At 52.8% G+C, this 122,260-nt stretch overlaps 3 protein-coding genes across 9 annotated transcripts; all 3 read left to right on the top strand.

The window, feature by feature from the left end:
• The first annotated feature begins 2,188 nt into the window (after positions 1-2,188).
• Positions 2,189-68,294, top strand: LOC133340363 (hexokinase-1-like). The gene is made up of 19 exons (XM_061548510.1): positions 2,189-2,393; positions 40,523-40,685; positions 41,289-41,428; positions 45,063-45,182; positions 45,757-45,852; positions 46,626-46,725; positions 48,357-48,540; positions 50,437-50,592; positions 53,662-53,901; positions 54,318-54,622; positions 55,181-55,329; positions 56,509-56,628; positions 58,977-59,072; positions 59,651-59,750; positions 62,064-62,247; positions 62,710-62,865; positions 63,450-63,537; positions 64,154-64,299; positions 64,453-68,294. Exons 1-19 carry the CDS (start codon positions 2,328-2,330, stop codon positions 64,595-64,597), a joined length of 2,754 nt encoding a protein of 917 aa, XP_061404494.1. The 5' UTR covers positions 2,189-2,327; the 3' UTR covers positions 64,598-68,294.
• A 1,058-nt stretch (positions 68,295-69,352) lies between these two features.
• On the top strand, positions 69,353-100,750 carry RNF216 (ring finger protein 216). Of its 6 annotated transcripts, none has more exons than XM_061548487.1 (16): positions 69,353-69,487; positions 74,103-74,217; positions 74,722-74,810; positions 75,371-75,550; positions 77,297-77,373; positions 79,323-79,425; positions 80,990-81,154; positions 81,583-81,679; positions 83,804-83,949; positions 85,015-85,203; positions 85,584-85,732; positions 86,093-86,171; positions 89,879-89,976; positions 90,108-90,330; positions 93,511-93,633; positions 94,021-100,750. In XM_061548487.1, the coding sequence occupies exons 2-16, from the start codon at positions 74,154-74,156 to the stop codon at positions 94,486-94,488; spliced, it is 2,250 nt and encodes a 749-aa protein (XP_061404471.1). In that variant the 5' UTR covers positions 69,353-69,487; positions 74,103-74,153; the 3' UTR covers positions 94,489-100,750. The 6 variants fall into 6 exon arrangements, with proteins under 6 accessions (XP_061404471.1, XP_061404465.1, XP_061404452.1 ...); XM_061548481.1 differs by having other exon boundaries at positions 94,018-100,750; XM_061548468.1 differs by having other exon boundaries at positions 94,015-100,750.
• A 3,219-nt stretch (positions 100,751-103,969) lies between these two features.
• LOC133340314 (clarin-2-like) lies at positions 103,970-121,806 on the top strand. Of its 2 annotated transcripts, XM_061548461.1 has the most exons (4): positions 103,970-104,108; positions 111,086-111,513; positions 114,950-115,129; positions 118,724-121,806. In XM_061548461.1, exons 2-4 carry the CDS (start codon positions 111,198-111,200, stop codon positions 119,029-119,031), a joined length of 804 nt encoding a protein of 267 aa, XP_061404445.1. In that variant the 5' UTR covers positions 103,970-104,108; positions 111,086-111,197; the 3' UTR covers positions 119,032-121,806. The 2 variants fall into 2 exon arrangements, with proteins under 2 accessions (XP_061404445.1, XP_061404436.1); XM_061548452.1 differs by lacking the exon at positions 103,970-104,108 and having other exon boundaries at positions 110,869-111,513.
• Positions 121,807-122,260: the final 454 nt, after the last annotated feature.

Raw genomic sequence — 122,260 nt, 5'->3', positions numbered from 1 at the left:
CATTTACCCGCACACAAAGCAACGCTCAAATAAAAACTAAAAAAGTGATTGTCCCAACATTCCAATGTAGGAGGACTATTGAAAACGAGTGCTGAGACGGGAGAGGCGTTACTGCCTGAATGAAGGAGTGGCCGTAGCGTCTGGGTGCGGTTCTCCCACAGATCCCACACAGCCTCCCATGGCCGTGAAACCCAGACTTGATCGCAGGCCCACGGTGAGACTGGTCTGATCACATTTCTCCTGAACCTATTCGCCTTAATCTCTCATCACTTCCCAGAGTATCGCATTCACACACACACACATATCTCACCACTGGTATAGCTATCCAGTGTGCAGTCGGTGCAAATGCATCAGGGGCACGGTAACAGGAGGAATTTAATTCCTTGTGCAATGGCACGCCAGGCATGCTCCAATTGACTCACGGACAGACTTGGATAGACATCAAAGACCCTTGGTCTCGCAGACCCATAGACTACCACGAATAACCATAGACTACCACCATACAATTACATAGAGACCCATAGCCTACCACAAACACTCAGTTACACAAGGACTGGTTTTCAAATTCAGTGTCTGGTCAGCAAAACCAGGCATACGTAACCAATACTGTTAATCTGGTGTGTTATATCCGAGTCCGAGTTCGATGAAAATATATTTAATACACAACACAATCAATCGCGTATTTATGGAGGATGCATATCATTAAATGAGCAGACTTCGCCCAGAATACTGTGTGTGGCTGATGGGATGCATACGACTAAAATTGCTTGTATTTTTTTACGCGGGGGGACAGATCGTGTGAAAGCTGCACGTGAGCGATGTGTTGTATCTCCAGGGTTAGGGTTTTTCGGGAATAAATCTGTTCAGTGGGGTTCAGGTGACAAGAGGTCAGTGCGAAGTCTGTATCCTCGCGCGTGTCCACGCCAGTCACAGCTGGTGCTGTTCATTGTGCGACTGGTCATCCACCACAGACGACGCGTAACGACGCGAAGCCACTATCCACAATACGAAGGAGACATCACAACGATACTCCTCGGCTCCTGGCGCGGTTGTCTGACTTGATAACCACCTGAATGTGAAATTGTCGTATCGACATCCGCCATAGGTTGAAAACTCATTTCTTTGAAACTGATTTTTTGTGTTGTAAGTTTATTGTCCTTCCCGCGCACCTCCAATTAGCACGGTTGGCTACGTGCGGTGCGAAAGAAGTTCAACATGCATAGGTAAGAAGAGGAAGAAGGCAGCTGATGCCCTGCGTTGTGCGTCTGGGGCAGAATGACGACCAGCAGAGTGCAGTCGTCCCAGGTGCGGCACCGGCATGTTTTAAACTGATCAACAGACACGCGGGTGATAAACTCTTAGACACACGCGAACGCAACAACAGCAGCCGTTCGCCACAAGTGCCGATGTCACCACGGCGCTTGTGCCAGGTTAGGTGCACTTCGAGACCGCATGCAGTGTGTACGGCTCGCTGGCAGATCACGGGACAGACCCAGGTGCCATGGTTTGACCGAGCTGACTGGCAGATGTACCACCCGTGCCCCCTACTGTGCCAACGCGCTCCGTTTTATCCGCCCGGCGCTCCGACCGTTGTTGTGAGCGTCGCTCCGTCGTCAATTGTCGGAGGGCGACTGCCTCCAACATCCCAGCAGCGTCCTTCACGAGCCTCCTCCGCAGAGGGCGATCTTGGCACGGCTGGTACCGGTCATTGGCAAGTCCACTCAGCTCCACATCCTCCTGTACCACATCACTCCATCTCTTCTCTAACCCGTGCCACGCCCGCTTGGACACGCGGTGGCTGGGCACGCGGGCTCCGTGACCCCAGCCTCGCCTGCCGGAGGAGCCTCGCCGATGACCGAGACGAAGGCGGCCGGGCGTGGTGCTGCCCACCCCCTCGTGCGCCCTGGCGACCTTCATCGGTGCTGCTGCTTCTGGCTCACGGAACATGCGCCAAGGGAGGATGCAGGGGGGGGGGAGAGAACTTTGTCTTGGCAGCGTAGCTGTGTGGATAGGCGAGTCGTGGGTGCGCGAGGGGGAGCGTGAGAGGGTTGAGTGTGTGACTGTGAGAAGGAGATGGAGGGAGAGAGAGGAGCGAGATGAAGGGAGAGGGTGGAGCAGCGGTGGGTGGGGCCATGCACGGGGAGCAGGAGAGAGAGGGGGGGGAGTGCGCACTCATTCATCCGCTCCAGCCGGCAGAAGCAGCAGCAGGAACAGCAGCAGGAGCAGCAGCAACAGGAGCAGTAGCAGGAACAGGAGACGAGAGGAGTCAGTAGTTGCAGGAGCAGCAGGAACAGCAGCAGGAGCAACAGCAGCAGGAGCGAGGCACCATGATCATTTTCTCGCACCTCATCGCCTACTACTTCACGGAGCAGTTTGACGATGTGGGGAAGAAGGTGAGGATTCGTCTGCGGCTGTGAATGTCGCTGTGTGTGTCTGGGAACATGGAAGTCGGGGTGTGTGGCTGTGCGTGGCTGTGTGATTGGTTGTATGTCTGCTTGTCAGTGTGTGTGTGTGTCGCTGACTTTATCTTTGTGTCATCTGCGCACCTCTGATAAGCACGGCGAGTGTAGCAGTGGGCGCGCGATGAACCCCACCACCTGGGTTCAATTCCCGCTCACGGCCATGGGGCTCCCCTAGGTCGACTCGGCCTCAAATGAGTACCTGGTACGGTGGGTAAACCGCCACGGGGGAGACAAAGGCGGTCGGGCGTGGTGCTGGCCACCAACCCCCTCGTGTGCCGTGTCTGCCTTCATAAGTGCTGCTACTTGCGAACAGCACTTGCCCCAACAGTCTGTGCAGGCTATACGGGGGATCTTTATCTGTGTGCGTCAAATGCGTGCTATGAAGAAGGCTCATTGCCCGAAGCGTCATATATTATGTTTCTATTTCAGCCCGCAGTGTTATTCACGAATGTGTTGGATGTGCCTGAATGTCAGGGCGTGTGCCGCTTGTCTGAACCGATCGTGGGCCTCCCCTAGATCGACTCCGCCTCAAATGAATACCTGCTGCAGTGTGTAATAATCAGCAGTGGGGAGACAAAGGCGGCCATGTAGGCCTTCATATGTGCTCGCGAACAGCACTTGCCCCAATACTATTAAGTCCATAGGGGTATCTTTGTCTGTGTATCTGTGTGTGAATGTCAGGGTGTGTATACATAATGTTCAGTATGAATGGGGGCGTACTGTGTATGCGGGTTCATCCAGCAGTGGATAGGGCGAGGCTAATGCTACTGTGTGTATACTGCAGTGTTCGGGTGTCGACTGTGTGTGTCTGTGTGTGTGTCTGTTTCTGTGTGTGTATGTGTCTATGTGTGTGTCTATGTGTGTGTCTTTTTCTGTGTGTGTCTGTGTATATGTCTGTGTGTGTCTCTGTGTGTGTATCTCTGTGTGTGTGTCTGTGTGTGTCTCTGTGTATGTGTCTCTATGTGTCTCTGTGTGTCTCTGTGTGTGTGTGTCTGTGTGTCTCTGTGTGCGTGTGAGTCTGTGTCTCTGTGTGTGTGTGAGTCTGTGTCTCTGTGTGTGTGAGTCTGTGTCTCTGTGTGTGTGAGTCTGTGTCTCTGTGTGTGTCTCTGTGTGTGTGTGTAACTATGGGTATTAATAGAGGCACTGTATTGATGCAGGCTCAGTGACGTCAGGGAAGCGAGCGGTTCCTCATTACTAATGCACACCGCTTCCTCACGCACACACAGCCACAGCTCCCCAGTGTAGCCTCTAACACGCTGCTGAGGCAAGTGATGTGTTAGTGAGTAGCACCTTTGAAGATCGTTGGGGATGGTTAGCACCGCACCTGACCGCCTTTGTCTCCCCAGTGCTGACGTTTCACACATCGCACCAGGTACTACTCCCCTTAAGGTTGAGTCGACCTAGGGGAGGTCCAGGACCTGGTTCAACAGATTTGTCACCGATATTTAGAGGCCATCAGCGGGGGTTAGCGGCGCAGTGCGCTAACCACTGCGCCACCGCTCCCACGCATCACGTTCACACAGACGAGGGCTGTGAAAAGAAACAATAATCCATGTTCGTGAGTTCGTAAACATTCTCCTGAAAACGGTTACCGGTTTACGACTTTCAGAACCGGTTATCGATTCTATGAAACGATCACAGGTGTCCGACTTTCGTAAACCGGTAACCGATTCTGAAAAGAAGACACGCTGGGGAGAGAGATAAAGGCGGCCGGGCGTGGCTGGTTTGCACCACGCACCGACATCAGCTGCTCCACTCTAACAGCACTTTCCCCTACAGTCTGTGCAGGCTACACGAGGTTGGGGTTCTTTCGTCTTTGTGTGTGTGATGGCTTGCATCAGGACGCCACATGATGTAACACACACACACCCCCATTGCTACGTGATTACTGAATTTGAACACTCCCTAGATCGACTCAGCCACACATGAGCAACAGTACCTGGCGCTGTGTGTAAGCATCAGCTTTGGGGAGACAAAGGCGGCCGGGCGTGGTGTTGGCCACCCACACCACGCCGTGCCGGCCTTAATAGGTGCTCGCTAACTGCACTTGCCCCCGACAGTCCGTGTATCCTGTGCGTTCTTGGGGGATCTTTGTCTTTGTACGCGATGGTGGTGGTTCCCGACTCCTCCTCTGTGGTTCTCGGCTTTCTCGCGCACACGGAGGGGGCAGCTGAAACCCTCGGTATTTGTGCGCGGAATTTATGGCCAAACCTCCCCATGGTAGCCGCAGCCTTCCTGTAACACAAGATTCCGTGATGGTAGAGTGAGCGCCTTGTATTAATATTTATTATATTAATGGCGAGGTGCACGCAGCCGAAAGGTACCTCCTGCGCGGAGATGGAGCGGCGAAGTGGATCGTCGTTGAATGGCAGCGTCTCGCGAGAGAGGCTTGGGGGGGGGGCTTCATCCAGCGGTGAATCGATCATGATGATGGTGATTGGTGATGATAGTGGTGATTGGTGATGATGGTGATGATGGTGATTGGTGATGATGGTGATGATGGTGGTGATGGTGATGATGGTGGTGATGGTGATGATGGTGGTGATGGTGGTGATTGGTGGTGATGGTGGTGATTGGTGGATGATGGTGGTGATGATGGTGATTGGTGATGATTGATGGTGATTGATGATGGTGATGATGGTGGTGATGATGGTGATTGGTGATGATTGATGGTGATTGGTGATGATGGTGGTGATGATGGTGGTGATTGGTGATGATGACTGCTCACGGGACGGCATGTGGGGGAGAGCGGCGCGTGTGGTGACCTCTGCGGTTCCTATTCCTCCGTGACCTTGCAACAGTCCATCATGGCCGCCTCTCGCGCCGTTACGTGACTCATACACACTCCCAGGCACACACACAGACACACACACAGACACACACACAGACACACACACATACACACAGACACACACACAGACACACACACACAGACACACACAGACACACACACACAGACACACACACAGACACACACACACAGACACACACACACAGACACACACACAGACACACACACACCACACACACACAGACACAGACACATACACAGACACACACACACACACCACACACACACGCAGACACACACACAGACACACACACAGACACACACACACCACACATACACAGACACACACACAGACACACACACAGACACACACACAGACACACACACACAGACACACACACAGACACACACAGACACACACACACAGACACACACACACACAGACACACACACACACAGACACACACAGACACACACAGACACACACACACACAGACACACACACACAGACACACACACACACAGACACACACACAGACACACACACAGACACACACACACACAGACACACACACACACACACCACACACACACACGCAGACACACACACACACCACACACACAGACACACACACAGACACACACACAGACACACACACACCACACACACACACGCAGACACACCACACAGACACACACACAGACACACACACAGACACACACACACACACGCAGACACACACACAGACACACACACAGACACACACACAGACACACACACACCACACACACACACGCAGACACACACACAGACACACACACACCCCCAGGCACAGCAGCCATCGCTTCACGTTGTCACCCCTCCCACTCACTCATGAGTCTCGCCCCCCCCCACTCTCTCATTCACCCACCCCCCAATCATCCACCCCTATGCCCCCCCCACTCACTCAATCCCCATGCCCCCCTCCACCCCCCCCCCCACTTACCCCCCCCACTTACCCCCCCCTTACCCCCTCCCCCGCTCACTCACCCCCATGCCCCCCACACCCCTCACTCACCCCCCATGCCCTCCCACCCCCCCACTCACCCCTCATGCCCCCCCCCCACTCACCCCCAATGCCCCCCCCCACTCACCCCCAATGCCCCCCCCCCCACTCACTTGACCACCACTCGCTTATCTCCCCACCCACTCGCGCGCCTCCACCCCCCCTACTCACCCCCCCTACTCGCCCCCCCCCCCCCCCACCTACTCGCCCCCCCCCCCCACTCGCCCCCCCCCCCACTCGCCCCCCCCCCACTCGCCCCCTCCCCCCCACTCGCCCCCCCCCCCCACTCGCCCCCCCCCCCACTCGCCCCCCCCCCCCACTCGCCCCCCCCCCACTCGCCCCCCCCCCCCACTCGCCCCCCCCCCCCACTCGCCCCCCCCTACTCGCCCCCCCCCTACTCGCCCCCCCCCTACTCGCCCCCCCCCCTACTCGCCCCCCCCTACTCGCCCCCCCCCCTACTCGCCCCCCCCCTACTCGCCCCCCCCCTACTCGCCCCCCCCCTACTCGCCCCCCTCCCTACTCGCCCCCCTCCCTACTCGCCCCCCCTACTCGCCCCTCCCCCTACTCGCCCCCCCCCACTCGCCCCCCCCTACTCGCCCCCCCCCCACTCGCCCCCCCCCCACTCGCCCCCCCCTACTCGCCCCTCCCCTACTCGCCCCCCCCTACTCGCCCCCCCCTACTCGCCCCCCCTACTCGCCCCCCCCCCTACTCGCCCCCCCCCTACTCGCCTCCCCCTACTCGCCCCCCCCCTACTCGCTCCCCGCCTACTCGTCCCCCCTCTACTCGCCCCCCCCTACTCGCCCCCCCCTACTCGCCCCCCCCCACTCGCCCCCCCCCCCCTACTCGCCCCCCCCCCCCACTCGCCCCCCCCCCCTACTCGCCCCCCCCTACCCGCGCGCTCATTCATTTAACTCCCACTCACTCACCCAACCAACCAATTACCAACCCTCTCGATCACCCCCCCCCACTCATCCAGTGACCCAATCAGTCGCCCATCGCCTCACTCACCCTGCCACACACCCAATCACTCGCTCACTCATTCACCCCCCACACCCACCTACTCACCATCCAATAACTCACCCACCACCCCACCACTCACTTATCGAATCACTCACTTATTCGGTCATTCATTCGCTCATTTGTTTGCCCACTTGCTCACTCACCTGCTCAGTCATTCAATCACTCGCTCGCCTGTTCAATAATTTGACGACCAACTGACACACTTGCTCACTCAGCCACTTACTCACCCGATCACTCACCCGATGACATTCACCCGATCACATTCACCCACTTGCCTGTTGCCATTGGAAATGTTGGCAGTAGTTGTGACAGTAGTAATTATACCATTGTTAGTGCTGGTAGTGGTCGAAGTTGTAATTGTATTGGTGGTAGTGGTGGTTGTGGAATTGGTTATTGTAGTGGTAGTTGTGGGAGTGATAATTGTAGTGATGGTGATAGTAGTGGTAATTGTATTGGTGGTAGTGGTTGTGGTAATTGTAGTGGTGGTGGTCGTGGTAGTGGTAGTAGTGGTGGTTATGGTAGTGGTGGTTGTGGTAGTGATCATTGTAGAGATGGTATTCGTAATTGTAGTGGTGGTAGTGATAATTGTAGTGTTGGTGGTTGTGGTAATGGTAATTGTAGTGGTGCTTGTAGTGGTGGTTGTGGTAGTTGTGGTAGAGGTGGTTGTGGTGGTTCTGGAAGTGGTAAATGTAGTACTTGTCGTGGTGGTTAGTGGTAATTGTAGTGGTTTGTGGTAATGGGATTGCTGGTGGTGGTTAGTGGTAGTGCTGGTAGTGGTTGGTAGTGGTAGTGCTGGTAGTGGATAGTGGTATTGGTGGTAGTGGTTAGTGGTGGTAGTGGTAGTGCTGGTAGTGGTTAGTGGTATTGGTGGTAGTGGTTAGTGGTGGTAGTGGGAGTGCTGGTAGTGGTTAGTGGTGGTCGTGAGAGTGGTGGTAGTGGTTTGTGGTAATGGGATTGCTGGTAGTGGTTAGTGGGAGTGCTGGTAGTGGTTAGTGGTAGTGCTGGTAGTGGTAGTGGTTAGTGGTTAGTGGTGGTAGTGCTGGTAGTGGTTAGTGGTGGTAGTGGTAGTGCTGGTAGTGGTTAGTGGTGGTGTGTTGGTAGTGGTTAGTGGTGGTAGTGGGAGTGCTCGTAGTGGTTAGTGGTGGTGTGCTGGTAGTGGTTAGTGGTGGTAGTGCTGGTAGTGGTTAGTGGTGGTAGTGGGAGTGCTGGTAGTGGTTAGTGGTGGTGTATTGGTAGTGGGGAGTGGTGGTAGTGGGAGTGCTGGTAGTGGGAGTGGTGGTAGTGGGAGTGCTGGTAGTGGGAGTGGTGGTAGTGGGGAGTGGTGGTAGTGGGAGTGCTGGTAGTGGGAGTGGTGGTAGTGGGGAGTGCTGGTAGTGGGAGTGGTGGTAGTGGGAGTGCTGGTAGTAGTTAGTGCTGGTAGTGGTTCGTGGTGGTGTGCTGGTAGTGGTTAGTGGTGGGAGTGGAAGTGGTGGTAGTGGTTAGTGGTGGTAGTGGGAGTGGTGGTAGTGGTTAGTGGTAGTGTGTAGTTTTATATATCGCTTGGTCGTTGATGGAAATGGAATGTGTTATAATCGCTGAGGAAGAACCCCACAGACCAAGGCAGCCACGCACTGATCCGGCGACACCAACCAACAATTGGCCAAGCTCTGCGATCCACCACATAGACTGTTTAGATATTTTCAGGAAATTGATTGATTATACGTTGAGTGGTGGTGATGTTGAGGCGCGCGTGTGTGTGTGTGCTGGCTCATGCTTTGTTCCACTATTTATACCACAAAAATACACAGACACGTGTCTGGTTAAATACTGTTTACACAACGGCAAAGACCCCCCCCCCCCCCCACAGTAGAGCATTTTCTGACTGCTGGGGCAAGTGCTGTTCGCGAACACCCGACGAGCAACACGAGGGGGTGGTGTGGGGTGGAGAGAGAGAGGGGTGGACTATTTATCATCATCCGAGTGGCATTGTCCTCCACGCACGTGCAGCAGTGTGATGTACGTGGAGCGAGTGGCATTGCCCTCCACGCACGTGCAGCAGTGTGATGTACGTGGAGAGAGTGGCATTGTCCTCCACGCACGTGCAGCAGTGTGATGTACGTGGAGCGAGTGGCTACTGTCTACCTGTGGAGGTGGAGATGATTGATATCTGGGTGATCCGTCCTGCCTCTATTTCCCCTCCTCCTTCCCCACCCCCACCACATAATCCACTCTGCCTGAGTTTTTGTCGCTAATTCTACTCATCGGCGCGGGCAGCCAGTGACGTGCGTGGTTGGGGTTTTGGTCAGACAGGGTGACACAGACATAGCGAGAGGTCGTACTGCACGTGGGTCATACTGGATGTGCTGTGCAGGTAAACGAACATTTTTTTTCGGGTCATGGACCTGGACTGAGATAGAATTATGGAATTACGAAGCACAGATTATCCACGTCATCATCCTCGTTACCCCCGTCAGCAGCATTCATCATCCAACATGGATTATATTGCGGCAGAGACACACACAGACACACACATCCCAACCGCTGGGGCAAGTGCTGTTAGTGAGTTGTGTGGATAGCAATCACGCCCGGCCGCCTTTGTCTCTCCAATGCTGATGGTCTACATGTCCATTACTCATTTAAGGCCGAGTAAACCTATAAGAGACCCAAGAACGGTTTTGATATCACTGGCTTGCTCCTGTTGGAATCGAGGTCAGTGCGCTAACCACTGCACCACCGCTCCCCCTACACAACATCCGCCATTTGACACGTGCCGCGGAGTGGCTGTGCGCCCACCACGGCGCTTGTGTCAGGCTGGGTGGAGCTTGAGGACACGCGAAGTGCAGGAGGCTCGCTGGCAGTTTACAGCGCAGACCCCAGCTGCTGCCATGGGCTGACCGACTGAGATGACTGACAGATGCCACCAGCTGTGCCCTCCTACGGTGCCAACTTGCTGTGGTCTTATCCGCCCGGCGCTCCGCTCGTTGTTGTGAGCGTCGCTCCTCCGCCCTCCGCTGATGCTGTCGGGTGACTGCCTCCAACTGTCCAGTAGCAGCGTCCTTCACGAGTCTCCTCCACATCGTCACACACATTCATACAGACAAAGACAAAGATCCTTCGTGTAGCCTTAACAGGCTGTTGGGGCAGGTGCTGTTAGCGAGCACCTATGAAGGCCGGCACGGCACACTAGGGGGTGGGTGGCCAACACCACGCCCGGCCGCCTTTGTCTCCCTAGTGGCGATGTATACACAGCGCTCTCGGTACTCATTTGAGGCTGAGTTGACCCAGGGGAGGCCCAGGACCTGTTCAGATAATCGTCACTGGCGTTGTAGTTGGCTGTGAACGGGAATCGAACTGGGAACGCTGGGTTCGTAGCGCAGTGCGCTAACCACGACACTGCCGCTCCAAATTGTGACACGCCACAACGCACATACGCACCGTTTATCACTTCCTGCTGAGTTACGTGTAAATGGGGACGCATTTACTGACAATGTGCGTAATCGGGTGATTTTTTTTTTCCACTGATTTGCAGCGTAACTCCACGCGAAACTGGTAGAATTTCCACCTTCAGGGCAATTCTATTTCACAGAGCTCAGTATGCATGTTTCGCCATGTATTTGTTGCGCACTCGAAATGAAGGACGTGGGCAGGCGCTCCACATCGAGGGCAAACACCTTTATTGTGGTTAATCTGTAAAATGCAACAGCACGCGTGCCACACACAGCAATCCGCAACCGAGTCGCCATTAACCACGTGGCTGGTATACACGTCCGGTTAATCATTAACCCTGCCAAGCCCCCCACAGGCCCAACTCAGTCATCACTTGCTGGTGTACACCCGTGCATTGATGTACTGCACAGCACATAAGGACTTATTAAAAGAGTGGTCCATTGCTAATGTGCCACATATTTGAACTTATTTCGCACCGTATGTAGCCAAACGTGCCGATTGAAAGTGCGGGGGAAGGACAACAAACTAAAATCAAAAATCAGTTTTCAAGAAATTAAATTTCAATCTTTGTGATTTAAAAGCTCCAGTGGCATCCTAATATCGGATGGAAGAGCGTTCCAGACGGCTGCAGAAGCGCCGCACAATGTCACCCACTCACGTGTGTGTGGGCTACGTTGTCTCTGTGACTGCCTTTTTGCGTTGGCATCTGTCAATAATCTCGGTCAGTCAACCCACAGCGCATGGATCTGTCCTGTGACCTGCCAGCTGCAAGAGCATTCCACACTTCGCCCTGATAGCTGCAGAGTGCACCTAGTCTGGCACAACAGCTGTGGTGATTCCACCGCCACTCAATGGCTGTTGTTTGTTGCTGTTGTGGGCTTGTGTGCGTGTGTCAATGTGTGTGTGAGCATCTGCCGGCCTTCATAGGTGCTCGCTAACACCACTTGATCCTACAGTCTGTTAAGGCTATACAGGGGACCTTTGTCTTTGTGTGTAGACGTGCATGGGTGTTGTACGGGGATTGGTGGTGCAGTGGCTAGCACGCAGCGCTACAGACCCAGTGACCTGAGTTCGATTCCCGCTCAATAACAACAACCGTGGCGAATATTTGAACTGGTCCTGGGCCTGTCCCTAGGTCGACTCAGCCTTAAATAAATACCTTGTGCGGCATGTAACCTACCCCCTCGTGTTTCCTAGCCGGCTTTTGATAGGTGCTCACGAACAGCACTTGCCCCCGACAGCCTGCGTATAGGCTACATAGGGGGTCTTTGTCTTTTATTTTATGTGCGTGGTGGAGGGGGGGGGGGTCCAATGGAACCGTTATGGCTCTAGGACCCCTCCGCCCCACACAGGACCGTGTTTGTATCTCTGTGTGGGCGTCTGTGTGTTTGTGTCTGTGTGTTTGTATCTCTGTGTGGGCGTCTGTGTGTTTGTGTCTGTGTGTTTGTATCTCTGTGTGGGCGTCTGTGTGTTTGTGTATGTGTGTTTGTGTCTGTGTGTTTGTGTCTGTGTGTTTGTATCTCTGTGTGGGCGTCTGTGTGTTTGTGTCTGTGTGTTTGTGTCTCTGTGTGGGCGTCTGTGTGTTTGTGTCTGTGTCTTTGTGTCTGTGTGTTTGTGTGTTTGTATCTGTGTGGGCATCTGTAGAGAGTTGGCATCCGGCTCGGTGTCCTGGCAGACAGCGAAGACCACAGGAATGAGAGGGTGTCGCTTCACTCCTTGGGTGTGTGGGGGAGAGGGTGTGTCGGTGGTGTGTGTGTTAGGAGTATGTGTGTGTGTCAAATGAGTACCTGGTGCGGTGCGTAGTAAACATCGCCAATGAGGAGACAAAGGCGGTCTGGCGTGGTGCTGACTACCCCAGCCCCTCGTGCGCCTTTCCGGCCTTAATAGTCTGTTGAGGCTATACGGGGGATCTTTGTATTTTGTGTGTATGTGTGGAAGAGTGTGTCTGAATCTTGGAAAAGACACAAACATGCTTCTGTAAGGGCAGTAGCGCACGTAGGCATGTACACAAGACAAAGATCCCCCCTATTGCCTAAACATACTTTTGGGCAAGTGCTGTTAGCGAGCACCTATGAAGGCCGACACGGCACACACGAGGGGGTGGGGTGGCTAGCACCACGCCCGGCCACCTTTGTTTCCTGAGTGGCGATGTTTCCACACCACAACAGGTACTCAATTGAGGCTAAGTCGACCTATGGGAGGCCAGGACCTGTTCAGATAATCGTCGCTGGTGTTGGCCATGAGCGGGAATGGAACTCGGGTCGCCGGGTTCGCAGCGCGCTAACCGCTGCATTAAACCCCCCCCCCCCCCCCCCACGGCATGTGCACACATGCACTGACACCCACACACTAATACATTAACACGAACACACCCACACACCAACATACTGACACGTATCCACCAACACGCATTTGCTGACACGTTTACACCAACACGCATTTGCTGACACATGCTCACTGACATTCGCCACTTTAAGTGGTGGCGAGGTCACCATGGCGCTTGTGCCAAGCTCGGTGCACTTAGAGGCCACGTGAAGTGTGGAAGGTCCGCTGCCAGGTCACGCGACAGGCCCAAATGTAATGAGTTCACCACCTGAGATGACCGGCAGATGCACCACCTGTGACCCCGACTGTGCCAACTTACTGCGTTTTAGCCACGCGGCGATCCGCTCGTTGCTGTGAGCGTCGCTCCTCTCACCTCCGTTGTTGTTGTTGGAGGATGACTGCCTCCAATCGCCAACACAGCTGTCCTATTAAATAAATAAGTATCGTATGTCCAGCTAAATTTGCCTACACCTCTGCTGTAGCAGACGGACAGAAATTATGTCCTCGAAATTTTTTGGGTTTTCGGTACAGTCAAGTAGATAGGTTCAAAGAAAATGACAAAAAGACTGACGTTTGGATCGCAACACAAGCTGATGACGACCGGGGATGGAGGAGCGTGGTCAGCCAGGTTTGGTGTTGGCTGTTGCGTTGTCCGGCTCTCTGTGTCGTGTATCATTGTGTTTCTAAGTTTACTATGTTGTTTTTTTATCATTCATTCTTACCTGATAACGGTTACTTGTGTTGCAATCGAAACGTAGTATTCTTATTTGATTTTTTACGTGACTTTACCGAAAGAACCTAGGAGTAATTCCTGCAGTCACGAAAGCTTCGAATCGAATCCTTTCTGTGCTTTAACCGCCCCGCGCTCCACTCGTTGTAGCATCCTTCATGAGCCTCCTCCATAAAGGCCGATCTTTACACTACTGGTACTGGTCATCGGCAAGTCCAATCATCATTAGATCCTTCTGTAAAGCAGTCCATCTCTTCTCAAACCCATGCCGTGCCCATTTAGCCCCCTCTATGCGGCCAAACAGAAGCTGCTTGGGCATGCGGGCTATGTGACCCAGCCAACTCTGCCTCGCCTGCTCGAGTAGCTCACTTATGATGGGACTGTGTCCAGATCTTTCAAGGATCTGTACGTGTGGTCACTCGCCACCCACACACCCAGAGCCACGCAGAAACACACGTGCACCGACAAAATAAAGACAAAGAACCCCCTATAGCCTTAACAGAATTGTGGGACAAGTGCGGTTATCGAGCGCCTATGAAGGTCGGCACGGCACACAAGGGGGTGGGTGGCCAGCACCACGCCCGCCCCCCTTTCTTTCCCGAGTGGCAATGTTTACACATCGCACCAGGTACTTATTTGAGGCTGAGTCGACCTCGGGGAGGCCCAGGACCGATTCAGATAATCGTCACTTATTGGCCGTGAGCGGGAATCGAACTCGGTTCGCTGGGTTCTAAGCCCAGCGCGCTAACCACTACACTACAGCTCCACACATCGCGACACACACGCATCAGTGCACACAGCGACACACGGACCAGTACACACAGACACATACCATCGCTCTCGCGCACCCACGCATGATTACACTCTCTCACAGTCTCTCACGCACACTCGCAAGGGACAGAGATCCTATCTTCTTGCAGATTCATAGTCGAGGGGCTGTTAGCGAGCATCTCTATCAAGGCCATGCTATAATGTTCTAACCGCCTTGGGGATGAATGGTTAGGTTTATATGGTAGGGCGAAGGTTATGGTTCTGAGTTGGTGTTAGGGGTCGTGTTGTTAGGCTAAGGGTTAGGGCTCGGGTTAGGGTTCAGGATTTGAGAGTTTGATTAGGGTTCGGAGTATAAGATAGTATTAGGGTTTGTGGTTAGGGTCAGGGGTTAGGTTAGTGGTTTTAAATTAGGGCTAGGGTTAGGGCTAGTGTTAATCTTCGGGCAATGATTATTGCTAGTATTGGATGTAGTGTTAGGATTTGGGGTAGATTTTCTGGAGAAGGGGTCGTGTCAGCTGCAGGGGTAGTGTAAGGGGTAGAGGTGCTGTCAGGGTTAGGAATAGTGTCAGGGTGAGGGATAGTGTTAGGGGTAGTGTAAGGGTTAGTGTAAGGGTTAGGGGTAGTGTAAGGATTAGGGGTAGATATTCTTAGGTTTTTTCGGTAAAGTCACGTAGATAAAACATCAAAATAAAAAAATAAAATAAAGATCACGACGTTTCGGAGGCAACACAAGTCTCCGTCATCAGGCTGTGACGGTCCCACCTGATGACGGAGACTTGTGTTGCCTCCGAAACGTCGTGATCTTTATTTTATTTTATTTGTATTAATTTTTATGTTTTACCTACGTGACTTTACCGAAAAAACCTAAGAATATGAATCCTTGCAGTCACGAAAGCTTCAAATCTAGGATTAGGGGTAGGTTTAGGGATAGTGTTAGGGGTAGTGTTGCGTGCATCTATGTGAACATCGTTGAGTAATGCCGCATATTAAATGAGTTCCTCATTAGGAGTTGGGGAGAGGGGGGCACTGAGCCATGAATGCCACTAAAACGACAATAACCCGAGTAAGGGTCTGGACCCTCAGCGTGGGAGGCCACCGGAGAATATCCGGCACCCACCCCCCATGCTGAACGTGGGGACAGCACCAGGCGCGTTCATGAACACCGCCTGATCTAAAAGTACCACCCCTCTCAGCCAGCACCTCTCTAATCCCTGTGCAGTCCACCAACCCTTGCCTGCAAAGTCGTTGCATCGCAGGCACGTACCACCACCACCACCACCACACCTCTAACAATCGTTAGCCATGATCAGTCCACTGCTGAATTAAGGCCTTACCGAGCCAATGCCGGTTCGCAGAGCCAGGGGCTTCTTCAGGTACAAAACTCATGCGTCCGAATAAGTTCCCTGGGACGCGGTGCAAAACGTCGGACATCGTGCCGCCAAAACCACCAGAAAACAAACACCGCAGGCCTGTGGCTCTCCTTGAGGAGGGTCCTGGCTGGTCCTCGCAGTTGGCGGCTGTGCAGTGGTGGTCAGTGAGCGAGTGCGCTGGTGAGCGCCTGAGTGGACATTGAGTGATACGTTTGTGGGAGTTGGTGCGTGTGAGCTGCTGAGTGAGTGTGAGCTGCTGAGTGTGAGCTCCTGAGTGTGAGCTACTGAGTGTGTGTGTGCTACTACTGAGTGAGTGTGAGCTACTGAGTGTGTGTGTGCTACTACTGAGTGAGTGTGAGCTCCTGAGTGAGTGTGTGAGGCTGCGTTGGCTGGGTCACGTAGCCCGCGTGCCCAGTCAACGCCTGCCCAAGCAGCTTCTGTATTGGCCAGATCGAGGGTGTAGCGGGGGGTACACGGGCGCGGCACACGCTGGAGAAGAGATGGAGCTGATACGGTACGGGAGGATGTGGAGCTGAGTGGACTTGCCGATGACTGGCACCAGCAGTGTCAAGATCGTGCTCTGTGGAGGTGGAGGCTCGTGAAGGACGCTGCTACTGGGCAGTTGAAGGCAGTCGCCCTCCAGCAACAACGGGGGGCGTAGGAGCAACGCTCACAACAACGACCAGAGCGCCGGGTGGCTACAACACAAAGTTGGTACAGTAGGGGGTGTAGGTGGTGCATCTGTCAGTCATCTCAGGCAGTCAGTCTATGGCACCTGGGTCTGTCCCGTGACCTAATCTCAGTAGTGAGCCTTGGACACTTCACGTGGCCTCAAAGTGCACCCATCCTGGCACAAGCACCTTGGTGATGACACCGACACATGTAATGGCGAATGGCGGCTGTTGTTGTACGTGAGATATGTGAGTTAGTGAGTTTGGGACTGTGAGTTGGTGACAGCGTGTGAGTGGCTTAGTGAGCGAGTCCGTGTTGTGAGTGGTTAGTGTACCCGGCGACCCGAATTAGATTTCCGCTCACGGATATTTTACCATTTCCTTATTATCCCCTCGGTCAAGTCGGTCTTAAATGAGTGCTCGCTAACAGCACTTGAGGTATTATGCGTTATACGGGGGAACTTTGTGTTGTCATGATTGAGTTCATGGCATTGAATCCCGGTTTCCGCCAGCCCGACCACGGCAATTAAACCGGTTTCTCAAGGCAAGCGAGTGGATGGTCCCAGCCTGTGACTTGCAGAGAGACTATCACAGAGACCCAAAGACTCACACAGAGACCCACATACTCACACAGAGACCCACAGACTCACACAGAGACCCACAGACTCACACAGAGACCCACAGACTCACACAAAGAGCCACATACTCACACAAAGACCCACAGACTCACATAGAGACCCACAGGCTCACACAGAGACCCACAGACTCACAAAGAGACCCATATACTCACACAGAGACCCACAGGCTCACATAGAGACCCACAGGCTCGCACAGAGACCCACAGACTCGCACAGAGATCCACAGACTCGCACAGAGATCCACATACTCGCACAGAGACCCACATACTCGCACAGAGACCCACAGACTCGCACAGAGACCCACAGACTCGCACAGAGACCCACAGACTCGCACAGAGACCCACAGACTCACACAGAGACCCACATACTCGCACAGAGACCCACAGACTCGCACAGAGACCCACAGACTCGCACAGAGACCCACAGACTCGCACAGAGACCCACAGACTCGCACAGAGACCCACAGACTCGCAAAGAGACCCACAGACTCGCACAGAGACCCACAGACTCGCACAGAGACCCACAGACTCGCACAGAGACCCACAGACTCACACAGAGACCCACAGACTCGCATAGAGACCCACAGACGTGCATAGAGACCCACAGACTCACACAGAGACCCACAGACTCACACAGAGACCCACAGACTCACACAGAGACCCACAGACTCACATAGAGACCCAGAGACTCACATAGAGGCCCACAGACTCGCACCGATACCGACAGACTCACACAGAGACCCACAGACTCACACAGAGACCCACAGACTCGCACAGAGACCCACAGACTAGCACAGAGACCCACAGAGACCCACAGACTCACACAGAGACCCACAGACTCGCACAGAGACCCACATACTCGCACAGAGACCCACAGACTCGCACAGAGACCCACAGACTCGCACAGAGACCCACAGACTCGCACAGAGACCCACACACTCGCACAGAGACCCACAGACTCGCAAAGAGACCCACAGACTCGCACAGAGACCCACAGACTCGCACAGAGACCCACAGACTCGCACAGAGACCCACAGACTCACACACAGACCCACAGACGTGCATAGAGACCCACAGACTCACACAGAGACCCACAGACTCACACAGAGACCCACAGACTCACATAGAGACCCACTGACGTGCACAGAGACCCACAGACTCACACAGAGACCCACAGACTCACACAGCGACCCACAGACTCACACAGAGACCCACAGACTCACACAGAGACCCACAGACTCACAGAGACCCACAGACTCACATAGAGACCCACAGACTCGCATAGAGACCCACAGACTCGCACAGATACCCACAGACTCGCACAGAGACCCACAGACTCTTACAGAGACCCACAGACTCGCACAGAGACCCACAGACTCGCACAGAGACCCACAGACTTGCACAGAGACCCACAGACTCGCAGAGACCCACAGACTAGCACAGAGACCCACAGAGACCCACAGACTCACACAGAGACCCACAGACTCACACAGAGACCCACAGACTCGCACAGAGACCCACAGACTCGCACAGAGACCCACAGACTCGCAAAGAGACCCACAGATTCGCACAGAGACCCACAGACTCGCACAGAGACCCACAGACTCGCACAGAGACCCACAGACTCACACAGAGACCCACAGACTCACACAGAGACCCACATACGTGCATAGAGACCCACAGACTCACACAGAGACCCACAGACTCACACAGAGACCCACAGACTCACACAGAGACCCACAGACTCACATAGAGACCCAGAGACTCACATAGAGGCCCACAGACTCGCACAGATACCGACAGACTCACACAGAGACCCACAGACTCACACAGAGACCCACAGACTCGCACAGAGACCCACAGACTAGCACAGAGACCCACAGAGACCCACAGACTCACACAGAGACCCACAGACTCGCACAGAGACCCACAGACTCGCACAGAGACCCACATACTCGCACAGAGACCCACATACTCGCACAGAGACCCACAGACTCGCACAGAGACCCACAGACTCGCACAGAGACCCACAGACTCACACACAGACCCACAGACGTGCATAGAGACCCACCGTCTCACACAGAGACCCACAGACTCACACAGAGACCCACAGACTCGCACAGAGACCCACAGACTCACACAGAGACCCACAGACTCGCACAGAGACCCACAGACTAGCACAGAGACCCACAGAGACCCACAGACTCACACAGAGACCCACAGACTCGCACAGAGACCCACAGACTCGCACAGAGAACCACAGACTGGCACGGAGACCCACAGACTCACACAGAGACCCACTGACGTGCACAGAGACCCACAGACTCACACAGAGACCCACAGACTCACATAGAGACCCACAGACTCGCATAGAGACCCACAGACTCGCACAGATACCCACAGACTCGCACAGAGACCCACAGACTCGCACAGAGACCCACAGACTCGCACAGAGACCCACAGACTTGCAGAGACCCACAGACTAGCACAGAGACCCACAGAGACCCACAGACTCACACAGAGACCCACAGACTCACATAGAGACCCACAGATTCACATAGAGGCCCACAGACTCGCACAGATACCGACAGACTCACACAGAGACCCACAGACTCACACAGAGACCCACAGACTCGCACAGAGACCCACAGACTAGCACAGAGACCCACAGAGACCCACAGACTCACACAGAGACCCACAGACTCGCACAGAGACCCACAGACTCGCACAGAGAACCACAGACTGGCACGGAGACCCACAGACTCGCACAGAGACCCACAGACTCGCACAGAGACCCACAGATTCGCACAGAGACCCACAGACTCACACAGAGAACCACAGACTCACACAGATACCCACAGACTCACACAGAGACCCACAGACTCACATAGAGACCCACAGACTCACATAGAGACCCACTGACGTGCACAGAGACCCACTGACGTGCACAGAGACCCACAGACTCACACAGAGACCCACAGACTCACACAGAGACCCACAGACTCACACAGAGACCCACAGACTCACACAGAGACCCACAGACTCACAGAGACCCACAGACTCACATAGAGACCCACAGACTCGCATAGAGACCCACAGACTCGCACAGATACCCACAGACTCGCACAGAGACCCACAGACTCGCACAGAGACCCACAGACTTGCACAGAGACCCACAGACTCGCAGAGACCCACAGACTAGCACAGAGACCCAGAGAGACCCACAGACTCACACAGAGACCCACAGACTCGCACAGAGACCCACAGACTCGCAGAGACCCACAGACTAGCACAGAGACCCACAGAGACCCACAGACTCACATAGAGACCCACTGACGTGCAGAGAGACCCACAGACTCACACAGAGACCCACAGACTCACACAGCGACCCACAGACTCACACAGAGACCCACAGACTCACACAGAGACCCACAGACTCACAGAGACCCACAGACTCACATAGAGACCCACAGACTCGCATAGAGACCCACAGACTCGCACAGATACCCACAGACTCGCACAGAGACCCACAGACTTGCACAGAGACCCACAGACTCGCAGAGACCCACAGACTAGCACAGAAACCCACAGAGACCCACAGACTCACACAGAGACCCACAGACTCGCACAGACACCCACAGACTCGCACAGAGAACCACAGACGGTCACAGAGACCTATTTACTAATTTAATGAGCCAAGAATGTGTCCCGCGCGTGACGTCACGCCACATGAGGTCCACCCCCCTCATTAATATTCATGAGCGGGTGGATTTTTACACTAACGCAGAGGAAGGTCGAGCTAAAATTAAATAATTAATTACGCAAAGTCTCTTCAAATATGACGACGTTTCTTCACATAAAGTGACGGTGAAAAATAAATGCGCAGCACACTGTTATATCCGTACGTGACGTCACTGCAAAAGAGCCCTCCACATGCCGCACCCTCCCCTCATTAATAATCATGAGCGGGTGACGTCACTCCACATACCGCACCCCTCCCCAATAACCATTAACGGGTGACGTCACTCCACATTGGGCAACCCCCCCCCCCCCCGCCATTAATAATCACGAGCTGAACAATTTTTTTCTTGAATATTGCAGATTTACTGCAATATACACTCGTCCTTGGGCAAAAAAGCCCGTAAAATAATAAACAGTTTATTGCCGCACATTACACATTGGATGCAATGTTCAGGAGACAATTCCGAGGCGCAGAGCTCAAAGTCATTCGTGAGCCCAGAGCTCAAAGTCATTCGTGAGCCAGCCGGGACCGGCATGCGCCTCGAGGGGTGATGCTTCGAGAGTGGTGGTGGTGGTGGTTGGATGCTGCGTGTGTGCAGTTGAAGGCGGCTACACACGGAATCGCACTCGTCAAACACAGAACTGGAGACCCTTGGAGATCGCGGGTTTCGACCTATCGCGGACAACCTCTTTGTACACCAATTTAACCATCGCGGGGGACAGTTTTGGCCTTTCGCGGGTATCTTGTGCCCGCGGAATATGGTGCCATTGCCTGAAACGGTGCTACGGGCGGGCAAGGGATGACATTGAGTCCGTGGCATGTCAACCTTTGCCATGCAAGCATCTCCCTAACAAAGGTCCCCCATACAGCCTGAACAGACTGTTGGGGCAAGTGCTGTTAGCGAGCACCTATGAAGGCCGGCACGGCACACGAGGGGATTGGGTGGCTAGTACCACGCCCGGCCGCCTTTGTCTCCCCAGTAGCGATGTTAATATATCACACCAGGTACTCATTTGAGGCTGAGTCGACCTGAGGCGGGGGGGGGGGGGGCTATGACCGATTCAGATAATCGTCGCTGTTGTTGGGCGTGAGCGGAAATCGAACTCGGTTAGTAGCCCAGCGTGCTAACCATAGCACCACGACTCTGCACTCGTTTTCGATGGTAAACAATACGGTACTTCATAATAATTCATAATAAAGGTTATTGGCTTACAGTACTTATTTAAACTATGATGTCTATTTTTGGTTGCCATGTAATTTGCACCATTATTTAGGTAATACGGCTTTAGTATTGAATGTCGTGGTTTTCTCTTTCGCAACAATTTCCAAGAACATAGCACCCGACGATATTGAAGCGTCTCCTGTATACCCACATAGAGATCCGTAGACTCACACAAAGACCCGTAGATTCACGTGTAAACAAAGTGGCTCGCATAGAGACCCATCAAGTTTGAGAAGCATAGACTCACACACGAACTCACAGACTCACACACGAACTCACAGACTCAGACACGAACTCACAAACTCACACACGAACTCACAGACTCACACAACGACTCACAGACTCACACACGAACTCACAGACTCACACAAGGACTCACAGACTCACACACGAACTCAAAGACTCACACACGAACTCACAGACTCACACGCGAACTCACAGACTCACACACGAACTCACAGACTCGCACACGAACTCATAGACACACACGAACTCACAGACTCACAGACTCACACACGAACTCACAGACTCACACACGAACTCACAGACTCACACAAGGACTCACAGACTCACACACGAATTCACAGACTCACACACGAACTCACCAACTCACACACGAACTCACCAACTCACACACGAACTCACCAACTCACACACGAACTCACCAACTCACACACGAACTCACCAACTCACACACGAACTCACCAACTCACACACGAACTCACAGACTCACACACGAACTCACAGACTCACACACGAACTCACAGACTCACACACGAACTCACAGACTCACACACGAACTCACAAACTCACACAACGACTCACAGACTCACACACGAACTCACAGACTCACACACGAACTCACAGACTTACACACGAACTCACAGACTCACACAAGGACTCACAGACTCACACACGAACTCACAGACTCGCACACGAACTCATAGACTCACACAACGACTCACAGACTCACACGCGAACTCACAGACTCACACACGAACTCACAGACTCGCACACGAACTCATAGACACACACGAACTCACAGACTCACAGACTCACACACGAACTCACAGACTCACACACGAACTCACAGACTCACACAAGGACTCACAGACTCACACACGAATTCACAGACTCACACACGAACTCACCAACTCACACACGAACTCACCAACTCACACACGAACTCACCAACTCACACACGAACTCACCAACTCACACACGAACTCACCAACTCACACACGAACTCACCAACTCACACACGAACTCACAGACTCACACACGAACTCACAGACTCACACACGAACTCACAAACTCACACAACGACTCACAGACTCACACACGAACTCACAGACTCACACACGAACTCACAGACTCACACACGAACTCACAGACTCACACAAGGACTCACAGACTCACACACGAACTCACAAACTCAGACACGAACTCACAAACTCACACACGAACTCACAGACTCACACAACGACTCACAGACTCACACACGAACTCACAGACTCACACAAGGACTCACAGACTCACACACGAACTCACAGACTCACACACGAACTCATAGACACACACGAACTCACAGACTCACACGCGAACTCACAGACTCACACACGAACTCACAGACTCACACACGAACTCATAGACACACACGAACTCACAGACTCACAGACTCACACACGAACTCACAGACTCACACACGAACTCACAGACTCACACAAGGACTCACAGACTCACACACGAATTCACAGACTCACACACGAACTCACCAACTCACACACGAACTCACAAACTCACACAACGACTCACAGACTCACACACGAACTCACAGACTCACACACGAACTCACAGACTCACACACGAACTCACAGACTCACACAAGGACTCACAGACTCACACACGAACTCACAAACTCAGACACGAACTCACAAACTCACACACGAACTCAGACTCACACAACGACTCACAGACTCACACACGAACTCACAGACTCACACAAGGACTCACAGACTCACACACGAACTCACAGACTCACACACGAACTCATAGACACACACGAACTCACAGACTCACACGCGAACTCACAGACTCACACACGAACTCACAGACTCACACACGAACTCATAGACACACACGAACTCACAGACTCACAGACTCACACACGAACTCACAGACTCACACACGAACTCACAGACTCACACAAGGACTCACAGACTCACACACGAATTCACAGACTCACACACGAACTCACCAACTCACACACGAACTCACCAACTCACACACGAACTCAGGCTCACACACGAACTCACCAACTCACACACGAACTCACAGACTCACACACGAACTCACAGACTCACACACGAACTCACAGACTCACACACGAACTCACAGACTCACACGCGAACTCACAGACTCACACACGAACTCACAGACTCACACACGAACTCATAGACACACACGAACTCACAGACTCACACACGAACTCACAGACTCACACATGAACTCACATACTCATACACGAACTCACAAACTCACACACGAACTCATAGACACACACGAACTCACAGACTCACACACGAACTCACAGACTCACACACGAACTCACAAACTCACACAACGACTCACAGACTCACACACGAACTCACAGACTCACACAACGACTCAGAGACTCACACACGAACTTACAAACTCACACACGATGTTACAAACTCACACACGAACTCACAGACTCACAAACTCACACACGAACTCACAAACTCACACACGAACTCACAAACTCACACACGAACTCACACACGAACTCAGACTCACACACGAACTCACAAACTCACACACGAACTCACAAACTCACACACGAACTCACAGACTCACACACAAACTCACACACGAACTCAGACTCACACACGAACTCACAAACTCACACACGAACTCACAAACTCACACACGAACTCACAGACTCACACACGAACTCACAGACTCACACACGAACTCACAGACTCACACACGAACTCATAGACACACACGAACTCACAGACTCACAGACTCACACACGAACTCACAGACTCACACACGAACTCACAGACTCACACAAGGACTCACAGACTCACACACGAATTCACAGACTCACACACGAACTCACCAACTCACACACGAACTCACAAACTCACACAACGACTCACAGACTCACACACGAACTCACAGACTCACACACGAACTCACAGACTCACACACGAACTCACAGACTCACACAAGGACTCACAGACTCACACACGAACTCACAAACTCAGACACGAACTCACAAACTCACACACGAACTCAGACTCACACAACGACTCACAGACTCACACACGAACTCACAGACTCACACAAGGACTCACAGACTCACACACGAACTCACAGACTCACACACGAACTCATAGACACACACGAACTCACAGACTCACACGCGAACTCACAGACTCACACACGAACTCACAGACTCACACACGAACTCATAGACACACACGAACTCACAGACTCACAGACTCACACACGAACTCACAGACTCACACACGAACTCACAGACTCACACAAGGACTCACAGACTCACACACGAATTCACAGACTCACACACGAACTCACCAACTCACACACGAACTCACCAACTCACACACGAACTCAGGCTCACACACGAACTCACCAACTCACACACGAACTCACAGACTCACACACGAACTCACAGACTCACACACGAACTCACAGACTCACACACGAACTCACAGACTCACACGCGAACTCACAGACTCACACACGAACTCACAGACTCACACACGAACTCATAGACACACACGAACTCACAGACTCACACACGAACTCACAGACTCACACACGAACTCACATACTCATACACGAACTCACAAACTCACACACGAACTCATAGACACACACGAACTCACAGACTCACACACGAACTCACAGACTCACACACGAACTCACAAACTCACACAACGACTCACAGACTCACACACGAACTCACAGACTCACACAACGACTCAGAGACTCACACACGAACTTACAAACTCACACACGAACTTACAAACTCACACACGAACTCACAGACTCACAAACTCACACACGAACTCACAAACTCACACACGAACTCACAAACTCACACACGAACTCACACACGAACTCAGACTCACACACGAACTCACAAACTCACACACGAACTCACAGACTCACACACGAACTCACAAACTCACACACGAACTCACAGACTCACACACAAACTCACACACGAACTCAGACTCACACACGAACTCACAAACTCACACACGAACTCACAAACTCACACACGAACTCACAGACTCACACACGAACTCACAGACTCACACACGAACTCAGAGACTCACACACGAACTCACAGACTCACACACGAACTCACAAACTCACACACGAACTCACAGACTCACACACAAACTCAGACTCACACACGAACTCACAGACTCACACAGTGACTCACAGACTCACACACGAACTCACCAACTCACACACGAACTCACCAACTCGCACACGAACTCACCAACTCACACACGAACTCAGACTCACACACGAACTCACCAACTCACACACGAACTCACAGACTCACACACGAACTCACAGACTCACACACGAACTCACAGACTCACACAAGGACTCACACACGAATTCACAGACTCACACACGAACTCATACACGAACTCACAAACTCACACACGAACTCACCAACTCACACACGAACTCACAGACTCACACACGAACTCACAGACTCACACACGAACTCACAGACTCACACACGAACTCACAAACTCACACAACGACTCACAGACTCACACACTAACTCACAAACTCACACACGAACTCACCAACTTACACACGAACTCACAGACTCACACGCGAACTCACAGACTCACACACGAACTCACAGACTCACACACGAACTCATAGACACACACGAACTCACAGACTCACACACGAACTCACAAACTCACACACGAACTCACAAACTCACAAACTCACACACGAACTCATAGACACACACGAACTCACAGACTCACACACGAACTCACAGACTCACACACGAACGCACAAACTCACACAACGACTCACAGACTCACACACGAACTCACAGACTCACACAACGACTCAGAGACTCACACACGAACTTACAAACTCACACACGAACTTACAAACTCACACACGAACTCACAGACTCACAGACTCACACACGAACTCACAAACTCACACACGAACTCACAAACTCACACACGAACTCACAAACTCACACACGAACTCACAGACTCACACACGAACTCACAAACTCACAGACGAACTCACAGACTCACACACAAACTCACAAACTCACACACGAACTCACACACGAACTCACAGACTCACACACGAACTCACAAACTCACACACGAACTCAGACTCACACACGAACTCACAGACTCACACACGAACTCACAGACTCACACACGAACTCACAAACTCACACACGAGCTCACAGACTCACACAAGGACTTACAAACTCACACACGAACTCACAGACTCACACACGAACTCACAAACTCACACACGAACTCACAGACTCACACACGAACTCACAGACTCGCACACGAACTCAGACTCACACACGAACTCACAAACTCACACACGAACTCACAAACTCGCACACGAACTCACAGACTCGCACACGAACTCACAGACTCGCACACGAACTCACAAACTCACACACGAACTCATAAACTCGCACACGAACTCACAAACTCACACACGAACTCACAAACTCGCACACGAATTCACAGACTCGCACACGAACTCACAGACTCACACACGAACTCAAAAACTCACACACGAACTCACAAACTCACAAACTCACACACGAACTCACAGACTCACACACGAACTCACAAACTCACACACGAACTCACAGACTCACACACGAACTCACAAACTCACACACGAACTCACAGACTCACACACAAACTCGCACACGAACTCAGACTCACACACGAACTCACAAACTCACACACGAACTCACAAACTCACACACGAACTCAGACTCACACACGAACTCACAAACTCACACACGAACTCACAGACTCACACACGAACTCACAGACTCACACACGAACTCACAGACTCACACACGAACTCACAGACTCACACACGAACTCAGAGACTCACACACGAACTCACAGACTCACACACGAACTCACAAACTCACACACGAACTCAAAGACTCACACAATGACTCACAGACTCACACACGAACTCACCAACTCACACACGAACTCACCAACTCGCACACGAACTCACCAACTCACACACGAACTCAGACTCACACACGAACTCACCAACTCACACACGAACTCACAGACTCACACACGAACTCACAGACTCACACACGAACTCACAGACTCACACAAGGACTCACACACGAATTCACAGACTCACACACGAACTCACACACGAACTCACAAACTCACACACGAACTCACCAACTCACACACGAACTCACAGACTCACACACGAACTCACAGACTCACACACGAACTCACAAACTCACACAACGACTCACAGACTCACACACTAACTCACAAACTCACACACGAATTCACAGACTTACACACGAACTCACAGACTCACACGCGAACTCACAGACTCACACACGAACTCACAGACTCACACACGAACTCACAAACTCACACACGAACTCACAAACTCACAAACTCACACACGAACTCATAGACACACACGAACTCACAGACTCACACACGAACTCACAGACTCACACACGAACTCACAAACTCACACAACGACTCACAGACTCACACACGAACTCACAGACTCACACAACGACTCAGAGACTCACACACGAACTTACAAACTCACACACGAACTTACAAACTCACACACGAACTCACAGACTCACAAACTCACACACGAACTCACAAACTCACACACGAACTCACAAACTCACACACGAACTCACAGACTCACACACGAACTCACAAACTCACAGACGAACTCACAGACTCACACACAAACTCACAAACTCACACACGAACTCACAAACTCACACACGAACTCACACACGAACTCACAGACTCACACACGAACTCACAAACTCACACACGAATTCACAGACTCACACACGAACTCACAGACTCACACACGAACTCACAAACTCACACACGAACTCACAGACTCACACACGAACTCATAGACACACACGAACTCACAGACTCACACACGAACTCACAGACTCACACACGAACTCACAAACTCACACACGAACTCACAAACTCACAAACTCACACACGAACTCATAGACACACACGAACTCACAGACTCACACACGAACTCACAGACTCACACACGAACTCACAAACTCACACAACGACTCACAGACTCACACACGAACTCACAGACTCACACAACGACTCAGAGACTCACACACGAACTTACAAACTCACACACGAACTTACAAACTCACACACGAACTCACAGACTCACAAACTCACACACGAACTCACAAACTCACACACGAACTCACAAACTCACACACGAACTCACAGACTCACACACGAACTCACAAACTCACAGACGAACTCACAGACTCACACACAAACTCACAAACTCACACACGAACTCAGACTCACACACGAACTCACAAACTCACACACGAACTCACACACGAACTCACACACGAACTCACAGACTCACACACGAACTCAAAAACTCACACACGAACTCACAAACTCACAAACTCACACACGAACTCACAGACTCACACACGAACTCACAAACTCACACACGAACTCACAGACTCACACACAAACTCGCACACGAACTCAGACTCACACACGAACTCACAAACTCACACACGAACTCACAGACTCACACACGAACTCACAAACTCACACACGAACTCACAGACTCACACACGAACTCACAAACTCACACACGAACTCACAGACTCACACATAAACTCGCACACGAACTCAGACTCACACACGAACTCACAAACTCACACACGAACTCACAAACTCACACACGAACTCAGACTCACACACGAACTCACAAACTCACACACGAACTCACAGACTCACACACGAACTCACAGACTCACACACGAACTCACAGACTCACACACGAACTCAGAGACTCACACACGAACTCACAGACTCACACACGAACTCACAAACTCACACACGAACTCACAGACTCACACACAAACTCACAGACTCACACACGAACTCACAGACTCACACAATGACTCACAGACTCACACACGAACTCACCAACTCACACACGAACTCACCAACTCGCACACGAACTCACCAACTCACACACGAACTCAGACTCACACACGAACTCACCAACTCACACACGAACTCACAGACTCACACACGAACTCACAGACTCACACACGAACTCACAGACTCACACAAGGACTCACACACGAATTCACAGACTCACACACGAACTCACACACGAACTCACAAACTCACACACGAACTCACCAACTCACACACGAACTCACAGACTCACACACGAACTCACAGACTCACACACGAACTCACAAACTCACACAACGACTCACAGACTCACACACTAACTCACAAACTCACACACGAATTCACAGACTTACACACGAACTCACAGACTCACACGCGAACTCACAGACTCACACACGAACTCACAGACTCACACACGAACTCATAGACACACACGAACTCACAGACTCACACACGAACTCACAGACTCACACACGAACTCACAAACTCACACACGAACTCACAAACTCACACACGAACTCATAGACACACACGAACTCACAGACTCACACACGAACTCACAGACTCACACACGAACTCACAAACTCACACAACGACTCACAGACTCACACACGAACTCACAGACTCACACAACGACTCAGAGACTCACACACGAACTTACAAACTCACACACGAACTTACAAACTCACACACGAACTCACAGACTCACAAACTCACACACGAACTCACAAACTCACACACGAACTCACAAACTCACACACGAACTCACAGACTCACACACGAACTCACAAACTCACACACGAACTCACAGACTCACACACAAACTCACAAACTCACACACGAACTCACAAACTCACACACGAACTCACAGACTCACACACGAACTCACAAACTCACACACGAATTCACAGACTCACACACGAACTCACAGACTCACACACGAACTCACAAACTCACACACGAACTCACAGACTCACACACGAACTCATAGACACACACGAACTCACAGACTCACACACGAACTCACAGACTCACACACGAACTCACAAACTCACACAACGACTCACAGACTCACACACGAACTCACAGACTCACACAACGACTCAGAGACTCACACACGAACTTACAAACTCACACACGAACTTACAAACTCACACACGAACTCACAAACTCACAAACTCACACACGAACTCACAGACTCACACACGAACTCACAAACTCACACACGAACTCACAGACTCACACACGAACTCACAAACTCACACACGAACTCACAGACTCACACACAAACTCGCACACGAACTCAGACTCACACACGAACTCACAAACTCACACACGAACTCACAAACTCACACACGAACTCAGACTCACACACGAACTCACAAACTCACACACGAACTCACAGACTCACACACGAACTCACAGACTCACACACGAACTCACAGACTCACACACGAACTCACAGACTCACACACGAACTCAGAGACTCACACACGAACTCACAGACTCACACACGAACTCACAAACTCACACACGAACTCAAAGACTCACACAATGACTCACAGACTCACACACGAACTCACCAACTCACACACGAACTCACCAACTCGCACACGAACTCACCAACTCACACACGAACTCAGACTCACACACGAACTCACCAACTCACACACGAACTCACAGACTCACACACGAACTCACAGACTCACACACGAACTCACAGACTCACACAAGGACTCACACACGAATTCACAGACTCACACACGAACTCACACACGAACTCACAAACTCACACACGAACTCACCAACTCACACACGAACTCACAGACTCACACACGAACTCACAGACTCACACACGAACTCACAAACTCACACAACGACTCACAGACTCACACACTAACTCACAAACTCACACACGAATTCACAGACTTACACACGAACTCACAGACTCACACGCGAACTCACAGACTCACACACGAACTCACAGACTCACACACGAACTCACAAACTCACACACGAACTCACAAACTCACAAACTCACACACGAACTCATAGACACACACGAACTCACAGACTCACACACGAACTCACAGACTCACACACGAACTCACAAACTCACACAACGACTCACAGACTCACACACGAACTCACAGACTCACACAACGACTCAGAGACTCACACACGAACTTACAAACTCACACACGAACTTACAAACTCACACACGAACTCACAGACTCACAAACTCACACACGAACTCACAAACTCACACACGAACTCACAAACTCACACACGAACTCACAGACTCACACACGAACTCACAAACTCACAGACGAACTCACAGACTCACACACAAACTCACAAACTCACACACGAACTCACAAACTCACACACGAACTCACACACGAACTCACAGACTCACACACGAACTCACAAACTCACACACGAATTCACAGACTCACACACGAACTCACAGACTCACACACGAACTCACAAACTCACACACGAACTCACAGACTCACACACGAACTCATAGACACACACGAACTCACAGACTCACACACGAACTCACAGACTCACACACGAACTCACAAACTCACACACGAACTCACAAACTCACAAACTCACACACGAACTCATAGACACACACGAACTCACAGACTCACACACGAACTCACAGACTCACACACGAACTCACAAACTCACACAACGACTCACAGACTCACACACGAACTCACAGACTCACACAACGACTCAGAGACTCACACACGAACTTACAAACTCACACACGAACTTACAAACTCACACACGAACTCACAGACTCACAAACTCACACACGAACTCACAAACTCACACACGAACTCACAAACTCACACACGAACTCACAGACTCACACACGAACTCACAAACTCACAGACGAACTCACAGACTCACACACAAACTCACAAACTCACACACGAACTCAGACTCACACACGAACTCACAAACTCACACACGAACTCACACACGAACTCACACACGAACTCACAGACTCACACACGAACTCAAAAACTCACACACGAACTCACAAACTCACAAACTCACACACGAACTCACAGACTCACACACGAACTCACAAACTCACACACGAACTCACAGACTCACACACAAACTCGCACACGAACTCAGACTCACACACGAACTCACAAACTCACACACGAACTCACAGACTCACACACGAACTCACAAACTCACACACGAACTCACAGACTCACACACGAACTCACAAACTCACACACGAACTCACAGACTCACACATAAACTCGCACACGAACTCAGACTCACACACGAACTCACAAACTCACACACGAACTCACAAACTCACACACGAACTCAGACTCACACACGAACTCACAAACTCACACACGAACTCACAGACTCACACACGAACTCACAGACTCACACACGAACTCACAGACTCACACACGAACTCAGAGACTCACACACGAACTCACAGACTCACACACGAACTCACAAACTCACACACGAACTCACAGACTCACACACAAACTCACAGACTCACACACGAACTCACAGACTCACACAATGACTCACAGACTCACACACGAACTCACCAACTCACACACGAACTCACCAACTCGCACACGAACTCACCAACTCACACACGAACTCAGACTCACACACGAACTCACCAACTCACACACGAACTCACAGACTCACACACGAACTCACAGACTCACACACGAACTCACAGACTCACACAAGGACTCACACACGAATTCACAGACTCACACACGAACTCACACACGAACTCACAAACTCACACACGAACTCACCAACTCACACACGAACTCACAGACTCACACACGAACTCACAGACTCACACACGAACTCACAAACTCACACAACGACTCACAGACTCACACACTAACTCACAAACTCACACACGAATTCACAGACTTACACACGAACTCACAGACTCACACGCGAACTCACAGACTCACACACGAACTCACAGACTCACACACGAACTCATAGACACACACGAACTCACAGACTCACACACGAACTCACAGACTCACACACGAACTCACAAACTCACACACGAACTCACAAACTCACACACGAACTCATAGACACACACGAACTCACAGACTCACACACGAACTCACAGACTCACACACGAACTCACAAACTCACACAACGACTCACAGACTCACACACGAACTCACAGACTCACACAACGACTCAGAGACTCACACACGAACTTACAAACTCACACACGAACTTACAAACTCACACACGAACTCACAGACTCACAAACTCACACACGAACTCACAAACTCACACACGAACTCACAAACTCACACACGAACTCACAGACTCACACACGAACTCACAAACTCACAGACGAACTCACAGACTCACACACAAACTCACAAACTCACACACGAACTCACAAACTCACACACGAACTCACAGACTCACACACGAACTCACAAACTCACACACGAATTCACAGACTCACACACGAACTCACAGACTCACACACGAACTCACAAACTCACACACGAACTCACAGACTCACACACGAACTCATAGACACACACGAACTCACAGACTCACACACGAACTCACAGACTCACACACGAACTCACAAACTCACACACGAACTCACAAACTCACAAACTCAAACACGAACTCATAGACACACACGAACTCACAGACTCACACACGAACTCACAGACTCACACACGAACTCACAAACTCACACAACGACTCACAGACTCACACACGAACTCACAGACTCACACAACGACTCAGAGACTCACACACGAACTTACAAACTCACACACGAACTTACAAACTCACACACGAACTCACAGACTCACAAACTCACACACGAACTCACAAACTCACACACGAACTCACAAACTCACACACGAACTCACAGACTCACACACGAACTCACAAACTCACAGACGAACTCACAGACTCACACACAAACTCACAAACTCACACACGAACTCAGACTCACACACGAACTCACAAACTCACACACGAACTCACACACGAACTCACACACGAACTCACAGACTCACACACGAACTCACAAACTCACACACGAACTCAGACTCACACACGAACTCACAGACTCACACACGAACTCACAAACTCACACACGAACTCACAGACTCACACAAGGACTTACAAACTCACACACGAACTCACAGACTCACACACGAACTCACAAACTCACACACGAACTCACAGACTCACACACGAACTCACAGACTCGCACACGAACTCAGACTGACACACGAACTCACAAACTCACACACGAACTCACAAACTCGCACACGAACTCACAGACTCGCACACGAACTCACAGACTCGCACACGAACTCACAAACTCACACACGAACTCATAAACTCGCACACGAACTCACAAACTCACACACGAACTCACAAACTCGCACACGAATTCACAGACTCGCACACGAACTCACAGACTCACACACGAACTCAAAAACTCACACACGAACTCACAAACTCACAAACTCACACACGAACTCACAGACTCACACACGAACTCACAAACTCACACACGAACTCACAAACTCACACACGAACTCACAAACTCACACACGAACTCACAGACTCGCACACGAACTCACAGACTCGCACACGAACTCACAAACTCACACACGAACTCGCAGACTCACACACGGACTCACAAACTCACACACAGAGACCCAAAGGCTCACTCGTAGGCTGCGTGGTCAACACCAAACCCAGTCGCCTTTGTCTCTCTTGTAGCCATGTTTACATCGCACCAGGTACTCATTTGAGGCTGAGTCGACCTAGGGGAGGCCAAGGACCGGTTCAGATAATCGTTGTGAGCGGGAATCAAATTCGGGTCAATTCCCGGGTTCGTATTGCAGCGCGCTAACCGGTACACTACCGCTCCTCACACTATTGCACGCACCCACGCGCACACACGCGCGCACACGCAGACACACACGCATACACACGCGCGTACACACACACGCGCACACACACACGCGCACATTCACACACACACACGCACACACACGCGCAGACACACACAGGCTTAAGGACACACGAGAAGACTCGTTGTGTAATCTCACTGTGCACAGATCGAGTCACCAGGTGCAGTTGCCATCATATAAAATGTGTGGAGTAATTACAGCACGTCGGAGGAGTGTCATCATCACAGCAGCATCAGCAGAATCATCAGAAACAGCAGAATCATAAAAAAAAACCCACGCCAATCGCGAAGAGCAATTCACTCGCCAAGCGAATGCTGCTGATTAGTATATCGCAGGTAGCGTCACTAGCAGCAGCAGCAACAGCAGCAGTAGCACGGGCTGGGCAACTCTGAGCCCATACACGGCAAGGAGAGTTCAGCATCGTCAGCAGCATCAGCATCATCAGTGGAAGCATCAATCCGCATCACCAGCACTCGCACGCAAGCAGCGCAGGCTGTTTGTCCTCTGTGTGACATTGCCACTACCTGCCTACGCGTGGGTGGGTGCGTGCGTGTGTGTGGGGAGCGGTGGCACAGTGGTTAGCGCACTGCGCTATGAACCTGGCTACCCGAATTCGGTGACGAATTTCTGAACCAATCCTGGGGGGCCTCCCCTAGGTCGACTCGGCCTTAAATGAGCATGTCCTGGTGCGGTGTGTAAAAGATCTGCAGAGGGGAGACAAAGGCGGCCGGGCGTGATCCTGGCCGGCCACCCACCCCCTCGTGTGCTGTGCCGGCCTTCATAGGTGCTGCTCGCTTACAGCACTTGGCCTGACAACCTGTGCAGGCTGGACGGGGAACTTTTGTGTGCGTGGGTCCTCTGCCTGACATTGCCTGCGCTGTGCGCGCATTGATCTCACCCCGGCGTCTGCTGTGACTCGGTTGTGATCATGTGACCTAACCGCAGTGGAATGTTCCAACCGCCTTGGCGAGGGAAGGGGTGTGGGAGGAGGTGTTGGTGGAGGAGAGGGAGGAGGAAGAGGTGAAAAGAAGGGGAATGAGGTGGGGAGGAGGAGGAGAGGGAGGAGGTGGAATAGGAAGAGGGGGAGAAGGGGGAGGCGGGGTAGAGAGTGGAGAAGGCGGAGGAGGATGATGAGGCTGATTGACAGGAGATGAAGGCTTGGCTTCTCGTGAGAACGTCATTCATGGATCTGGGAGGGATCTCAAGGAGGGTGCTGCTCCATCTGGACAATCCTCTTGTTGTGAATCTTCGTCGGAAAAAATCAAAGACAAATGACATTGTTGTGATTGACTAACATCAATCCATAGACTCACGCAGAGGCCCACCGACTCGCACAGACACCCATAGACTCACACAGAGACCCACAGACTCACACAGAGACCCACAGACTCGCACAGAGACCCACCGACTCGCACAGAGGCCCACCGACTCGCACAGAGGCCCACCGACTCGCACATACACCCATAGACTCACACAGAGACCCACAGACTCACACAGAGACCCACAGACTCACACAGAGACCCACCGACTCGCACAGAGGCCCACCGACTCGCACAGAGGCCCACCGACTCGCACAGAGACCCACCGACTCGCACAGAGACCCACCGACTCGCACAGAGGCCGGTGCACATGTACAATGCACGTGTGCTCTGTGTGGATGAGAGTGTTTACCCTGGTTTCCAACCACAAGGCTCCCAATAAGGGTCCCCCAATTAAGGCGCATGACCTATAAAGTGAGTTGATGAGGAGGAAAGAGACACGGTCCCTGTGGGAGGGAGGGAGGGATTGGAGGGATGGAGGGAGTGGAGGGAGGGTCTATTTCTGTGTCGATTTCTGCGGTCAAGTCACAGTGAGGGGACCACACACCCTGAATGTCAAGGGCAACCGAGACACAGGAATTACACGGCTTGGGGATAGAACTCACACGGGGAGAGGGGGGAATAGGGTGAGGGGATAGGATTAGGGGATAGGGTGAGAGATGTATGTCCATGTTGAACTTCTTTCGCGCCGTATGTAGTGAACTGCTAATCGGAGGTGTGGGGGAAGATCGGGGATAGGGTTATGGCATAGTATTGATATGGAGGACTTTATTAGAGTTGAATTTATGGGATCGGGATTATGGCTGACATTTATGATAACATTAAGATATACGGTTGTAATTTGTGTTCGGACTACATTGAGTGTTAGGGCTACATTGAGTGTTTGGGTTAGGGCTACATTGAGGGATAGGTCTCGTTTTGCCATCAGCTGTCGGTGGTGTCCCCTTGAATCCCCCCCAGTGTGCGTGCCACCTCCTCTAAGCACACAGCACACGCAGCACATGCAGCACGTGGCACGCAGCACGCGAGCGAACGAGAGGGAGTCTCTATTTTGTCTCTGCACACCGTGCCGATATAAAACCCACAGCAGCTGTGCCCTCTCTCCTGGAACCGCTAATAATACCGCTCGCAGCCATCATCCACATGGACATCAGCAGCAGCATCATTAGCTGCTGGCCGAGCGATCCTTGAGCCTTTCACGCAGCGATGAATTTCGCCGACGCTCGGCTACGTAGCGGATCGCGAGCGGCACAAAGCTTGCGGTGGCTTGTCGAGTGATCTGGCTACAAAACAACAACAACATGGAAGGAACGGGTGGCTCGCTCACAGGGGCTCATCATCACCACCACCACGATAATCTAGTACATTGGGTGTGTGTGACACTAATTAGCAACGCACATGTTCTTTGGACGTGACCGTCTGTCCGTACGAGCCAGCTAGAATTTTTAAAAATATAATATAGTAAAGTGCGGTGTCAACTTGTCATGCTGCACCGCCACTTGCGCGCAGTCTTTGCTCGCGCTCGCAGAGAGAGTGGCTCAGAGGCTCAAGGAGGAACCACAGACGACCCACGCTGCGACTCGGCGCTACCAACAATTGTCTAAGCTCTGCAGTCCCTTTAATATGTGAAGGTGTTCTCGGCCAATTAACGATGAGTCTTCACACGTGTGGGAGGAAACCAGCCCGGAGAGAAACCATGAGAGAACCCTCGCGCGCGAGGAGGCAACGCTTTATCCGCATATAGGTGGGGCAGGTGGAGTCCACGTTTCAAGTACTGCCTTCTGGCAAGTCAGGGTATGGACACCTCCTTGTCGCCCACGGGAGGGCAGTTTCACACCGTCTGTGTTTGTGATCCACCAACCCTCTCTGCTGCCTCCACAGCGCCGCGAGATCGTTACAGGCGTTGCTCTACCACTACTCCGACCGTGAACTTAAAGAGTTCGGTATTTGGGGAGAGGGTGGAGATATTCATGGGGGCATGGGGGATCTCCCCTCCCCCACCCCGTTGGGCCTGCCTACTCACGGGCAGCAGCAGGGAGATAAACAGGAAGAGCGTGGGAGCAGAGATAGGTGGTGACACTTCCTCAGCATGTGCATGTGTGGGAGAGTGAGTTAGTGTGTGAGTGGGTGAGTGAGTGAGTGAGTGGGTGAGTGAGTGGGTGAGTGAGTGAGTGAGTGGGTGAGTGAGTGGGTGTGTGCATGTGTGGGTGAGTGAGTGGGTGAGTGAGTGGGTGTGTGCGTGTGTGGGAGCCGTAGAGTAGCAGTTAGCGCACTGCGCAATTAACCCAGCGGTTCGATTCCCGCTCACGGCCAACACCAGTAACGATTATCTGAACCGCTCCTGGGACTTCCCTAGGTCGACTCGGCCGCAAATGACTACCTGGTGTGTAAATATCGCTACTGGGAAGACAAAGACGGTCGGGTGTGGTGTTGGCCACCCACCTCCTCGTGTGCCGTGCCGGCCTTCATAGGTGCTCGATAAACAGCACTTGCCCCAACAGTCTGTTCAGGGCTATACGGGGGATCTTTGTCTTTGTGTGAATCAAAACATGGCTCAAGTGAAATGACCGCTCCTCCTTCCCGTGTCTCCCCGTGTCCCTTCCTCCCGTGTCCGTCTCCCGTTGTCCGTGTCCCCGTGTCCGCGTGCAGGTGGACAAGTGTCTGTATGAGATGAAGCTGAGCGACGAGCGCCTGCGCGCCATCATGGAGCAGATGAAGCTAGAGATGGAGCGCGGCCTCGACAAGGAGGCGCGCTCACGCGCACCCGTCAAGATGCTGCCCACGTTCGTGCGCTCCACCCCCGACGGATCCGGTCTGTCTCCCGTATCTCCCCGTGTCTCCCCCGTGCCCCTATGTCTTCCTCATGTCTCCTCCATGCCCCCGTATCTCCCCCGTGTCCCGGTGTCTCCCCATGTCTCCCCATTTTCCCCATGTCTCCCTGTGTGTGCTCCTGTGTGTTTCCGCATGTCCCTGTGTCTCCTTGAGGCTTCCCCGTATTTCTGCGTGTCTCCCCTGTGCCCCGTGTCTCCCCCGTGTCTCCCCCCGTGTCTCCCTGTGTCTCCCCCATGCCCCCGTGTCTCCCCCCGTGTCTCCCCCATGCTCCCGTGTCTCCCCCCGTGTCTTTCCCCGTGTCTCCCTGTGTCTCCCCTATGCCCTCGTGTCTCCTCCCTTGTCTCCTCCCTTGTCTCCCCCCGTGTCTCCCCCCGTGTCTCCCCGCGTGTCTCCCCATGTTTCTCTGCCCGTGTAACTTCCTCTGTAATTCTCGGTCTGAGCGGGCCCTGGCGTGAGCCTCACAGCTTAACGGGGCCTCCTCACTTCAATGAAACGTCTGACGGCTGTGTCTCTGTCTCCCCCCCCCATGCTCTCCGCGGCCCCCCTCCATGCTCTCCGCGCCCCCCTACACCCCGGCATGTAGAGAAGGGAGACTTCCTGGCGCTGGATCTGGGCGGCTCGAGCTTCCGCATCCTGCGCGTGCGCGTCGAGACGCAGACGATCGACATGGAGGACGAGGTGTACGAGGTCCCCGACACCGTCATCCGGGGCACCGGTCCCCAGGTAGGCAGTGGAGGGGGGTGCACAGGGGCATTGGGGTACGGGGGCATGGGGCTAGGAGCTGCAGCCAAGCTGCTGGGACACAAGGTGGTTCAGTGCACCTGTGCATTGTCTCAGGGTCCTGAGACTCGGGGAGACTGGGTCTCAGGGTCCTGAGACTCGGGGAGACTGGGTCTCAGGTGACTGAGACTCGGGGAGACTGGGTCTCAGGGTACTGAGACTCGGGGAGACTGGGTCTCAGGTGACTGAGACTCGGGGAGACTGGGTCTCTGAGTCCTGAGACTCGGGGAGACTGGGTCTCAGGTGACTGAGACTCGGGGAGACTGGGTCTCAGGTGACTGAGACTCGGGGAGACTGGGTCTCAGGTGACTGAGACTCGGGGAGACTGGGTCTCTGGGTCCTGAGACTCGGGGAGACTGGGTCTCAGGTGACTGAGACTCGGGGAGACTGGGTCTCAGGGTACTGAGACTCGGGGAGACTGGGTCTCAGGTGACTGAGACTCGGGGAGACTGGGTCTCAGGTGACTGAGACTCGGGGAGACTGGGTCTCTGGGTCCTGAGACTCGGGGAGACTGGGTCTCAGGTGACTGAGACTCGGGGAGACTGGGTCTCAGGGTCCTGAGACTCGGGGAGACTGGGTCTCAGGGTCCTGAGACTCGGGGAGACTGGGTCTCAGGGTCCTGAGACTCGGGGAGACTGGGTCTCAGGGTCCTGAGACTCGGGGAGACTGGGTCTCAGGGTACTGAGACTCGGGGAGACTGGGTCTCAGGTGACTGAGACTCGGGGAGACTGGGTCTCAGGTGACTGAGACTCGGGGAGACTGGGTCTCAGGTGACTGAGACTCGGGGAGACTGGGTCTCAGGGTCCTGAGACTCGGGGAGACTGGGTCTCAGGTGACTGAGACTCGGGGAGACTGGGTCTCAGGGTACTGAGACTCGGGGAGACTGGGTCTCAGGTGACTGAGACTCGGGGAGACTGGGTCTCTGAGTCCTGAGACTCGGGGAGACTGGGTCTCAGGTGACTGAGACTCGGGGAGACTGGGTCTCAGGTGACTGAGACTCGGGGAGACTGGGTCTCAGGGTCCTGAGACTCGGGGAGACTGGGTCTCTGGGTCCTGAGACTCGGGGAGACTGGGTCTCAGGGTCCTGAGACTCGGGGAGACTGGGTCTCAGGGTCCTGAGACTCGGGGAGACTGGGTGTCAGGTGACTGAGACTCGGGGAGACTGGGTCTCAGGTGACTGAGACTCGGGGAGACTGGGTCTCAGGTGACTGAGACTCGGGGAGACTGGGTCTCAGGGTACTGAGACTCGGGGAGACTGGGTCTCAGGTGACTGAGACTCGGGGAGACTGGGTCTCAGGGTCCTGAGACTCGGGGAGACTGGGTCTCAGGTGACTGAGACTCGGGGAGACTGGGTCTCAGGTGACTGAGACTCGGGGAGACTGGGTCTCAGGTGACTGAGACTCGGGGAGACTGGGTCTCAGGTGACTGAGACTCGGGGAGACTGGGTCTCTGGGTCCTGAGACTCGGGGAGACTGGGTCTCAGGTGACTGAGACTCGGGGAGACTGGGTCTCAGGGTACTGAGACTCGGGGAGACTGGGTCTCAGGTGACTGAGACTCGGGGAGACTGGGTCTCAGGTGACTGAGACTCGGGGAGACTGGGTCTCAGGTGACTGAGACTCGGGGAAACTGGGTCTCTGGGTCCTGAGACTCGGGGAGACTGGGTCTCAGGTGACTGAGACTCGGGGAGACTGGGTCTCTGGGTCCTGAGACTCGGGGAGACTGGGTCTCAGGTGACTGAGACTCGGGGAGACTGGGTCTCTGGGTCCTGAGACTCGGGGAGACTGGGTGTCAGGTGACTGAGACTCGGGGAGACTGGGTCTCAGGTGACTGAGACTCGGGGAGACTGGGTCTCTGGGTCCTGAGACTCGGGGAGACTGGGTCTCAGGTGACTGAGACTCGGGGAGACTGGGTCTCAGGGTCCTGAGACTCGGGGAGACTGGGTCTCAGGTGACTGAGACTCGGGGAGACTTGGTCTCAGGTGACTGAGACGCGGGGAGACTGGGGCTCAGGTGACTGAGACTCGGGGGTCTCTGGGTCCTGAGATGAGATCTCTCCCAGTCTGTGGCCAGCACGGGTCTGGCTGTGGTATTGGCCACACCAGCCCTTCATGTGCTCTGTTGGCCCCAACAGAACTTGTTTGGGGGTGTGTCGCTGTGGGTGTGTCTGTGTTCCTTTTGGTCTCCGTGTTGATCTGTAATCTGCCATCTGGCAGATGTGGAATGGCACGAGTGAGCGGTGTCTGTGTCAGTGAGGGTGCCTAAGTTTGTGTTGCGTGTGCCTCCGTATGTGTGGGCCTTTGCCCGTGACCGTGACTCATGTCTCTCTCCAGGAAGGCACTCTCACTCCTCGCACTGCACACGCACGGGACACTTATAGCGGCTATCGGTGTCAGTGTGTGCATGTGATGGGCACACTGTGTGTACGTGGCTAGAGTGTCTGTGTGTGTGTGTATTTAGAGATTGCGTTTCCAGTAGGTTCTTCGCGTAGATTTATCGTTCAAGTCAGAATAGCTCCAGGGTAGCACGTGTGCGTTGCTGTGTGTGGTGTGTGTGTGTTGCCTGTGTGTGGTGTGTGGGTGGGTGCGTGTCCCTCTCTGTGGGGAGCGGCAGTGTAATAGTTTGCGCGCTGCGCTCACGACCAACACCAGTGACGATTATCTGAACCGATCCTGGGGCTCCCCTAGGTTGACTCAGCCTCAAATGAGTACCCGGTGCAGTGTGCAAACATCACCAGTGGGAAGACAAAGGGCGTGCTACCAGCCACACCTCCCTGCTTGTGTGTTCCGACCTTAGCCGGTGCTCAGCGTTTGCAAAGTTATTTCCTTGATAGTTTATTTAGTTAAAAATAGCATCAAATGGCAGTGTGTACGTGCGCGCGTGTCCACCTGTGCGTACGCCTCCACATGAGTGCGCTGGGATGTGTGCGTCTGTCCGTGCCCCCTCGTGTCGGAGCAGCAGCTGTCCGCAAAGCGTCCGTGTCATTGTTTGGGTCTTAGTGTTGAGTGCGTGCGTGGGGAGTGGTGGCGCAGCGGTTAGCGCTCTCCGCTACGAACCCCCGGCGAACTGAGTTCAATTCCCGCTCACGGCCACCAGCATCAGTGACGATTGTTTGAACCGGGCCTGGCCCTTTCCTAGGTCGATCAGCCTTAAATGACTCCCTGGTGCAGTGTGTAAAAATCGCTACTGGGGAGACAAAGGCGGCCGGGAGTGGCGCTGGCTACCCACTTCGTCGTTGTTCGTTCTGGCCTTAATAGGTACTCGCTAACACCCCTTGCCGCAAAAGTCTGTTAAGGCGACACGGGGATCTTTGTCTATGTGTGTTTGCGGGGCTTACGCGCGTGTGTGTGGGGGGGTTGTTTGTGTGTCGTTACAACCGAGTGTATGTGTGTAAGCGTCTTTTTCTCTTTCTACGTGATAAAACGTCCTCTTGTCTCCGTGTGTCCCCCGTCTCTCTCGTGCCTTTCCCGTGTCCCCCCCGTCTCTCTCGTGTCTTCTCGTGTGTCCCCTGTCTATCCCTCGTCTCCCTGTGTGCCCCTCCATGCCTCTGCCTCCCGTGTCCCCCCGGTGACCCTGTCAGCTGTTTGACCACGTGGCAGCGTGTCTGAGCTCATTCATGGAAAAGCTGAAGATTAAGGACAAGAAGCTCCCTCTGGGCTTCACCTTCTCGTTCCCCTGCCGCCACAACGTCAACGGCGAGGTGCCACCGCTACTACCACCACCGTCACCATCGTCACTCCTACCACCGCCACCACCCCTACCAACACCATTACCATCGCTATCACCAAACATCACCAACATCATTGTCATCATCATCACCACCACCACCATCGTAAGCATCATCACCACTCCTTCCACCATCACCACCTTCTACCACCATCATCGCCACCATTTTGTTCACTATCAACACCATCAACACGATCGCCACAATTCTCTCTACAAACCCCACCATCACCACAACTGTCCCTGCCACATTTCTACCACTTTTTGCATTGAGTGTGTCTACCAAACTCTAACCATGTGTGTTCCCATGTGTCCCTGTGTCTCCCCACGTGTGTCTGTGTCTTCCAATGTGCCGCTGCATTGTCTGTGTCTTCCCGAATGTCTCTATCCCCATGTGCACCCCGCGCCTCTGTCCCCGCGTCTCTATCCCTACGCGTCCCCGTGTCTCTTTCCCCGTGTCGCTTTCCCCGTCTGTGCTACCCACGTCTCCGTCCCTGCATCTCCGTCCCTGCGTCTCTGTCCCTGTGTGCCCTTACGCATGTGCTGTTCAGAGCGTGCTCCTGCGCTGGACAAAGCGGTTCCACGTGAGCGGAGTGGAGGGGCAGAACGTGGTGAAGATGCTGCGCGATGCCATCCAGCGCCGCGGGGTACAGCAGCACAACAGCCACCGTTTGCCACTAAATGGCGGTGACATCACCACGGCACTTGTGCTAAGCTAGGTGCACTCTGAGGCCACATGAAGTGTCAAAGGCTCGCTGACGTACAGAGATGACTGGCGGATGCTTCAGCTGTGCCCCCTACTGTGCCAACTCCGCTTCGTGTTAGCCGCCCGATACTCCGCTCTTTGTTGTGAGCGTCGCTCCTCTCCCCTCTGCTGTTGCTGGAGGGTGACTGCCTCCAACTGTCCAGTAGCGTCCTTCACAAGCCTCCTCCACAGAGGCCAATCTTGATGCCACTGGTACCAGTCTTCAGCAAGTCCAATCAGCTCCACATCCTCCTGTGTGTACTATGTATACTGTGTATGTGTACCATATGTGTACCTTGTGTGTGTACCCTGTGTGTGTACCAGGTGTCCCGTGTGTGTGTACCCTGTGTGTGTGTACCATGTGCACCGTCTGCGTGTACCATACATGTACCATGTGTACCATGTGTACCGTGTGCGTACCGTGTGTGTGTGTGTCTACTCTGTGTACTATATGTGTACCATGTGTGTGTGTATCCTGTGTGTATACCATGTGTACTATATGTGTACTGTATGTGTACCGTGTGTGCACCTTGTGTGTACAATGTGTACTGTTTGTGTGTACTGTGTGTGTACCCTGTGTGTATACCATGTGTACTGTACTTGTACTGTGTGTGTACCGTATGTGTACCATGTTTACTGTGTGCGTGTACCGTGTGTGTTGTGCACGCGCCGCAGGATTTTGAGATCGACATTGTGGCAGTGGTGAACGACACGGTGGGCACCATGATGACGTGCGGCTACGACGACCACCGCTGTGAGATCGGCCTCATCGTGGGTGAGCGCTCCGCACACTCCTACGCGCTCCAATAAGCTCTTAAATAGGGTTTCAGCAACAAAAAAGAACACCACTTTCCCGACATACGCACAAGTCACAGTAAAATAAATGAAAAATATACACTAACAGATAAGCGAAAATTTTTTTTATAGCAAATCATAATCGCAATAAGAAAAAACAAGTTAAATATCGATTATTATAAATAGCACGCTTTATCTCGAAGAAATACGAATTTAAATCTGCTATATTAATTGCAATGCAGATATGGCCTAAAACACGATAGCGTTATGGTGAGGAATAAAAAAACACTGCGTCCAAAAAAAAGTTGTCTAAACAATTCCAGGCCATTCATATTTGTAACTCGTCCAACTCTTTATACATTGGTAGCTAGGCACGAATTCAGATGAAAGTAGCGATTTAAAGTGAGTGATCGATGGCAATGACTATAGACCAAGTTTTGTGGCGATATTTTTCCACAGACCAGGGGCAGCCATCATAAATGCTCGTTCACCAAAACTTGCTTTGTGTCTGGGAACGTTCAACAGAAGGGGTGATGAACTGCTCAGGGTGAGGTCTGCCCTCCCGTTGTGTCAAGAAATGACATAAATATTCTGCTGAATTACCACAAAGGATATTGTAAATGAACAACGCCTGGTTAATTGTTCTGCGATCATGGAGTGATATTAATTCATTTTTGTTGTACAAGTCACAATGATGGGTCTTATAAGAGGCATCCAGAGAAAATCTCCGAGTTGGAATGATGAGTGGGAATGAGCTTATTCAGTGTTGTATCGGAGGCAGATTGATACGCACCGTCCCAGTTGGTAGCCCTTACCAATTCCAACCGAAACTTAGCTGGTAATTATTAATGTTTATGTCTGTAGCGAAAGCTAGTTTAAAAATTAGCATTTCTCCCAGTCCATTCAATGTGATCCTGGAAAATGAGTATAGAGTCTATGATGACCCCAAGGTAATTTATTTGGATTTATTGCCATTCAGAATCAGCTTAAGTGCGATTAGTTGATGTTGAATTGTATTCAAATCGCTTTGTAATTTGCTGCACACATCTTCAGTGGAGTGGCCAGCAACCATCAAAACAATCTTGATTTGAAGCTTTCGTGACTGCAGGAAGCCATACTCTCTGGTTCTTTCGGTAAAGTCATCAGGTGAGAAATAATTATCTGCTGTTGTGGCTTTATATATGCACGGGGGGGGGGGGGGGGTTGTAGAGTCGTGGCTGCAGGAGTTCACGGGGGGGGAGAGGGGGGAGGGTTTGTGGCGTGCAGGGATGGGTGGGGGCTGGAGAAATTAGCATGTCAATGAGCTTGAATTAGTGAACGAAAACAGCACAGGTGTAAGAGTGAGAATCATAGCAGTTAAAATGTGATGTAGTTTTTCACGTCCTTCCACTGATTGCTCAATCTGAATCCATCTTTTCGATTAAAGTTTTGTCTGTGTTTGTATATCTGGATGGCTTCATGAACAAATCTCTGATGGTAGCCCGAGGACTCACGAGACTCGAAATGCTCACCAGGCTCAGTGATACAACACTGCTGCTGCTGCTACCACAGCTACTGTGGCTGTGAGTGCCGCCGATGGGACTGACACAGTTGGTTCTGCCTCTGCTGCAGGCACGGGCAGCAACTGCTGCTACATGGAGGACCTTCGCAACATCGAGCAGGTGGAGGGGGACGAGGGCCGCATGTGCATCAACATGGAGTGGGGTGCCTTCGGGGACGACGGCTCCCTAGACGACATCCGCACTGAGTACGACCTGGAGGTGGATGCCGGGTCGCTCAACCCCGGGCAGCAGATGTGAGCTCATGCACGCACATGCACATGCACGGGCATGCACGCACATGCATACGCACGACAACACCAACCAACATTTGCCATTAAGTGGCAGTGGAGTCACCACAGCTCCTGTACCAGGCTAGGTGCACTCTGAAGTTATGAAGTGTGGAGTTCTCTCGCTGCTGGCAGGTCACAGGACATACCCAGGTCCTGCGAGTTAATTGACCCAGATGAAGAACAGAAACACACAGACAAGTGTGTAGATACACACGGGTAAACGCGTGGTTATACAAACACACACAGGTACACACCCACACGGGAACACAACAACAACAGCTATTCACTACTAAGTGGCGGTGATGTCACTACTGGCAGGTCACGGAACAGACCCAGGTGCCATGGGTTGACTGACTGAGATGACTGGCATATGCACCACCTGTGCCCCCCTCCATGAACACACAAATACAAAAGACAAAGATCCCCCATTTAGCCTTAACAGACTGTAGGGGCAAGTGCTGTTAGCGAGCACCTATGAAGGCCGTTACGGCACACGAGGGGGTGGGTGGCCAACACCACGCCCGGCCGCCTTGGTCTCCCTAGTGACGGTGTTTACACATCATTTGAGGCTGAGTCGACCTAGGGGAGGCCCGGGACCGGTTCAGATAATCGTCACTGGTGTTGGCCGTGAGCGGGAATCGAACCCGGGTCGCCAGGTTCATAGCGCAGCGCGCTAACCGCTACACTATGGATCATAGATCCGTCCAGCAGTCGACGCTTTTTCCAGCATTACGACTCATGAAACAGAAGTAAACCACTTGGACATTCAATACACTACAAAGCTGAGTATTTAATAGATCGAAGCAACAACTAGTCATAATCACGTCAACTCTGCATCATTATTCTTCTACAGTATACGTGAAAAACACGCGACCGACCAACGCAACCGTACGAACCTATATATATGATGAAGACAAATATGAATGTCTAGGTGTATAAAATCAGCCAACGTGTGCACCCTCTAAAATGCACTCATGCAATACGTAACAATATGTGCCGACGTATATGTGTAGCACTCCTTAACAGATATATCAAAAACCAAGAGAAAATTATGCAAACTCTATAATATAGCGTTAGCCTTAACTAAAAATAGGAACGCACTGGCATTAGAACAGAAAGTTTACTTTCCAAGAACTTAACAATATACGGAATATATTGGAAAAACCAGACGGTCCTCTGCTAGTCTGGAAAAACAAAGTCTGTGCACCTCACAACAGACCAAACAATATATCAAGAAACAATAATTCTACCAGTAATATATCAGAACAATGATCATTTTACCAGTGGGTTCTCTTCGTGAGGTAACCCCTGGGAGCCATTCCCTTCGCACAGACTGACTTGATAACATTGAGTTCAATATTAAATAGCAATTCCGATCTTGAAATCACGCGCCTCCTCGTAAATATTAATTACTGTGAATGCAACCAACCAGAGCCTGAGAATGAATGCCTCCCTCCCTGGACCATAACTCTGCCGATAGGAATAAAGGCCCTGTTTGAATGAGTTCACCATTCGTGTCATGTAAAAGAGAGCAACTTATAGACACGTGTGATGAACAATTATAAATCGAATATTAATTATGTTTCTATTATCATGAAGGGGTACACGCCCAACATCTTGTTCTGCCCATGTGGCATAGAGCGTTGCCCCCCCCCCCCCCCACTTCTCCGGGCCCTCCGGTTTTCCTCTCCACATGCGTGGAAGTGGCCAAACATCACAGCGTAAGACCCCAGAGCTCGGGAAATAGTTAGTGGCACCGGTTCTGGTTGCCTACCCATGCCTCGAAATCCCTCGTGTGTCACGGATCCCAACTTGTGGCTGATGTTGTGGTGGTTGTTTTGGTTGTGGTGGCGGTTGCAGCTTTGAGAAGATGATCAGCGGGCTGTACCTGGGGGAGCTGGTGCGCCTCATCCTCGTTAAGATGACCACGCAGGCGCTGCTCTTCAATGGCAAAGCGACGCCAGAGTTGCTGACGCGTGGCCACTTCCAGACGCAGTTTATCACCGCCATTGACACGTACGTATACACACACACGCACGTCCACACACACACACACGCATATACACACACGTACACACACAGCAACAACCGCCATTCGCCACTTAGTGGCGGTGACGTCACCACGACGCTTGTGCCAGGCCATGTGCACCTTGAGGCCACGTGAAGTGTCGAACGCCCGCTGGCAGGTCACGGGGCAGACCCAGGTGCCACGGGTCGAGTGACTGAGAAGACTGGCTGATGCACCACCTGTGCCCCCTACTGTACCAACTTGGTGTGCTTTAGCCACCCAGCGCTCCGCTCGTTGTTGTGAGCGTCACTCCTCCGCCCTCCGTTGTTGTTGTTGGAGGGCGACTGCCACCGTTTGCCACTAAATGGCGGTGACATCACCACGGCACTTGTGCCAAGCTAGGTGCACTCTGAGGCCACATGAAGTGTCAAAGGCTCGCTGACGTACAGAGATGACTGGCGGATGCTTCAGCTGTGCCCCCTACTGTGCCAACTCCGCTTCGTGTTAGCCGCCCGGCACTCCGCTCTTCGTTGTGAGCGTCGCTCCTCTACCCTCTGCTGTTGCTGGAGGGTGACCGCCTCCAACTGTCCAGCAGCATATTTCACGAGCCTCCTCCACAAAGGCTGATTTTTACTCCACTGGTACCAGTCATCAGAAAGTCCACTCAGCTCCCCATCCTCCTGTACCACTTCACTCCATATCTTCTCTAGCCCGTGCCGCGCCCGTTTAGCCCCCTTTATCCGGCCGAACAAAAGCTGTTTAGGCATGCGGTGACTGGGCATGCGGGCTACATGACCCAGCCAACGCAGCCTTGCCTGCCGGAAGAGCTCACCGATGGGACTTTGCCCAGATCTTTAAAGGATTTGTGAGCTCCTCACACAATCCAGCCTGGTTAAACCCAGGATTGATTGTAGGCAGGCCAGCCTAAATGTTTCTAACCGGCGAAGATGTTCCATTAGGGGGGGTCCACATTTCACAAGCATAGAGAAGAGAGGGAATGACTGTGGCCAAGAAGGCTTGAAGCTTCGTGTGGAGTGACAGACCAGGTAGCTTCCACACAACGTTACGCAACCGATGAAAAGATAATGCCGCTCGACTGATTCTGAGTGAGACCTCTGCTGTCAAACTGGAGCCGGTCATGAGCACATTGCCCAGGTATGGGAAACTCTCCACTCTCTCCACAACTGCCCCATCACCGATTGGGAGTTGTGGGGGTGGAGTGCCCGATGGTACAAAATTCCCAGGCAGGTGCTTAGTTTTGGTGGGGCTGATGGTAAGGCCCCACCTCTTAGTGGCACGCTCCAGTTTCAGCAGCAGCACCTCCGACTGAGCAGCAATTACCAGGTCATCGGCATACATAACGTGATTGACCAATAGGGAGCCATCCCTTGACCACACCCGGGCATCGATCAGCCTTCCATTGTATCTGTACCAGATGGAAATCCCTCTGGTACAGCCAATAAAGGCTTCACGAACTACGTGGTCGAAAAAGATGTTAAATAATGTGGGAGCCAGAGGACATCCCTGTCGCACCCAAGGTGAACAGGGAATGGCTCCGACTCCCAGCCACATAGTTTTACCCGGGCCCGCTCACCATCATGAAGGTCCTTAATGATTGTGAGCAGAGAGTCAGGGACTCCGAAAGCGTGAAGAACAACCCAGAGCCCAGGCCTACTAATAGTATCATAGGCCTTGACCAAGTCAATAAAGCAGAGATGTAGGTCTTGTTGGAATTCCCTACACCTCTGCTGTGCAGGACCGCCCTGGCCTGGAACCACAATGGGGCTCCTCAAGACTCTCATCAGCGTGCCTGGCAAGGGGATGTTGAATAATCCTTGCCAGGACCTTTTCCGGCACACAGAGAGACACACAAAGACATGTGCATCCACACCACATGCATGCGCGTACACACAACACAGACACACACATAGACACACACACGCGTGTCCACACCACATGCACGTGCTTACGAATGCACGCACGCATACACATGTTTATAATCACATGCACACACACAAAAAAAGACAAACATCCTCCATTTAGCATTAACAGACTGTAGGGACAAGTGCTGTTAGCCAGCACCTATGAAGGCCGGCACGGCACATGAGGGGGTGGGTGGCCAACACCACGCGGGGCAGCTTTTGTCTCCCTAGTAGCAATGTTTTACACACAGCACCAGGTACTCAATTGAGGCTAAGTCGACCTTGGGGAGGCCCAGGACAGATTTAGATAATAGTCACTGATGTTGGCCGTGAGCGGGAATCGAACTCAGGTCGCCGAGGTTCGTAGCGCAGCATGCTAACCGCGACACTACCGCTCCCCACTACATAGACACATGCTTACACACACACTTACGTATACGCACACACACACACGTGTACACGTGTACACACGCACACGTGTACACACGCGTACACAGACAAACGCGTGCCGGCCTTCATAGGCGCTGCTCACTAACAGCTCCTACAGTCTGTGTGAGGCTGCATGGGGGATCTTTTTTTTTTGTGAGTTACAGCTAGGAGGGGGCAGCGAAACCGTGCAAGGTGTTGACGTACCCGTGCGTGCGTGCAGGCTTAGCAAGAGGTGTTGACATACTTATGCAGAAGTAGAGGAGAGGTATGCGCAGTGCGTGCTGTTAAGCGGGTGCAACTGAGGTCAAACAGGTGTGTGCATTGCACCATGAGGTTTGCACCGACAAACCGCCAGTAATTAAGGGGAGAAGCGGGTGCAACCGAGGTCGAACAGGTGGGTACGCTCTGACCGGAGTACGGGAGATGGGGGGTGATGATAAGGGATTAATGGGGCGGCAGCTTAAGGGGGAACACGTGAGGGCTCGGAATGAGGAGGGATATATAAAAGGAGTGTGCATAAGCGTAGAGAGTGTCCCGGGAACCAAGAGTGAAGACATCTCGCCGCTGCCGCTCAAGCCGTCAGCGGAACCTCAACCCTCACGCCGTCGCCGGGCGGACATTGGCTGAACCCCCGCCCGGGACAGACGGGTGCGCGGGTATGAGGGAGCGTAGGTGAGGGCAGCCAGAGGTGTTGACGTATCCGTGCGTGCATCCCCACGTGTGCAGGCGCAACAAGGAGGGTGTGCTGAAGGCGCGGGAGCTGCTCTCGGACCACTTTTCGCTGCACCCGTCAGAGGAGGACTGCGCAGCGCTGCAGCAGATCTGCGCCATCGTGAGCACGCGCTCCGCCTACCTGGTGGCGGCCGCGCTCGGCGCTGTCGTTTCGCGCCTGCGCCTCAATAAGGCTGTGAAGAAGCTGCAGACGACGGTCGGCGTGGACGGCACCGTCTACAAGACGCACCCCCAGTGAGCGGGGCGATCTCGTGCGATCCCGATGGGGCGACCTTACACGACCTCGACAGGATGATCTCGTGTGACCCTGACAGGGTGACCTAACGTGACCCCGACGGGGTGGCCTGACATGACCCCGTGGGGCATTGTCACTTAACTTAGTTACACATTTACACAGCAGTTCCCGTTTCTATCGCGCGCCTCTGCAGATGCGGCTGCATTACAGACGCTTCACAATAACACTAAACGGTGAGAGACTAAAACTGTGCATGCGGTTCTTTATCTTCGTCAACATCACCGTCATCACCATCCTTATCACTGCTACAACCTCACTCCTCTCCTCTTGCCTCCTGTTCTTGCCTCCTCTTCTTCTCTCCCGTCTCCTCCTCTTGTCTAACCTCCTCTCCCCTCCTCCCCCGCTCCCCGCACAGGTACAGCAAGCGTCTGCAGCTGATGATGCGCCGCCTGGCCCCGGAGAGCCGCGTGCAGTTCCTGCTGTCTGAGTGCGGCAGCAGCAAAGGCTCGGCGATGGTGACGGCCGTGGCGTACCGCCTGGCCGAGCAGCGCAAGCTCATCGACGCTACGCTGGCGCCGCTCAAGCTGTCGCTCACGCAGCTGCTGGACGTGAAGCGGCGCATGCGGCAGGAGATGGACCGGGGACTGGCGCGCGACTCGCACGCCACGGCTAGCGTCAAGATGCTGCCCTCCTATGTGCGCTCCACGCCCGACGGCAGCGGTGAGGCGACACTACGGAGCCCGCGGCGGCAGTGGCGGTAGAGGTAGTGGTGGCAGTGGTGGTAGTGGTTGTAGTGGTGGTGGTGGTGGTGGCGGTGGCAGTAGTGACATTGGTAGTGGCGGTGGCGAAGGTGGTAGTGGTGGTGGTAGTGGAGGCCGTAGTGGTGGTGGTGGTGGCGGTGGTGGCCCTGGCAATGATGGTGGTAGTGAAGGCAGTGGTGGTGGTGATGGTGGCGGTAGGGAGTGGTAGTGTAGCAATTAGCGTACTGCGCTATGAACCCAGCCACTCGAGTTCAAATCCCACACATGGCCAACATCAGAGATGATTACTTGAACCGGTCCTGGGCCTCTCCGAGGTCGAATCAGCCTCCGATGAGTACCTGGTGCATTGTGTAAACATCGACACTGGGGAGACAAAGGCGACCAGGCGTGGTACCGGCCAACCACCCCTTCGTGCACCGTGCCGGCCTTCGTAGGCACTACGCAAGCGTCACTTGCCCTGTCAGTCTGTATGGGCCACACGGGTGAACTTTTCATCTTCATGTTTGCGTCTGTGTAGAGAACGGAGACTTCCTGTCGCTGGACCTGGGCGGCACGAACTTCCGCGTACTGCTTGTCAAGATCCGCAGCAGCAAGAAGCGAAGCGTGGAGATGCACAACAAGATCTACCCCATCCCTGCGGAGATCATGCAGGGCAGCGCCGAGGACGTACGGAGATGCACACACAGATACAGATACGCACAGATATGGAGATACATCAATACCTGCCATTCGCCACTAAGTGGCACCTGTGCGCCAGGCCAGGTGCACTTTGAGACCACGTGAAGTGTGGAAGACTCACTGACATGGGACAGACCCAGGAGGTGCCATTGGTTGACTGACTGAGATGACTGGCAGATGCATCAGCTGTGCCCCCTACTGTGCAAACTTGCTGTATTTTAGCTGCCCAGCGCTCTACTCATTGTTGTGAGCATCGCTCCTCTACCCTCCATTATGTTGAAGGCCAACTGCCTCAAACTGACCAGTAGTGTCTTTTATGAGCCTCCTTCATAGATACACATACACACGTAAATACACACAGAGAGAGACCGATACACACACAGATACACACAGAGATAGAGACAGATACATACACACACACCGAGATACACGGAGAGATACGCACACAAAGACAGATACACACACCGATATACACAGAGATACACACACAGATATACACAAAGATACACACACGAAGATAAATACACACACAGATATAAAGACAAAGACACCCCATATAGCCTTAACAGACTGTTGGGGCAAGTGCTGTTCGTGAGCACCTATGAAGGCCGGCATGGCACACGAGGGGGTGGGTGGCCAGTACCACGCCCGGCCGCCTTTGTCTCCCCAGTGGTGATGTTTACACATCGCACCACGTACTCATTTGAGGCTGAGCTGACTTAGGGCAGGCCCAGCACTGGTTCAGATATTCGCCATTGTTATTGGTTGTGAGAGGAAATTGAACTCAAGTCACGAGTTTTGTCACGCTGTGCACAAACATTGACCACCGCTCCCCACACAGAGATACACACACAGATGTACAGAGAGATATAGAAAGAGATACAGAGAAAGGTATGCGCATAGGTACACGCAGACATAGACAGAATTATACATCCGTACATAACTGCACACACACACTAACCCATGCACCCGTGTCCCCCCACGTGTCTCCGTATGTGTCCCCGTATGTGTCCCTGCGTGTTCCCTGCGTGTCCCCGCATGCCCCCCCCCCCTGTGTCTCTGGGTGTCCCCATGTCCCTGCATGTTCCCGTATCCCCCCATGTGTCTGTGTGTGTCCCTGTGTGTCCCCGCATGTCCCTCCGTGTCCCCGCGTGTCCCCGAGAATAGCTGTTTGACCACATCGTGGGCTGCATCTCCGACTTCCTGGACTACATGGGCATGGCCGGGTGGCGCCTCCCCCTTGGCTTCACCTTCTCCTTCCCATGCCGGCAGACGAGCCTCGACGTGGTGAGCACCACCACCACTACCACCGTCACCACTACTACCATCGCCACTATCACCACCACTACTACTACCACCACTACCACCTCTACCACCTCCACTATCAACATCACCACCACCACTACTATGTGTTAGACACGTCCCCCTCAGTGAGGCAGATGTGATAGCTGCCTCCCTTGGTGCTTTTTTATTGCAGTTTCATGACGAGACCAGCGAGCCTAAATATCTTTCTAGTTTATACACATACGTGAAATAAGTTACCTGGAGTATGGAAGGCGCGGACATGAAATGAAGGGGTCTACAAACATTACATTGGTGACATACTGAGATAGTAACAGGCACGCGCTTATTGCACGCGCTCCATCCAGTTACTGAGGGGTTGCGCAATCAGAGGGGAGGCTGAGCTCGTCGCTGCCTCACCTCTCGTCTCTCCCTGTATTTGCAGCGGAGCTCCGCAAATTTGGCGATTTTGACTATAAAAATCGTACAGAAATTACATAACACAGATCAGTGGAAAAATCTTAATATTTATTTTATTTTATTATTCTTTTTTTTTTACTTTTCGTAACAGCTATTTTCATTGGAGTATTACAGGTGAGGCTCTGCCTCCCCTGCCTCCCCTGACCGCACGTCCCTGACCACCAGTACCAAAAAGATTTTTAAAAATCATGAGCAAACACAAGATCCAGGTTCGATTTAACACAGTACATAAAATTAGCAATCTGATGCGATCTGTGAAGGATGTGATCCCTGACATGCAATACCCCGGCATCTACAAACTAAGCTGCGCCTGCAGCAGTAGTCACATTGGGGAAACTCAGCGACACGTCTCGAACCGAGTTGGTGAACATAAGGCAGATCTGAAACACGGTAGGACCAATACCACGGCGGTGGCTGATCATTGCTTTAATGCGATGGACTCACAGGACATTGATTTCTCTAAGACGAAGGTGCTTTGCAAACCCACTGGCTATACTGACTATAATCACCCAGGAATGTCCTTAACGCTCGTGACGTCATTCCACATCGACCATCCCCCCTCATTAATATTCATGAGCAGGTGACGTCCTCCAAATGGACACCCCCACCCCTCATGAGTGGGTGACATCACTCCGCATGGAGAACCCCTCCCCCCTCAATAATAATCGTTATCGAACAGCCTCCCTCATTAACAATCATTAACTTGATTTGAAGCTTTCGTGACTGCAGGAATTCATACTCTTTGGTTCTTTCGGTAAAGTCACGTAGGTAGAAAAAAATAACTAATAAATCACCTCTTTCCCTCTGTAAATTTCACCCCCACCCTCTCGCCTGTTGCGGCAGCCCCCCCTCCCCCTCCTCGGATTAGCCGAGCTCATCCACCCCTACTCTCTGCGATTACGTTTACTTGCAAATTCCATCCCGAGTCCTGCCCACTTACCCTTGGGTTGTAGCCACCACAAATGTATACAACCTTTGGTTGCAGTAGCTCTCTCGCTACATTTCCTCCTCTGCAGTCCGCCTGCTGTATTGTTTCACCTGAAGACAGTGGCTTGTGTTGCTATCGAAACGTCGTGATTTATTAGTTATTTTTCTATCTACATCACTTTACCGAAAGAAACAAAGAGTATGGGATTATAACCTTAAAATGAAATAGGTCTGTTTCACCGCGCCCTTACAAATTGCACATGCATTAATGCAATGAATATAACGTCGCGGTCTGCTTATCGCTTGCAAGTTTCAGATTTACTGCAATACACCCGTCCTTGGACGGGCAAAAGGCAAGTCAACAAAGATTTGTTCATGAAGCCATCCATATGTCCAGACGTAGACACAATTTCAACCGAGAAGATGGGTACAAACTCAGCAATCACTGGAAGGATGTTATCAACCAGTTTAAGTCATAACTGGCTGTTATGTTTCCATTTTAGACCTGGTAGCCCTTTAATTGGTGGAAGCCCACCACCAGGACCATCACTGCCCACTACTACCACCACCTCTAGCAGCAACCTCCACCATCAGCAGTGTGGGTGTGTGGAGCGAGGTGCAATGATTGCCTGGCGGCCCTGTGATTGGTGGAGACCCACTGCCGGTGTCTTGTTTTCTCCTACATTAACATCAGCTGCCCCGCCCATGTTGTTCACACACTTGGGCTACGCCCATCTCTAAACCTTTATAAACAGTTTGCCTTTAGAGGCTAACCCCCTATTCCTGATGACGACCACTTGTGTTGCAATCAAAACGTCGTAGTTTTTTGTTATTTTATTTGAATATATCTACGTGACTTTACCGAAAGACCCAAAGAATATGAATTCCTGCAGTCACGAAAACTTTAAGTCAAGATTTACACGGGGAATCTTTGTGTGTGTGTGCAGGGGTTCCTGGTAAACTGGACCAAGGGCTTCAAGGCCTCAGGCTGTGAGGGCAAGGACGTGGTGATGCTGCTCCGGGAGGCGATCCAGCGCAGAAACGTATGCCGCCACATATACGTACACACAAAGGTGCCCTGTGTAGCCCACACAGGCTGTAGGGCAAGTGCTCTTTGTGAGTATCAGCTGACACAGCGTGGCACCTATGAGCGGCGGTGTGGCCAATAACACCGTCCCCGCCCGGCTGCCTTTGTCTCTCCCAGTGTTGATGTTAACACGCCACACCTGTTCAGATTGTCGGAACTGATGTTGACTGTGAGCGGGAATTTGAACTCGTGAACGTGGGTTACTGGGTTCGAGGCGCAGTGCGCTAACCATTGCACCACTGGTCCCTAACATAGGCCCCAAGGCAGTTGCACCGCCTGCGTACTCACTATCTGCAGCACTGCTTACTCGCACTCACGCGACAGCTCCACAAAAATAATGCTTCCAAACAAACGAAAGGCACAGATCACCGGGGATCATAGCGCGGTGTGCTAACCACTGCGCCACCAATCCCCTCAATCATTTAATCGCTCACCCATTCACCTACTCAACGAACCACTCACCCACCCACGTAGTCACCCTCTCACTCACTCACCCTCGCCAGCTCAGCCACGTCTGTGCGTGCGTGACTGTAGGAGTTCGAGCTGGACGTGGTCGCGGTGGTGAACGACACGGTGGGAACCATGATGACGTGCGCCTACGAGGACCCCAAGTGCGAGATCGGACTCATCGTCGGTGAGTCGCTCGCTCTCACTCGATCGCACACTCTCGTTCACTCGCTCTCGCCCGCTTGGCTCACTGGCTCTCTCACTCACTCGCTAGTTCACTCTCACTCACTCTCGCTCACTATCGCTCGCTCGGACTCGATCGCACACTCTCGCACACTCTTTCTGGCTCACTCTCTCTCGCTCACTGTCACTCACTCAATCTCACTCACTCTTGCTCACTCACTCTCGCTCACTCAATCTCACTCACTCTCACTTGTTCACGCTCGCTCGCTGGCTCACCCACTCACTTTTTCACTCGCTGACTCGCTCACACTGACTCTCTTTCTCTCACTCACTCTCTCTCTTAGGCATGCTCACTCGCTCACTTACTCCCTCTCACTCACTCTCGCTCAATCACTCGCTCTCACTTGCTCACTCGCTGGCTCACTCTCTCGCACAGTCACTCACTCTTTGTCACGCCAACGGTGACAGCCGCCAATCGCCTCTAAGTCATCGTGACGTCACCACAGCACGTGTGCTAGACTGGGTGCACTCCGAGGCCACGCGAGGAGGCAAATCAGTGTTGCAATCAACGCTGTCCAATTTCTTAAAGAAGTGGGACCACCAGGGCATCCTTCCAATCTTGCGGAAATCCATCTTGTGGTGCGGACGGTCGTAATGGTGTCATACAGAGCAACCTGCACACAGACACCACCCTTTCTCAGCAGTTCTATTGAGAGGGCATCTCTGCCCGCGAAATGTTCCTGGTCTGAGGCTCTGGATCACTCTTTGCACTTCCTCAACAGATGGCACCTCAGACAGCCGCTCACAGGGGGGCAGCCACTTCCAACACAATTTGAGGCAAAGCATCCCCAGCAGGGTCGTCCCCACCTTGTCCTCGTAATGTTATCTGGGCTGGGGGATTACTCCTCCCCCAAGACCCCTCAGAAGTGGTCAGCAAATCTGAAAACCTATTCCTGGGGATCAGAGATTGGATCGCCACTCTTTTTCCTTAAGGATGGCAATACGTGTGGTGTTGCAAAGTTACCTTATTGATGGAGTCAGAGTGATTTGTGATTGCCGGCTACTGAGGCAGCTTCCATTTCCTCAGCAACCCCTGACCACCACTCATTGCAGCATCGTGCGGCTCTTTGAACCTCCCAAGCGATTCTCCGACATGGGTTGTTGTAGACGGTGGAAGTGGGCCTGTCTCGCGACCAGCCGGAACACTTCCTTCGTCAGCCAGGATCTCTGGGGAGGTCTGAACTGTGTTCCCGTTGCAGCCATAGCAGCCACATGAGCCACAGTCCTCAACCTTACCCATTTACCCTCGGCATCAGGAGGAGGGTGGGACTATGCCAACCACAGCTGCATGTGATGATGAAATTCTAAGCAATCACCTTCATCAGCTACCTCAGACCAGGCTACTGTGGGTTTCAACGGGGTCTTAGGTGGACGCCCAACACTGCAGTGGAAGAGTGGCAGGCGCATCTTACAGATGACAAGCCGATGGTCATTGGCCATATCGTATGAATGCATGTATGTTGAACTTCTTTCGCAGCATAAGTAGCCGGCCATGCTAATCAGAAGTGTGGGGGAAGACAACAAACTAAACACAAAAAATATATCAGCTCCATGGTAGCCCAAATGCACTGTTCCATCACTTTGTAGTCCAGAAGATATTTTTTCTTGGACCCAGCGTGCATCCATGATGTTTTGTGGATGCGCCGATCCTGGTACAGCGTGTTGGTAATTACAAACCCATTGGCTGCACAGAAATCTAGCAGCCTCCGACCGTTATTATTGAGCTGATCTTCCCCATGCCTTCCAATTAGTCCATCCCAGGTGACTGCGTCAGTACCCACGAGGACATTACACTCAGCCATGCAGATGACTCTATGCCGAGGGGTCACTTTAGCCAGCAGCAGGAACACGATGTCATAGAAGGCATCTAACTCATCAGCCTTGCCTGTATCCCTCCATTGATGTTCATCTTTGGTGTGGGTGCAAGCCACCGCCACCACTACCACCACCACCATTTCTCGCCTCCTGTTGATGGGGTGGGCGAGCCCAGAGTAACTTCTCACTCCTTACTGCCACACTCCCACGACCCCTTCAAGATTTTCTGCAGAAGAAGAACCCCTCCCTGTATATTGAATCCACCTTGCCTAACATTCCTCCACCGATGTTCATCCTCTATCTCTTACCCATCTCATCTCTCTCCCATCTCTCTCACCCATCTCTCTCACCCATTTTCTCTCACCCATCTCTCTCACCCATCTCTCTCCCATCTTTCTCCCGTGTTTCTGCCGTGTCTTTTCCATGCCGCGGCTGTGCCCAGGCACGGGCAGCAACTGCTGCTACATGGAGGAGATGCGGAACGTGGAGCTGGTGGAGGGCGACTCGGGCCGCATGTGCATCAACATGGAGTGGGGCGCCTTCGGGGACTCGGGCGTCATCGACGACATCCGCACCGAGTACGACCAGCTGGTGGACGCCGGGTCGCTCAACCCCGGCAAGCAGAGGTGTGCGGGAGCACACTGGGTTGCACGGCCTGTCTCGTGCACATGTGTACATGTGTGTGTATGTACGTGTGCGTGTGTGTGTACACTAGGAAGACAAAGGTGGCCAGGCGTGGTGCTGGCCACCCACACCCTCGTGTATTGTGCCAGCCTTCATAGGTACTCGCTAACAGCACTTGCCCCAACAGTCTGTTACAGGCTATACGGGGGATCTTTGTCTTAGTTTTTTTTCTGAATGGTGGCACAGTGGCTATCGCATTGAGCTCTGAACACAGTCCGATTCTCGCTCACGACCAACATTAGTAATGATTATTGGAACTGATCCTGTGGCCTCCCCTAGGACAACTCAGCCTTAAATCAGTACCTGGTGTGGTGTAAGACAAAGTTGTAGTGCCGTTCTTCATAGGTGCTCGCTCAACAGTACTTGCCTCTCTCGAGGCCTCACGGGGACCTGTGCCTCTGCAGGTTTGAGAAGCTCATGAGTGGGATGTACCTGGGCGAGATCGTGAGGAACATCCTCATGGACTTCACCAAGCACGGCCTCCTTTTCCGCGGAAAGATCTCCGAGCGTCTCAAAACCCGCGGCATCTTCGAGACGAGGTTCCTCTCCCAAATCGAGAGGTGAGCCCCAGGGATGATGGGGGGAGGGGGGGGGGGCAGGGACAGAGATGTTGCCATCCACTCAGACTTGCACAAATTCGGACGCGTGGCCATCTCCATTCATCGTCCCGTGTGTCCCCGCGTGTCCCCGCGTGTCTCCGCGTGTCCCCGCGTGTCCCCGCGTGTCCCCGCGTGTCTCCGCGTGTCCCCGTGTGTCTCCGCGTGTCCCCGTGGGTCCCCGCGTGTCTCCGTGTGTCCCCGCGTGTCCCAGCGTGTCCCCGCGTGTCCTCGTGTGTACATCTCCATTCATTGCGCCGTGTCGTACTCGTGTCCCCATGTCCCTGTCTGTCCCCGCGTGTCCCCGCGTGTCCCCGCGTGTCCCCGCGTGTCTCCGCGTGTCCCCGCGTGTTCCCGCGTGTCCCCGCGTGTCCCCGCGTGTCCTCGCGTGTCCTCGTGTGTAATCTCCATTCATTGCGCCGTGTCGTACTCGTGTCCCCATGTCCCTGTCTGTCCCCGCGTGTCCCGTGTCCCCGCGTGTCCCCACGTGTCCCCGCGTGTCCGTCGCCACTCATCGCCCTGTGTCCCCCCCGACTGTGTTCTCACAGTGACCGGCTGGCCTTGCTGCAGGTGAGGAACATCCTGCACGAGCTGGGCCTGGAGAGCACGTGTGATGACAGCATCATCGTCAAGGAGGTACGGGGGTGGTTGTGGTAGTGGTGGCTGTTATAAGATCCTAGATTTGAAGTTGTCGTGACTGCAATGATCCATACTCTTTGTTTTTTTTGGTAAAGTCAAGTAGGTGAAAACAAAATAAAATAAAACATAAAATAATTTAGTTGCTTTATTTTTATTTTATTTTGTTTTCACCTACGTGACTTCACCGAAAAAAAACAAAGAGTATGTTATAAGATCCCCCTGCCATTCTTCCACTGCTGGTGGTGGGCATCCACCTAGGAGCCCATTCAAACCCACAATAGCTGGTGAAGGTTACAAGCAAGAATTTTATCATTGTTTGCAGCGGAGTTAATGGGAAAACGACGATCGTTCAACGCGTGTTTGCTTACCGAGCAATTTTCGCGGAACGCATCTCGCTCGTTAAGTGAGATGACACGCCTGTCGTTTGTTCTCACTGTGGAGCTGTGCCGCACTGGTGTGTTGTTGTCTCACCGTGGTGCGGTGTGTGGTGCGGTGCTAGGTGTACTGTCATCTCACCGTGGTGCAGTGTGTGTTGCGGTGTGCGGTGCAAGGTGTGCTGTTGTCTCACCGTGGTGCGGTGTGGTGTGTGGTGCCGTGCCATGTACGGCGCTAGGTGTGCGGCGTGGTGTCTCGCCGTGCCGCCCAGATGTGCGGTGCCGGTATGGCAGCCATCGTGGACAAGATCCGTGAGAATCGCGGCCTGGAGCACCTCAAGGTCACGGTTGGGGTGGACGGCAGCATGTACAAGCTGCATCCACAGTGCGTATCCCTCGGGGGCACAGGCGGGGGGCATGGGGGGGAATGGAAGGGGGACACGGGGGATACGAGGGGGGGTTGGGGCATGGAGGGGGAACGCAGGGCTATGAGTAGACACTCACCTGATGATTGTGTGACCCCCGTGTGACCCACCAGCTTTGCGCGCTTCCTGCACGACACGGTGAAGCAGCTCTCCCCCAAATGCGAAGTCAAGTTCCTGCAGTCGGAGGACGGCAGCGGCAAGGGGGCGGCGCTCATCACCGCTGTGGCGTGCCGCTTCCGCAACACCTCCGAGTCCTAGCCGCCCGGCACCACCACCTCGCACACCAAGCCTGCTCGGCACCACACCACCACACGCTGCCACCGGCACCACCGCGACCAAACACACCCCACCACCGCTTGGCACCACCACCACACACAATGCCACCACACAAACCGCCACCACACCACGACCATCACTGCACATACCGCCGTCGTGTGCCGCTGCTTGGAGTCTTAGCCATTCCACCACGGATAACCACTTCTACCACCCCACCACCACCATGGGGCACACACTGTCATGGCAGACACAACCTCGGACAACCACTACCACCACACAAAACAACGGACAACCACTACCTAGACCACCACACACCAACACGGATAACCACTACCGCCACAACCACAACACACAACCACGGACAGCCACTACCTCCACCACCACACACTAACACGAACAACCACTACCACCACACACTGCCCTGACACGCACGTCCATTTGGGATCGATTGCTCACCCCCAACCTTTAACCCCTGTAGCCCCAACACTCCTCCTCTGAGCTGTGAGTGGTAGGCGCTCCCCACAGCCGGTCCACGGTGAGGTCGAGCAGTGGTGAGTCGCATGTGTTTGGTGTGGGTGTGTGTGCCTCTGTGTGTCTTTGTCTCTTTGTGGCTATGTGTGTCTGTGTGTGTGTGCGTGTATGTAATTGTGTGTCTTTGGGAAGCGGTAGTGTAGCGGTTAGCGCGCTGCACTATGAACCCGGCGACCCAGGTTCGATTCCCGCTCACGGCCAACACCAGTGGCGATTATCTGAACTGGTTCTGGACCTCCCCTAGGTCGACTCGGCCTCAAATGAATACCTGGTGCGGTGTGTAAACATCGTCACTGGGGAGACAAAGGCGGTCGGGCGTGGTGCTGGCCACCCACCCCCTCGTGTATCGTTCCGGCCTTCATAGGTGCTCGCTAACAGCACTTGCCCCCTACAGTCTGTTAAGGCTATACGGGGGATCTTTGTCTTTGAATGCATGTCTGTGTGTACCTGAGTGGGTCCGTGTGTCTGTGTGCACGTTTGTGTACGCGAGTATTCTATACATGTGTGTTTCAATATATCTGTGTGTGTGTGTATCGCTGTGTTGTGTCTCTCTCTCTCTCTCTGTCTCTGCTTGGACAGTCCCACACATTTCGCGATGAGACGCGTTCATTTTAACTCCATGATGCACCTTACGTCGCCACCGTTGCCCACTGTAGACTATTGAGGCCCCCCGGTGAAGTCGGTCGTCAACACTGTACAGGCTCCTGTGACAAAGTCCCAGCACAACATCAACACCATAACAACACAGCAATAACCCGGAGCAGATCCCGGTTCAAACCAAAATGTTACCACCGAAACACAGGTGCCAATATCCAGACTGTTCCGGGTCAAAGCTGGACAGGTGGCTCCCCTGGGGGCACACCCTCTGGGCCACCTTGGAGGCCACCATCCTGGTTACTCCCTTGATTACCCCTTACACAGTCGGATGGTCTCACATCTCCCCCTGCTGCTTTGAAGCTTTGGTTCATCACCCCCCTGCGACGTTTGCCGTGGTATTTATTGAATCTGGCCGCCACTCGATTTGGCGGGGTGGCCTCTGCGTCCAATCAGTTCTGTCGTCCAGCCAGCTGGCCACCCATCGTGGTGAACCTTGTATAGAAATGGTCGTTACGAACCTCGACCTGTGATCCGGCACTTTGGGAAGGGTAGGGGTTGATGGTTGGTGGATAACACAGATTTGTGGAACTCCCAAACATCTCTCTCTGTGCTGCTGCTGCTACTACAGGGGATGGCAGTGCAGCAAGCTGAACTCGTCTGTGTGGCAGAGCAGTTGAGTGTTGCAGCCCGGTGCTGGCTTCTCTCCGGGTTCTCCCGTTTTTCTCCCACGTAAAGAGAGCACAACTCTCAATTACTGGCAAGTGAAGGGGATTGGCCAAACGTCCCGACGTGGCAGCACCCCTCTTGAAAAGCAGTCTTGAGATTCGGCGAGTCTTTCCAGGGTAACTTGATGTTGTTAATACTGTATTTGTCTGAGCCCGAGGGATAGCGATGCAATGTACTGTTGTGTGATGAGGGTGTTGTTGATGATGATGACGACGCAGTGTGGCGCTGTGTGATGGCTAGAGGGGTGTGATTGGATGGCAATCGTTATGAGATGATTGATTCATCCAATTAGCTGGGCGATGATGATGGCGATTGATAAGGGATGACGATGAAATGAGGCGGCTGATGATGGTCATGATGTGAAGTCCTGTCTCCGAGTGCCCCCCGTGTGTCACTTTAAGTCACTCTGTGTTGCCGTGTGTCACCGTGTGTCACCACGTGCCACTGTGTGTACCCATGTAAACACTTCCTCGGCATGTGTTGGCGACGTCGCTTCTGTGTGTGTCTACTTGAAAGTCGTCCGCGTGGTAATGATGACTATGACGATAGATGATGATGATGCTGACCATGATGACTGATGACAGTGATAGTGGTGACGAGTTGCCACCTTTTACACATCATCAACACTTGTGCAGTCTCCCACACTTAAATTCAATGCCACCAGATCTTGGTACCAAAGCAATTCCAGTCACAGGAACACAGATGCCCAGACAGGTGCCAACCCCGGTGGTCCTAGTGAAGGTGATTTTTTGTTTTTATTTTCGAGCCGCCCTTCCATATGCCGGTAGTGGCGTATCAGACCGCTTTACGTCACATCTTGGCATATTTGAAAGTGGCACCCCCCCCCCCCCCCCCCCAGTGGCAGCTGTCCCCTGTGTGGCATGAGATGACGCGGACCCTGGCCTGCAAGCGGGCGTCAGGCTGTCAGTAGGGCGGTGATGAATGCTGATGCTGCGTGGAATCCCAATTGAGTAACGATTGCTGTGACGATGTTCACGATGTGTGACAGGAGAACTGATAATACTGATGACGACGATGATAGTGATGACGATGATCGTGATGACAATGGCGGTGATGACAATGCTGATCATAGCAATGCTGATAACGGTGACGGCGACGATGACAATGCTGATGATATTGAAGACGGAGCCGAAGACCATGCGGATGACCCAGGCTGTGCGCAATCACAAGCTTTTATTTATTGTGCGTTTTGTGTAGAGTAGCGCGCGGCGTGCCCCGCCGGGCTGTGTGCTCACCGTGCTTCGGGGGTGTAACGAATCCACAGATCAATCACCGGGTTCTCTCTCCACGCTGTTAGAACAAATTCGATAGCTTCACTCGAGACCCCTTGCGGCAGCCACGAGCGGAGCGCTAAATATTTTCCCCCCAAAATATGATAAATCGTCTAATTGCATCGTTACACCCCTCAAACGATTACAGAGCGGCGTTTCTGCGTTCGTCAATCGCGACAATGTCGCGTGCGGTGGGATAACGTGTGGGGTGCGCTCACCTCTTCTTCCGAGACGGTACAGGTCAACGTGGAAGAGTAGACCAAAAATATCGGCCAGAGCCAATCGGCGGTGGGCTTCGAGCCGCCGCATCGCTTGAGGATGTGACGACCGCTCTGTCGTGGCTCTGTAAAATGGCTCCACGTGTCTGTGGTTGTGAATAAAGAAGCGCCGTGTCCCCACCATTCTGCGCCTGCGCCGCGTCCAATGTCTACACTGCCAAAGAGGCATCATGGTCGGTCTATCATCTGGCAGTCGGTAGGACATTGCTCGTGATGATGGTAAACGCCTGGAGAGGCGCACGCTTGGAGTTGCACCGAGAGATGGCAAGAGGAGCATGTATGTGTATGTTGAACTTATTTCGCACCGTACGTAGCTAACCGTGTTTATCTGACGGTGTGGGGGGAGGGCGACAAATTAAACACAAAGAGCATTTCTAAAGAGATGAGTTTTCAATCCAGATTTGAAAGTGCGTAGCCCCAGTGGCTTCCGAATATCGGAAGGAAGAGCATTCTAGACGGCCGCAGATGCACATCTAAAAGTGCACGATGCAGTGACCGTCTTTGTTCTATGACTAGCCAAAAGCCACCGCGAGGATGACCGGAGTTCATGTGATAGTTTATGTTTCTTGAGATCAGAAAGGCATCTTGGTTTATTTGTGGCAAGGGTTAACATATACGCAGGTTGATAACATCACAATGACCTCTATTATGGGCTCGGGCAGAACGTGCCACGGCTAAGGGACAATGATGGCTGGTGGTCGAGAATCTCGAGAGAGAGTGGCAGCTCGGGAGTAGAATGCGTCCTAGAGCACGTCCATAGAGGAGATGGAGCGATGTAAATCCTCTCGTGTGCAGAAGCTGAGTGAATTGTTATATCATAAGATATGGTAATCGTTGGCGATAGGTGTGGGGAATTCCATCATCCATCTACTATTTAGCTTTTTATTTTACCAGGTAAAGTCCACTAAGTGACATAGCCACATATCTCACCGAAGTGACTTATCACGTAGAAATGTATAGCATCCAAATTATTGAAACGCATGTTGATTCTAAATGTGGAGGGAAAACTTGAAGAACCCAGAACAGAATCCACACGAACACGGGGAGAGACATGCAAACTCCAAATATACACCAGGTCTCAGGGTCGGGATCATACGCACGACCTCCTGCATACCAGGCGAGGTAGTTAACATATCGCTGTCGTGGCGCCCCGAGCAGTGGATCGACCATGGCCGACGTTGACAGCATCGACGAGAACTTCAAATTCCCACGTGCCAAACAGTGACGTCACCCCAACGCCCTCGGTGTCACGTGACCGAACACCCTTTCCCACATCCTTTTCCGTGTCACGTGACTCCTCGCGCCCCTCGTCCAATCAGCGTTGAGGGGATCCGGATCCCGGAAACCCGGTTCTAGATTCTTCGGAAAGAACCGAAGCTGAGAGGCGGCGAGCCGCGACCTACTTCACCACTCTGGTCGCCAACGCGGGCGGCCACGTGGGGAGCACGGCGAGTACAGCACAACACCGCGTGCTGCTGCTGGGGACGGAGCACAGTTCGACTCCCGCTCACGGCCAACACCGGTGACGATTGTTTGAATCGGTCCTGGGCCTCATCTAGGTCGACTCGGCCTCAAATGAGGTGTAGCGGTGTGTAAACATCGCCACTGGGGAGACAAAGGCGGCCGGGCGTGGTGTTGGCCACCAACAGCCTCGTGTGCCGTGCCGGCCTTCATCGTAGCTCGCTAACAGCGCTTGCCCCTGCAGTGCGGGAGGGCTATCGGGAGATCTTTGGATTATGGTTGGAGGCGTTTTCGTGTCGAGGCACTGGCTGCGATTGAGCAGCACTTGGCCACGCTGGTTCAGCGCGGCCTGGGGGGACGCGATGAGCACTGCGAGTGCACTACTATGCTGGGTTAGGAACATTTGGGCTGGCCTGTCGACGGCTGGATTGTGTTTGGAGCTCTCAATGAAATATCTGGGACAGTTTTCATCATCGGTGAGCTCCTCCGGCAGGCGAGGCTGGGCCATGTAACTCGCATGCCCCCAAGCAGCTTCTGTTTGGCCGGATCGAGGGGGCTAAACCAGCGCGGCACGGGCTAGAGAAGAGATGGACTGATTCGGTACAGGAGGACGTGGAGCTGAGTGGCCTTGTAGATGACTGATCACAGCGGTGTCAAGATCGGCCTCTGTGGAGGAGGCTCGTGAAGGACGCTGCTGCTACTGGGCAGTTGGAGGCAGTCGCCTTTCAACAACAACGGAGGGCCGAGTAGCAACGCTCACAACAACGTGCGGAGCGCTGCGTGACTAAAACGCAGCGAGTTGATGCAGCTGGTGCATCTGCCAGTCAACCCATGGCACCTGGGCCTGTTCCGTAACCTGCGATCGGGTAGTAGTGTTGGTAATAGGGTAGTAGCAATGTGGGTGTTGGTATTGGGGTAGTAATAGGAGTGTGGGTGTTGGTATTAGGGTAGTAGTAGTAGTGTGGGTGTTTGTATTAGGATAGTAGTAGTGTGGGTGTTGATATTGGGGTAGTAGTGTGAGTATTGGTATTGGGGTAGAAGTAGTAGTATTGATATTGGGGTAGTAATAGTGTGAATGTTCGTATTGGGGTAGAAGTAGTGTTGGTATTGGGGTAGTAGTAATAGTGTGGGTGTTGGTATTGGAGTAGTAGTGTGAGTGTTGGTATTGGGGTAGTAGTAGTGTTGTGAGTATTGATATTGGGGTAGAAGTAGTAGTGTTGGTATTGAGGTAGTAGTAGTAGTGTGGGTGTTGATACTGGAGTAGTGTGGATGTTGGTATTGGGGTAGTAGTAGTGTGAGTGTTGGTATTGGGGTAGTAGTGTGGGTGTTGGTATTGGGGTAGTAGTAGTGTGAGTGTTGGTATTGGGGTAGTAGTGTGGGTGTTGGTATTGGAGTAGTAGTAGTGTGAGTGTTGGTGTTGGGGTAGTAGTGTGGGTGTTGGTATTGGGGTAGTAGTAGTGTGAGTGTTGGTATTGGGGTAGTAGTGTGGGTGTTGGTATTGGAGTAGTAGTAGTAGTGTGGGTGTTGGTATTGGGGTAGTAGTAGTGTGAGTGTTGGTATTGGGGTAGTAGTGTGGGTGTTGGTATTGGGGTAGTAGTAGTGTGAGTGTTGGTATTGGGGTAGTAGTGTGGGTGTTGGTATTGGAGTAGTAGTAGTGTGAGTGTTGGTATTGGGGTAGTAGTGTGGGTGTTGGTATTGGAGTAGTAGTGTGAGTGTTGGTATTGGGGTAGTAGTAGTGTTGTGAGTATTGATATTGGGGTAGAAGTAGTAGTGTTGGTATTGAGGTAGTAGTAGTAGTGTGGGTGTTGATACTGGAGTAGTGTGGATGTTGGTATTGGGGTAGTAGTAGTGTGAGTGTTGGTATTGGGGTAGTAGTGTGGGTGTTGGTATTGGGGTAGTAGTAGTGTGAGTGTTGGTATTGGGGTAGTAGTGTGGGTGTTGGTATTGGAGTAGTAGTAGTGTGAGTGTTGGTATTGGGGTAGTAGTGTGGGTGTTGGTATTGGGGTAGTAGTAGTGTGAGTGTTGGTATTGGGGTAGTAGTGTGGGTGTTGGTATTGGAGTAGTAGTAGTAGTGTGGGTGTTGGTATTGGGGTAGTAGTAGTGTGAGTGTTGGTATTGGGGTAGTAGTGTGGGTGTTGGTATTGGGGTAGTAGTAGTGTGAGTGTTGGTATTGGGGTAGTAGTGTGGGTGTTGGTATTGGAGTAGTAGTAGTGTGAGTGTTGGTATTGGGGTAGTAGTGTGGGTGTTGGTATTGGGGTAGTAGTAGTGTGAGTGTTGGTATTGGGGTAGTAGTGTGGGTGTTGGTATTGGAGTAGTAGTAGTAGTGTGGGTGTTGGTATTGGGGTAGTAGTAGTGTGAGTGTTGGTATTGAGGTAGTAGTAGTGTGGGTGTTGGTATTGGGGTAGTAGTCGTCGTGTGGGTGTTGCGTGGCGCCGAGTGTAGAAGCAGCTTTGGGGACGACGAGGAGGAGGATGCAAAGAGGCATGGCCGACGTGTGCAGTCTTGCGTCAACATCGCTCCTGGGGTGTGCTCACGTCGTGTTCCGCTGGCGATGTCATGCTGATGATGTCGTTCTGATGATGTGTCGCTTGATGTTGCTATTTTTGTTGTATGTTGTTGATACATAGTGGTAATGGACTGATGTTGCACTCATGTGTTGATTTGTCTGAGTGTTGGCGTGATGCTATATATATATTTTACATCGACCTTGTGTTGTGTTCAAATTGTGTCAATAATTTATTTATTATGGTCACTTGGAAAGTCCCTTTTGACATTAACTATCTCTAGCATGTCGGCTATCACGCACATAACATACACGCAATGGCACGTATACACAGATTCACACATAGACAACGTAAGGCAACGTTTCCCCCCCATGTAGCCTTAACAGACTGTTGGGGCAAGTGCTGTTAGCGAGTAGCACCTATCTACGAAGGCCGGCACAGCACACGAGGGGGTGGGTGGCCAGCACCAGGCTCGGGCCGCCTTTGTCTCCCCATTGGAGATGTTTACACACCACACCAGGTACTCATTTTTAACACCTGTTTTGTTGCCAGAAAAAAAGGGGAAAACCTATTCTCATATTTTGGTACTGGCAAAGGAGGTCCCATGATGTAGCTGCTCACCCCGGGCTCTCATTACTCTGATAGTGCGTGTCTTTGTGCTGTACGCCTTTTGGCGTCCTCTGGTCTAACACCGTTTGAGACAAGGCTCGAAAGAAATCTGTCTCTGGTGTGGACCAATCGGTTTCAAAGACAATGCATATATTATCAGAGAATGTTTTTTTGTTTGCATTCTGACCACAAGTATTTTGGTTAATGCAGACATGATTCCTTGTAAAAGGTTTCAGTTTGGTGTTTTAATATCTTAACACAACAGTTTTTTTTGCCACAAAAAAGGGGAAAACCTATTCTCGTACTCATTTGAAGTTGAGGCGACCTCAGGGAGGCCCAGGACCGCTTCAGACAATCGTCACTGGTGTTGGCTGTGAGTCGGAACCAAACTCGGGTTCCTAGCTCCCTACACACCCACTCCGTACACACCCACTCTCAATTGAAAACTCATTTATTTTTGTGTTTAGTTGTACTTCTCCCGCACCTCCGATTAGCATGGTTGGCTACGTACGGTTCAGAATGAAGTTCACCATACATATATGTACATCCACTCAGCCACTCGCTCACCCACCGACACTCACCTGTCCAATTACTCATCCACTCACTCACCCACTTACTCACGAGTTGATGCGGGCACTGGCGGAGCCATTATGGGGGGTGGGGTGGCACGTGCCCCCCCAATGATCTAACCGAAATTAAGGATTTTGATCGGATCATTGGGGTTTATTAGTAATAAATAGGCATTTTGCGACCCCCACTGCCACTGTGTAGCATATTTTTATGTGCCAGGGTCTCTATGAGATGATAGGGCAATAGTCTGAGTCCATAATTGACAATAAGTAACGGCAAAGCAGTTAGAAGTGACTCACAGAATTGTGCGCAGTTGCGTATACAGTGCACGACTTCCCTGAAGGCACATTCACCCTCAGCGAGCGCGATGCCGATCACACAACGCGATTCGAATTCGACCCTCCATCGATGGCTGCGCCATCGCCGCACACGCTCGCATAAAAAGCAAGGGACAAGTCCTTACTTACTAACAACTCCTCTATCATTCTTCATTGCTGGAGGGGTTGCCCCCGCTACCTGAAAATCCTGGCTCCGCCATTGGATGGGGTTGGTCTAGTATTAGTCACTAGTTGATATGGGATGGGGTAGGTCTAGTATTAGTCACTAGTTAAGTGGCAGTCAACTTCTCATTCACTTATTCCTTTATGCAGTCCATACTTACTAGTCAGTACGGTACATTACTTTGTCCGTATCGCACTCGTATTGGATTGTGAAGCTGCCATTTGTTTTCAGGCACAGCAAGCTCGGCCTCAGGTAGTCTGGTGGTCTGATTCGACGTTGCCGCAGTGGTTGCAGCTCCAATCAGAATTTGTGACGTCGATGTTGTGCTGACGTATTGATGCGTGTTCCATGCCGTGTCCATATCTTGCGTTGACGTAATGTTTATATTGACGCGTCAATGTTGTGCCGATGTGTGTAGCGTCCCGTGGTGTGTTGAAGACGTAGGAGCGGGACTCTGGGAGCATCGCACATGGACGACGCCGCCACCGCTCCCCCAGATGTAGTCATCCTGGGAGAGGTCAACAACAGCCCTGGTGAGAGCAAAGCTCACCTCGCTCACCCACCTACTCACTCGCCCACTTGCTCACTCACCCACGTGATCTTTCACTTGCTCACTCATTTACCTGCTCACTCACTTGCTCACCTGCCAACTCACCCACTGAATTTTTCACTGATTCACTCACACACTCATTGACTTATCCACTCACCTCCCATCCTATCCCACTCACTCACCCACTGACTTGATCACTCATCCATTCACTCACCCCCTCTCTATGCCTCTCACCTACTAATTTACTCGCCCACAAATTGTCTCACCCACTCAGTCACCCTCTCCCGATCACACTCACCCACTCATCTCACTAATTAACTCACTCTGCCCCTCCTGAATCCCTCTCACTCACCTTCTCACTAATACACTCACCCACTCAATGACTGCTTCCCTATCCCACTCACTTTCCTGGCCACTCACTGGCTGCACATGACTCTGATGTTTGCTTCTGCCCTCCCTCCCCCTCCTAACCCCCCCACCCCCCCAGCCTCGTGGAATCGCCGGAGCCCAGTCCTCGTTGTCTCTGACGATTCGGACGACGGCGACAACTATGACATCAACGCCATCCTTCACGCGGTGACGATGATGTAACGGTGGTGTTGATGTTGGTGGTGGTGATACTGGCACAGTGGGGAGCACAGGTGGTGCATCTCCCAGTCATCTCAGTCAGTCAACCCATGGCACCTGCTGGGTCAGTCCCGTCACCTCCTGCCAGCGTGCCTTCGACACTTCACGTGGCCTCAAAGTGCACCTGGCCTGGCACAAGCGCCGTGGTGACGTCAACACCACTTGATGGCGAATGGCGGTTGTTGGTGATGGCGGTGATGCTGATGATATGGGGAGCAGTGCTAAGAACCCAGCAACCCAAGTTTGATTCCCGTTCGCAACAAACACCAGTGATGATCATCTAAACCCGTCCTGGTCTTCCCCTAGGTCGACTCAGCCTCAAAAAATTACCTATTACAGTGTGCAAACATCATCACTGGGGAGCCAAAGGCGGTCAGGTGTGGTGCTGGCCACCCACGCCCTCGCGTGCCGTGCCGGCTCGTGAACGGGGGGGGTCTTTGTCTTTGATGTTGATGATGTTGATCGTGACGATGACGATGTTAATGCTTGGCTGCTAACCCCCCGCGCAGGTGGAGGAGCTCCGGAGCGAGGACGACAATGATATTGCTGCCATGACGGCGCCAGCATCGGCGCCCAAGGAGGTGGTGGTGGAGGGTGCGGAGGAGGCACCGGCTGGTCCCGACGAGGGCGGCGACGGTGGCGCCGTTGGCATCGACCGCGACCAGCTAGCCACGGTCGTGGGCCAGGTGGTGAGTGCCAGCGAAGGGTGGGGGTTCAGTTTCCCCATGACCGTGTGATAACTGGAGCGTTACGACACCCAGAGGGTGCCGGGTTCGATTCCATTTCCCGGCGTGACAGTTGAAAAAGAATGGCAGCTTTTTTCTGAACCATTTCCCATTCCGATGACGTGCATGTACGTCATCAGTTTATCATCAGGTTCTTTTCCGATGACGTGCATGTGCGTGTACGTCATCGGGAACAGGTACCGGAACTAAAACTAAAATCAAGTAACTTTATCGGTACCGAGGCTCCCACAAGACCATGCAAGGAGGGCGTGTGGCACAGTGTTGCCGCCAGCTATCGTAGAGTGGCGACGGTCATGTGATCTTTATGGCGCTACCCCGGGGTACCAAATAATACAAAATGGCTGAGGCAATGAAATATTTTATTTCTGGGACACTATTTTTTCTAGGGGTGTACTTAACTCCGCGACTGGAATACAAATCAATCCGACATCAGTGCGATGTCGAAACGCAGCGAGGACGATTGCGCTGAAACCCTGAAAGCGCGTATTCACCATATCACATCTTGTACAGCTCGTCGAGATGAGTCGATTGCCGCATCGCCGACCATCAACAGACTTAAAACGACTTCATCACGGACATTATGCGAGAGCCGGGGTACTGCCATAAGGTTCATGTCGCTACGGTTGAGTATAAAAACGTCTTTATTAAAACAACAGCGCTACTAATGCTACTACGCCTCTAAAGTAAAATTGACACTTATCCGCTTGCACGGTCCGAGATTCGGCAGTGAAAGGGACACCCACCCACCACCCTGCAACTTGCAGATGTCTCGGAATGGGAGAGGGTTCGTTCACCCCACTGCCCCTCCATCCTTGGCCATCTCCGCAGCAGCAGCAGCAGCAGTGTAAGTGAGTTCACCACAGTTGGTCTATGGTAGGCAGCTCACCGTGCGTGGTGCTGGTTGCGCTGGTCGTGGTGGGGAGCGGTAATGTCCGAGTTCAATTCCCGCTCACGGTCAACACCAGTGACAATTATCTGAACCGGTCCTGGGACTTCCCTAGGTTGACTCTGCATCAAATGAGTACCTGGTGTGGTGTATAAAAACATCGCCACTCAGGAGATAAAGGCAGCTGGGCGTGGTGTTGGCCACCCACCCCCTCGTGTACCGTGCCGGCCTTCATAGGTGCTCGCTAACAGCACTTGCCCCAACAGTCTGTTCAGGCTATACGGGGGATCTTTGTCTTTGGTGTTGTGGTAATTAGTTCTGCGCTTAGACTGGATACATTCCAGCGCTGGGAATGAAAAATATTGGTTTGAATGTCGTGCGACAGGCGTGATTCTCTTTGGCTGGGCAGCTGGGAAAGGGCTGGCCCCCAGGGCGTCACTTCAAAACGGGATCTCTGGCGGTAGCTCCGTGAAACCTGCTTCAGTGGGCTGCTCTCCATTACACGGGGAGTTACGCTTGCTTTGAGATTTCCGAGTGGATTCCTCGTCTCATGATGCCGATATCAGCAGTACTCGAGATTGAGAAAGACAATTAAAATTCCGTTTATTTAACGGATGATAAATGAGAGGCGGTGAATCTTCATGGGTTGTCTCTGCTGCTTGAATCGAGACTGTGTAAGAGAGGCAGTGAATCTCATTGGGTCCTCTCTACTGGTTAAATAGAGAGTGTTTAAGAGAGGCAGGTACTCTGCTGGTTAAGGAAAGGGCGCGGTTACACCCTATGCTGTGTGTTTGTTTTCACAGATGGCTCTGTTCCCCGATTGCCTAAGGTCCTACCTGGAGCAGCTCATTCCAGAGCGAGGCTGGTGGGATCCCAATGTGTAGGTACCGCACTGAGCTGGGCAGTATGAGTGTGTGTGTGTACCTGTGTGTGCTCACCTGTTTACGTGAGCGTGTGGCTGTGTGTGTGTGAGTGTTCGTGTATGTGTTTATGGGGAGCGGTAGTGTAGTGGTTAGCGAGTTGCGCTATGAACCCGGCGAGCCGAGTTCGATTCCCGCTCACGGCCAACACCAGTGACAATTATCTCAACCGGTCCTGTGCCTCCCCTACATCTCCTCAGCATCCAATGAGTATCTTGTGCGCTGTGTAAAATCATCACTACTCCGGAGACAAAGGCGGTCGGGGGTGGTGCTGGCCACCCACCCTGTTGTGTTTCGTGCCGGCCTTCATAGGTGCTCTTTAATAGCACTTTCCCCAACAGCCTGTTAAGGCTACACGGGGGAGCCGCTATTGGAGTATGGGGGAGTGGAGGAACATTGGGACATGTGGGTGCCTCCCACAATGCCGTGCATGCAGCGTGAGCGTGACGGTGATGTCCTGTGGTTGGTGGTATGGTTGGTTGGTGTGTGGTGGTGTTGTTGGTATGTAATGGTGTGATGCTGTGGTTGGTGTGTGGGAGTGTGGTTGGTTTGTGGAGGTGTGGTTGGTGTGTAGTGGTATGGTTGGTGTGTAGTGGTGTGATTCTGGTTGGTGTGTGGAGGTGTGGTTGGTGTGTGGGGGTGTGGTTGGTGTGTGGGGGTGTGATTCTGGTTGGTGTATGGAGGTGTGATTCTGGTTGGTGTGTGGAGGTGTGATTCTGGTTGGTGTATGGAGGTGTGGTTGGTGTGTGGCGGTGTGGTTGGTGTATGGAGGTGTGGTTGGTGTGTGGCGGTGTGGTTGGTGTGTGGAGGTGTGATTCTGGTTGGTGTGTGGGGGTGTGGTTGGTGTGTGGAGGTGTGATTCTGGTTGGTGTGTGGAGGTGTGATTCTGGTTGGTGTGTGGAGGTGTGATTCTGGTTGGTGTGTGGGGGTGTGGTTGGTGTGTGGAGGTGTGGTTGGTGTGTAGTGGTGTAATTCTGGTTGGTGTGTGGAGGTGTGATTCTGGTTGGTGTGTGGAGGTGTGGTTGGTGTGTGGAGGTGTGATTCTGGTTGGTGTGTGGGGGTGTGGTTGGTGTGTGGAGGTGTGGTTGGTATGTAGTGGTGTAATTCTGGTTGGTGTGTGGAGGTGTGATTCTGGTTGGTGTGTGGCGGTGTGGTTGGTGTGTAGTGGTGTGATTCTGGTTGGGTGTGGAGGTGTGGTTGGTGTGTGGCGGTGTGGTTGGTGTGTAGTGGTGTGATTCTGGTTGGTGTGTGGCGGTGTGGTTGGTGTGTAGTGGTGTAATTCTGGTTGGTGTGTGGAGGTGTGATTCTGGTTGGTGTGTGGGGGTGTGGTTGGTGTGTGGCGGTGTGGTTGGTGTGTAGTGGTGTGATTCTGGTTGGTGTGTGGAGGTGTGATTCTGGTTGGTGTATGGAGGTGTGGTTGGTGTGTAATGGTGTATGTCAGTGTGGTTGGTGTGTAGTGGTGTGACGCTGTGGTTGGTGTGTAGTGGTGTGATTCTGGTTGGCATGTAGTGGTGTGATTCTGGTTGGTGTATGGAGGTGTGGTTGGTGTGTAATGGTGTATGTCAGTGTGGTTGGTGTGTAGTGGTGTGACGCTGTGGTTGGTGTGTGGTGATGTGGTTGGCATGTAGTGGTGTGATTCTGGTTGGTGTGTGGAGGTGTGGTTGGTGTGTGGCGGTGTGACGCTGTGGTTGGTGTGTGGTGGTGTGGTTGGTGTGTAGTGGTGTGACGCTGTGGTTGGTGTGTGGAGGTGTGGTTGGTGTGTGGCGGTGTGGTTGGTGTGTAGTGGTGTGACACTGGTTGGTGTGTGGCAGTGTGATTGGTGTGTGACGCTCTGACGGTGGTTGGTGTGTCATGTTGTAACATGGTTGGTGTGTGACGCTTTCGTTGGTGCGTGGTGGTGTGACGCCAGCGTGTGCAACTTCCTGCTGGAGGAACCGGGCTACCCGCGGGGCCTGGTGCAGGAGCTCGTGCTACTGCCCGAGTCGTCTGTTTTCCTCAGCGAAGAGAAGGAGGTACGTACGTATGTATGTTGTATGTATGTTGTATATATGTTATATGTATGTTGAACTTCTTCTGCACTGTACGTAGCCAACCGTGCTTATCCGAAGTGCGGGGGTAAGGATAAGAAACTAAATACAAAACAAGAGTGTTCCAGACGTCCGCGGAAGCGTATCTGAAAAGCCGCTGCTGTGAGGATGATCGGAGTTCGCGTGACAGTTTATGTTGCTTGACGAGGTTAGTCGCGCTCTCCTCCCACGCTCCCCTCCCGGCTCACTCCTCGGCACACTGTGTGTGCGCACGCTATGCCGTGTGGGCGGGCGATTGGGTGGCGAGTGGTGATGCAGTGGTTAGCGCACCGTGCCACAAACCTGCTAACCTCAGTTCCATTCCTGCTCGGGACCAATAACAGTGGCAAATATATGGATCCTGAGCCTCCTAGGTCGACTCAGCCTTAAATGAGTACCTGGTGAGATGTGAGACAAAGGTGGCCGGGCGTGGTGTTGCCTTGCCGCCCTTCATAGGTGCTCGCTATCAGTACTTGCCCCAACAGCCTGTGGAGGATATTGGAGGATCTTTGTCTTTTGTACGTTGTGTGTGTACACGGGTTGTACGTGCACTATGTGTGTGTGTATACAGGCCGTATATTGTGTGTGTAATATGTACTGTGTGTGTGTACACACAGGCTATGTGCGTGTACTGTGTGTGTACATTGTGTGTACACAGGCTGTGTGAGCGTGCTGCGTATGTGTACTGTGTGTACTACGTGTGTGTACTGTATACATATTGTGTGCATACTACTTGTGCGTACTACGTGTGCGTACTGTGTGCGCACTGCGTGTACTTTGTGTGTTCTGTGTGCGCGTACTGTGTGCGTGTACTACGTGTTTGTTCTGTGTGCGTACTGTATGCGTGTACTACGTGTGTGTACTGTGTGTACTACGTGTGTACTATGTGTGTGTACTGTGTGCGTGTTGTGTGCACACTGTGCGCGTAATATGTGTGTGTTCTGTGTGCGTGCACTGCGTGTGTTACGGTGCGCGTACTGTGTGCGTGTACTACATGTGTGTTCTGTGTGTTGCGTGCATATGCTGTGTGTACTGCGTGTGTGCCGTGCACGTGTACTGCAGTGTGCCGTGCGCGTGTACTGTGTGCGTGCCTACACAGGTTGTGTGCATGTACTGTGTGCGTGTCTACACAGGTTGCGTGCGTGTACTGTGTGCGTGTCTACACAGGTTGCGTGCGTGTACTGTGTGCGTGTCTACACAGGTTGTGTGCGTGTACTGTGTGCGTGTCCGCACAGGTTGTGTGCGTGTACTGTGTGCGTGTCTGCACAGGTTGTGTGCGTGTACTGTGTGCGTGTCCGCACAGGTTGTGTGCGTGTACTGTGTGCGTGTCTACACAGGTTGTGTGCGTGTACTGTGTGCGTGTCCGCACAGGTTGTGTGCGTGTACTGTGTGCGTGTCCGCACAGGTTGTGTGCGTGTACTGTGTGCGTGTCTACACAGGTTGTGTGCGTGCACTGCGCTTGTGCCGTGTGTGTACCGTGCGCGTGTTTACCGTGTGCGTGCGTACGCAGGCGGAGCTGGACTACTTTGACGCGGCGTCGCTGGACAACATGCAGGATGCTGCCTACCAGCTGCAGGCCGTGGAGCTGCTGCGCCATGACTTCCCCGTGCTCATGGTGGTCGACCTGCGCACCACGCTGCGCCGCCTCAAGCACCGCTATGCGCTCACGCGCCTGGTGCGCCGCCCATCAAGCACCCAGCCTGGCACACGTGCACTGCCCACGGGGCACGCACGCGTGCACACCATGCTCACAGCGCTGCCACTGCTGTGTGCCAATGGCAGCTCTTGATGTGTTTTTTGTGTGTACGCGCGTGCACACGTGTGTGTGTGTGCACTAGTGTAGCGATTAGCACGCTGCGCTACGAACCCAGGGACCCCAGTTCAACTCCTGCTCACGGCCACGAAGACCATTGACGATTATCTGAACCGGTCCTGGGGCTCCCCGAGGTCAACTCGGCCTCGAATAAAAACCTGGTGCTTTGTGTAAACATCGCCACTGGGGAGACAGGCGGTCGGGAGTGGTGCTGTCTACCCACCCCCTCGTGTGCCGTGCCGACCATCATAAGGCTACATGGGGGGGCGTCTTTGTCTTTGTGTGTGCAGGTGTTGTCTAAGGCTGTGAAGAGCTGGCTGGACAATGGAGGGAAGTCTCATTCCAGCAGAGGCAAACGGGAGGTCATTCCAGTGTCATTTCACGAAGGTTCGTGTTGAGTGCGAGCATGGGAGTGAGTGTGAGTGGGAACATTATGTTTGAGAGTGTGGACTCGTGTGGATGGGTATCTGTGTGTGTGTGTCTTTGTATCTGCGTTGTGGGGAGCAGTAGTGCAGCGGTTAGCATGCTGTTCCACAAACCCGGCGATCCGAGTTGGATTCCCGCTCACAGCCAACAGCCGTGACGATCATCAACATTGGTCCTGGGCCTCTCCTCGGTGTGGTGTGTAAATATGACCACTAGGGAGACAAAGGCGGCCGGGCGTGGTGTTGGCAACCCCCACCCCCTTGTGTATTGTGTCTTGCCAGGCACATTATCTTGCCAGGCATGCTGAGGAGAAGCTTACGAAGCCCCAATGTGGTTTTGGGCAGTCCTGCACAAATGCCATATTTTCTGTCTGTCTGCTGTAGTAGAGGTGTAGGAAATTCCAGCAGGACCTATATCTCTGCTTTAGTGACCTGGTCAAGTCAAGGCCTATGAGTCGGAGCCATCCCCTGTTCACCTTGGGGTGCGACAGGGATGTCCTCTGGCTCCCACATTATTTAACATATTTTTCGACCACGTAGTTTGTGAAGCCTTCTATGACTCTACTGGAGGAATCTCCATCTGGTACAGATACAATGGGAGGCTGATCGATGCCCAGGTGGAGTCAAGCGTAAGCTCCCTATTGGTCAACCATGCTGATGATCTGGTGATTGCTGCTCACTCAGAGGAGGAGTTGAAGACGCGGCTGCAGAACCTGGAGCGTGCCACTAAGAGGTGGGGCCTTACCATCAGCCCCACCAAAACTAAGCACCTGCCTGGGTATTTTGTGCCATCAAACACTCCACCCCCTCAACTCCCTATTGGTGATGGGGCAGTTGTGGAGAGAGTGGAGAGTTTTCAATACCAGGGCAGTTTGTTCATGACAAGCTCTGGTTTGACAGCAGAGGTCTCGCTCCGAATCAGTCGAGTGGCATTATCTTTTCAACGGCTCCGTGTAACGCAGAGTTTGGTGGGTGTCACACGTGTGTCAGAGGTGCTCCACACAAAGCTTTGGGTCTTCTCAGCCACGGTCATGCCCCCCTTCTCTATGCTTAAGAAACGTGAACCCCCCTAATGGGATATCTTCGCCAGTTCGAAACATATTAGCTGGTCTGCCTACGATCCATCCTGGGTTTAACCAGGCTGGATTGTGTGAGGAGCTCACCAATCCTTGAAAGATCTGGACAAAGTCTCATCGGTGAACTCCTCCGGCAGGCAAGGCTGTGTTCGCTGGGTTATGTAGCCCGCATGGCCAACCACCACATGCCTAAACAGCTATTGTTCGGCCGGATAGAGGAGGCTAAACGGCGTGGCATGTGCTAGAGAAGAGATGGAGTGATGTGGTACAAGAGGATGTGGAGCTGAGTGAACTTCCCAATGACTGGTAACCAACGGTGTCAAGTTCGGCCTCTGGAGGACGCTCGTGACTGGGCAGTTGGAGGCAGTCGCCCTTCAGCAACAACGAAGGGCAGAGGAGCGATGCTCACAACAACGAGCAGGGCGCCGGTTGGCTAAAACACAGCAAATAAGCACAATTGGGGGCACAGGTGGTGTATTGGCCAGTCATCTCAATAAACCTATGGCACCTGGGTCTGTCCCGTGACCTCCTGCCAGCGGGCGTTTGATGCTTCACGTGTCCTTAACGTACACATCGCCTGGGAAAAGCGCCGTGGTAACGTTACCGCCACTTAGTGGTGAATGGAGGTTGTTTTATCTCTGTGTGTCTGTGCGTGTATGTGTGTATCTCTCTGTGTGTGTATGTATCTTCGTGTATCTCTGTGTCTCCATGCATGTGTGTGTATCTCTGTGTGTGTATGTATCTTTGTCTATCTGTGTGTCTCTGTGTGTGTATGTGTGCGCCTGTGTGTGTGTATTTCTCTGTGTGTGTATGTATCTTTGTGTATCGCTGTGTGTCTCCGTGCATGTATGTGTATCTGTGTGTATGTGTATCTCTCTGTGTGTGTATGTATCTTCGTGTATCTCTGTGTGTCTCCATGCGTGTATGTGTATCTCTGTGTGTGTGTGTATCTCTTGTGTGTCTCCGTGCATGTGTGTGCTGACGTGTGCGTCTGTCTCTGTGTGACCCAGGCTCACTGCAGCTGGCGGTGAATCTGCGCATACTGGAGCGCCGTCGCCGCTCGGAGGGATCCGCGAGCCACGTGCAGGAGCCCTTGCACCCCGAGCTGCTCAAGGAGCTCCAGTTTTTTGAGGCTAAGATGCGCCAGCAGAACGAGGTGATGGTGCTGATGGTGCTGATGGTTCTGATGGTGGTAATGAAGCTGATGTTGGCTGTGGTGCTGAAAGTGGCAGTGGTGCTGGTAGTGATAGTGAAGGTGGTGCCGGTTATGGTGGTGATGGGGATGTTGTTGATGGTGGTAATATGATAGTACTGTGCCGCTAGCACTCGTGGTGATTGATGGTGGTGGTAGTGGTGATGTTGCTGATGGTGGCAGTGACGATGATTGTGGTGGCACGCTAGTGATGGTCGTGTTGCTGGAGATGTTGACGCTGGTGGCGGTGATGCTGGTGATATTAGTGATTGTATGGTAGTCCTGTGCTGCTACCACACATCATGATTGATGGTAGTGGTAGTCGTGATGTTGGCAGTGACGATGATGGTGGTGGGGCGCTAGTGATGGTAGCGATGCTCGTCATTATGCATCTGGTGGCAGTGATGGTGGTGATGATGGTGATGTTATGATAGTCTTGTGCTGCTGGAACTAGTGGCGATTGATGGTGATGGCATTGATGTTGACGATGGTATAAATGGCCTGTGCTGCTGGAACTAGTGGCGATTGATGGTGATGGCATTGATGTTGACGATGGTATAAATGGCCTGTGCTGCTGGAACTTGTGGCGATTGATGGTCATGACAGTGCAGGTGGTGATATTGGCGATGTTATGACAGTCCTGTGCCGCGAGCACTTGTGGTGATTGATAGTGGCAGTGACGATGATGATGGTGGTGATTGTGGCGCTGGTGATGGTGTCGTGATGCTTGTGATGGTGAAGCTGGTGCCGGTTATGATGGTGATGTCAGTGATGATAGTCCTGTGATCACCATCAATCACCGCTCGTGGCGATTGATGGTGATGGCGGTGCTGCCACCACCATCGCCACCATTGCCGCCATTCGGCCTTACAACGAGCGCCTAGCGCGGCAGTGTGCGACACAGCGGACTCCGCCGGGGAGACTAAAGCTCGGTCAGGGGAGGCGTGGTCCTGGCCATACCGCGCCGGCTCGTACGGTATTCCGCTGACTCCAAGGGGGCGCTACTTCTTTGTGTGTGTGTGTGGGCAGCACGCAGACCTGCAGCTGGCGATGCGCGTCAACGAGCAGCAGTACAAGGAGGAGCAGCAGGCCATCGAGTGCGGCTGCTGCTTCGCGGCGGTGCCTTTTGAGGAGATGACCCAGTGCCTAGACGGACATCTCTTCTGCAAGGACTGCCTCGTCCGATACGCACAGGAGGCCGTCTACGGGCAGGCCGGGGTGAGAGCACGGAGACTGCGCAGACGCGGTGCCTCTGCGTGTCCGTTCGTGTCCGTTGCGTGTCCTCGTGATCCCCGTGTGATCCGGTCTGTCCTTGTGAGTCCCCACATTTCCCTGTGTCTCTCCGTGTCTTACCATGTATCTCCCTGTGTCTAACTCACCATGTTTCCCTGTGCCCACCCCATGTCTCACCGTGTGTCCCTATATCTCCCTATGTCTCGCTCACCGTGTCTCCCTATATCTTGCCGTCCCTTCCCTGTGTCTCCCGGTGTCTCACTCATTTTGCTCCCCCGTGTCTCCCTGTGTCTCACTCCCCGTGTCTAACTGGCCATGTCTCCTTGTGTCCCCCCATGTCTCCTCGTGTCTCCACACTTGTGTAGGCCCAGCTGCAGTGCATGGTGTCCGGCTGTGAGGAGGGCTTCCCGCAAAGCGAGCTGCAGAAGACGCTATCCCAGAAGATTCTGCTCAAGCTGAGCGAGCGCCAGGCCGAGCAGGACGTGAGCTCCGCACTCCGTGATGAGCTGCTCCGGTGAGACCTCACCCGCCCGCACGCTCGCTCACCCCCCTGCCTGCTCACCTGCCCACTCGCCCGCTGTCTCGCTGGCTCGCCCGCTCGCTCACCGGCTCGTCTGCTCCCTTACCGGTTCACCCTCTCGCTCACCGGCTCGCCTGCTCTATCACCGACTCGCTCGCTCGCTCACCAGCTCTCCTGCTCGCTCGCTTATTTCACCCTCTCTCAGTGGTTACCTACTCTCTCACCCGCTGGCTCACCCATGTGCTCACTTGTTGACTCGCCCACTCTCGCCCCCTGGCTCACCCACCCGCCCGCTCACTTACTTCCTCACTCCCCCACCCACCCACTTTCTCGCCTGCTATCCGTGTGTGCTAGGTGTCCGTTCTGTGACTTTGCGGCGATGTTGGAACAGAACTCCATCGTGTTCGTGTGTCCCAACCCTCGCTGCAAGAAGGTGATGCACGCACACACACGCTTACACACACGCGCATAAGAATACATGCATACACACACACGCACAGGCATACATGCATACACACGCACACGCACACGCACACACACACGCACACACATACACGCACACATACAAATGCACACGCACACACTCATAAACACACGTACATGGGGTTGCGGTGGCGGTAGATATTGTGGTGGTATTGACTGGTGGTGGTGGTAACCGTGGTGGTGATAGTGGTGAGCATGATAATGGTGGTGGTGAAGGTGGTGAGCCTAGCGGTGAGTAGTGCCATGGGGGGAGGGCAAATTTTGGTTGGCCATTCCCCTCAAGGCGTTTGTAGCCACCACAGCAGCCAAAGGGGACTGGACGGCTGCGAGGGGCTGGTAACTCCTCCAAAAACTGCAAAAAGCCACTGCGGGTGGCTATGTGGAATGTTCGAAAGCTCACTGCGGAGGTGAGGCTGCCACTCCTCTGTCGGGAGCTGGACCGGTACCGCCTGGATCTCTGTGGTATTCAGGAGGTCCGGTGGACCGGCTCTGGCTCCTGCCACCATGAGAGGTGGACAGTCCTCTACTCGGGGCAGGAGACTGCCGAACAACAGGGAGTGGCTCTTCTTCTCAAAAATAGAATGAAGGGGGTGTGAGACCGTTGCGGTGTGGTGTGGGAAGCTGTAAGCCCCAGGCTACTTTCGACTCGCCTTCCCATCAACCAGAGGCGAGGAGTGGTGGTTGTGGTAACTTATGCCCCCACCGAAGATGAACCTCACTGGAGGGATGCAGGCACGGCCGATGAGTCAGATGCCTTCTATGACCTGTCATAGATGCTAGCTAAATTGGCCGCTCGGGATAGAGTCATCTTGTTGGGTGACTTGAATGCCCGAGTTGGTTATGATGCTGGCACCTGGTCTGGAGTGATTAGAAGGCATGGGCCAGATCAGCTCAATAACAGCGGTAGGATGCTGCTAGATTTTTGTGCAGCCCATGGGCTTGTAATTACCAATACGCTGTTCCGGCATCGGCACATGCACACAACCTCATGGATGCACGCCGGGTCAAAGCAAGAACATCTGCTCGACTACATCGTGACAGAACAGCGGATGCGGGCCCATGTCCTTGACACCAGGACCTACCGTGGAGCTGATCTGCACACTGACCATCGACTTGTCATCTGTAAGATGCGCCTGTCGTTCTTCCACTCCGATGGTGAGTGTACACCCAGGACCCCATTCAAACCCAATGTACCCTGGTCTCAGCTCGCTGATGAAAGTTGCACGCGAGAATTTATTCATCGCTTGCGGCTGGGGTTGGCATCGTCCCCCACTCCTGATGTCGAGGGGAAATGGGTGAGGTTTCGGACTGTGTTTCATGCAGCTGCAATGGTTGCGTTGGGTGCACGGTCCAGACCTCCCCAGAGACCCTGGCTGACAGGAGGTGTTCAGGCTGCCTTAGAAAAAGCGACAGGCCCACTCTCATCGTCTCCAGCATCCCACGTCAGAGAATGAGGAGGCTTACCCGGAGTCTTTGCTCGGAGGTTCAGATAGCCGTGAGGTGCTGGATGGGTGGTGGTCGCGGGTTGCTGAGGAGATCTGCCTCAGTGGCCCGCGATTACAAATCGCTCAGCGCCACACCTATTACCATCATTAGGGGAAAAAACGGTGATCCAATCTCTGACCCCCATGAACAGGTTGGCAGATTTGCTGAGCATTTCTGTAAGGTCCTTGGGGAGGGGAAATCCCTCAGCCTGGAAAACATTGTGGGACAAAGTGGGGGGATGACCCTGCTGAGGCTGCAGTGCCTCAAATATTGGAAGAAGAAGTCACCCTCTGCGAGTGGCTGGCTGAGGTGCCATCTGTAAAAGAAGTATTGAAGGTGATCCAGAGTCTGAGACCAGGAAAGGCACCGGGCAGAGATGATCTCCCAAGTGAATGCTGAGGGAGGGTGGTGTTTGTGCACAGACTGCCCTACAAGACATCATAATAACAGTCTGGACCACTGGACGGGTTCCACAGGATTGGAAGGATGCCCTGGTGGTCCCCTCTTTAAGAAGGAGGACCGCACACACTGTAACAACTACAGGGGCATCTCACTCCTCAATGTGCCGGGAAATGTCCTGGCAAGGATTATTCAACATTGCCTTGCCAGGCACGCTGAGGAGAGGCTTGCGGAGCCCCAATATGGTTTCAGGAAAGGGCGATCCTGTACAGATGCCATATTTTCTGTCCGTCTGCTACAGCAGAGATGTAGGGAATTCCAACAAGACCTACATCTCTGCTTTATTGACCTGGTCAAGGCCTATGATACCATCAGTAGGCCTGGGCTTTGGGTTGTTCTTCGTGCTTTTGGAGTCACTGACTCTTTACTCACAATCATTAAGGACCTTCATGATGGTGAGCGGGCCCGGATAAAACTACCGGGCCGGGAGTTGGAGCCATAGCCTGTTCACCTTGGGGTGTGACAAGGCTGTCCTCTGGCTCCCACATTATTTAATATCTATTTAGACCACATAGTTTGCGAAGCCTTCGATGGTTGTACCAGTGAAATTTCCATCTCGTACAGATACAATGGAAAGCTGAACGATGCGCGGGTGCGGTCAAGAAATAGCTCCCTATTGGTCAACCATGTTATGTATGCCGATAATCTGGTAATAGCTGCTCACTCAGAGGAGAAGTTGGAGGCACTGCTGTTGAACCTGGAGCGTGCCACTAAGAGGTGGGGCCTTACCATCAGCCCCTCCAAAACTAAGCACCTGCCTGGGTATTTTATACCAGCAGACACTCCACCCCCACAACTCCCAATTGGTGATGCGGCAGTTGTGGAAAGAGTGGAGAGTTTTCCATACCTGGGCAGCAGAGGTCTCACTGCAAATTAGTCGTGCGGCATTATCTTTTCATCGGTTACGTAACGCTGTGTGAAAGCTTCCTTGTCCGTCGCTCCGCACGAAGCTTCGGGTCTTCTCGGTCACAGTCATTCCCTCCCTTCTCTACGCTTGCGAAACGTGGACCCCCCTGGTGGAACATCTTCGCCGGTTAGAAACATTTAGGCTGGCCTGCCTACGATCAATCCTGGGTTTAACCAGGCTGGATTGTGTGAGGAGCTCACAAATCCTCGAATGATCTGGACAAAGTTCCATCAGTGAGCACCTCCGGCAGCCAAGGCTGCGTTGGCTGTGCCATGTAGCCCGCCTGCCCAATCACCGCATGCCAAAACAGCTTTTGTTCGGCTGGATCGAAGGGGCTAAACGGGCGCGGCACGGGCTAGAGAAGAGATGGAGTGACGTGGCACAGGAGGATGTGGTCCTGAGTGGACATACCGATGACTGGTACCAGCGGTGTCAAGATCGGCCTCTGGAGAAGGCTCGTGAAGGATGCTACTGGGTAGTTGGAGGCAGTCGCCCTCCAACAACAGAAGGCGGAGGAGCGACGCTCACTACAATGAGCAGAGCGCCGGGTGGCTAAAGCACAGCAAGTTGGCACAGTAGGGGGCACAGGTGGTGCATCAGCCAGTCATCTCGGTCATCTCAGTCAGTCGACCCGTAGCACCTGGGTCTTCCCCGTGACCTCCTGCCAGCGGGCGTTCGACACTTCACGTGGCCTCAAGGTGCACATTGCCTGGCACAAGCGTCATGGTGACGTCACCGCCACTTAGTGGCGAACGGCGGTTGTTGTTGTTGTGTGTGTGACACTATTCCCTGCGTGTGTGTCACAGTCTTCTTGCAGGAAGTGCCGTGAGGACTGGAAGGATCATGCTGGGCTCACTTGCGAGGAGGTGGAGTCTCAGTCTCAAGTCAAGTTCCGCATTAGCATGTAGGTGTGGGTGGTGAGTGTGCGTGGTGAGGGTGGTGTGCTGTAGTCTTATCAGTGTAGTGCTTGGAAATGTGGTGCGGTTGCCTGTGATGTGGTCGACCGCTGCGGTTTCCCTCCCGCCTGCCCCGCAGGGAGGAGCGCATGTCGGCGGCGCGCATCAGGAAGTGTCCGCGCTGCGGCACGGCGCTGCTCAAGTCTGAGGGCTGCAACAAGCTGAGCTGCCGCTGCGGGGGCACCATGTGCAACGTGTGTCGCACGCCCAACATCGGCTACGACCACTTCTGCCAGCATCCGCTCATCCCCGGGCAGCCCTGCCCACATTGCACCGCCTGCCTGCTCTGGGTAGACCCCGAGGTGTGTGTCACTTGTGTGTTTGTGTGTCACTGTGTGTTACTGTGTGTGTCACTGTGTGTCACTGTGCTGAGGGGAAATGGGCGAGGTTTAGGACTGTGGCTGATGCAGCTGCAATGGCTGCGGTATGGTACACGGTCCAAACCTTCCTGGAGACCCTGGCTGACGGAGGAAGTGTTCTGACTGGCTGAGAAAAAGCGACAGGCCCACTCGCACGGTCTCATGCATCACACATCGAAGATGAGGACGCTGAACGCAGCCTTTGCTCGGAGGCCGGAGAGCCGTGCGGCGCTGCCAGGATGGGTGGTGGTCACGGGTTGCTGAGGAGATGGAGTCTCTCTCAGTGGCCCACAATCACAAATAGTTATTTAACTCCATTAAGAAAGTAGCTTGCAGCGCCACACCTATCACTATCATTAGGGGAAAGAAAGGGGATTCGATTTCCAACCCCTAGGAACAGGTTTGCAGATTTGTTGAGCATTACTGTGAGGTCTTGGGGGAGGGGAAATCCCTCGGCCTCGAAAACATAAAGAAAAGTCCGGATGACCCTGCTGAGGTGATGGTGCCTCAAATTTTGGAATAAATAGTCACCCCCTGTGAGTGGCTGGCTGAAGTGCCATCTGTTGAGGAAGTACGGAAGGCGATCCAAAGTCTGAAACCAGGAAAAGCGCTAGGCAGAGATGATCTCCCAAGTGAAATGCTGAGGGAGGGTGATTTTTGTGTGCAGACTGCCCTATATGACATCATAATAACAGTCTGGACCACTGGACGGATTCCATAGTTTTGGAATGATGCTCTGGTGGTCCCCCTCTTTAAGAAGGGGGACCGCAAATACTGTAACAACTGCAGGGGCATCTCCCTCCTCAGTGTGCCGGGAAAGGTCCTGGCAAGGATTATTCAACATCGCCTTGCCAGGCACGCTGATGAGAGGCTTGTGGTTTCAGGCCAGGGCAGTCCTGTACAGATGCCATATTTTCTGTCCATCTGCTACAGCAGAGGTGTAGGAAATTCCAACAGGATATACATCTCTTCTTTATTGACCAGGTCAAGGCCTATGATACCATCGGTAGGCCTGGGCTCTTAGTTGTTCTTTATGCTTTCCGAGTCCCAGGCTCTCTGCCCACAATCATTAAGGACCTTCATGGTGGTGGGCAGGCCCGGGTAAAACTATGTTGCCGGAGAGTCGGAGCCATTCCCTGTTCACCTTGGGGTGCGACAGGGATGTCCTCTGGCTCACACATTAAAAAAAAATGTTACCACATCGATTGTGAAGCCTTCTATGGCTGTACCGGAGGAATCTCCATCTGGTACAGATACAATGGGAGGCTGATCGATGCCCGGGTGCAGTCAAGCGTATTGGTCAACCATGCTGATGATCTGGTGATTGCTGCTCACTCAGAGGAGGAGTTGGAGGCGCGGCTGCAGAATCTGGAGCGTGCCTCTAAGAGCCTTACCATCAGCCCCACCAAAACTAAACACCTGCCTGGGTATTTTGTGCCATCAAACACTCCACCCCCTCAACTCCCCATTTGTGATGGGGCAGTTGTGGAGAGAGTGGAGAGTTTTCCATACCTGGGCAGTGTGTTCATGATAAGCTCTGGTATGAAAGCAGAGGTCTCACTCTGAATCAGTCGAGCACCATTATCTTTTCATCAGCTGCGTAAACTGTTTGGAAGCTACCTGGCCTGTCGCTCCACACGAAGCTTCAGGTCTTCTTGGCCACAATCATGGCCCCCTTCTCTACGCTTGCGAAACGTGGACCCCCCCAATAGAACATCTTCGCAGGTTAGAAACATTTAGGCTGGCCGGCCTACAATCCATCCTGGATTTAACCAGGCTGGATTGTGTGAGGAGCTCACAAATCCTTGAAAGTTCTGGACAATGTCCCATTGGTGAACTCCTCCGCACTGATAACAATGAGCACTCAGTATGCATGCGAGAGAACACGATGGGACAGAAGATGGCGGCACATGCGTGAGTTGTACAGTACTTCTACACCCCTCCCCCCCCCCCTCAGAGCCGCGTTCAGCTGAGCCGTGTCCAAAACAATAATCGTCACTGGTGTTGGTCGTGAGCGGGAATAGAAGTTAGATCGCCGGGCTCGTAGCGCAGTGCGCTAACCGCTACGCACCCACACACAATGTTTCATACTCGGTTCAGTTGAGTAGTAAAACGACGTATGTGTAGGGACATTTTACATTGAGTTCCTCTCAAGTCAGCGACGTGAGTGTGAAGCAACGTTTATTGGGGACCCCCTGTACCTAGTTGCGGTGTGTAAAAACATTGCCACTAGAGAGACAAAGGCGACCGGAACTGGTGCTGGCTGTTCCGGCCTTCATAGGTGTTCACTCACAGCACTAGCCCCAACAGTCTGTTTAGGCTATATGGGAGATCTTTATCTTTGTCACCCATGGCGCTTGGGTCTGCTCATGACCTGTCAGCAGACGTTCAACACTTCACGTAGCTTTTAAAGTGCACCTGGCCTGGCACAAGCGCCGTGGTGACGTCACTTCCACTTGGTGACCAATGGTGGTTGTTGTATGTCACTGTGTAGGTGTGTCATTGGGGAACGGTAGCGTAGTGGTTAGTGCTGTGCTACGAACCCGACGATCCGAGTTTGATTCTCAATCACGGCCAACACCAGTGACAATTATCTGAACCGGTTCTGGACCTCTCCTAGGTTGACTCAATCTCAAATGAGTACCTGGTGTGCTGTGTAAACATCACCCCCTCATGTGCCGTGGTAGCTACTCGCTAACACCACTCCAACAGCCTGTTAAAGGCTGCACAGGAGATCTTTGTCACTGTGTGTGATGGTGTCACTGCTGTTCCACGCCCTTCACATGTATGAGAGTCTTGTGTGCGTGTCAACCACTGTGTGAGTGTGACACACATTGTGAGTGTGTCACAGTGGTTGTGTGTGTTTAATTCTAGATTTGAAGCTTTCGTGACTGCAAGGATTCATACTCTAGGTTTTTTCAGTAAGTCATGTAGGTAAAAAAAAAAATTACTAAAAGTGATTTATTATTTTATTTTATTTCTATTATTACGTTTAGTAATTTCTAATTTTTTTATTTTATTTTTTTTACCTACGTGACTTTACCGAAAAAACCTAAGAGTATGAATCTCTTGTGTGTGTAACCACGTGCCACTAACCCCTTCTTCCCCTGTGTGCCACCACAGAAGGAGGACGATCAGCTGATTGAGCGCATCCAGACGGAGGCGCACGTGGTGTCCGGCGAGGCTGCAAAGCGGATTGGGCCGCCCCTTGATCCTGACGAGCCAAAACAGCGGCGAGTCGACAATGTGAGGGCAACAACCACATTCCGCAACAGCAACAATCACCGTACATTCACTGTGCAATTTACACACACACACTGTTGCGGTGTGTGTGCGTTAACCGTACAGTCACCGTGCGCCATCAGAGACGTTAGAGATCCCCTGATGTTGCTCGAAAGAGTCGGCCATTGTGTAGCCACCGGCGTCGCTGGTCCACATTAATCTAAACAATGTTTTAATGAATGCGAAAAATTACTCCTTTGGGATCACACAAAACAGCAGCAGCGACAATCATCAGCCCCCTGTTGTAATCTAAACAGGGGAGCCCCATTCACATCCTAACCACAGCCCTAACCCCATACCTCTCTCTCCCTACGCATCTTTCTACAACCCGTGTGTGCTCAACAGCAGCAGCAGCAGCCACGCCACCGACACCACCACCACTTCGGTCATCATCAGCACCATCCACAGCCGCAGCAGCAGCACCGACATCACCACCACCACTTCGGTCATCAGCAGCACCACCAACCCTATCACCACTTTGAACATTATCAGGACCATCCACAGCCGCAGCAGCCGCAGCGGCAGCACCACCTCCCCCTGCCACACCAGCTGCCCTGGATGGCGCAGCCCTGGATGGCTGAGCGAGTTGCCGATCATCATGCGGAGCGCATACAGTACCTGCAGCACCAGCAGCAGCAACAACAGCAGCAGCAGCAGCTGTTGCTGCAACAGCAGCAGCAGCGGATGTTGCTGCAGCAGCATCTGCAGCAGCATCTGCAGCAGCAGCATCAGCAGCGTCAACAGCAGCTGGCCATGAGGGATATGGGTGAGCACGGCCTCATCCCAAGGCCTCCGCCAGACTACAGAGAACAACGCTGATCAATCGGCGGTGATCGTCAATTGTGAACAACGTTGATCAATCGGCGGTGATCGTCAATTGTGAACAACGTTGATCAAATCTGTGTCGATCGCCGACCGATCATAACGACCTGTAACATCACTTTCATTGTCCTTGTTACTGCATAACGACCATGGATGGGAACAAAGAGTCATCACCGCCACGTCATCGTCATGATCACCGCCATCATTACCGAGTAATTGGCAGCATCATCATTGTCTCTGTGATTGTTTTTGAGGAATGATTAATGAGAACCAGTTCTGTAATCGGCTTCATTATTTAGTAGATCTATTGTACCTCGTTAACCCATGATTATGGAAGTGTCGCCATCGTCATCACCATTGATCTTCCATCAGTGGTGGCTATCCACGTGGCCTGTAACCCAGCGCTGTGGAGGCAGCAGAGAGGGCTGGTGGATCACACGGCAGACGCTGCTGTAAAACTCCCTTCCCGTGGGCGTCGAGGAGGTGCGATACCCCTGGCTCTGCCGGGAGAAGGCAGTACAGCAAATCTGGACTCCACCTGTGCCATCTGTATGGGGATAGAGCGTTTCCCCCTCACAAGCGTGGGTTTCTCTGGGTGGTCTGGTTGCCTCGTACGTGTCTATTAATTGCCCGATGGCATGTTAATATATATATGGAGGACTGCAGAGCCTGGGTCATTGCTTGAGCCGGCTCAGCTACCTGGTTGCTTCCACTGCTGCTGCCTTCCCACTTGTCGGTGGTTCCTGCTAGCATGCCGGAGATCATCTTTGCCACTATCGTCATCATCATCTCGATTGTTGTTATCATCTCCATCACTGTTCGTGTCATCGCTACCACCATCGCCATCATCACCGTCACCTTCGTCATGGCCATTATCGTCACCATCATCATCATCACCACCATCCTCATCATCACCATCATCATCATGGCCATTATCATTGCCATACAAAGCTGCCTTTACTAATGGGTGTGTCTGCTGCAGCTCCTGTTGCTGTGTATTTGAGTAAAGTGAATGTGGGAGGACTGATGCCATATCTACACACACCACACTCCCCACGCAACCACACTGACCAACAACCACACGAATCGCACTAACCACCAACAACACATTCATACTACGCGATATACACCAACCACACATCCATACTAACCATGTATGTGTGTACGGTGAAATTATTTCGCACCGTACGTAGCCAACCGTGCTTATTGGAGATGCGGGGAAGGACAAAAAACTAAACACAAAAACCACACCCACGCTATCAACACCACGATACCACACTAACCAAACTATCCGTACCACGCTATACACACCACGATGTACCAGATCACCCACACCACTCACACTACCTGTACCACACCACTCGCATACCTCTACAATTCACACCGCTCACCATACACCACACTTACCACTCCAACATAATTACTATGCAATTCACATCACACAACAGCACACCGTTCACCCCGTAACACACCACAATAACCACACACCACGCACCAAGAACACACGCACATTCGTCAACTACTCGGCTACAATTCCAAGTTCAATTCCAGGCCATAACTCCCATAGCACCCCCCCACCCCTTTCCCCCACCCCCTGTGCCTCCCCTAGGTCGACTCGGCCAAAAATTATTATCGACGCGTTTTGTGGAGGTGGTGTTAGGGTGTAGGGTGCTCAACAGCCCTGCGAGTGAGACAAAGACGGCCGGGCGCATGGTACCGGTCACACCACCAACCCTCCCCTTCCACATGCACCAGCGCCGCCGGCCTTACTAGGTGCTCGCAAACAGCCCCTGCCACGGCCTTCCCTGTGCAGGGGTGCGAGGTGTGGATGCTTCGGGGAAGTCTGCGTGTGTGTGTGGTGTGTTTTTATATCTTGCACTTGGGAGACTTGTTCTTGCTGTTGTTGAAGTAGACTGAAGACTGGAGGGGCCTCGCTGTGTGGGTGTCGAGGGAGACCCTGAGGTCTGGAAGGATCCACTTGTTCCTTGTCATCGTTCTTGATGTAAATTCCAAATAAAATTTTTGCATTGTTGGCATAAGGCGGGCATGCAGAGTGGGACTGGGCTCGCCCCGGAAGCCCACTGCGGTAAAGTGCGGTCGTGGGAATGGCCTTCATCCAGCAGGGAGATTGACCAGGCTGTGAATTAAACTATTGATGACTGTACTGTATATGAAGCATGAGCAGACCCCCCCCCCCACCGTGTTCACATTGCGAAGGGAAGTTCTGCCTCCCAGGGCAGTGTTCTTCACTCATGTTCAGAGCGGGTCCACTTTCGATGATGGGTGGGGGATGTTTTCACTTTTTGTGGATTGTCGGGGGGACCGCATTTAAGGGTGCCGCCAGTGGCCCCCTCGAGGCCTTGCAATGAAGAAGAATGACTTTGGGTGTCGTCAGCAAGAATAGTTCATCATAATCCGTTTTTTTGCGGGGGGGGAGGAGTAGGGGAGAGGCTTAGGCCACAGTGATTTTGGCCAAACTTGTGTCGTGAGGCCCTTCACCGCTGGGCACCCGAACAACAGCCAAACAAACTGGCGTGGCGTGCATTTTAACGTGTATTACGTTTCTGCTCAACTCGCATGGTGGGTTGGAGAGAGACTCTCTTACAGTCGAATCGAGCAGCGATCGGATCACGCGACTTCTCACTTGAGCGTGCGTCAAAGCATCCTGAGGACAAGATCCAGGGATTAAGATTCAGGGCGCCGTGGTGGCAAGATGTTGACTACCTCGCCTGATGTACAGGAGGTCATGGCTTTGATCCCGACCCTGACGCCTGCTGTATATTTGGGAGTTTGCGTGTCTCTCTCCCCGTGGTTGTGGATTTTTCTCCGGATCCTCTGGGTTTCCCTCCACATTTAGAAACATGCGTTTCGAGTATTTGGCTATTGCCATAAATGTCCACGTGATAAGCCACTTCGTTGAGCTGTCATTTGAAGACTTTCCATTTGTTGACGTGGAAAGGCGGAATTGTGAAGGAGAGACATCCACTGGTCCACTTGGTTCACAAGGACGTGAGTTACTGTTGTCTATTGTAGTGTACCACGGGTTGTACTGCTGTAGTGTAGCACGGGTTGTAGTGTAGCACGGGTCCTAGTGTAGCACGGGTCCTAGTGTAGCACGGGTCCTAGTGCAGCACGGGTCCTAGTGCAGCACGGGTCCTCGTGCAGCACGGGTCCTAGTGCAGCACGGGTCCTAGAGCAGCACGGGTCGTAGTGCAGCACGGGTCCTAGTGCAGCACGGATCCTTGTGCAGCACGGGTCCTAGTGCAGCACGGGTCCTAGTGCAGCACGGGTCCTAGTGCAGCACGGGTTCTTTTGACTATTTTTATTTCACCAGGTCAGACTCGCTGAGCTGCGTAGCTCTTTTTCAGAAGCGACCTGGCCAGCATGAATGACGGCTCCACGAAGTGGCTTATCACGTGGACATCTATAGCAATAGCCAAATACTCTAAACGCGTCCCGGTCGCGATTGAAGCCATGACATCTTGTATACCAGGCGAGGTAGTCAACAGCTAGCCACCATGGTTGTAGTGCAGCACGGGTTGTAGTGTGGTGTAGCACGGGCTCTACTATTATAATGTAGTACGGGTTGTACTGTTATAATGCCGCACGGGTTGTAGTGTAGTAGTGCAAGATCTAATGAGACTACGCTGTTTCTGCTGCGGGATACGATGGCCTGTGCCCTGAAATTCTCACGAACATTTCCTCGATTTACGAACTCGCAATTTTCGCTTTTTACGAAATTTTAATTGTGCGCCATAAACATAGACTTTTTGCGTCCGTGTATCTGCGCCTTACTCAGCCCGCGTGGCCGCGTATCTTCTGCCCGGTCTGTATCACGGTTGTTCGCGTGCACACCATAAGGGGTCGGGATCTATTGATTCACTTCAAGTTCCCTTCAATGTGAGCAGTAGGTGTAAATCAACATCGCCGGCTATTATCTCCAGCAAAGGAAATCGTAGGCAAGCTCTGAGCGTGGGTCACGTAGCTGGAACATCGCGAAGAGGCAGGAGAGAGGAATAACTTGATGCACGCTGTCCTCTCGGCTGAGCTGCATCAAGTGATGAAACTTCGCCCCCATCACAACTCTTCGTTCTTGTTTCAGGCCTCGTACGCCAGTAACTCCCGAAAACCCCGCCACCAAAACCCCAACCATCACCCATCGTCTACGCCACAAACTCCCATCGCCCCGCCAAGAATCCTAGCCAGCACCAGGAGGTCGCCAGTAACCTGACACTCGTCATCCCCCCACTCATCTCAACACGCTGAGCTGCCGGTAATAATCATGAGGTTAGTTAAATTAAATGGCGGCTTGCCATTCTTTTCCACCTCCATGTGTCCGCTGCGCTGTCCGAGCTCTCGCCGAGCTTCAAATTTCTGACATTGACGACATTCTAATCTCTCTCGGTACAATGGCCACCCCCACAGCTCCATACTACCTCTCCCACATTGGCATTAGCTGCCCCTCCCATCTCTAAACGTTTGTTGACGAGTTCCCACGGACGCACTTGGAGACGGAGGTAAGTTATGGGCTTTTGCCAAGGGTTTATTCAAAGTTAACAATAACACACAAGGGTAGACAACTCCCAGGGGCTAGGAGTCCTACACAGAGTCCTGGTCCCTGCCGGCTAGCTCCGGTCTCTCGTGTCGGATCGGGAACTCTGCCGACTTCACCGACCGGAGAGAGAAGCACCTCTACGGCTGCCACTGGCTTCTCCCCAGACTCACTACTCCATCCCTCTACCCCTGGTCCCTCATCACCCTTCGTACTCTATCCGTTCCCACGGTGACCCCGCTTTCGTCACGGGGTCTCCCTTAAGTACTCTCGGAGACGTGACGTCATCGCACTAAACGGCACACATGACGTCACGTCCCCATTTTACTTCTCTACACCTTTAAACAGCCTGCCTCCGCAGATTTCCCTTTTTTTCACCTGAAGATGATTGCTTGTGTTGCGATCGAAACGTCGTGATATTGTTATTATTTTTTCTATCTACGTGGCTTCACCGAAAGACCCAAATAATATTAATTATTACAGTCATGGACTGTTAATAACGATGACGTTTTCATGATTGTAAAAGGAGAATATAATTTACATATTATCTTGCGCTATGAGAACGCATCCTTCATTTCACCTTTAAAAAAACGGGATTTTTTTTTGTAAATGAATTTTCGAACGCATCCTATTCGTGAACCGAGGAATGCTGTTCATGGGCATCGATGGCTTGAAAACCTGTACACCATCCATATACAGCACGTGGAAAATCCCGAAAGCATACAGGCCAAAGTCATCGTCATTCTGAAGGACAGAAAGCCGCAAGATTCCAGCTACAGGGCCACGACTCCTCGTGTCCCTCACCTCCCAGCTGACGGACCGTGCCGTGCCTGCCACACTCGCCCCCCCCCCCTCCCCATTATGGACCCCCAACTGCCTCCCGCACGAGCCGGATTCCGAACCGGCCGTAGTAGCTGCTGCTGATGCAAACAAATCGGTGCCTTCACCACCCTCATCGAAGCTGTTGGTGTCCAGCGTCTTCTTTTTCTTCACCTGTAAATGTCATTGTGTGTGTGTGCGGCCCAAACTTGCGAAGGATTTGGCTCGCAAATTATAGACTGTCTGTACTTCCTCAACCGCCTTACTACAGTACAATTAAAAACAACAGTAATAAAGACTACAGAACAATTACTTACATCTTTTTATACCATTGACCATTTACTTATGACTCGTAGCATTCAATACAATACAAAGGCATATCATACAAGTTAAGTATGACCTTCACCTTTGATTACAGTGTGCTGATCCTCAAAGGTGCATTAACAATTGTTTGCATTTTTTCTCTTCATTGGTTTTTTCCCTAACATTATGTACATATAAAACTAATCTTAACAAACTGAGTTGGTAAATAGAAAAGTTCAAATGTTTGCATGTAAATCCATGTGTGTGTACGTCGATGTGTGTGTCAATCGCTATGTGTGTGTGTCAGTCGATGTGTGTGTTTGAGTCGATGTGTGTGTTTGAGTCCATATGTGTGTGTGTCTTTTCGCCCGGGCAACGCCGGGTACTTCCCGCTAGTATGTTATATAGATTTATATAGCGCCTTATGCGAAGGCGCTTTGCAACGATGATAAAATTGTACGTAAGATGTTAGTGGTTGAGATAAATAGCGGGGTTATTAAAAGTTGTGAAGTTATGGTGATGGGAGAACAGACGGGAGTGGTTAAGGAGGGGTTAGGGTAGTGATGGGTGTAGTGATAGAGGTTGGAGTGGTGATAGAGGTTGGAGTGGTGATAGGGGTTGGGTTAATGATAGGGTTGGGGTAGTGAGAGTGGTTGGGGTAGTGATAGGGGTAGGGTAGTGATAGGGGTTGGGGTAGTAATAGGGGTTGGGGTAGTGATAGGGGTTGGGGTAGTGGTAGGGGTTGGGGTAGTGACAGGGGTTGGGTAGTGACAGGGGTTGAGGTAGTTATAGGGGTTGGGGTAGTGATAGGGGTTGGGGTAGTGATAGGGGTTGGGGTAGTGATAGGGGTTGGGGTAGTGATAGGGGTTGGGGTAGTGATAGAGATTGGGGTAGGGACGGGTTGGGGTCGTGATAAGGGTTGGGGTAGTGATCGGGGTGTAATAAAAGACTTCGTCAGGCACTGCTGGTCTCCGTTGCTCTTTTATTTAGTTTCCTTCTCGCACCCCGCTGGTCCTGACAATAGACCAGCATCTCCTCGCGCGCGCCCTGTGCCCGCTCCTCCGTCAGCTCCTCCGCTCCCCCACTCCGCACACCCCTGGCCGACGGTGTGCCGAAGCCCCATCAGCCACGTGGCTGATGGCGCGGCGGCCACCCAACGTGGTCCCGCTTCACTCCAACAACTGACCCCGATCCCTTCCGGGCTCCCACCTATATCCTCTTTACCACGTGACCCTGACTCCTCCCCTCCCGTATCGTCAGATCCGGCCTTCCCATACTGCCCTGATGGCTCTACCTCCATTCACCTCGCTTCCAATTGGACCCGAGGTGAACGGCCCGCCCCCCCACACGCCCCCCATACTGGGCTCCGCCCCCAATACCCCGGGCCGTGTGATTGTGCCAGAGCCCAACAGCGAACCCCGTTTACGCTCGCATTACATGACCCCCCCCCTGATGTAAAAGACCAGCCGTCCCGGCTGAAACAGGATATAATGAGAGCGACGGCAACACATTCAGGAATCACAACCGACACAACGGAGAGCACAAAAACGACGAACACAACGAAAGGGAAGGGATTAGGATCCGGTACGGAACACCGGCCCGCCCTCCGTGCAACAAGCAAGAAAGAATTACGGAATGGAAGGCAATGCACAACAACGGTAACCGACACGCAAGAACGGCAGACGCGCATAAATCAGAAATGCGGTGTCTTAGAGTGTGTCCGTGTTGCTGGTCCATCCGCCTGGCTCAAGTCCAACTTCAGAGAACTGGTAGAGCAGGAGTGACGAACAGGCGCTCCACTTCCCCTTCAAGTCCACATCCGGTTAGCACAACCGGTGACACCCAGTGTGGCAGGCGCCGAAGATCGTGACGAGAAGGAGAACCCATCCCCCTGAGGCACAGCACCACGAAACGCACATCAGCTTGTCGTACACGACAGCCACCCGGCCCCAGGGTAGTGGAGATGATCGTAATCTGCCCGGCGTAAGGAGAAAACCAAATAAAATACACAAAAATCGATGCGTTGGATGCACAACCAACACCCCGAAGCGAACTGAAGTCACACGCTCCGCGGCTCGACGTGTATACTTAAAATGGCGGCGGCACGCACGAAGCGCCCCTCCGAGGTTTCCCGCGCGCGCTCAAAATGGCCGCCCCATGCGCCAAGCGCATCCCCGCGATTTCCCGTGCTAGCCAAAATGGCGGCCCAACGTGCGACCAATTCGGCAGTTTTTCCCGTGCATGCACCCCAGCGGCCCCTTGCTGGGGGTCACAACACACATCCCCTGTCACGTTTTAACAACCCCCAACGCCCCGCGCGCGCTCCTCCGTCAGCTCCTCCGCTCCCCCACTCCGCACACCGCTGGCCGACAGTGTGCCGAAACCCCATCAGCCACGTGGCTGATGGCGCAGCGGCCACCCAACGCGGTCCCGCTTCTTCACTCCAACAACTGACCCCGATCCCTTCCGGGCTCCCACCTATATCTTTACCACGTGACCCTGACTCCTCCCCTTCCGGATCGTCAGATTCGGCCTTCCCATACTGCCCTGCTGGCTCCACCTCCATTCACCTCGCTTCCAATTGGACCCGAGGTGAACGGCGCCCCCCCCCCCCACACGCCCCCCATACTGGGCTCCGCCCCCCAATACCCTGGGCCGTGTGATTGGGCCAGAGCCCAGCAGCAAACCCCGTTTACGCTCGCATTACAGGGGTAGTGATAGGGATTGGGGTGGTGATAGGGGTTGGGGTAGTGATAGGGGTTGGGGTAGTGATCGGGGTTGGGTAGTGATAGGGGTTGGGGTAGTGAGAGGGGTTGGGTTAGTGAGGGGTTGGACTCGTCCTGGTCGTAGCTGGGGGCGGGGGAAAGGTGGGCTAGGGAGTAGAGATGGGGGTTGTTTTAAGAGAGGAACAGAAGCTGGTTAGAGTGAAGAAGATGGGCTAATGTGCACTGAACGATCATAGCAAACACACTCCTGTGGAGGGAGCTGGTAGGAACGTTGGGTTGCTCGGTCAATGGCCAGGGTCAACGGTGGCGTGGTGTATTCCGCAAATATGCTCGACTGTGAGGGCGGGCACAAGCCGGCGTGAGTAGGTTCAACGTTGAGTTTTATAAGGGCACCACGGGGTGACCAGCCCCACCCCACCCAGCCCCACCCCCCACCCAGCCCCACCCTCCCCACCCAGCCCCTCCCCACACTCCCCGCCCAGCCCCTCCACACCCCACCCAGCCCCTCCCTCCCCACCCCTCCCCACCCAGCCCCTCCCTCCCCACCCAGCTCCTCCCTGCACGACGGACACAATAATCCCCTGTGTGCTGGTGTAACCAGGAGGTATAAATTACACTGGTCAACAAAAAAAATTCTAGCCTGGACTTTTCCAGCTAATTTCAGGGTGCTGATTCCAAATCTGATCTCAGATTTGCTCCATCACATCTCATTTTTATGCTATCGGCATACCCCATTTTCATTGATTTTACCCAAGTTGTTGCGAGTCAGTGACTGCAGGATAGTGTGTTTATAATATCATTTTATGTAGATATCCACATTTATTTAATATTTTTCTTCTGCAGTTTTTATTGAAAATGCTATATTTGATATCTCAAAAACCTGATGTAATAGACAAAAACTGATGCCAGATTTGGAATCAGCACCCCAAAATTACATTAAAATCATTGGAATACCTTATGCCAGAAAAAGTGTGTTGACCAGTGTTATCCTTCTGCTGCTGCTTTGACACCGTTTGGCGTCATAGCCTGCCACAGAAACTGGCCGCCCTAAATCATCAGGCGCGTCACGTGACCGAGGGCAGAGGATCAACACGTCGGGAGGAGCGCGTGGTGGGTGGAGGGATACGGGGGCGGGGAGAGAGAGGAGGGGGGGAGTCGAGGGAGACGGAGCGCGGGGAGAGAGCGCGTTCTGTAGGGAGCGTGCGCTCGCTGTCCAGGTGAGTGCCGCGTGGTTGTGAGTGTGGGCGAGTGTTGTAGCTGCAGAACGCTAATGAGTGGCAAGAGGAGGGGAGTGAGGAGGTGTTCAAATGTAAGGATGTTGCTGATGAGAGGCGAGTTAGCGGGTGAGTGAACGAGGTGAGGAGGAGGCAGTGAGCGTGCCATGTAAGTGAAGACGTCCGCGCCTCGTCACTAATTCATGGTCTCTGCATTAATGATGCGTGGGCTCGTTACCATGACCCCCCCCCCCCCCCGCGCGAGCCCCCCAGTCATGGGCTCCATGGAGATTACAGGGTGCAGGGTGAAGAGTGCAGGGTAGAGAGTCCAGGGTGGAGATTGCTGGGTGTAGGGTGGAAAGTGCAGGGTGGAGAGTGCAGGTTGGAAGGTGCAGGGCGTAGGGTGGAGAGTGCAGGGTGGAGGGTGGAGGGTGCAGGGTGGAGGGTGGAGGGTGGGGGGTGCAGGGTGGAGAGTGCAGGGTGGAGAGTGCAGGGTGGAGGGTGCAGGGTGGAGGGTGCAGGGTGGAGGGTGCAGGTTGGAAGGTGCAGGGCGGAGGGTGGAGAGTGCAGGGTGCAGTGTGCAGAGTGCAGGGTGGAGAGTGCAGAGTGCAAGGTGGGGGGTACAGGATGGAGAGTGCAGGGTGGAGGGTGTAGGGTGGGGGGTGCAGGGTGGAGAGTGCAGGGTGGAGGCTGGAGGGTGCAGGGTGGAGAGTGCAGGGTGGAGGGTGGAAAGTGCAGGGTGGAGAGTGGAGGGTGCAGGTTGGAAGGTGCAGGGCGGAGGGTGGAGAGTGCAGGGTGGAGGGTGCAGTGTGCAGAGTGCAGGGTGGAGAGTGCAGAGTGCAAGGTGGGGGGTACAGGATGGAGAGTGCAGGGTGTAGGGTGGAGGTGCAGGGTGGAGAGTGCAGGGTGGAGGGTGGAGGGTGCATGGTGGAGGGTGCAGGGTGGAGGGTGCAGGGTGGAGGGTGCAGGGTGGAGAGTGCAGGGTGGAGGGTGCAGGGTGGAGGGTGCAGGGTGGAGGGTGCAGGGTGGAGGGTGCAGTAAGTGATGGGCGTGCCTGTGGGGAGTGGTGGCGCAGCGGTTGGCGCATTGCGTTACGAACCCCGGTGACCCGAGTTCCTCTTCTGCTCACGGCCAACGTCGATGACGACCGTGTGACACGAGCACCTGGTGTGGTGTGCAAACATCAGCACTCGGGAGACAAAGGCGGCTAGGCGTGGTGTTGACCACACCGCTCCCTCATAGGGGCTCACTAACAGCACGTGGCCCAACAGTCGGGTAAGGGGCGTCGAGGGGATCTGTTGTGTGTGGCACTGGAAAAGTCAAGAGCCGGATACAGAGTGGGCCAGAGAGGAGAGGGGGAGGGCGTGAGAGAGGGTAGAGTGTGCACACTTCTTAAATGGGTGTGTGTATGTTTTGAGTGTCCCGGTTTGTGTGGACAGAGAGCGTTTGAGAGAGGAGGTAGAGAGAGACGGGAGAGAGAGCGTTTAGACTGTGCCACCTTATGGGGCTAAATCAGATTGTGCGTGCTGTCGTTTCTGATCTGAAAGCACGGCCCCTTGGTTAATCTTCCCGATATATGACCTCAGTCAAGACGTAAGGCTTTCTACTTAAGTACAAAAATGTCCTGGGTCGCGATTGATCCTCGTCTGTAAGATCTCAAATGAAGCCCAACAAATCTGGAGAGAAAAACAAATTTTCAATATTTATTTCGCGCTGCCTCCGCATGTGTGCATGTTGAACTTCTTTGGGACCGTACGTAGCCAACCGTGATAATCGGAGGTGCGGGGGAAGGACAATAAACTAAACACAAAAAGAAAATACAGTCGATCATGGATTATTTTTTCTTATCCGGGGGGGATTGGGCGCCGGATTTTGAAAAATCCGAATAACCACGAATCATTAAAATTGCTCATTTTTGCACATTCTTGAATAACGTTTTTTTGGTATTTTTCTCCGTCTTTTTAGTATTTAAAATGAGTTTACTATATATGATTTGGCATAAATAAACATATTTTAAAGTGTTAACTGCATTTACTATACCGTACTTACCACTCCAGACTCATGGGGTGATGTATACACGTGCAGTATTTTCATTGTTTAAGTTGTATGTAGTGTATAATGTACTGTATATATGTTTAACACTAAAATCAAACATAGCTACTTTTTTGGCACGCGACACGGTGCTAATCGCCGGACTGGGTCACAGCCTTTAGAGCGGTTTCGCCGGATCGACCCAGGACCGCCGGATAATGTTGTAAGCTGGATAATGTTGTAAGCTGGATAATGGAGTGGCCGATAATCGATGATCAATTGTACATACCATTTAGAAATCCGCGCACATCATCTTCAGCATCTGACCCAGACCACTCATCATCTGAGTCCTTTGCTCATCTCTCTGACCCAGTGTCCATGCTGGACGTCTGTGAAAAACACCTTCATAGGTAGTCGGATTCCTCCTGCACTCTAAATCAAGATTCTGATTCTGCTTGAGGAGTGGCGGCTTTATTTCTCAGCCACTTACTCTCCCTGCGAAGAGCTGCCCCTTGGCACTTCACCTGTTTGACGCTGCAGGATCTCGCCAAAATCGTAAACCGCATTTATTTCAAATGTAATATCACCTCCACTCAAGGGGTTATCAACAGATTGTAAACTAAAATTAAATTCAAAGACAAGGAACGAATGTGTTAAGTAAAAGCCATGAGAAAATAGTGAGTCTTGCACTGCCACCTAAACACAATGAGGCTCGTAGCGTGCCGGGTCACCGCCGCCAAGGCATTCCAGATCCTTGCGGCGACACTCGAGGAGGCCCGACCCCCCATCGTCGAGCCAAGAACCGAGGCTGCGAGAGTCGGTCCTGCTTTGAAGAGCGTTGCGTGTAAACCCCAGGTGTATGACAGATCAGTCGGGCCCACAGGTACATTGGTCCAAGACCATGCAGAGCTTTATAGACCAGAATGGCTCACTTATACTGGATGCGATAGCTTATTGGAAGCCAGTGCAGAGAGTGGGAGTAATTTGCTCGAAGCAGGCTACACGTCTCAGAATTCTGCATAATGCACGAGCTGAAGCCGCCTCAACAATCTTCTTGGTTCTTTCGGTAAAGTCACGTAGAAGGGAAGTAATAAAATAATAAAAATAAAACATAATAAAACAATTCTCACGACGTTTCGGCCACAACGCAAGCAGCCGTCCTCAGGTGAAGACCAGGTCTGTCGGGGAGACAGCGTCTGAATGAAACAGCACAATGCTTGGAGCGTATATTTAATCTGGGTTGGAAGGGGGGGAAAGGGCGCCTTGACAAAATAATTTGCATATCAAGAGGAATTTAACATATTTATGGGAAATGCAGGTATGTGATTAGTACTACTTATGCCCGTGCATTATGCAGGATTAGCAGCATCAAAGGGAGGGGATATGGGAAATGCAGGTATGTGATTAGTACTACTTATGCCCGTGCATTATGCAGGATTAGCAGCATCAAAAGGAGGGGATAGGGGTAGCATTAATAAAGGGAAGGAGTGTTAATAGTATGTAGCTGTAGTAACTAAAACCACCACGTAAACAACTAAAGTATAAACTACATAGTATCATCAGTATACTAAATATACTCTACAATAAGCTGAATTACTAACAGTAAGTAATACATTACAATTCTACGTCGTAAAAAATATAATATGCTTCCATCTAAACTTTATTCTCTTACATCACACAAGTCTACACCGTACTATATACTGCCATAGACAAACCCAACATTAAATTATATACTGTATTGCTATAAACCACACAAATTCCACTCAACATCCTGGCACCAGACAAACTCCACTCTACATCCTGCCACCAGACAAACTCCACTCTACATCCTGGCACCAGACAAACTCCACTCTACATCATGGCACCAGACAAACTCCACTCTACATCATGGCACCAGACAAACTCCACTCTACATCCTGGCACCAGACAAACTCCACACTAGATTTGAAGCTTTCGTGACTGCAAGGATTCATACTCTTAGTTATTTCACTTGATGCAGCAAATCTGGCTGTGATGGTCCCACCTGATGACGGAGACTTGCGTTGCCTCCAAAACGTCGTGATTTTTATTGTTTTATTTTTATTAATTTTTATTTCATTTTTTTGTTTATTTTTTTACCTACGTGACTTTATAAAATCCGCCTCAACAAAACACGTGAAAGCCCTGCATGCAGGGCGTTACGGTAATCAAGACGGGTCAGTACGAATGCATGAGTTCATGACTCAAGATCATGAGCTGACAGGAAAGGGCGCAAACCACGGAGTTGGCAGAGATGAAAGAAACCAGACTTGACCGCAGCCACCACCTGCGCACGCATGTGTAGGCTGCGGTCAAATAGAACCCCGAGGTTGCGTACTTTTGGCAAATCACAACGTTGAACCCCGTTAATAAGCGGAATTTTGATCTCGCACTGGCCCAGCCTGAATCGAGCATCAGAGGCAATGATCATTACCTCGGTCTTGTAGGATTTAACTTTAACCACTTCTGTTCCAGCCATGTTGCTACCTCGGACAGACATTCAGAAAATGCAGACACGCGACCCAGGTTTGTCAGTAAGCGTGTCATCGGCATACTGGTGGTAACATAAGCCATGCCTCTGGATAATATCCCCCAGCGGCTGAATGTACAGGCTGAAAAGCAGTGGTGACAGAACAGACCCCTGCAGGACCCCAAACAGGACGGGCCCTTCAGGTGACACATGGGGGCCCATGGACACTCTGGGAATCTACCTGACAAGAAAGTGGCAATCCACTTTAAGGCGGTTTCACCAAGTCCTGCCATGGTTCTCGTGCACTGTAGCAGAATTGTATGGTCAACTTGTGTCGAAAGTCGCAGAGAGATCAACCAAGAAAAGGGCGGATATCTGTCCCCTATCCATGGACTGAAGGTTATCAGTCACACAAATGACTAGCTCGAAAGCAGGACTAGGTAATATAAAAAATAAACTACCACACTCAAGACAATGTTCCAACTGGGTTGCGACCACCTTCAACAGCATCCCAATAAATGGGAGGTTCGAGTTTTAGCGATAGCTTGCTAATACATCAACATCCAATCCCGGCTTGCTCAGAAGTGGTCGCACCAGGACACAGGGACCTTGCCCTTCGAAAGGGAGGAATTGATGTGAGCAGTGGGGCTAATGTCTTCAATGACTCCTTTAGGAGCCACGACAGGTGGTCCAATTCAACTCGGAAGCAAGTTGCAAGAGGGCTGAGGAAGAAATTGGGGCAAACCTACCCAGAACTGTTTTTTTTTGCCATGAGGCAGATTGTATTGTGGATGAGATTAATCTTAGTCAAAAAAAGTATGGAAATCTCTGCATCGCTCAACAGATGGAATCATCCTGATGGTTGTACAGTCAGGATGTAACAAACTGTCGATCATCCTGAAGAGCACAGCGGGTGGTTCCTTCCCGAATAAAATTTACTGGCAATAAAAATATTGTTGCCCAGAAAGACCGCCTTAAAATAACCCTGTTGACATGCCACCAGAGATTTCTGGTCAACATTGCAATGAGATCTACGCCAACAATGCTCCCTCTCCGTCTTGAAAGGCCATGTTTAAGTTTTGTTCGGTAGAACATTGATCCTGACCCTGGGCCAGAGGCAAACATCTTATCCGGGCTCTCCTGCAAGAATTTCTGTGTTCCACGGTGTCCACGCCAGGCCACCACAGATAACACCTCTGCTGTTTTTGTCTTGGTCTGGGGAGTTTAAGCGTTGAGTTTGATTTGATCTGTTACACAGATGGTCCCGTTTAGTCGCCGGTCGCCTGGCTATATTACACGGGGAGACCCATGATGCATAAGCACAGCAGTGGCAACAAAAAACAAAGACAAAAACAACAATATTGCAGAGAGGGGTGTGGTGAGAGGGGTGCGGGTGTGGTGAGAGGGGTGTGTGTGGTGAGAGCGGTGATAGGGGTGAGTGTGGTGAGATGGGTGAGTGTGGTGACAGGGGTGAGTGTGGGGAGCGGTAGTGTAGTGGTTAGGGCGCCACGCTACGAACCCGGTGACCCGAGTTCGATTCTCGCCTCACAGCCAACGTCAGTGACAATTATCTGAACCGGTCCTGGGCCTCCCCTAGGTCGACTCAAATGAGTACCTGGTGCGGTGGGTAAAAACATTGCCACTGGGGAGACAAAGGCGGCCGGGCGTGGTGCTGGCCACTCACCCCTGGTGTAACGTTCCGGCCTTCATAAGTGCTCGCTAACAGCACTTTCCCCAACAATCTGTGAAGGCTATGCGAAGGATCTTTATCTTTGCGTGTGGCAAGGTTCCTTAAGAAATATTGCACAACAAAGGAATTAGTTAGCGGTCGTAAACGAAACGCACGCGAATCGACAAAAACAACCACAGTGAAAACATCGCGTGAGAAGGGCAAGGAGGCACCAGACAATTATGTGCATGTGCAAGTTAACTCCATGGCCAGCCCCCTCGCCCACTGTTCATTCACTCTTCTGCCCTTCATTCGCCCTCCGCTCTGCACCAAAACAACGTTGGCTTCGCCTCTCCTTTGACTCCAGTGTAGGGAGCATGGGGCCGGTGGAGAGTGTGGGAGAGTGTGGGAGAGAGAGTGTGGGAGAGAGAGGTGAGAGAGTGTGTATACTTGTTGAGTGCGTGTGCGTCGCTTCTAAGTGTTACCCTGTGTATGAGAATTTGAGAGAGGGGAGAGACAGGGGAGAGGTAGGAGAGTGTGTGGAGGGGAGTAGATTTAGATGAGAGGGGAGAGGTAGGAGAGTGCGTGGAGGGGAGTAGAATGAGATGAGAGGGGAGAGGTAGGAGAGTGCGTGGAGGGGAGTAGAGTGAGATGAGAATTGGTTATGTCACAGTGTAGGGGGTGTGTGTGTGAGAGCGAGCGTGTGTGTCAGGGTGAGGGAGGGGTTTGTTTAATCCGGCCTGGTTCAGCACCTGTGTCCCTAACCACGTTGCGTGTCCACACTGTGCACAGATCAATGCACACGCAGTGACAGCACACACGTACGCAGACACACGTACGCACAGACACGCACAGACACACAATCTCACTAAAAACTCACCCCCCTCACCCGCCCCCCCGTGTCATGTCGGCCGTGCCCCCCCCGCCCTCCGCGCTGCCCCCCCGGGCCCCCCTCTCGTCTCGCCGCCGCCGCTACCGCCGCTGCGCGCTCATGGCGCTGAGCGCGGCGCTGGCGCTGAGCGCGGCGCTGGCGCTGGGGGCCGCGCTGGGCGCCCCGCGCTGGCTGGGCGCGCGCACCCTGTGCGAGGCCGGGGCCCGGATCGTCAACGCCTCGGGGGGCCCCGACCTCGACAAGTTCCGCGGCGCCCTCGGCATGGGGCTCTTCACCGGAACCAACGTGCGGCAGTGCGGCCTCGGCCCGCGGCCCGCCGCTATCACCGGTGAGGGGGGGCTGGTGGGTGGTGGGGGGGGGGCTGGGTGGTGGGGGGGGGGGCTGGGTGGTGGGGGGGGGCTGGGTGGTGGGGGGGCGCTGGGTGGTGGGGGAGGTCTGGTCTGGGGGGGGGAGGTCTGGGGGGGGGCTGGGGGGGCTGGGGGGGCTGGGGGGGGCTGGGGGGGCTGGTGGGGGAGGTCTGGGGGGGGTCTGGGGGGTGCCCTGGTGCAGGGTATTTGGGTGGTGGGGGAGGAGGTCTGAGGGGGGGCTGGGGGGGGGCTGATGGGGGGGGGGCTGATGGGGGGGGGGGCTGATGGGGGGGGGGGCTGATGGGGGGGGGGGCTGATGGGGGGGGGCTGGTGGCGGGTGCTCGGGTGCGGGGGGTCTGGGTGGTGGGGGAGGTCTGGGGAGGTCTGGGGGGGGCTGGTGGGGGGGGGAGGTCTGGGGGTGTCTGGGTGGTGGGGGGGGGGCTGGTGGGGGGGGAGGTCTGGGGGTGTCTGGGTGGTGGGGGAGGTCTGGGGGGAGGGTCTGGGGGGGGGGCTCAACCGGCGGGGGTGTGGAGAGGAGGAGGTGGAGGGGTGGACCACGGCAGAGTGGAATTTGGGGGGGTCGGGGATGAATGAGGCGAAGTGACAAGCTGTTTAAATAGCCACCCGCCCCCCTCGCGACACGAGTAATAAATAAGTAGACATTGAATGTGTTTGGGAATATCACTAAACAACAACAAGCCAACGTGCAGTGACTTGGGGGAAGGTGGGGGGGGGGGGCACGCGTGGCGTGTGTGGTGAGGGTCCTTGCCGGAGGGTCACGCCAATGTGACGCGGTTGCTTTTTCGCTGGTTTATATTTTCTCGTCTTTTACTGCCATCCCTATCGTCTCCATTGTCGTGCCGCGCTCAGGTTAAATCTCGTGATTGATTTTTGTTACGTCGCTGACTCGGGTCAAGTCACGCTTACAAGCGATCCTCATCCCGGTTTATAAATTTTACTATTTTTTGTATTTTACCAGGTAGGGCCCACTAAGCTATATATTTTTTTTTTCAGAAGCGACCTGACCATAAACAATAGCTCAATGAAGTGGCTTATCACGTGGACACTTCTAACAGCCAAACACTAAACGCATGTTTCTAAATGTGGAGGGAAAAACTGGAGGACCCGGAGAAAAATCCACATGACCACGAAGAGATAGAGAGAGACGCGCAAACTCCAAATATACAGGAGGCGTCAGGGTCGGGATCGAACCTACGCACTTCTGTACACCAGGCGAGGTAGTTAACATCTCTTAGCTATCATGTCCTCCTGAGTGCTCACCTGGTTCAACACAAATCGACTTCGCCACGAGTTATCTGTGACATCCTGGTGAATTGCCACGGGAATCCCCCGTGCATCCCTCCGCTACCCCCTCCTCAGCACCACGCCTCCTCCCCCATCTCTGCGACTACGACTCCTCCCGACCTGCATTTGCACCCCCCCCCCCCCCATATTCAATTACAGACCTCACATAAATCCAGGCCACAGAACTGTCCGCGTAAAATGCGCAGCAATCAATTCACGGCGCTGCAAATAGTTCCTGGGGCGTTGCCACTGCTCGCGATGAGTGACGACCGGCGAGGCCCTCTGATTGACCGCCCTGCACCGTCCGGCACAGCGACGCCGCGGCTCGACCAGAACATGACACGAGACCGCCAGTGCCGTCTGCATCGTGCTCTTTGTGATGATACATTTGTTATATTTCCTGACCGTGCTAATCCACCGTTGGCTATGCACGGTGCTGCGAAAGAAGTTCAACAAACATACATGCCGCGCGTCGAAGTGCTGAGACGTATTTTAACGTAGTGGTGGTAAACCGGTGGTGCGCGGCGTATAAACTCAATAAATCGATATCATTCTTTATTTCCCCGCGATTAGCAACCTCGGTCACAAAATCTTGCGTGGTGGTGCGTCACAATCAGTTCTCGTGATGCCGAAGCGGTCGGAAGACGACCGTATATGTTAGGAGCTGAAACACGAAGCTTCGCAGTCTGTTGCCGTACAACAGCACCCAGCCTGATGACGATCGGCTGGCTCCGTGTTCCAAAGGCAGATTTGACTCTTCGTGCTCTCGACTTGGTCAGACGGTTAATTTCCGCTCCCCACCCACCCAGACACGCACACCCTCACCCACGCACACTCACGCGCTCACACACTCATGGAATATGAATAGTACCCATTCAGGAAAGTGCCGGTAGTATGCACCGTTGGAGTTGTGAGAAGTGGCTGTAGTTTGGCGTCGTCACGTACATATCCGCCACTCTCTTCTTGTGTTATTGTGTGTGTGTTGGGGAGCGCTTCGAACCCGGCGTCCCGAGTTCGATTCTTGCTCACGATCAACACCAGTGACGATTATCTGAACCGGTCCTGGGTCACCCCTAGGTCGACTCAGCCTGAAATGAGCACCTGGTGCGATATGTAAACATCGTCATTGGGAAGACAAAGGCGACTGGGCGTGATGCTGGCCACCCACCCCCTCGTGTGATGTACCAGCCTTCATAGATGCTACTCACTAACAAAATGTATACTAAGGCTACACGGTGGATCTTTGTCTCGTTGTGTGTGTACAGTTTTAATGATATTCTGCCAGGGGGATCCCCTCCATGCACTCTCCTACCTCTCCCAAATCATCTCACTCACATCCCCTCCACGCTCTCCTCGCTCTCCCCCTCTCATCTCACTCGATTTCTGTAATGGGCCGGTGTGGCTCAGCATTACAACCTGCACTGGGTAGGTTGCGAGTTCAAATCCTGGTTCGGGGTTGACTCGGCCCCATCATCTCTCCCTCCGTGGTCGATAAAGCGGGTACCACTTTACGTGGGTGGAAGTGAACATTGGTTGTCCTATGGACAGACTCGCCTCTGCCGTCGAAAAGTAGAATTTCCACCACTGACCAAGAGCCGTAAACGGAAGATAAGTGCCAATGCCTCAATGCACCAAATCGCTTTGGCCTTTGTTCAGACTCCTGGGGGAATCTTTATGTTAAAGTGGGCAAACCACAGGTGAGTGCTTGGAGGAAGCAGCCAGAACTATCGCTACCAACGATTGTCTGAGCTCTGTGGCCCGAGACTGGGAGGTTTGCGTGGAGAGGGAATCGGAGCACACGTGCGAGGGAGGCAACGCTGTATCCTACACAGATGGAACAGATGGAGATTAGAACGGGCTTTACCCCATCTGGCAATAATACAGGTGTTAAGATGTCCAAACACCAAATAGTCCTGGGCCTCCCCCTCAGTCGACTCAGCCTCAAATGAGTACCTAGTCCGGTGTGTAAACATTGCAGCTAGGGAGACAAAGGCGGCCGGGCGTGGTGCTGGCCACCCACCTCCGAGTGCGCCATAATAGGTACTCGCTAACAGCACATGCCCCAGCAGTCTGTTAAAGCTATATGGGGGATTTTTGTCTTTTGTGGTGCAGTATTCCCCGAGCTGATGCGGCACCGCGAGGGCGCACTGCTGGCGTGCGTGTGCGCATGCCTGGGCACCGCGTGCGTGTGCGCGCTGGGCTGCGCGGCGCTTGCACTCTACAACGCTATGACGAGGCCCTACCGCATCCTCTTGGGCACCCTGGGCATCCACTTGACCGCCGCCGCCACAGGTACACACACACACGGGTGCCAATACCAATACTCGCCATTAGCCACTAAGTGGCGGTGACGTCACCACGGCGCTTGTACCAAGCTAAGTGCATGTTAAGGCCACGTGAAGTGTCGAACGCCCGCTGACAGGAGGTCACGGAACAGACCCAGGTGCCATGGGTCGACTGACTGAGACGACTGGCTGATGCACCATCTGTGCTCCCTACTCTGCCAACTTGCTGTGTTTTAACCACTTGGCACTTTGCTCATTGTTGTGAGCATTGCTTCTCTGCCCTCCGTTGTTGCTGGAGGACAACTGCTTCCAACAGTCCAATAGCGTCCTTCATGAGCCTCCTCCACAGACACCACTGGTACCAGTCATCGGCAAGTTCACTCAGCTCTACTTCCTCTTGTACCACATCACTCCATCTCTTCTCTAGCCCGTGCTGCACCCATTTAGCCCTCTGTCCAGCCGAACAAAAGCTGTTTAGGCATGCGGTGGTGGGCCATGCGGGCTACATGACCCAGCCAATGCAGCCTTGCCTGTCAGAGGAGATCACTGTTGGCACTTTGTCCAGATCTTTCAAGGATTAGTGAGCTCCTCGTATAATCCAGCTTGGTTAAACCCAGGATGGATCGTAGGTAGGCCAGCCTACGCCTTTCTAGCCAGCGAAGATGTTCTATCAGGGGGGTCCACGTTTTGCAAGCATAGAAAAGGGAGGGCATGACCGTGGCCAAGGAGACCTGAAGCTTTGTGTGTAGTAACAAACCAGGTAGCTTCCACACAGCGACACGCAGCCGATGAAAAGATAATGCTGCTAACTGCTTTGGAGTGAGACCTCCAAATAAGTCCTGAGCACATTGCCCAGGTATGGAAAACTCTCCATTCTCTCTACAACTGCTCTATCACCAATTGGGAGTTGTGGGGGTGGAGTGTTTGATGGCACAAAATACCCAGGCAGGTGCTTAGTTTTGGTGGGGCTGAAACTACATTGGGGCTCCCTAAGCTTCTCCTCAGCATGCCTGGCCAGGCTATACTCTTTAGTTCTTTAGGTAAAGTCGATACCAAAGAGTATGGATTCCAGCAGTCACGAAAACTTCAAATCAAGATTGGTCAGGCTATGTTGAATAATCCTTGGCAGGACCTTTCGTTTCTAATTGAGGAGGGAGATGCCTCTGTAGTTTTTACAGTCTGTGTGGTCCTCCTTTTTGAAGATGGGGACCACGAGGGCATCCTTCCAATCCTGCAGAACCCATTCAATGGTTCCAGACTGTTATAATTATTTCATATAGGGCAGTCTATGCACAAACGCCACCCTCCCTCAGCATTTTGCTTGGTAGATCATCTCTGCCCGGCACTTTTCCTGGGCTCAGACTTTGGATCGCCTTCTGTACTTCTTCATCAGATGGCACTTCAGCCAGCCATTGACAGGGGGTGACTACTTATTTCAATATGTCAGGTTCGGCAGCCTTAGCAGGGTCATCCCCACTTTGCCCCATGACGTTTTCCAGGATGAGGAATTTTCCCTCCCTCAAGACCACACAGAAATGCTCAGAAAAACTGCAATCCTGTTCCTGGGGGTCAGATATTTGATCACTTTTCTTTCCCATAATGATGGTAATAGGTGTGGTGCTGAAAGTTACTTTTTTTATGGAGTTAAAGAGTGATTTGTGATCGTTTGCTACTGAGGCAGACTCCATTTCCTCAGCAACTCGCGGCCACCACCCATCCTTGCAGCGCCGCACAGCTCTCCGAACCTCTGAGTGAAGGCTGCAGTAAGGATCCTCATTCGTTGATGTGGATGTTGAGAGTGGGCCTGTCACTTTTTCTCAGCCAGCCGGAACACCTCCTCTGTCAGCCAGCGTCTCTGGGGAGGTTTTGGACTGTGTACCCAAAGCAGCCATTGCAGCTGCATGAGCCACAGTTCTAATCCTCGCCCGTTTCCCCTCGACATCAGGAGTGGGGGACGATTCCAACCCGATGATGAAATTCTCACTTGCAAATTTCATCAACTAGCTGAGACCAGGCCACTGTGGGTTTGAATGGGGTTCTGGATGTCCATCCACCACCGGAGTGGAAGAATGGCAGTTGCATCTTACAGAGGGCAAGCCGATGGTCAATGGGCAGATCAGCTCCACGGTAGGTCCTGGTGTCAAGGACATGGGCCCGCATCTGCTATTCCGTCACTATATAGTCCAGCAGATGTTCTTGCTTGGACCTAGAATGCATCCATGATGTTGTGTGGATGCGCTAATGCCGGAACAGCATGTTGGTAATTACAAGCCCATGGGCTGCACAAAAGCCTAGCAGCCTCCGACCGTTGTTATTGAGCTGATCTGGCCCATGCTTTCCAATCATTCCAGACCAGGTGCCAGCATCATGACCTACTTGGGCATTAAAGTCACCCAACAGGATGACTCTGTCCCGAGTGGCCACTTTAGCCAGCACCTGTGACAGGAGTCATAGAAGGCATCTGACTCATCGGCCTTGCCAGCATCTCTCTACTGATGTTCATTTTCAGTGGGGACATAAGTAACCACGACGACCACTCCTCGCCTCTGGTTGATAGGAAGGCGAGCCCAAAGTAGCCTGGGGATTACAGCTTCCCACACCTCACCGCCACGCTCCCACACCCCTTTCATTCTTTTGTTGAGAAGAAGAGTCACTCCCTGTTGTTTGGCAGTCTCCTGCTCCGAGTAGAGGTCTGTCTCCCCCTCATGGTGGCATGAGCCAGAGTCAGTCCACCGGACCTCCTAAATACTGCGGAGATCCAGGCAGTACCGGTCCAGCTCCCGGCAGAGAAATGGCTGCCTCTCGTCCGCAGTGAGCTTTTGAACATTCCATGTGGCCACCCACCAAATGGGGTTCGGCCAGGAGACATCATAGACGCCTGTTCCCCCGGCACAAGTTTCGTTATATATTTTTCACGTGGTTTAGTGGTAATTAATTGAAGGTGGAGGGGTTACCAGCCCCTCGCACCCGTCCAGAGCCCCCGTTTGGCTGCTGTGGTGACTACAAGTGCTATGAAGGGGTATAGCCGATTTTGGAATTGGCCTTCTCTCCATGGCATTGCTCACATCCACCGAAGTGTTGCCGTCCGGCACCAGCGAGGAGGTAAAGGCTTGTTTTTGCCGGATACGTGGGTATACACACACACGGGTACACACGCGAGTACACAAACACATGCGGGTACACACACACGGGTACACAAGAACACACACCGGTACACACATACACACGGGTACACACACGGATACATACACATGGGTACACACACACTTATACGCACACATGCAGGTACGCCCAAACGAGACATTTATAAAAAGCATACGGATATAATGTAATGTATATTTATAGGCACCTTCACTCAAAGCGCTTGACATAGCTTACAAAACGATCACAGCATGGGATGATGCAGTTGACAGGGGGTGTGCAAGGGTTGAGGAAAGAGTGCTTCGGGATCACGGAAGGGTCGGGGAGAGATGGAGTGGATGGGCGAAGAGAGGGAAGAGAATAGGTGGTGAGGCTCTAAGAGAGGAACGGAAGGAGGTTCATGTACAGGGGAAGTTGATTCCAGTGACGGATCTAACCCGCGACTCTCTGCTTTTGGCAGCACTGCTGGCTTGGGTGGCCGTGGCCATGTTCTGCGGCCTGGCCTTTGCCTCGGACCTCGTGGAGCAGGCGGCCAACGCGGGCGAGCCGGGCGTGCTGCGCGTGCTCACCGAGCACGTGTGGCTCAGCGACGGCGCGTGGCTGGCGCTGGCGGCGCCCTGCGGGGTGGCACTCGGCTCCCTCTCCGCGCATGCTGCTCGCTCTCCCTCGACCCCGTGCTGCTACTGTTGCTGTTCCGGGCAGCGCGGGGCCCGCGGGGGCTCAGGGGAGAAGCCGGTGACGCAACTCGGGGACGAGCTCATGTACTGACGACGAGAACGTGCGTGCGCGCCTGACTCGGAGGGACCATGAAATGCTCTTTTGGTTGACTCGAGCATCGCATGGGACATGGCAGAATTGTGTCCTTGTGTGAGATTCTGTGTGGCCGAGGTCGATGAAGCCGTTTTTTTTCTCAGTTAAAGACGGACTCGAAAGTAATTCTCCAGGGGTTGGATGCTGACTTCGTCTGTGATGCCGGATGGTGGAAGCAGCGCGAGTCGGAACACTGCGACAGTGTTCCCCGTTGTCTCTCCGAGCCACATCGAGACTCCCCCAATCATCACCCCGAGTCACGCTGAGCCTCGCAAAGTCTCCCCGAGTCTCCTTGAGACTCCCTGAGTCTCCCTGAGTCTCCTTAAGACTCACAGAGTCTCGCCGAGTCTCCATCTGACCTCCCCATTGCGGCCAAAAGAGGAGAATCGATCGCCGTGTCTCCTGCGAGTGGACTCGGTCAAGTCTAACGCTGGACCAGCGGAGGATGGTTGCCATGGTCAGCGCGTGAGGTCAAAGGTGACGTCATATCACAGTGTGAGGTTAATGCGTTTGTGGTATGTCTGTATGTCTATGTGTTTATATCTACGTGTGTATGTGTGTCTAAGGTAAAACGTGTGTGTATGTCCGTGTGTCCGTATGTGGGAGCGGTTAACATGTTGTGCTATGAACTTAGCGACCTGAGTTCAATTCCCGCTCACGGTCAACACCAGTAACAATTATCTGCACCAGTCCTGGGCCTCCCATCGGTCGACTAAACCTCAAATGAGTACCTGGTGTGAAGTATAAACATCACCGCTTGGGAGACAAAATTGGCCGGGAGTGGTGCTGGCAATCCACCCCCTTTGTGTGCCATGCCGGCCTTCATAAACGTTTGTGAACAGCACTTGCTGTAAAAGTATGTTAAGGCTATACGGGCGATCTTTGTCTTGTGCATGTCTATATGTGTATCTCTGTTTGAGGCAGTAGTTCGAGAGCAATATAACACTGACACTTTTTATTTCATCAGGTAAGGCCCACTGAGCAATATAGCTATTTTTCAGAAGCGACATGGCTATCACAAATCATAGCTCAACGAAGTGGCTTATCACGTGGAAATTTATAGCAGCCAAATACTCTAAACGCACGTTGATTCTAAATGTGGAGGGAAAAACCAGAGGACCCGGAGAAAAATCCACACGACCACGGGGAGAACATGCAAACTCCAAATATACAGGCGTCATGATCGGGATCGAACCCACGACCTCCTGTAGGCCAAGGGAGGTAGTTAACGTCTCACCACCATGGAGGCCCCATAGGCTCCCTGGAAAAGCGTCGCCGTCACGTGGTCTCCTCGTGTCCCTGCTTCGTCAAGTTGTTCAGCCATCTTGCCGAAGCTGCGTGGTACGAAAAGGGACGAGAACCGAATGCAACTCAAAGTCAATCATCCCACCAGCCTCTTTTCTCTGTAGAGCGTGCGCCGGCCACGGCAACGTATCATCACAAGATAGCCTTTGTACACCCTGCAGAAAGGCATGGACTATCGACCTTAAATAAACCGTGCGACGGTTTCAACCTAGAAACAGCAAAGCATCGTAACGCACAACTGAAAGCCGTCGCCGGCCTTTTGGACCAAGCTCAGAGCCCGGATGAAGAGAGTCGGGGGCGTCGTTTGTTCTAGGGTCTGGCAGAGTATGGAAGCAATGCGGCGTGGAGCTCTCGGAACCCACTCTTATCGGAACCACTTCCAAATCCTCGACAAATTCCACCTGTGCTCAGAAAACAACCCACCCGCATCTGAAAAGGAATGGCAAAAGTGATGTCTGCAATGGTAAAGCTCTTCAACGCAGCCGCTCCTTGGAAATCGAAGCCCCTTGATTGTTTCCGATTAACTTGCGATGTGGGTTCAAGTGAAATGGCCGAAATTCTTGGAGCTTCAAGGAGCCGCTAAAAAAGTGGCCACAAAAAGGGCTTCAAAGCCCGGCCAAAGTGCAACTTGAAAGCCGTGCGAGGTGGGACCATGTTGGTGCTCAGCTGTTAGACGTAGCGAGGCTCAGGTGATTAAGACAAGACAACTTCGCAAGCAACAGGTGCAGTCGATGTGGGAAGGAGAAAGAGGGCGAGAGAGCTCCCATTCACCCATCGTTCTCCACAGCCACAGTCGCACACGCGGGACACGAGAACCGTCAGTGGCATCATCTTCGGACATGCAGAAGACAATGTGTGTGTCTGTGTGTGGGTGGCGTCTAGGGGAGTGGTAGTTTAGCGGTTAGCACGCTACGCTACGAACCCGGCGACCCCAGGTCGATACCCGTTCATGGCCAAGACCAGTGACGATCTGAACCGGTAGTGGGCCTCCCCTAGGTCGACTCAGCCTCAAATGAGTTCCTGGTGTGTTGTGTAAACATCGCCACTGGGGTGCCGTGCCGGCCTTCATCGGTGCTCGCTAACAGCACTTGCCCCAAGTCTGTTACAGGCTATACGGGGGATCTTAATCTTTATTTTGTCTAGGTTTATGTATGTGCATCAGTGTATCTTCGTCTCGGTGTCTTGGTGTGCGTGTCTGTTTATTGTGTGTATTCGCTGTGTGTCTGTATCTTTCATTGTGGGTCTCTGTTTCTACGTGTCGTCTCTTTGTCTATGCATTTCTCTGTTTCTGTGTCTTTATCTGTCTCGCTGTCTCTAGATATGCCCTGTAAGAATAATAATAATCATGCTTATTTTTAAAGTGCATTTCATCTAGAAATATCTCAAAAGCGCTGTATGTAAAAAATACTGTAAAATAAAATAACAACACTTAAAAAATGTACCTGTTGTTGCTGGCTGTCGCGTCGGACCGACGGTGGCTATTGAGTGAAAGTTGTTGTCGACTCCGTGCGTGCGTCTTCACGGTGGCTCAGGAGACTGATACGCGTAGCAGATCACGCACTTAAACTCTGAAGGTTCAGCCCCTGCTCGCCGCACGGAGGGTATCGCGCGTCGACTTTATTGGTTCCATCGAGGGGGTCGATTTTAGGATGCTCATCGATACTGGTGCATCGGTGACCATCATTTCAAAGCTAATTTATAATATTTTGCCCGCTAAATGCCATATCCTATGCCCCGTTGAAGTGCCGTGCTTTGCCGAAAATGGTGGCTCATTGGGCATCAGTGGAAAAATAACAGCGCAGGTATGTATTGGCGATGTTAAATTGACAGGTCCGATTCTCGTCTCCTCATCCCTTGCCGTTCCATGCTTGCTCGGGACTGA

Source organism: Lethenteron reissneri, chromosome 2 (genome assembly GCF_015708825.2).
Source record: "Lethenteron reissneri isolate LAM-NWPU_2019-01 chromosome 2, ASM1570882v1, whole genome shotgun sequence".
NCBI classification, from domain to species: domain Eukaryota; kingdom Metazoa; phylum Chordata; class Hyperoartia; order Petromyzontiformes; family Petromyzontidae; genus Lethenteron; species Lethenteron reissneri.
Note: the sequence above shows the minus strand (reverse complement) of the source record. Positions and strands in the feature narration are given on the sequence as shown.

Bases quoted from the DNA above. Each gene is read 5' to 3' on its own strand.
- LOC133340363 (XM_061548510.1), top strand. From the start codon at position 2,328: ATGATCATTTTCTCGCACCTCATCGCCTACTACTTCACGGAGCAGTTT. The intron at 48,541-50,436 runs GTGAGCTCATGC...TGGCGGTTGCAG, and splicing joins CTCAACCCCGGGCAGCAGAT to CTTTGAGAAGATGATCAGCG. The intron at 55,330-56,508 runs GTACGGAGATGC...CCCCGAGAATAG, and splicing joins TGCAGGGCAGCGCCGAGGAC to CTGTTTGACCACATCGTGGG.
- LOC133340314 (XM_061548461.1), top strand. From the start codon at position 111,198: ATGTCGGCCGTGCCCCCCCCGCCCTCCGCGCTGCCCCCCCGGGCCCCC. The intron at 111,514-114,949 runs GTGAGGGGGGGC...TTTGTGGTGCAG, and splicing joins GCGGCCCGCCGCTATCACCG to TATTCCCCGAGCTGATGCGG. The intron at 115,130-118,723 runs GTACACACACAC...TGCTTTTGGCAG, and splicing joins CTTGACCGCCGCCGCCACAG to CACTGCTGGCTTGGGTGGCC.
- RNF216 (XM_061548468.1), top strand. From the start codon at position 74,154: ATGGACGACGCCGCCACCGCTCCCCCAGATGTAGTCATCCTGGGAGAG. The intron at 85,733-86,092 runs GTGAGACCTCAC...CGTGTGTGCTAG, and splicing joins CTCCGTGATGAGCTGCTCCG to GTGTCCGTTCTGTGACTTTG. The intron at 86,172-89,878 runs GTGATGCACGCA...TGTGTGTCACAG, and splicing joins CCAACCCTCGCTGCAAGAAG to TCTTCTTGCAGGAAGTGCCG.